Source organism: Rhinolophus ferrumequinum, chromosome 17, assembly GCF_004115265.2.
Source record: "Rhinolophus ferrumequinum isolate MPI-CBG mRhiFer1 chromosome 17, mRhiFer1_v1.p, whole genome shotgun sequence".
Classification (NCBI taxonomy): domain Eukaryota; kingdom Metazoa; phylum Chordata; class Mammalia; order Chiroptera; family Rhinolophidae; genus Rhinolophus; species Rhinolophus ferrumequinum.
Window position 1 is genome coordinate 11,365,656 of NC_046300.1, and position 121,534 is coordinate 11,487,189.

The window sequence follows — 121,534 nt, forward strand, 5'->3', positions numbered from 1 at the left end:
CCCCAGGGTTTTAACATTATGGGGGAGTGACATTCTGAGTTCTAGTGTTCACAAAGTGACACTCTAAGAGCTTAATATTCCAGGCCTTAGCTGTCTATATTCATTGGTCTTGGTCTATACGAGGCTTGGTCTGAGCCTGACTGGTCTTGGGGCCCCTGCACCCTGTCTACCATCTAAGGGGTCAGGGTAGAGGCCCAGGACAGCCAGTCTCGATGCCCACACTCTTCTGGACTCTTGACCACCCCGATCGCCCTTCACACACAAACATCAGCCTCAGCCATCAAGATGAACTTGTTCCCAAAGTGCAGCTGTGGGTTAAATTTAGCCCCCGGACACTGGTGTGAACTATTATGGGGCATTCTCCCATCATTCCTCTGAGTCACTTGTTTATAACCTCAGGCTCGGGGGGTGAGGGGATTGGAGAGGCAACTTCAGGCTGGGCCAGAACTGAGTCACCTCCCCTTTTGTGATCTCGGCGATGTCACTGCCTGTCCCTCCTGAGCCATGAAGATATTTGACCATCACTTGCTCACCCCACCAGCAGGTCCCAGCGGCCACAGCACGTGGGAATATTCTGGAGGTGGTCCTGTCGGTCTTTTGTAAAGGATGAGGGCAAGTGGTGGGTTTCCAACCCAGCCCTGGACTGCAGGGCACTTCCAACAGGTAACGGTCAGCGAGGAGACCAGGCCCTGAGAGGCTCAGCAACTTGGCCCAGCCACACAGCTGGCAAGTGACCGAGCCAGGATTCAGAGCCGATCTGCCCACCTCCAAAGACTGGGAATCCCTTCTTACCTTGCTGTTGCCACAGATTAACCAAAAAAAATGTCCATTAAACGTAGTCTCATTTTCCGAAGACCAGGACAGAAAGTATTGAAGGAACAATTCACTTATATTTGTCAAGTGACTCCATGCTGTATTTTTAGATTATGATGAATCCCATAGTGCTCACTGCCTATCAGGCATTCCACTAGAATATTTATACGTGACTCATTCATTCATCGAGATTCTACTGTGCACTGTTGTAAATGCTGAGGATTCAGCAGAGAACATATCAGCCAAGAATTCCTGTCTTAATGGAGCTTACATTCAGCCGGGGGTCAGGAAAGACAGCAACCAATAAATAGCTATACGGCATGTCAGATGATGATAAGGGCTATCGTGACAAATAGCAGGAAAGAGGGTATGGGGAGTGGCAGGGGGAGGTGGTACAAATTTTAAATGGAGCAGTCAGGATACACTCACTGAAAGAACTATGTTTGAGCAGGTTCAAGCCATGGGAGAGGAGGATTTCAGGCTTTTGCAACTTGAGCAAACTCCCTGAGGCAGGAGATCACCGACCGTGTTCCAAGAACAGCACGGAGGCCAGTGGGGCCGCAGCCATGAAAGAGGAGGTGAGTAGTCGGAGATGAAGGCAGAGAGGTAAGGGGGGGGGGGAACCATGCAGGACCATGTTCAAAGCGTACATTGTTTTTTTCCCTCAGTGAAATGGGGAGCCACTGTTTATTTTTCAATTATAATTATAAAAAATGCAAACATATACAAAAGTAGGGAGAATAGTATACTGACATCCCACGTACCCATCACCTCACTTCAACAACTATCAAGTCACAGCCAGGACTGTGTCATCTCTGCCACAGCCCCTCTGTTAATCACCCAGGGAGATGCCCAAGGTATGGAGGTGAGTATAGAAGAGAGTGGGCGAAAGCATGACTCCACCACTTTTCGTTGAATCAAAGGAAAATGTCATCTCACTTCATCCCTTTACTTTTTATTCATTTAATCTTCACACTAAAATTATGAGGTCGGGGTAATTTTCCCCATTTTACAAAAACTGAAATGTAGGTGGCCAGCACCTCAGTCTCACGTTGTTTTTTTAAACAACTTTGTTGAGGCATAAGTGACATCCAATAAACGGCACATATGTAAAGTGTACAATTTGATAACTTTCGTCATTTGTATATACACCTGTGAAACCATCACCACAGTCAAGACAGAGGACACAACACAAGTCTCCTCTTCCCCTTTTATAATCCCTCCCTCATCCCCAACCTAGACAATCACTCATCTTTCTGTCACTATAATTCATTTGCATTTTCTAAAGTTTTATGTAAATGGAATCATATAGGATATTCTCATTCTCTCTCTCTCTCTCTCTCTCTCTCTCTCTCTGACTTCTTTCACTCAGATAATTATTTTGAGCTTTAACCAGGTTGTCTATTCATGTTCTGCCTTCTTTAGGAATCTTAGCACATCACAAAGGTTATTTAAGAGAAATGCCAAGTGAAAATTTTCAGAAAAGTTGTGCTCATTTTGCTAAGGTCAGAGAACCCCTTGCGAATGTGCCAAGAAACCTAACAAAGTCTGCAACCCTGCTTGTGTAAGCAGGCCCCTCCCAGATGTAGGTTCTGGGCTGTGATTTGGCTGTTGAGGGTTTGCTTGAGTAGCCACCCTCCATGTCCATATGTGGCAGACATTGTCACACTGGGTGGTCTCCCGTCTCCTAAATAGTCTTCCTGTGTTTGGGACAGGTCCCACATCTGTAGTCCTTCCCTAAGATAGAAACCAGAACTTGCTTTCCCAACTTCCCTGGCATCTGACAACCCAAGAGGGGAAAAAAAAAAGATATCAATACCAAAGGGACCTCAAAGAAACAACCCAGCCACATCACTGTGCAGTGAAACCCTCCATGTAACACATCCCTTCACACGTGCTGAGTTTCCAACAGGCTTTTTGGTGCTCCACTTTTAAACATGACTGAAAGACAACTTCTGGCCTAGACAACATGGGACTCATTTCTCCCCGTTCCTCCCTATTAAGTAAAACTATACCTCATGGAAATAAACAAGAGGCTATCAAAAGATAACTCTGAAAGGTAGGAAAAGAATGACAAATTGGTGGGAGACCCTAAGAATGAAGGAACAACTCCGCATGGGGATGTCTGACACCCTCACACCCGACAGAAGATGATCCAGGCCTGGAATTTCCTGACCTCAACTTAGCAACAGAATATAGCTCAGGTAGGCTCCCCCATCTGGGAGGCTGAACAGTCGTGCCTCCAACACCATCAGGCACATACAGCCTCACCAACAAGGTGGGTTCCTCAGGACAGGCCAGAGGAAGCACTCTCCTTCCACATCTGGCCTGAGACTCACCTGCCCTGCAAGAGACACTGGGCACCTGGCCTAGGGCAACCCCTTCTGTTCGCTCAGGAAGCAGAAGCAGGAACAAGTGAGAAATTAAATTGTCATTGGAACCTCTGCCCACGAAAGTAGACCTGGACCTGTGTGCTAAAACAAAACAGGACAACTGCTTGTTACAGAAAAAGAACCAACTAGAACACAGAGTCTTCTAACAGAATAGCCAAAATGTCCAAGATACAATAATAAAAAAAAATCACCTGTCATAATAATAACCAGAAAAATCACAACTTGAATGTGGAAAGAATCAACTGATGGCAGCACGGACACAAATCAGACATTGGGATGACCTGACAAGGGTTTTACAGCAACTATCATACAAATGCTTCCACAACAAATTACAAAGTCTCCTGAAATGAATTTAAAAAGTGGAACATTGCAGCAAAGAAGCAGAAGTTATACAGAAGAACCAAGTGGAAATCATAGAACTGAAAAATAGAATAACAGAAACAAAAAGTTGCTGGATGGCCTCAGCAGGAGAGAGGAGATGACAGAAGATAAAATCAGTGCACTTGAGGACAGATTAATAGAATATGCCCAATCTGAAGAACAGAGAGAGTGAAAAAAGAAAAGAAAAAAAAAAAGAATGGCATCTCAGATCCATGAGATAAGAACAAAAAAATCCAACATTTGTATCAATATAGTCCTAGAAGGAGAACAGAGAGTTGTTGAAAACTTCCAAAATTGGGTGAAAGACACAAGTTCAAAGAGCTGAGCAAACTCCAAACAGGATAAACCCAAAGAAATCCATGCCAAGACACATCATAACTAAACTTCAGAAAACTAAAGACAAAGAAAAATATCTTGAAAGCAGCCAGAGAGAAATAACACATTACCTATAGGGAAACAGCAATTCAAATTATGGTGGATTTCTCATCAGAAACCATGGAGGCCAAAAGGATGTGGCACATTTTTCAGCAGCTGAAAACTGAACATGGTAAACCTTATATCTGATGAAACTATCTTTTAGGAATGGCGAGGAAATCATCCCAGAGAATCAATCAATCAAATAAATAAAACCCAACCCTCCAGGAACTAATAAATGAATTCAGCAAGGTCAGAGATATAAGGAAAATACAGGTGATGAAAATGTTTGCAACTAGATAGAGGTGATGGTTATACAATATTGTGAATGCACTAAAGGGCATTAAAGTTTATTTTGATGTCATTAACATCCACTTTAACACGGTTAATGTGATGTAGTGTGGATTTCACCTCAATAGAAAATTGGAAAAAAAATAAGTGGGCGACTAGAGCAACTTCAGGACCACCAGGGGCTCCTGTCCTTCAAGACTGCAGATAAGGAGCACCTGCCAGGTGAGTTCCTGTGATCTTCCTGGGTGCTGGTTGAGGGTAGGGGAACATCTAAGGGGAGCAGGAAGTCATCAGCACCACCTCGGCCCTTCCGCCAGTGGCTGAATAGCGATGGGAACACCTGCCTGTCTTCTCCCTTGCTGGGTGAGATATACGCATACATTCTCACTAGTTTTGTTTCTCCCTCCCCTTCCCCTTCTGTTTTGGAAAGGGTCTGGTTGGTGATGGTTACATGTACAGTACAGTCTGTATATGTCAGAATACAAAAAGGGATGATAGCTGACCTGGAAGAGAGTATCACTGCAGATCCTGGATTGGGAGCTGTCTTCAGTCTGTGATGAGAAACAATACTGTTCCCTTTGGGAAGTGGGCAAACACATTTTTATCTGTTATGAGGCAGGTTGTCAAGAGGATTTTGTTGTTCTTGTTGTATGGAAGAGGGTGCATGTCGCTATTGGGCAGGGAAGGGCTAGACTGGCGTGTGTATTGGTTAACACTTTGCAGCCACCCAGCACATTTGGATAGCCTTTTTCTGATTGAGAATCCCACCTGCCCAAAGTAGACAATATAACTCACTTTCCCAGCTTCCTTTGCACCTAAGGTATAAATATGTGACCTGGATCTAGACACACCCATGCAAGACTGATTCAGAGGAGAGAAAGCAAGAAAGCAGGTGCCATGCAGACTCCAGCATTTTGTGAGGGGGGCAGAGAGAGTGATTAGCTTTTATGGGGGGGTGGGCGGAGAGACAGGCCTCAGTATGATTAGTTCCCAGCTGGGGTGGTAGTCACACCTCCCCTGGGGCAAGTCTCGCAGGGTAGTTTGGGTTTATTCCCTGAGTCATTCCAGAGACTGAGTCTCTGCTTCTCCAGGAGATTTAATTAACACCTTTTCATTAAATTGTTTTCTGCTTAAATTAGCGAGAGGGGGCTCTGCTGTTTGCATCCAATAGCCATGGTTCAGCATTCATGGCCATGCTCTCCTGAACACCGCCGTGTGCCCAGCTCTGCTGGTGCAGGGGACACGGAGGAGTTGAACGTGGGGAAGTGGCTTTGTTCAGTGGCTTTGGAATCAGACAGACCTGAATTTGAATCCTGCCTCCAACACTCTCTGGCTATGTACAAAGTACATTACCTCTCTGAACTGCCATCTCCTTAGGCCCTCAGCCCCTCAGAAGGTTGTCGAGTGAGGAGTGACTGTCAAGCATTGCCAGCCCGAGAGCTGTGGTAAGAATCTTTGTCGATATAGAGATGCCAGAAGATCAAAGCAGCCTGGACTTCTGAACTACCACATGCGGCATGGCTGCCCTGGGGCTTCACTCAGAGCCACTAAGGTTTGGAGGTGGTCTGTTACTGCAGCAGAACACATCTTATCCTGACTTATTCACCAGTCATGGCTCTAGAAAGCCACATAATCAGGGGGCAGTTCCAAGGGCACTGCTAAGCCAAGGGTGCATCACTTCCTCATCTCACTGACCCCTACTGTGTGTTAGAAGGAAGGGAAGTCCAGCTTTCTCCAGCTGGCCAGCCGTGCTCCAGGTTGTGAGGTGTTAGTGAGCGGTTTGATCCCAAAAAGCAAAACTGGGGAGAGTGAGTGCTCCAGAGATGCCAACCATGGTGCCCGCCATCCATGGCCCACAGCCACCCAGAGGCCTCTGCCTCCTAGCCTACCGTGGCACATGCTCAAGACTCTCTGGAAGGTGAACTTGGAAACACAGGTGACCCCTGAATAACGCAGGTTGAACTGCACAGGTCCACTTATAAGCAGATTTTTTTCAGTAAATACATATAGTACTATAAATGTGTTTTCTTTATAATTTTCTTAATATTTTCCCTTTTGTAGCTCATTTTATTGTAAGAACACTGTATATAATGCATATAAAAATATGTTAATTGACTACATTGGCAGTAAGAGCTTCCTGTCAACAGAAGGCTATTGGAAGTTAAGTTTGGGGGGATTTTCAACTGCATGGGGTTCAGCATCCCTAACCCCCACGTTGCTCAAGGGTCAACGATACCTTGAGAATGAGGGAGGTCGGGTGAACGACAAGGATGTGTAGAGAGGTGTCACGCAAGCACATGGGTAGCAGGAGGGAAGAGAGCAGAAACAGAGAAGCAGAATCCCCACAAGGAGGGAGCAGGCAGGCCCTGGGTCTGTCAGCCAGCCTTTTTCTTAGGGTGACCTGAGTGAGCCCCCGTTCCTTTCAGTCAAGGAAGTGGGCGGTGTGGGAAGGCAGTATCCACATCCTGGGAAACTGCTCTTCCTCTCTGGCTGGTTAATAAAGCCACCACCAGCCTCCTGGCCCCCTCCCCTCAGCAAGCCCCTCCCCCTATATCCAGAACTAAGTGCCACAAACACAGGGACCTCATTAACCATGTATCCCCCAGGCCTAGAGTTCCACTTGGCACAGAGCCAGTGCTCCACATGTTACCTGTGAGAGCTACCTGCATCTTCCTCAGAGGCCACTACCTGTCTTCCATCTGAGCTTTTGTCCTCCCAGGCCCCAGGTCAGCATCTCTGACATCTGGCCCTTTACTTTCCCTGCCTGCCAAGGGGTGAGTCCATACTGCATCGCAGCACCCCAGTGCTGAGCATATGCATGGGGGAGGCTCCTGTGGCAATACACCTGGTGCTCACAGAAAACCATACCTGCAAGGGACCTGGCCACCTGTGACGCTGCCTTTGCGGGTTCAGCCTCAGTCACCCCAGGACCTCTCCTCTTGAAAGCCCCGCTGCACTCCACCCAGGACCCAGCACCAGTTTGAGGGTGTATCTGTTCTTGCCTTGACTCATGACCCTGGGTGTTCCCCGAAGCCCGGCCCATCCTTAAGAGAGGGAGGTGGGGTCCACAGATGCCCCAGGACACACTGTCCACGTGATCCGTGGCCAAGCTGTCAGGTTCCTTCCTCTGGTCCAAGTCTTACCAGCCACTAGTCAGGGCAGGCAACATGGAAAGAAGAGGCTGGGCCAAGGAACAGTTGTACTGACTTTATTCCCCTCACTCTTCTCACTCACCCGCCTGCTGTCCCCCACACTCTGCAGCTGTGGGGTGGGCACATAGGACCAGACATCAGGGGTCCACAGGCCTGGGCACAGCCACTCTGCCATCACTGTGAGGGGCACTGTGGCAGCACACTCCAGCGTCGGAGGCTCAGGCTCACCCCAGCCTGGGCTCCCAAAGCTGTGGTCATGCCTCATCTCTCTGGCCACTTATCCCCAGCTGGTCCAAGACCAGGGAGCCCAAGGAGAGCTGGCTCAGGTTCCGGACCTGAGGTCTGGCCAAATGGGTGAAGTCCAGCGAGACAGACGGACCCCCCTGTAGCCGAACTCCGGCAGGAGGGGACGATCCTAAGCCCCCTACCCACCAGGACCGCCAGCCCTGGGAAGTGGGTGTGACGCCCCAGTCCCCTCACTCCAATATCCAGGTGCTTGTTAATTTGTTTTTAAAATAAAAAGGAAATGGAAAAGCTGGTAAAACAAGAACCCCATCTATACTGGCACTGCTGAGGTTCCATTATTGCTTCAGACCCTCGTGGTCTGGCTGGAAAGGAGCTCCCACCCACAGTGGCCCAAGGGGAAGAGAGCACTTAGCACCAGGGACACGGGGCTCCTGTCCCCACTGGGATGGGGTCTCCCAGGAAAGGGCTTGGCTGTGGCCACCTAAAGCTACCAGACCATTTTGACCAGCGCCCAGCCTACTGTCAGGACCCTTCTCCTGCCGTCAGAGGAGAAGTGTAAAAGAACAGGAAACCCAGGTCCTGGGACAGGGTTTTACCACCAGCTCCCTCACACTCCTCTCCAGCCGCTGCTTGTCGAAGTCTGGCCTGACAGACCAGAGGCCCAGCCTGGCCTGGGCTCCCAGGCTTACTAAGGCTGCAGTGGGGCTAGCAGGTGACAAGGCTACCAGCCCCTATGGGAGACCCTGGTATCAATAACGGGGTTGGGGAACCCATGGGGGTCCCGACCCACAGACCATTGGGGGAGATCAACTTTTTTGGGGGAAATGTGAGCCAGCTGTGAAGAGCTGCCAGGCACTGGGACCAGAGGTTAGAAATAGCAAGGGGAGGGGGGACCCTGAGGACATCATGGAAGCCCAGAAATAAGGGGTACAGGAAAGGGAGCTATAGTAAAGCAGGGGCCTGGGAGGACCAGCCTTAGGATGGGGAGCCACAGAGCTGGGAGCCAGACAGGAAGCCTTCCTCTCTCCGGGAGGGGCCCACCTTCTCTGCCCAGAGAACAGCAAGGGCACCTGAGGCTGCGTCTGTAGGCGCTGGCTCGTGCTGCTCCTGCTGCAGCCCCCACTCAGCTGGGCCGGGGAACTGCCCCCTCTGCCCCGAGAGTGACCAGGCTGTGTGGCTTGGATTATAGACCCTCAAATCACTCGGGCTCCTTGGGCCTGCCCACATCTGTACAGAATAAAGTGCTTCGTTTATTGATGATTAAAATGTGCCCAGTCCCCTGCCCCAGTGCCATGGGCCTACAAGGAGGTCAGAGGAAGGAGTTCTGACCCCCTCAGCCCTTGGGCTGATGGGGCCCAGTCCCCTCATTGGCCCCCTTGGACTCAGGCCTCGACCCACTCCAGCCATGCTGGGAAGGTGATGGTGTGGGGGTGGTCGCAGGGGTTTAAGGTGCAACGAGTATAACAAACAAAATTGTATAAACACAACAGGAAAGAGCTTAACTAGGAAACATGTAGCTTATGGAACCTTCCTCCCCTTTTTAAAGGTAGGAATCAAGATGTTAAATGACAACAGAAAAGGGTGTCCTATTAGTGCTGTGCTGGCCTCATGGGGGCAAGCATTGGGCACAGGCTGGGGCTCCCCCAGGATCCCGCCCTGGCGCCCAGGGCCTGAACATGCAGGCTTCTCTCACTGACAATGCTACGGGTACCCCACTGCCAGTGCAGAGGCCCAGGAGAGAAGGATGCTGGACACCAGCCAGGGGCAGGCTGTGGCGGGGCCTAGGGAGAGGATGAAGCCTGGCACTGCCTTCAGGGAGCAGACAGACAGACATACATATCTCCTCTAGCGTGGGAGAGGCGGCCAGGGCAGCTGGTGAGGGGCAGCCCTGCCCCCTGCCCCCCTGATAGCACCTTGAAACCTTAAAACATTGGCCCAAGCCTCCTCCTTCGGGCCCTGCTCCTGGGGTCCACCCACTTACAAGGGCCCCTGGGAGCTGGTGGTGCGGGAGCCCTTGTCTGCCCACCCAAGGCCTGCCCACAGCACTGAGGCCCAGGGAGCTCAGTGTAGCCTGGGGCAGGTTGGGAATCCCTGTGAATGCTGGCAGGGCTATCGGTAGGGAAGGCAAATGCCTGGGGTCCAGCCCCTGCCTGCCCCACTCCACATGGTGCAGAACTGGGTCTGCAGCCCTCACACCTTGCCTCTCCCCATCCAACACGCTCATGGGCATCTGGTCTCAAGCCCCTGCCTCAGTGTCCACAGCCCTCAGGCTGCGTCCACAACTCCTCCAAAGGGGGCTAGCATCTCAACTTCTCCCCAAACCCTGCAGGATGAGGGGGCAAGTTAGGGAGCCCAGGAAAGGTGGGGATGAGCCGCTGAGGTTGACACAGGCTGGGCCTGGACAACCCCTCTGGCTCAAGCCTCAGCAGAGTGACCAGTCACACCTGCTATGCAGGCTCCTCTTCCACTGTACTTGCTGCCTCCAGCATCCCCCTCACCTGGAGAGGGGTACTGCAAATAGTTTCCTCTCTTTTCTTTTTCCTTCACTTCCAAAAAAAAAAAAAAAAAAAGTAAAGGCTTCAAGGAGTCATTGAAAGGGGGGCACTTGGGAGTGAGGTGTCCTCCACCAGCTCCGGGGACCTGCCAGCCCGCATCCCCATCAGGGGCAGGGGTCTGAAGCAGAGCGTGTCCAGCGGCCTCTGGATGTGGGGGCGGCGATGCCAGGCCAGCGGGGTCGCCCCCGGACTCCAGGTCCTGCGTGTGCACTTGGGGGTCAGTTGTTGGCGGTCATCCTCCCGCCGCTGTTGGCAGTGGTAGGGAAGAGCGGGGGCGGGGGCGGCAGGTGGGGCGGGGGCGGCATGGTCTGGGGCAGCCCTGGGAGCAGTGGCAGTGCGGGAGCCTGAGGCTGGGCAGGGGGCAGGCCTGGGGCAGAGGGGGCGCCGTCGCCAGCCAGAGGGTGGCTGACTCGGAAGCATTTCTCCTTGTGGGCCTTGAGCATGTTGGAGAAGCGGAAGCGCTGGCCGCAGACGTCGCAAGGGTAAGGCTTCTCGCCGGTGTGCGTGCGCCGGTGCCGCTTCATGTTGGGCCGGCTGGTGAAGCTCTTCCCGCAGATCTCACAGATGTACGGCTTCTCCCCTGGGGGTTGGCGGTGGGCAGCAGTGTCACTGGGGTACTGCCACACCCCCGCCCAGGGCCAGCCTCCCTGCGCCCACGGACCCAGTGGGGCTCAGCCCCGGCATTCTCCGGGCCTCCTCACCCTGGGCCACTTTGGGACCCTGGGAGGCAGGGAGGATGATGGCCCGGGGCCTCAGAGAAGGGGTGCAGCCATCCCAGGCATCCTGAGCAGGGCTGAGGGGTCCCGGACCTGGCGTGGAGCTCCTCCCCGGGGCAGCTGTACCTGTGTGGGTCTTCATGTGCTCATCGAAGTACTGCTTCATATTGAAGTCCTTGCCACACCACTGGCACATGAACTGCTTATGGCCAATGTGGATGCTCATGTGTGACCGCAGCTGGTACTTGTACTGGAAGCGCTCATTGCAGTTCTGGGGTGTGGCGGGGGAGGGAGGGAGGAAGCAGCCTTCAGGGAAGGAAGAGCTTACCCATGACTGACTGCAGGGGCCTCCTGGGGTGGGGCAGAGGTGAGGAGCCACGGGCATGCAGGGCCCAGGCAGGAATGGGGTCCAGGAAGTGGGGAGGGGTGACGGGGTGGGGGAAGGCTTCAGGCTTCAAGCCAAGGCCCTCCCCATCCTTCTCTACAGGAGGCCCCCTTATCTCCACCTGCAGCTCCATCTCTCATCTCTGCCTGAGACGCTCCTCTCTCCACCTCTCCAGAAAGCCTGCACCATGGTTCCAGCCCAGGCAGCCTTCCCACCCTGAATGTGTGTGGACTGGGTGAGGGGTGGGGTGGCAGAGTAGGGTGGTGGGGGACAGGCCGGTGGGCAAGCAGGTGAGGATAGAGCGGGAGGCAAGGGCCACAGATATCAGAGGTTGGGCCCCTCCCCGAGCCCTGTATTCCAATGGTTTGTAAGCAGCTGCTGCCCCTGATCCTGCCCCATCCTGGGTGGCCCCTGGGGCAGGGGGACATGGGAACTCACCTCACATCGGAAGGGCTTCTCCCCGGAGTGCTGCAGCGAGTGCACCTTGAGAGACATGCTGCGTTTGAAGGACTTCCCACAGGTCTCGCAGGTGAAGGGCATGTCCTTGGTGTGGGCTATGAGGTGGGCACCATGGCTGTCACAGCTCTGGGGGACCCCACCTGCCCTGGGGCCTGCCTCACAGCCTCTGTCCCAGGACTTGGGGCTGCCACCCAGGCAGACCCCCTTCCCTGTGGGCTAGATAGGTTTCTGTCTGCTCTGAAGTCTGGTCAGGCAAGTGTGGAGGCCCTTCTTTAGCCTCTGGCCAAGGGAAACAGCCAAGGCCACCTCACCCCCAAAGCTTTGGGGAAAAATGGAAGTATCCCAATGGGATCGGCATCAGCGCAAATCCTGGCCCAGCTTCCGGCTCCCTGCACAGCCTCTGTGGGCGTCAGCATCCTCTTCTATAAAAGGAGGCTAGGAGTAGTACTGCACCCCAGTAGTACTGCACCCCAGTAGTACTGCTGGGGCTCTATAGGGGATGACACTGTAGCAGTTAGCTACAGCCCCCGCAGAACCCACTGACAGGTGAGGTGGAAGACCTGGGAAGAAGCAATTGGAGACAGGGAGGGCCCCACAGAGCTCAGGGCTGGGGAACCTGAGCCCAGAAGGCCCACCAATCCTGGGTTACCCAGTATCTCCTCTCCCAGTCAGTTCCTGCTGGAGGCCCCCAGCACTGTCTGCTGGAGAAAGGGGTTAAAGGCCCACCTTAGCCACCTGTCCCTTGAGCCCCAGTCCCTGAGCAGGCAAGGAAGGGAGGGCTGCAGAGGTATCAAACTCGCAGCCAGGCCCACCGAGAGGGGAGAGACAGCCATGCCCAAGGCAGAGGTGTAGCTGAACACACTCTGATGGGACCACTTTACTGTGTTGAGGTGTGACCCTGGGAGGGAGGAGTTGTATTCAGAGAAGCCTGAAGCCCTGTGAGGACCCGATGGTCAAAGAATCAGAGGCACAGCTGACCTCAAACTGAGACACAACCTGTGCCAGCTGGATTCTAGCTCCTGACATCTTGTCCAGGAGCCCTTGTGTCGTGTGCAACCTGCCCAACTGAATACGGCAGCCCTGGCCCCAGCGCCTGTCCAAGCCAAACCTGCCACTGCAACCAGCTTCCCCAGGCCTCCCCACTGCGAGGGTCCTTCTCACGCCTTCACGTTGCCCTTAGATGTGAGGCCCAGCTCTGTCCTCAGGCTCCATCCCTCACTGGCCTACACTTACCAACCATGTGCTTGCGCACATGAGCCATGGTGTAGAACTTCTTCTCGCAGATCTCACACGAGAACTTCTTCTCTGCATAGCCATGCACAATCTTGTTATGCTCGTGGAGGGACCAGAGCTTCTTAAAAGCTTTGCCGCATGTCACACACTGTGGGGTGAGAGGACTTTAGGCTCTGGGTACTGAGTCAGGACTATGTGACAAAGGACAAGTCACTTCCCCTCTCTGGGCCTCAGTTTCCTCACCTGAATTATGCTGGGGAGAGAGCCCTTGGTGACCAAGGACCAGCCAGATCTGATGTTCTGGGAGTTGGGGATGGTACCTCCCCTAACACTTATTCACCCACTGCCCAGGGCTATAGCCTGGGCCCTCCTTCATCCTTGAACTTAACTAGGGCCAGGGGTCACCTCTTCCAGGAAGCCCCTCCTCTGTACTGATTTGAACGACGTATCTGCCTATAGAGGGGAGACTCTTAACTGGCTGAAGGGCCACAGTGCACAGTGGGCGTGAATAAGCCCTTCTCAGGTAACAGGTCAGGACAGAGCTGGAGCATTATCTCTGCTGCCTCCCCCTGCTGGGTCTCATGCCCTGACACCATGGATATCCCCAAAGAGATAGGTCCCAAAGGGCTGGCTGGGGGAGGCGGCAGTCAGGAGGTACCAGGTCCCATTAGGTACTGCAGGGTGGTGAGAGCCCTGGGGCCACACTCCCCTCCTCCTTTTCCTCTGGCCCTTGTCCTGCCCATCCCTGCAGGACACCCTCAGAGGCCTGGAGGCAAGGCCAGGGCTCAGGCAGAAACTGGGTCAGGTTGCTCAGGTCAGAAGGGACACAAGTGTCTTCCCCTTCAGGAGGGAGGCTCAGGTGTGTGGCAGGTGGAGAGTCAAAGGGCAGCCCAGCAGGCAGGCAAGTGGGCACAAGTACACAAGGGTGGAGCAGACCAGGTAACCAACCCCCAGGTAACACTTTCCCCATAGGGCACTGCAATTAGCAATTAGCTCAGACAATTAGCGTCCGCCTACTGCTGCCCCCATCCCTGCCAGACCGTTAAAACCAGCCTGGCTGGCCGTGTGCTGCCCATACCCTGAGAGGCCGTGCTGGCACAGAATCAAGCTGGCCCAAGGCCTGGCAGCCAGCCCAGCTTCCCCGCTTGGCCCCAGCAGCCCCTGCTCTTCCCAAATTCCTCATCCAGCCCCTCTACCCCAAACTCAGGCCAGCTGGCATCTCCAAAAAGCTGAATGCAAGGGCTTCTTCCTGCCCAGCTGCCCCTTGCTCCACTCAGTCTTTGTGGCAAGCGGAAAATGGCGCCCCCCTCTGGGCGAACCCCTCCTCCCTTCATCTGTGCTTCTGTGCCCTGCATCATCTGTGAAGCCATACATGGGGGCCCTGCTGGCCTTCCCACAGCCCTAAGGATGGGTCAGCTAAAACACTGACCCATCTCTCCTCAGAGCCGGTTGTCCCCACTCTCATGCACTCCTGTGCTCAGTCCACTCTCTCGTCTCTTCCTTCCTTCCAGGTCTTACTCCCTTGGCTCACTGGCCAAGGCTACGGTTTGTCCTGATCTTATCTGCACATCTATCCACGTGTCAAAGGCCAGTGCTACCTGCCTCCTCCACGAAGTTCTCCTTGCCGTGCTCACCAACCTGCGCCCTACCTCATTGGCTCACCCTGGGCCTGGGCTGGTCCTACTGTTCAGGGGGCTAAGTCTGGTCTTCCCAGACGGTCTGGACAACGCAGGCAGCAGGACGCTGGGTGCCCAGGGCCCACTTCTGGCCTGTCCCAGCCTGTGCGGCTGTGTGGCCTCGGCTGGTCTTCCGCCTTGTCCCGCCCGCCCACGTCATGAAGCCACGTGAGGCCCACCTGGATGTTGCGCTCACAGTCTGTCTGCCGGTGCAACAGCAGCTCACTCTCCAGCAGGAAGCGCTTGCCACACTGGTCGCAGATCTGCATGCGGCTGTGGGTCACATTCATGTGTTTCTCCAGGTACCAGCGGTTGTTGAAAACACGCGGGCACTTCTGGCACGGGTGGTGCTGCTTCTCCTCCAGCTTCACCTTGGCCCCCAACCCGTCAGTGGCCTGTGGCCCTCGAGCTGGTGCCGATGCCGGGGCCACTCCTGGGGGCGGCTTTGCCCGCTTCCCACCACGCTGCCCGGCCTCCTCAGGCTCAGGGGGGGCCCGGCGCCGGGACCGCGTGGCCATGCGGCTGTGGGGAGGGGGGTCTGCCCGGCTGCCCTGCCGCCCCGCCGGGCCCTGCCGCCCCACCACCTCCCCTTCACCCTCCTCCTCTTCCTCCTCCTCCTCCTCTTCCTCCTCGGAGCTCTCCTGCTCCTGCTCGCTGTGTCCTTCCTCCTCCTCCTCTTCCTCCTCCTCCTCCTGCTCGCTGTGCCCTTCCTCCTCCTCGTCCTCTTCCTCTGCCTGACTGCCGCCCTCCTCCTCCTCCTCCTCCTCCTCCCCCCCACTGCCCCCACCCTCCTCCTCTTCTTCGTCCTCCTCCTCCTCCTCGTCCTCCGTGTGCCTTTGTAGCCCGTCCTCCCGGCCCAGCACCATGGTGGCCGGGCCTGTGGCCGCGCCCGGCTTCCCCTCGGGCCCCGTGGACACGTGCAGCGTCTGGTTGTTGAGGTTCACCTCCACGATGATCTGGGACTGCTCCCGGCGGCTGTAGGTGCCAGAACCCCCAAGCTCTTCCTCCAGCTCCTCCCCACCCTCCAGCTTGCACAGGCCGGCCGGGGGCCCGCCCGCCTCCTCTACACCACCCTCCTTCTCCTCCTTGAAGAAGGGCTGAGCTGGCCCAAGGGCAGCAGGCACTGTACCACCTGCAGTCCCTGCCCCGTCCTCCACGCGCACGGAGTAGGGGTCAGGGCCCTCGCGGGCGTAGATCTTGGGCAGGCCCGGGGCGTCGGCCTCCTGCTTGATGTCGCAGTAGTACGGTGGTGCGGCCGGTGGTGTGCAGCTGGCAGCCGGCTGGGCCAGGGCCACAGCGCCGCCGGTGGGGCCCGAGGGGCCAAGGGAGCGGGCGTCCAGCAGCTCCTGGCAGGACGCGGCGATGTCAGCCATCTGTAGCAGCAGGGCAGCACTGAGCACCTCGTGGACGTTGGCCGCGTTCACCAGCAGCTTGGACGTGTAGATGAAGTTAAGGATCTGCTGCAGGCCGCCGGGCGCCAGCGCCTCCAGGGACAGCTCCACGCGCTGCAGCTGCTTGTTCTGGGTGAAGAGCGAGTGGAAGAACTGGCTGTAGGCGGCCAGCACGCCCTTGTGAGCTGGGAAGACGCTGCGCTGGGGCACCAGCACCAGGTCCACGTCGCAGAGGTCAGGCTGGAAGAGGCGCTGCTCGTTCAGACGGCCCATCAAGCAGGCGAAGTGCAGCGCCACGTCCTCCACCAGCGAGAACTCGGCCGCCGGTGAGTCGGTGGTCTTTTCAACCAGCAACTGCGGAGCACAGGACACAGGTCAGGTGAAGGCCAGCGTGGTCCCAGCAGCACCCACATCCTGGAGGCAGTCTACCCATCACTCTCGGTTCCACGTCACAGAAAAGGAGCCGAAGCTCAAGCAAAGACGAGGAGGAACTGGGATTCAAGCCCAAGTCAGCTTGCCACTCAGAATTCAGACTCTGATCATGACCTCCTGAGGCCAAAGATCAGTTAAACTTTCTGGGCCTCCAGCTCTTCCGCTGTGAAACAGGAAGTTATTTGGGGAACGAAAAGGGAAGCGAGGAAAAGTGAGTAAGATGACCAACTGTCTAGGTGTGCTAGGGACCTAGGGGTTTCCTGGGATGCAGAACTTTCAGCGCTAAAACTAGAGCCACCGAGGGCAAACCGTGTCTAGGTGGTCACCCCAGCAGGGACACAGCCATTCCTTCAGTATTTCCCACAGATTCTCTCCCCACACTCACTCACACAAATAAAACCAAGCCTGCCTAACCCCAGAAACTTCACACACAGAAGTCAGGCTCACTCACGGCCCAGCCTCTGGCTACTGCAGCCCTGGGGGCAGCACTTGAGGGAAGCCCTCACCTCACCAGCAGTGGACCTTAAGGCCTGTGCCTGAGGGCAGCAGAGGTAGAAACTTCTGTGAAGAAGTCCAGGGCCTGGGACTTCTCCCCACCTGGTCCTGCCGCCTGCTAGAGGAAGCTGGTGAGATCCAGCTAGCCCCTTATTACTCAGCTAGAGCTTGGACCAGGCCACTGCACATGGCCTCAAGACTGGCCACCAGCAACTTCCTCTCACACAGCGGTTCTGTGGGGGGTGGGGGAGAGTGGGAGGACACAGGAGGCCCCCAAGACCCTTTTCCCTCTAAGCCCCCAGACCCCAGGTCAAGTATGGTCCAGGCCCTGGGGCTCTGAGATGGCTGCATCTTGGAGGCCACACCATCTGGGGACTCTGCAGCCTGAGGAAGGCCCTTGAAGTCTGATGGGTCAGATTATCAGGCCCTTAGGCCACATCCAGCACCTTACAGTGCCTACAGTAGGGACCAGCTTAGTTTTTCCTGGCTCCAGCATAGCGGTCTCCCCAAAAGGTGGGCAGCACAGGCAGACAGGATGCCCAGTCCCTTGTATGGGTTCAGCGCACAGCAGATGCTCAATACCTGCTGACTACCTGCCTGACTGGACCAACCCCACAGGTTCCAGGTTCTGGGCCTCCTCAGACCGGGTCCAGCTGAGTCAGAGCAGCCTACATTTGAAGACCGTGCCCCACTGCCACAAAGCCATCAGCTCCCCTGTCCCCAAGCAACTCCCTGGAGGCCCTGGGATGAAACCCCGGTCCTGTCTATCCACAGCCCACCCCGGTACTCCCCATGCCAGTCCTTCCACTGGTGGGGCAGCAGTGGGTGTGTGGGGGGAGGTGTCTATTCTCAACTTCTCAAGTTACCTGAATTAGAATCTGCCCTGGGCCTCAAGGAGCCACCAGGGACAACCTGCCCTGGGCCCCACCCTCCACACCTAGCAGCCCAGGGCAGCACCCACTGGAATCTCTCAGATTCCAGTCTAGCCAGGCTCTTGGCCATGGACACCATCCTCCTAGAGTTCTCCCACCACAACTCCTATCCCCTGACCCCTCCACCAGCCAAAAAACCACCATCTCCTGTCTCAGGGCTGCTGGCCTGTCAAGGCCTAGCCAATCTAACCAGGATATGGTGCCAAGCCCCTCCCGCCTCCCTCCCCTGACTCAGTCTGATTTGTCTTCTGGGACCAGCCCCTATTGCATAGATGGGGAAACTGAGGCTCAGAATGGGAGGGTCCCATAGTGAGCAGTAGTAATAGGGCCCTGGCCTCCCAGCCCTGCTAAGGCCACCCTTCTCTGCTGGGCTGGACATGTAGATAGATTTCTTGGCCTGTCATGACTTATAAAGAGGCATCTGGGGAACCCTCCCGCCCCCTGGGGACAAACTGCTTCCTCAGACTCTCTCCCCCAACCATCTCCCAAGAGCTGCTGCCACCTGCAGGTCAGTGAGGGGTCAAGATGCAACTTGGATAGTAACCGGGCTCCTTAGGGCCTCCAGGGGCCAACTAGTGGCAGAGGAAGTGGCTTGCATAAGGACTTGTCAAAGCCAGGCCTGTTGAGGGGCGCCCACCGCAGGCCACGGTCCACCCTGCTCCCCTTCCCAGAATACCCTCCAGTGCCTGCCTGTCATGGGGAAAGGGAAGCACCCAACCTTCCCATGGGCAGGCCCAGTCCCAGAGCCCAGACAAGGCCTGGCCAGGGCCTTCTGCTTCAGCAGGGGAGGAGGGGGTTAGCCTGGGGGTGAGTGCTGCCCCAAAGACTCCATTCACTAGGCAGTACCCCCAGCTAAGCCAGCACCATCCGTGGCTCTTGAGGGGCTGAGAACCTCACGACCTAGCACGGTGACTGGACTTCTTTGAGAAGGCACACAGATGCTGCCTGAGTCCATAACTGGCAGCCCGTCAGCAGGGCACAGCTGCCCCCTAGCCTGGCACCTTCCATGCAGGGCCCGCCAGCTGTGCCCGCTTCCCCAGCCAGATGTGCCAGTTCCCTGAAGCTGCAGATGCCCCTCCCCACCTGTCTGTGCCAGCTGCAACCACATACCCTACCCCCAAGTCCAGGCCAGGCCATTCTGGATAAGATGCAAGACCAGGGGAGTGGTCAGGCACTCCTGTTGCCAGGGGGTTTCATGCCCTCAAACCCTCCCTCCAAGCCAGGCTGGGGGGAGGTCAGGTGCCAGGGACACCTGCCCAGGCAGCTCACCTGAGTCAGAGCTTCCACACCATGGCCACCAAGCCACTGGCTCCGTACCCTGCCTCAGGGCCTCTCTGGAAGTCCCAGAACCAAACCTGGGCATCCATCTGCACCCTCCACCTCCACACCAATACTTCCATCTCCAGGCAGCAGTGGGTGGGCCCAGTCTGAGCAAGGGGCACAGGCTCATGACTTGCAGGCTCCTTGTTTTGGGGAGAGGGTGTCTATGCCAGCCTTCTGTGTGCTGATGTCCCCCTCGTTCCCCGGGAAACAGGACCAGAGAGGGCGGGGGACCGGCCCAAGGTCACACAGGAGTTTGGACCCGAGCTGCGGGCGTCCCCCCACACACCCTGCTTGGCCCAGGCGCCCCCGCATCCCCAGGCAGGGCGGCTCCAGCGCCCACGTGGCCCAAGGCCCGGGCGGGAATCCGACCTCCCCTCTCCCCCCCATCACCCAGTCCGAGGGCGGCGCCGTCAGGACTCAGGGAAGCGCCCCCCTCCACCAGTGCCCAGCAAGACCTCAGCCTCTCGCGCTCAGGCACCCACCCCAGGAATTTAACCCCCTACCCGCCGAAGGCCGCGCCAGAGATCCGCATTCCAGGCCTGCGGGGACCCGGAGAAGGAGGTCGGGAAGACGCGGCGAGGGGCAAGATCCCTCCAGCCCCTCCACCCCGAACCAGCGAGCGGTGCGCTCGGAAGGGCAGAGCGGGCAGGTGGGCGGATAAGCGGGGGGACAGGCAGGGCCTTGCGTACCATGGTGCCGTGGCGCTGGGGGCTCACAGGGCCCCGCGGGATCGCGCTGCCCCCGGCGGCCGGGCCGGGGCCGCTCCATGAAGCGCCGCGCTGGGGGCCGCCCCCGCGCAGGGCCCAGCGACCATGGCCCCCGGGGGCGCGGCCGGGCGGGCGGAGGCGCTGGGCCGCGGCGAGTCCAGCCGCTGAGCAGCTGCGGCCCCAGAGCCTCGGGCGCGACGGGCGGGGGGCGCGGGGCGCCGATTGGAGCCCGCGCGTCAGCTGGGGCCGCCGTCTGGACGCTTAAAGGGCCAGGCCGCCCAACGTGCCGGCGGGGGGCGCGGACACGTGTGGTGTGCGCCGTCCGGGAGCCGCCCGCTCTGCCTCCGGCCGCCGGGGCCAGGCCCCGCTGCTCCCATCCAAGCGGATGGACCCCGGCCTCACGCTGCTGCACCGAGCCCCCCGTCTGCCGCCGGGAAGTTCGTCCCAGGGTCTAACCTCGGTGCCCTCCAGCTGCGCGACAGAGGCGGGGTCGGAATAGGAGGCGGCCCTGAGATCGAGAAGCTGGGTGCATTCGCGCTCCAACCAGCTTCAGAAAAGGCTTCCACCTGCTCCCCTGAGTGACCCCACATTGAGGAACCGAACGGCACCCTAGCCGCACTCACCACCCCCACCCTCTGGCTTGGGCTGCTCTGACCTGAGGGTGAGTGTTGGATCTCCAACTAGCCGGGCCCCTCAGCCCTACCCCAGGGCAGCCCAGGGCTCATTTTGCTCTGTGCTTTCAGGACTTGGTTCTGGTAGACCCATACCCACCTGGTGGCTTCTCTGGCTGCACAGGTCCACCCAGGACAGAAGGTACAAGTACCCAGACCACAGCAGCAGTGATCACATCCTTTAAGGTGACTGGTCCAGGCCCAGAGGCAAGATGAGGAATGGGGGCCAGAGGCCCAGGCCCCACTGTGCCCCAGCCGTGTGACCTGCTCAGTAGCCTCCCCACTCAGTCTCTGCTGGGAAGATGCAGCCAGGCCTGCGGAATGCTGCTCTGGCATGGACACCAGTGGGGGCAGGGGGCTGGCTGTGCTGGCAGGAGGCTACAAAGGAACACTGCCAGGCTAAGCAGGCAGCAGAGTGGGGGCCCACTGTGTGCTGGGCCTGGCAGGACCCGGGTGGTGGATGGACCACCTCTGTGGAGAGGGGGCCTCTGTGGGTCTCTCATATGGTCACGTCATCATTCACCCCTCCCCCACCCCACCCCAAACTGACCGCTGCCCCATATTGGGTCACTCTCCCATTGCCCTCGTCCTAGCAGTACCACAGAGTACCCCTCATCCCTCCCCACACACGTATTCGTTCACGCTTACACACCAGCCATGCCTAGCGGTAGCAGTATCCCCTGGGTATGCCACCTTACTCGTGAGTGGGCAGGAACTCTGGGGCCTGTTCAGAGTGACTTGGTCTGAGTGCCAGGGAGAGAATGGAGCAGAGGCCAAGATCCCAGGCAGGTACCATCCTATAGTGTGAAGGTCTGACCTGTAAGATTGCAAGGGCGTCCCCTGAGGCCAGGATGGGGAGGCCCTCATGCCAAGGCCATCCTAAGCCAGGGGGAAAACACCTCAGGGGCAAAGACGGGGGTGACTAAAGAGTACTAGAGGAAGCGGGGGAACGCACACAGCCAGATGGAGGGTGACGAGAGACCCTGGTGGAAAAAGATGGGAAGGGAGAAAGGGGCACAGAGGGGCAAGCCCCCAGAAATCCTGCACTTCTGTGGCCATGGTGGGTTTGTGGACAGCTGGCTCGGCTCCCGGAAGTCTCAGGCTGAGGCCAGGCCGGTGTGGCCTACTTGCCACACTCGCCAATCACTTCAAGACTGCCTTCTGTATCTTCCTCCCAACCCACTTCCTCATCTGACTCAGTGGATCCCTGCACCAGCCTGGGAGGTGGCCAGGGAGGGATTGTGTACCCTTTGGTTGGATAAGGTCTCGAGCAGGACAAATCACACATCCAGGCACCAGCATCAGGAGCCAGAGAAAGGGGAGGCTGGGAGCGAGTGGCCTCCCCCACAGGCTGGGAGGAGCCTGGCAGAGAGGACTGCAGGGACACTTCTGGGCCCACTTCCCAGCCAAGGCTTGGTGGGGGGCTGTGGCCCGCGTGACTAAGGTAGGGCTGTTGGCCCCTTTGGGACTGGCCTTGACTGCAGCAATCAAGCCAAAGGAGGTGCTGAAGGTTTGGTGAGAAGGGGGGATAAGGGGGTTAGTCTCCATGAAGAGCCCAGCTGTTCCCCTCTTACATATCTGGCCTAGAGCCCATCTGCTGGGGGAGCCCCAGGCAGAGCCTGAGCTCTGTGAGGCTGTTGGCACTTGGGTCCCACTAGAGCTGGCAGGAAGGGGCTGTTTGAAGAGCTCAGTCTGGTGGGCTCAAATGGGGCTGCTCAGAGCTGAAGCCCATCAGCTAGGGCAGAAGGGCACTCTAGGCAGAGAGAATAGCATGTGCCAGGGCCAGGAGGTGGGAGGCAGTTTAACATCTGTAGGGAACTAGAGGCATTTGACATAGTGGAGTCCAGATTCTTGGGTGGAAGTGCCCGGCCAGATGGAGATTGGTAGAAGTGCTCTCTCTGGGCATGGGCGAGAGCCATGCCATGGGACTTTCACCTCAAGCTTGATCAAGGCAGGCTTCTGGGGGTGGGGGGAGAGGGGAGGGTGGAACTGGGTTACTGGAGAGGGGGAATCCTAGACCAGAATGGCATGTCCCAGTGGGGAGCCAGGAGTTTGTGGAGCCGAGCTGCAGAGCTTGAAGATCCTTCAGACACTAGGGGCTGAGTGCTGGAAAGTCAGCAGCCACGCGCCTGCCTCTAGAGGCCAGCTCACAGGTTTTCTCACAACTTCCCTAAGCATCTAGCCCCAAGTTTCTCTCTCATGTCAGGGAAGAGGAACAGATCCAAACAAGCAGTCCGCAGGCTTGGGTGGGGAACCCAGACTCGTCCCTACTGAACCTGGAAAGACCAGCCCAGGCCCGGGGTGAGGGGGTGGGGGGCAGTGCAGGGCTCAGCCTCTGCGGGGCATGGAGCTATGCAGATGCTGTAGCTGAGATGGAGGAAGGAGGGAGACCGCAGGGGCCAGTGCCAGAAAATAGGAGGTGACAACACAGCATGGGGTCGCTGGGGTGGCAGGGAAATTCACACCCCCCACTAGGTGCTGACCCAGGGCCCTGCAGCATAGATCTCTGGGTGTGGGGTTAGGTGGGCGGGGGGTGGGGGGGGGCTGTTGCTTCTGTTCTCCCTCCACTGAGCTCAGCAATAATAGGCTACAGCTGCTGAGGGGCGGGGGCCTAATTCAAACCAGCAGGTTGCCTGGTTCCCTCCCGAAGCCCAAACGTCATGGCCTTGGCATTCGAGGCCTCCCTGTCCAGGATCCTCTCCCACCCTGTTGGTTCAAGGGACCCCAGGCCTCTCATTTGTGATTGAGCCCAGCCCTCCACGTGAAACCCCTGGGGGGGCAGTGGCCCTTAACTACTTTGATATGTGCTTGGTTCGAAGCATTTACTCCTCACCAGTTCTTGGAGGGAGGAGGCCTCAGTATCCCAGTTCTTCGGATGAAGAGAATTACAAAGGCCAAATTTATCCAGAGCTACCCAACTTTCGGAAGTGGCAGAGCAGAACTTGAACCCAGGCATTCTGGCTCTGGCCCCAAACCCTTAAGGACACAGAATAGTTGCTCATAGAGGTCCTTTATTTCTTCAAAATAAAATCAATTTAGGCCAGAGGCATGAAGGCCAGTGAGATCCTTTCTTTCTTCGGGAATCTGGCATGGTGGTACATGTCAGTGGCAGGAGGGCCCGGGTGACCAGCCGCCTATCTCCTGTGGGCCGCCTGGGAGGCTGCCTCATCCCTGGGCTGAGAAGGGATGAGCACCCCTGGTTCTCATGTCCGGTTGCACCAGTTGTATGCACCCTCTTTCAGGGCTTCTGAACTGAGATGACCAGTCCCAGGACCGTTAGCCTCGGATTACAGATGAGCAGTCAGAGGCCCAAGGTCAGGCGTCCAGATGCAGAATGCGAGTGTCTGTCCTAAGGCCTCAGGTCACTCCTTTTTTACCCCGAGGTCCTCAGGACTCTAGGCTGGTAGGAGACACAACCCTCCCCAGGCTAGCCTGGGTCCTGCCAGCAGTGCAACTAGGCTCAGTCTGTGGAGCTGGAGCTTGATGGGCTACACATTCTGAGTGGTGGGTCTGAGGTCTGCAAGAGGCAGAGCCCTACCCAAGGCTTTCTGATTTGCAGGGAGAGGCAGGGGCAGGGGCGCACTGCCTCTTTCTACTGAAACCTTTAAAGAACCGACGGGTAAAGCCACCTGCCCCTTCATGAACACCTCTCTTGGCCTCGCCCTCAGCAGGCACTGACTGCAGCTGCTCAGTCCCTGTCCTTCAGAGCACCCGGCTCCTCTCCTGACACCTCTGCAGTCTTGAGCCTGCCACCTTTAAGCACCAAAGTTCTCCCTGCCGAGCGCGTCCTGCGGCACTGCCCGGCCCCTTCCATCACAAGTTCCTCGTGGGACTTCAGGCTCTCCCCTCACTATGGGTAACAGCAGGGTTATGTCCTCTTCTAAAAACCTGCCCCTTGAGCCCAGGCCGTTCCAGCGTGAGGCCTGGCGTCCAGGTCTTTCACTTGTCACTCAGACTAACGTGCAGGGCTTCTCACTACACCTAGTGGAGTCTCCTGTCCCTGCCGGTGATGTCCGGCCAGTGTTCCCAATCGCTTGAGGGGGGCATCTCCCTGGAATTCTTACCTCCTAATCAATGCCCAGCTAATTCAGAACAAGTCAAGACTGTAGGAAAGCCCTTGACACGAGTCCCCCCAGTACCGCCCAGGTGACAAAGCTTCTCTGTCAGAGGGGAATAAAGACCCTGGAGCTCATGAAAATACAAGACCCAGAAGAAAGTTCACTTAGGGATTTCCCCACAGCAAACAGACCAGAGTTTTCCTTCACTTTTAAAGCAACGCATTGATTGGACTACTTCTAGGAACTGCCTGACTGGGGGGGTCTACTGATTACTAAATTTTGAAAACTGAATCTCTGCAAGCCTTACTGTGGGAGGTTATGTTGTATTCACTGAGCAAATACAAATTCCTTTGAGTTCTAAGGAGAAAAAAGTTAATTGTATTTGCCTGGCAAATTCTCCTAAGGATGCTAAAAATATCACCATGACTGTTGCCTTCAGGAGTGAGTGCCATGTGCCTGCCCGGTGAGCCACTGTTAGGAGGGACGGGACGTGTGGAGGCTGTCGGTGGGTTAGCAGGTAAATGTGCTGTCCCCTCCGCAGCAACTCATGGACAGACTGGGACCCAGTCCTTCCTCAGCCAAGACGTCAGTATGCAGGTCACAGCCGATGACCACGGCCAAGGGCTGGAGGAGGGCTGGAGTAGGCGGGGGCCACGCACCATCAGTGCTTCTGTGGGTAGGGGACCACCTCTGCCTAAAGTTCTCTCGAGCGCCACCTCGGGCCCACCACTAATGCTCAGCGAGGAGGTGAAAATGAGCCCCAGGGAGATGAAGTCTCTTCACTGGCTGGGTCAGCAGAGACTCAGTTTCCTCTTCCAATTCAGAAAGACTGCTTGAAGTCTGGATGAATAAAGAAAGCTGAAATATACACAGACTCTGGCTTAGACTAAGTATATATTTTAATTTCTACAAGGTCCCCTGTTCAAGTTTTAGGGGAATTCAAATGAAGTGTATACAAATTAGACGATTGCCGATATGTACAAAAGTATTTTCTAGTTTTTAATCAACACCAGCTATGTCATGTTTCATTTGCAGTAAACAGGACGTTACAAAACCAGTCCAATAATGCATTTTCTATTAAGAAGCACAATACACAACATAATTCAATTTTATTAAAAAATAACTTAAAATACAGAACAATCCCCTTAGGAAGAAAAGCTATCTCTGTAGTTCATTCAGTAAACACACTAGTTGAACGCTGCAGCCCAAGGCTGTTCTTTTCCAATGGGAAAACAAACCAGGCTTCCAGGGCCCACCTTTTCAGGATAAAATTCCACCCACTGGGGCAGTGGGCAGTTCTGGCCAGTGGTAGGCAGAATTCTAAAATGCCCCGACCCGGGAACCTGGGCATATGGTATCCCTCCTGTGATGATGTTATGTTCTATTGCACAGCTGACCTGAAAACAGGGAAACTATCTCAGTGGCCTTGATTTAATCACATGAGCCTTAAAACAGAGGAGGCAGAGAGATCTGAAGCATGAGGAGAAGGACTCACGGGTCAGGGCTGGTTTGAAGACGGAGGGGAGCACAAAGAAGGGATTCGAGCAGCCTAAGGAGCTGAGAGTAAGGCCCCGGGTAGGAACGGAATACTGCCAACCACCTGAAAGAACTTGGAAGCAGGCTCTTCCCCAGAGCCTCCATAAAGGAATGCTGCCCTGCTGACGGGGATTTCAGCCTTCTAAGACCCTGAGCAGAGAATCCAGCCATACCGCGCAGGGTTCACAAGCTACAGAACCGTGAGCTAAGAAATGGGTGTTGTTTTAAGCTGCTAGGTTTGGGGTAATTATTTACAAAGCAATAGAAAACTAACACACTGCCCAAGGGTAACTTTTCTTAACCTAATTAGATTTGGCAGTTTTTGTTTGGGTTCTGAATGCAGTTTTTTTCCACTGAGTATTATTAAAGCAATATTCTCCACTGCAGGCAACTTTTGAAAACCCTTCATATGAATCACACATTGTTTTGTATTCACTAGCGAGTACGTTTGTTTGACTTAGGCCCTGTTTTTAATGTACTCTCGTCTATCAACTTGGCAAACAACTGACCACTTAACCCTGTTTATGAACCTTTTATGGGTAATGGTTTGAATATATCCAAGGTCATCCCTCCATCCATCAAGGGTTGTCAGATCCCTCCAAGAGGGCTCTTTCCCACTTTCCAAGTACACCAGGCAAGGCCTGGGCTAGGTTGGCACAGAGTTCTACATCAACATCCAATATGAATTTCTTCTGCATAACTGGATTAAACTGGCACTAAGGTGATTAAGTACACTTGGGGAAAAAGCTCCAACTAGATTAAAAAAAAAAAATCACACCAGTTCTTTACAGGTCAAATCATTTTTGGGGGAACCACCCAAAACTGAAAATGCGTAATGTATGCAGTACCATACACTTTTCTTTCCATCTGCTGTCCTGGGTTTACTCCTGTCAAGGCTTCACTGAGTCACTGTTTGGTCACAGCGGAAACAGAAAAAACATGCCGGTGCTCAGAACTGCTCAACTACTGTTGTGGTCTGTCTTTTACTTGAAAGACTTAAAAGCCCGGCAAAGTGTCCAGGATGGTGGCAGTTAGATTTTGGTGTTATTTTTGAAGTCTATCCTTCAACCCACTCTTCCAGAGGCACACATGTCAGTTATGTGCAGCCACACAACTCCCTGTGCCAATCCTGCCCGGTCCAGGAGACCCCCAGCCCACACCTGTGGCTTGAGAAAAAAAATCTCCAAATATTCAAAGTGAATACAGCTCTCTCTCGTGACATTGTAACAATACAGAAGAACAATGCTTAAAGAGGCACCGGCAGGTACCAAGCACCAAAGCATGAACTGGAATAGAATTGTTTGTTATAGTAAACGTTAGGGCCTTAGAGACAGTGCAGGTATTTGTAGTTAAGGCTGATTTATTCTTCTTAACCTCACCTGCCAGCCTGAAGTAATACAGACAGTGGGCTGTACGACGACCACTTTCCTGATCCTCTGAGACAACAAAGAAGTAAAGAATGAATTAAGAACCCCCCTCAAAGCCACTACCTTATACTCCTGGCTACCATCAGTATCAATTCTGGGTGGTGTGTTTTTAAGAGCACATATGTATAAGACTTTGTAATTGGTATATAAATATTTGGTCACCTTTAACAGTTCTCCCTCACAGACCTATGCTTGGCAGCATATATGCTAAAACCTGAAAAATGGGGGAAAAGAACCTGTGTTCAAAAGAATACACGAGATGGAGAGGGATAGTCTACCTATAATGATACTGCAAATTATATTAAAATATCATGGTTTCTTGTTCTAAGAAAATGAAATTCACTTCCATAGTTGTAAAATGTGGCATAAAAATATTTTTAGGAGACATATCTGTATTTTAAATCCTGCGCACGTGTAAATAAACAAGTAACAATTAAGAAGTGCCGGTTTTTGACATTCATCTCTAATATTGAAAGAGAACAGACGGCCATTAAGTTTCTTAAACTTTTAAGTTACCAGATATTTACAAATATGATATAATTCATATCAAAAAAGGGGGACATTTTCAACTGTATCTGCTGCTTTCACTGGGACTCCGGTGATGAGAGTAACTTCGGTCACTTTCACTGTCAGAGCCGTAGGACCTACAACTCCTGCCAACAAAACAAAACACACACACACACATTTTAGCTGTCAACCCTCTGAATCCCTCTGGTAGCTTCTTTTTTGGTCTGAATGGTTTCAAAGCAATACTGATGTGGCACCGCACAGCAGGTGGACCAATGATGGGGTACTGACGATGGCAGCTGTGTGGACTTTTCAGAGTGGTTTTAAATGACAGTAATATCAAGGTTGAGACAAAAATGCAGAAACACATCTTGGGAAATTACTTGAAATGCTCTCAAGCAAATGAGCAGAATAATTTTCTCTGTCACCCACAATGAACATTAATATTTAATTAGACTGGGGAAGTAAGGGGAAAAGGTACATGAAGAGAGTTTCATTAGAGATGTGGAAGTCAACACTGCAGCCCAGCGAGGGGTGGGGGTGGGGCGGGGCATGGACAGGACCGCTACTGGGATGGTGAGTCAGGAGGACATCGTTATGGTCACCATGCAGTTACCCTGAGAAATGCTCACTGATAGCCAGTCACTTGGCTTAGCCAGTCACTTGGCTAGATACTAGGAACACACACACGCGGACCTAGTTCCTGGGGCTCAAGGATAGTACAGAATAGTGGGCAAGAGTAATAAGGCACACTGAGGTGGGTTGGGGTGGGGATGGCACATCTCAGGGTTGGCAGTCAGAGAGGGCTTCCCAGAGGCAGTGTTTAGTGGGTGGCAGTGAGGACCTGCAGGGTTACGTGGGAACTGGCCATTTCAAGAGGCAGGAGCGGAGACGGCGATGTGGGTATCCCCAGGCAAAAGCAAAGGTTCTAGCACATTAAAGAAGGGAGGACGGAAGAGTCCAAGCTGGAGCTGGTAGGTAGAGGAGGCTCCTGTGCAATGCTAAGGAGTCTGCACCTGCCCGCGGGCAGGGAGGAGCCTGGAAGAGTTTCAAACAACGGAGTGTCCAGATCACACTGATATTCTACAAGGATCACCGGCTGTAGCAGCAGTGGGTGGGGGAAGAAGGGTAAGACCGGAAGCTACCAGGAAGGGACTTTACAAAGTCACCATAAAAACTTTTGCAGTACTAGCCAAAATATGTTGCATAAAACATATTACAAATATATATAATACATAAAAACACATTTTTTTTACTAAATAATTGACCAGATATAAACCTCAATCCTGTGGAAGCAAATGATTATGACATTTTATTATTTAAAAAATTGACAAATTGGCACTGCTACTTCTAGCAAGAAGCCCTATTTAAAGAAGTGGGCCATGGTTTGGGTGGCCTTCTCTCTTTACTCCTTCCAAGAGAAATGTTTGTCTAAGCATATGTGAATATTTAAAAATCCATTTTAGATTCAAACACTAACAATAACCAAGGAACATGACCCGGCAACTCTTAGTAGCTGCCTGTGGGTTGCTGAGATTCAAGAAGAGAAAGCGGTATTCTGTCCTGAGAAGATTATGCTTTCTCCTCCCCCACAAAGAAGTCTGTCACCTCACACACCAGGTGCCCACAGGAGGGTGCAGCGCTCTAAGGGACAGAGACCCACCTGGACCGCCTCGTGTAACTTCTGCCTCGGTGGTAACTGTCACTCCTCTGGCTTCGACTCCGACTCCTACTCCTGCTGTAGTAGCTATCGTAAGTGTAGGATCTGCTTTAACAGCAAAAACAAACACTAAATTGACCACTCATACATTCCTGTTTGTTTTTAGGTGCTTAAGTGTTCTCCTAGAACACAGGCACTATAGGACGTGTGGCAGTGTGAGGACACATTTGCATAACACCTACCGGAAACGGTTAAGAGTTGCCCCAAGCGAGACTTACTGTATTAAACCGAAAAATGTCAATTTCTTTTCAACATTGAAAAATATCACAAAATCAACACTCAGGTACTTTTGATTGAATCTGGCGGATATTAGGCAATTATATTCAATAGATACCTGCCACTACAATTTGACATCAATTGCCACTTCTGACACTAGAGTACAATGGGCCAACAGAAAAAAACTGTCAAAAAGACCTAATTTAGAAAGGGTGTGATTTCATGAGACAAATACATGTGTTTCAGATTCTCAATAAAATACAACACTTTTTAAAGGGAATTTAGGGTTTTATGAAACCAGGCCTTTCAGGGCGGCCCCCGCAGGTGCTGCCCACCTCCTGGCCATACCTGGACCGGCTGTGGGGATCGTACGAGCTGCTCCTGGATCTGCTCCTGCTGGACGTCCTAGTATTAATCACATGAGTAACCGTCATCTTGTGAGTCAGGACGGGCTACCTCAAAAATCTACACATTTATTTGCCCACCAAGGAGAAGACACAATGAAATCCAGCAGCTGTATGGATTTTATTGTTATATCAAACGTATATTGGATTTCTTTTAAAAAGCATGTTGGAGTTCAGAAGAAAGGTTACATTTTATGCTTTCTTCTATGAAGTGCGCCTAAAGAAAGTCACTGTGCAGGACTCTGTCTGGGTAGGGAGAAGGGAAGGTCTGCCCAGGTGGGACGCAGGACGCATGTATGTAAAATGAATCTGTAGCAGTGGAAAACACCTGAGAGGCAGAGGGTTTGGAGAAACTGGGAGAACCAGAAAGCAGGGTCATGGCCCGCCCACTTCTTCCTTCGGGCCCCTTTTAACACCCTCCCATCCCAATTTCTAACCCAAGTCAAGGGGTGACTGCAAATGTGAACTAAGGTTCAGGAAGCCGTGCTGGGGTGGGAGGAGGTGGAGGCGGTGGTCAGGGCCACTTAAATGTTTCTACTGTTTCTTTCCTCACTCGGGGAGACCGCAGCCTGAGGATAGCCGCGGGTAAGAATCTGACAGCTCTTTGAAAGAGCTAGATGAAATAGGACGCCTGACTGGTACTTATCCACGACAGGCTTCTTCTCAAGAGCTCCCCACTCTGCCTGTGCAGGCCTTGGAAAGGAGACAGGAGAGCGCCCCCATGGCAGGGGGACCCCCAGGCTCACCTGTGACTTTTGTAACTGCGGTAGGAACTGCTCCGGCTTCTCGTGCGGCCTCTGCTGTACCATCCTCTGCTCCGACTTCTAGAGTAGCTTCTCGATCTACAAGTAAGAGTGGGAAACTATAATTAACTCACCATGCTGTTAAAATTAATTACTTGTAGGGCAGGAAGGGGAAAACACAGTAAGAGGAAAGGTCTCTCATGAACTCCTCACAGTGGGTATGACAGTGACAGCTAATGAGTGCTTAGATCGAACAGAAGGAAATAAAGACAAGCCAGAAAAGGTATGTTTACAGGAGCCCTATGTTTAATATCAGAAGAGGAAATAATCCCATCTCCATTAACGGCAGAATGGGATAAAATCATTAACGCACAGAAATATACTGAAACGCTCTAAAATAGGAAAGGGAATGAACGACAGCTACTTGGAGCGACAGAGGTATCTCTAGATATAATGCTGAGTGAAAAGGCAAATGTAGAAGCTATACATAGAAAAGGATTTCATTTGAAAACATGCAAAAGCAACACTGTATGAGGACAGAAACATTTGTAGTAAAACTAAAAAGGAAAACTACAAAATTATGACAAAAGTTTAGAATGATGTTTAGGAGAGAAGAGTGAAAGTGGGGAGGGCTGTATCAGGTATGTTGAAGCTCTATTTTTTAAAGCTAAGTGACATTTTAATTTTTTTATGTCTTAATCATTTATTTTATTTTAGTATCTATTTAACATTTAACAAAATAAAAAACTTCAGTAATGCAATTCTGCCCCTATGCATCATTCACTTGGCTTCCCTGCCCTTCTCCCCCTACTTTGTATCTGTCATTCAGGAACACGACAGTAACCCTATGTGTAGTGAGTATTTTCACAGGATTTATTAGTTTTGAACACATTATGTTCTAATAAGATTCTAGTCATTTACTCAGCAAACAATTATAAAGCAGACCCTGTGAGGTGACTGAAAGATGAGCAGGCAAATCTCTGGATTAGCAGACATCTGGTCCTACCAAAAACATCCACGGAGACATTTAGTCTAGGCCAAAAGGTCCTTGAAATTTGATCCTATCAAAAACACCCAAAAGCATATTGGGCCCACGCCAAATTGTCCTTGATATTTGGTCCTGTCAAAACCATCCACACTTAGAAAACATGTCTGGGTGAGATCAATCATAATATTTATTTATACTTTTGGTTACATAGGTTAAAAAATTCTATCATGTTTCATTGGTCAATAATTGTGGTGTGGTTGTACTGCCAATAATAACCCCTCTCGCCTCAGTCGCCTAGCACGTGGGGTTAGGCAGATGGGCGGCGTGGGCCACATGTTTCAGCGCACGTGTTGGACAGGACGAAGAGGTTCTGCAGGACAGTCCCCGACTTCAACAAGTCCACAGCCTAGCAGGGGAGTCAGGCCCAGGGAGGTAACCAAACAGGGAAGCAGAGGTTAGCTACCTCAGTCTACTACCCTGAGCTGCACAGCTTAGAGCAAATTCCTTTAGCCTTTCTATGCCTCCCTGTCTTCAATTATAAAACGAAACACCACCCACCCCACAAGGCAGTGGTAGGAAGGTACGAAATGAGAGTGGCCAGCATCACAAACAGCTCAGCGCTGTTAAATGCTGAGTGGCCAGGAGGCTGAAGAAACTCACCAGGTAACTGCACTTAGGACTATGAACCTAGAGAGAAACGGCCAGGACCCACCAGCTCTCTGGGCTGGGCCTGCTGGGAGTCCGGGCAGGAGGAAGCAGGGGAGTCCACAACACAAGCATGGGATGGTCTGAGAGGGAAAAGAGTTGGCAGAGGGCTTCCAGAAGGTAAGGACTGAAGACGTGCCCTGCACTGGTCATGTGGAGGTGTCTGAAACCTCAGTCAGTCTAGTGAGACAGGGGAGGGAAGGCACAGAAGACAGACTGCAAGCAGTGGAGGGGTAAACGGGAGACAGTTATTACAGGGGAAAAGTGCTGGCTCCTATCTTTAACAGAAATCTGGGAAGGGCAGAAAAAGGCTGACAAATAACTAGAAAGGAAAAAAAACGGTCAAACACTATTATTGTATTTGAAGTTCAAGTGATAAAAACCAAGCACAATAAGAGAGATGAGGATTAAGAGACAGTGAGGTAAGAACAAAAAACATTTACAACAAAAAAATACAAGGTACTTATTAACTTCCTATCACCATCACCAACTTTGTTCAGTTTTAAAAAAATTTCATCCCATCGATGCTGATGACAAAAGTCAGATGCAACTTAAAGCAAAAAAATAAAGATGGTCATTTTTTTACCATCCCCCCACCTCTCTCAGATAAAGGTCAACTAGATGCCTGTCTTCAGCAGGAAACTCTGCCTCTCTGGCCCTCACCTCCCACTGGTGTGAAATGGAGCGTCACATTAACCGTCTCCAAATCCCTCACGTCTGTAAAATCAGGATTCCCTCCTGACAGGCCAGCGTGCAGCCTCACACCTTTTAAGATGGAGAATTTGCCACCTATCACGGCAACTCATTTATTTCTCCTGCTACACAGCTTTAACTGACAGCGCCAGTGTTTTACACTGAGCCCAGTTTCTTCCCTGAAATCTACTCCCTGTGTCCTCAATCTGCTCTCTGAGTCACACAGCACAAGACTTCTCCTTATTCCTGTCCAGATATTTGGAAATAGTAATCCTGTCCTCAATTCTGATGTTCTTCCAAGCGAAACAATACCAGACTCTCTTTGGGAGAAAGAAAGAGAATATTGCTCACCGATAAGACGACGTGGAACTTCGCGACGGACTCCTTGAGTGACTGTAGGAGACAGACCTCGTTCTGTGTCTTGATTTGGTTTCAGATTTACTTCGCGATCTGCTGGGACTCCTGGACTGGCTATCACCATCCCGGCTCGGTGTCTGCTCATCACTTGAACTCTCCTGATTTCTTGGCCTTCGGTTTAAGCGTGCTGTCTTTCTTACCTCATCAAAAAGAGACCCCGGCCGGACTTTATTTTTGCTTTTAATTTCTATTCTCAAGCCTTGTGGTTTGGGTTCAGGCACAGCAGTCAATGCCTTAACTTCCACGGCACTGGATGTGGTGGCAGCCGGTGCTGCCAGGTTCCCCACGCCTTGCAGGGGCTTCCATTTATTATCCAGGAGGCTGAGCTGACTCTGTCCAGCCACCTCCCTCCTCACAGCGCTTTCTGCAGCACTGGCCGAGCTGGCTGAGCTGCTGTCCGGTTTCCCCACCTCATCCACCACTGGGCTTTCAGACATGCTGCTTTCCTGTTTTACCTCTGCCTCAGCATGCTCCGTCTGCATTTCCTGCTTCACAACAATGCCTATATCCGGGGTGTCAAGCCTTGAATTTCCTAGAGGGGATGCCCCCTCCACCTTTGCTGGGGAAGTCCTATCAGGAGTGCAAATCTCCATGTTGTCATCTGCTTGAAACACGTCCTCCACTCTGCTTGGGACGCTTTCTTCAATATGCTGAACGTTTGGGGGAGAACTAGCTACATTTTCCTCAGTCTTTAAAGCTGTGGGAGAAATGCTGAGTTTATTATCATCTTTAGCAGGCTGCTCAGTGTCTGATGAAATTACTGTATTCTGTTTACCTGAAAGGTTGCCTTCTTCACAGGGCTTCTCAGTTTCGGGGATATTTTCCTTTACGGTTTCACTGTTTTCAGAAACTTGTTTTTTGTCTTTTGATTCCTGAGTCACTTGCTTTTCATTAATCTCCTCCTCCTCTTCTTCACCAAATTCTAGGGGAGGCTGCCAGTGAAATGCTTGTTTTCGTTTTGGAGCCTTGTGTTTTTTGTCTTTTTTCCCTTTCAATTTCTCTTTCACTTTTTTGGTGTGTTCCCGTTTAAGATTTTCCTTTGACCCATGTTTGTGCTTCCGTGGCTTTCCTCTAGGGTTTTCTGAATTGCAATAGGACCCCTCAGAATCGGAGGTCGATGCGCGCTGTTTACTTGACCTCCGAGCACCACTACCATTAGGCTTTGTGGTGGGTTTGGCTTTGATGTGAATTTCCCCAAACTCTGATTCAGAGTCGGATGTGGCCTCACCTTCCTCCTTATCAGAAGACAGCCGGGATTTATTTTTACTGTTTTTAGTTACGTCTCGTTCAGAATTTGACTCAGAGTCCCATTTACTCCCAGCATAACTCTTCCTTTTGGGCTTACTGCCATTTCTCAAGTGATCAGAAAGGGTCTCTTTTAAAGTTCTTTTTTTTGAACGAGGGCATTCCCGTTCGGGCTTGGATTTCTCTTCATCTTGGTTTCTCTCTTGTTTATTATTCATTTCCACGTGGATTTGCTTCTCTTTCTCCTGGGCTGACTGTGTAACCTGAACACTTGACTGTTCACTGTCTGAAGAATAATCTAAAGATGACCTGCTTTCGCTATACTTTCTCTGACATGAAGACTTGTCTCTACCTTTGGCATATTTATTGCAAAGTGTCTTTTCAGAGCTGCTGCTGTGCCTTTTATTTGAAGTGTTATTTTTTTTCCCACTGGATCTACATTTTCTCTTGGCTCGTCTTCCATCATCACTGCTAACAGAAGAGTATGAAGACGACCTACTACGCTGTGAGCGATCACTGTATTTATTTCGTGAATGAGATCTAGATGAGGGAGACCTCGACCTTGAACGTGAACTAGCTAGACTTCGTGACCTTGTGTACGATCTGGAATAAGATCTACTCCTAGAAGATCTGCTCCTTGACCTTGGTGAAGTTTCTGAACTTCGATCACTGTATTTTGAATAAGCACTCCGATCACTTTCTGAATTTTTTTCTCTTTTATGATAGGATGATGAACTACCAGTCTCTTTAATATTTGCTAAACTATAAGTGCTTTGGATGGGCAGCAAATGGGTTGTTTTCGCTTTCATTTCCTGAATTCGCTCATAAGAGGGCTTCCAGGGCTTCTGTCCAGGCTTCCACCTTGAAGGAGGGGGGCTGTCGCTCAGTGGTATTACAGGAATATTTTCCGCCACCACTGGCTGCTGGACTACGACGTTTTCATTTTGTGGCACTGGTGCTCTTAAAGGTTCTGTTTTAGCTGGTTTACTTTCACTTAACTGGGAGGCTGTTCTTTTTGGTGATTTTGATGCGGTCCTTTGGTGACCTGACTTGGAACTAGATCTAGACTTGGATCTACTCTGAGAATGTGATGAGGATTTTGATGGAGTCCTTGATCTTGAGCTTCCTCTAGAATAAGACTGTGAGTGAGACTTTGATCTGTAGGAGTCCCTGCTGGAATGGGTTGAAGAGCTCTGGTCATCCTTATCGGATTTAGACCAGTCCCTCTTTGATGAGTGACGGGATGATAACGAGGAGGAATGAGATCTCCTTTCTCTATCACAAGAGGATTTGGTTCGTCGGGTAAAAGATTTTGAAGATTCTATATTAGATGGTACAATAACCCTTCTCTTCTTAGTCTGTTTGTGTCTTCTGCAATGTTTTTGCTTTTTGGCTTTCTTTTTATGCTTAACCTTTTTCTCTTTTCTGCGTTTTTTATGGTGACCATCAGAGTGTCTTGCTGTACTAAGGTCTGAGTAATATCCATTATAAGACCACGATCTGGATCTCTGGGACAAGCTTCTTTCATCCCATCGGCTTGAACAGGGGTCACTTAACCTATAGAAAAAGACATAACATGCATAATTTGCAAGTATATTTTCTACGATCTAAAATTAACACGTTTGTTGTCAATACAAATACATTGACCAAGCCTAGTTAACAAAGTACCGACTCCATCAACACTTTAAACATGTTAGAAACGATAAGTCAAAGAGTGACTGGCCTCGTCTTGATCTTACAATTTCACAGACACAGAGACAACCGCTAACAGATTCACTTACAAAAGTATTTTTTTCATAGCTAAGCAAAGACTTTAAAATTTGACAGGAAAATGGTATTTAAAACCAATCCACTAATCGCAAGAGCACTGCTGACATACTGGGTTCCTGGCTGTGACTGGCCCATAACCCCGCCTCCAGGAACAACATCAGGCCAAGTTCCCAAACAATTTTTGATTCTCTGCAGATACAGCATAGCTGCCTGAACTAGAAAAAAAACAAATTTTGCTTAAGAAGCTAGCAAGAATATTATTTTATCTCAGCCTCATAAAGGTAATCGAGGCTTTCGCCTAAGGTTTAAACTACTAACTATGGAAACTGAGGAAAAAGTACATAAAAATAGATGCAGGCTTTACAATCTTAGTGGTAATGTCAGGGCGCAAAGTAGAGATTCTCAGCACCACTGTGTCTAAACCACTTCCACATAGCAGATACACACTTTTTCTTCCCTTTTCCAATTTCAAACATGATACAGGTCACCCACAGCGAAAGAGAATTTTACCATAAACAATTGTAGAGGGTCCATTGGTATATTATCACTAGCTATTCAAGGCCAGCCCCATGTCTAAAATAGATATGCCACTGTGGGGTGTCACTGAGGGTGAGAGATGGGTAAACTTCAGTAGAAGCAACAGTCACTGGAGTCAGAAGTTAACGCACACACTTGAGTACAGATTTTCTTAACTACCAATTCATTCATCAGTGACTAAGAGAGCTGGCTATGAAAGTACCTGCTCTGTCATTTTAAGTCCTGATGATTCCTACAATTGAACAAGGAGTCTTTAAGAGATTCAGTAGGTTTAGTCTTGTGAGAGAAAACAGAATTTTGATTTAAAAGCACCCCAAAGCCAATCAGCCCTCCTCGTTAACAGCACTATTTTTGCCAAGAGTTCCCAAATGTATTCTCTGGTCACAGTCTAATTTTAAATTGAAATCTTTAATGAAAAGTCCAGAAGTCTCTATCTCCTTAACACGTAAAATACAGCAGACACTGAATTGGGGGTATACTCAAAGCTCTTACTTATCTCCTTTACTCCATTTTTCTCCACTCGGTGGTCTGTACGTCCTTAATCTCTGCATTTCCTCTTTCCAGTGAGGAGGAGTTTCACTGCTATCGTCATCATCTGATTCCGAACAGGACCTTGATCTTGGAGGTGTGTGATAGCGCTTTAGAAACAAAGATAGGAATAACTATTTTTAAAATACCTCTCAATTAGTCTTCCCCAAGCTCAAATCCCATTCCAAGGTAATAATGACTGAAGAACCAAAAGGATCATACGAAATTATGTCAAACATAAGTATAATACTAAAACAAATGGGAAAGGCTGAGATTTACCTGTAAACACACATGAAAATTTCCTCTTCAAAGTCCTAATGGTTTACATTCATCAGCCTAGATTAGTCAACATACTAAGATTTCTCAATGTACTGACTGTTCCACATGTTCACTTCATAGGTGAACCCATTCAAACACAGTAGGAAACTTTGATCCAACAGCAGTACCTTCCCCCAGTTATGAAGAGCACAACTAGCTCCTTCAACAGATTTTGGATTACACCTAAAATTAAAGCTAGGATTTGGCCTATAGGTAAGAGCATTTTACTGCTGAGGTAAGTAATTTGAAAAAAGAAAAGTCTTAACAAACATACAATTGTGCCCCTTCCTTTAATCTTCCGTCCAGACTTTGATACAGATGGTTTTTGATCATTCACAACGGGTGTAACATCAGGAATCTTCCTGGAAAAGATTGAAAAGCAAATGTAGACAGTTTTCTCAATGTTTAAATGCAGAATTAGTGCTCCTATAATACAAAAACACTTCATTTAGATCCAAAACTTTGGTAGAATGAGGCATTCCACATAACTTAATTTTCTAAGCAAACCTTTAAATGCCAAAACTTAAAAAAAAAAAAAAAAGTAACACAATTGGGTAGAAATACACGATACTAGCATCTATCTTTTTTAAGCACAGTACTATTTTAAAACAAAATCCTTTTTTAGATGTCTTTTGTCAAACGGTGATGTTCTAAGGGAATCCTGAGTTATTCCTGACTCTGATGCTTAATTGTGCTTTTTTAGTAGTTTTTCATTTTACTTTCTAGTTTTTATAGCTCATTTGTCTCCACTTCTCTACTATAAACTGCCCCTCCTTTCAAAGCTCTGGCTCTGCTGCCTCATCTTATGTAAAGCAATTCTAGAAGGTGGTTTTTATGATGGTTACAGTTCTCCAGGCATGAGAAGTATTTTTCACACTTCAGTTTGTTTTGTATCTGTTATTACTAATACAATGGCTAGCTTTCATTGAGTACTTCCTATGTATCAGGCATTATTATGCTAATGAGCAGTTTAAAAATATTTTTTAAGGGTAAAATATATATAACATAAAATTGACCATTTTAAACATTTTTAAGTGTACAATTCAGTGGCATTAATCACATTCACAACGTTGTGCAACTGTCACTACTATCTTTCCAAAACTTTTTCTTCACCCCAAACCAAAACTCTACCCATTAAGCATTAACTCTCTCTCCACTACCCCGTTCCCTCAGCCTCTAGTGACCTATAATTTATGGCCACATAACGTTCCATTTTATGTATATACCACATTTGGTTTATCCATTTATCTACTGGTGGACACCTGGGTTGTTTCTACATTTTTCCTATAGTAAATAATGTTGCAATGAACATTGGCGTACAAATTTGTTTGAGTCTCTATTTTCAATTCTTTTGGATATACTCGTATACCTAGCAGTGAAATTGCTGGGTTACGTGGTAAATCTATGTTTAATTTTTTGAGGAAGCACTAAGCTGTTTCTTCACAGCAACTGTATCATTTTATACTCCTACCAGTGATGAATGAGGATTCCAAGTTTTTCATATCTTTGCAGACACTAGTTTTGTTTTTTTTGTTTTTTTAATTCTAGCCATTCTAGAATTAGAATTAGAATTAGAGTAGGTGAGATGTGGTTATCTCATTTTGGGTTTGATTTGTATTTCCCTAATGACTAATGACATTAGGCATCTTTCCACGTGCTCATTGGCCATTTGTGTATCTTTGAAGAAATGTCTATTCAAGTCCTTTGTCCATTCTTAAGTTGAGTTGTCTTGGTGTTGCTGCTCATGCTTTTGGTGTCAAATATAAGAATCCATTGCCAAATCCAAGGTCATGAAGATTTACCCCTACATTTTCCTCTAAGAGTTTTACGGGTTTAGCTCTTATATTTGGATTGTTGACCCACTTTGCGTTAATTTTTGTATATGATGTGAGGTAGGGATTCAACCTCATTCTTTTGCATTTGGAAATCCAGTTGTCCCAGTACCATTTATTAAAGAGGCTATTCTTTCTCCATTTAATGGGCGTGGCACCCTTGTCTAATATCAATTGGCCATAGATGTATGGCTTTATTTCCGGACTCTCAATTGTATTCCACTGGTCTCTATGTCTAGCCTTATACCAGTACTACATTATTTTGATGACTGTATGCTTTGTAGTAAGTTTTGAAAGCAGGAAGTATGAGTCCTCGAACTTTGTCCTTCTTTTTCAAGATTGTTTTGGCTATTCAGGGCCCTTGCAATTCATATGAATTGGGGTATTGACTATTCCAGTTCTACAAGAAGGTTGTTGGAATTTGATAGAAATTGCACTGAATTCATAGTTCACTTTCAGTAGTACTGATATCTTAACAATATGAAGCCTTCCAATCCATAAACACGAAATGTGTTTCCATTTATTTAGGGTCTTCTTTAATTTCTTTCAGCAATATTCTGTAGTTTTCATTGTACTAGTTTTTCTCCTCCTTGATTAAATTTACTACTAAGTATTTTATTCTTTTAGCTGTTATTTTAAATGGAAGTGCTTTCTTAATTTTCTTTTCAAATTGTTCATTGCTGGTTGTTAATAGCATTTTAAAGGCATTAGTTCATTTAATACTTGGAACAACACTACGGGGTAGGTACTATTCTCAAATCTCCATTTTGAAGAATTTTATTAAGAAGTTAAAAATCTTGTCCAAGGTCACAGAAAGAAATGAAACTTGACTCTTATAACCATTATATAGAGTTTTTGAAGGTTCCAGGAATATGGCTCCAGATAAACATAGCGTTGCCATATTTTTAAAAATCTTAACTGTGAAGTATATTAAGTTTTGTCAGTCATTTCCCATTCGTGACATCACTTGATTCTCAGAAGGAGCTAACTAGGGAGTCTTGGTAGGCACCTGTTAGCCCCATTTTCCTCATTTAGGAAAAAAGCACTGAACGCCAAATGACTTATGAACAAGTATTCAGCAAGAATTAATGTTCACCTGGGAACATTTCAGATACTGATCCAACACTGACACCTTCGTCCCTCCTCTCCACAACTTTCTGATTTGAATTGCTGTATGGCCCAGAAATTGGTATTTTTAAAAGCTTGCTAAAAGTACAGCTGCGGCTGAGAACAAATGAACTCAAGCAAGTGCGGAACCCAGCTTCTGCTAAGCAAATTACATGTGATAATGAGCTTAACTGCCAGTAAATCAGTAAGGTAGCAACCTCACTGGCTGGCAGTCCATTTCTTATCCTTGCATATGTTGAGTTCTTGAAGCACACTGAGTTTCAGCTGCCAAACAACTCATCAAAATCTCAAAGATCCTAATAAAATACATCAACCTGTTATCTTTGTATAACACAACTATCAGTCAATTACGATTTACAACAATTCTGCACAAAATACTTTCCAGAGATGTTATGTGACCAAAGATTGACGACTAAATAAATTTATCAGCAGTATTCAACCCCAAAAGCAAGAGAGTGGTTACAAACTACTTTAACAATACCAGATAACAGAGGTTGGCAAACTTTGTAAAGAGTCCATGCCTAGTTTAGAACTTGTAAGCCAAGAAGATAATTAAGGCTATTATGTAAGTACTTAAATAACAAGAAAGAAAATAAATTTTCACAAATATTTTATTAATGAAATTCAAAATATATTATCTGAGTATCATTTTTTGTAATACAGATGTAATAATGAGAGGAGTGAAATTCTTTTTTGAGGGGATAACGTTTCACTTAATTATTAGGGTTCATAATTAGTGTTCCTGATGAAAACAGACGATGTTAATGCTGTTCACTGGTAATGCTGATCTGTAACGAGATGTTACGTATATTTCATCTTTGAAAAGATCTGCGCGTATGTGGGTTATCTGTGCAGCCCTGAAATACTGCAGACTTGTAACTGCATCACTGTGACGTGTAGTGCCCCGAGCAGCAGCGTACCGCAAAGAGAGCACCACATACAAACTCAAATACAACTACTTGTTCACAAGAAAACTGTGACCACGTGGATGTGGCTGTGTTCCAGTAAAACTTTACTTATAAACTCCGAAATTTGAATTTCACATAATTTGTACGCATCACAAAACATTATTCTTCTTTTGATTTTTTTCCACAAACATTTAAAAGCATAAAAACCATTTTCAGCTCATGGCCTATACCCCCCAAAAAACCCCAAAAACCAAAAAACAAACAGGCAGGAGGCCAAATTTGGTTCATAGACCACAGTTTGCTGACCCCTGCCCGACGACACTGAAACTGACCTTTCAAGTTTCCTACCTTCTGAAAGCCAAATAAATTTTTTTTTTTATTAATTTATTTTTAATGAAAGCCAAATAAATTTGATCAATGAACCTGATGTGTTGTATTTTAAGAAGGGTCCCACTAAAATTGATTCACAAGCCAGAATTTTTAAAAATGAAAATATCAGACCATGTTAATCTATTAATTCAAAGACACATCTCATTTTGTAATAGCTTTTTAAAATGAGACAATACCAGGTTTTAAAAATATTTAATGAATCACACGACAGAGACCTGATTGCCAACAGGGACATTTGCTTCACTTCTCAGCTTTTAACGTAACTCTTCACAGGAAACTTATCAATTACACCAGCAATATTATTATATTTCAGTTCACCGTACACACATTTCTTTGAATAATTCTAAACTTGAGTCTAATCTACAAACTACATCAAATACTATTTTTGAGAACAAATCAAAAGCTACACATTAGGTTTTCCAATGTAGAGAAGTAATCACTGAGGAAGTTAATAACATTAACATATCTACGAGTATGATACTGAATTATATCGCCAACTGCCACGCAATTGATTTGGCACTATTCAAATTGGAACACACGTTTTATCACTCGATTGGATCCAAAGAGTTCAAATGACCCTGTTCTGACAACCAAAATCTCACTTCTAATGAAAAGCCAAGGAAATAAGACTAATAATGAAATCTTTCCAAACCTCCAATCAGAACTTGTCCCCTGACCAACTTGCCCAGCCCCGCTCTCCTACTAGTAGAACGTGAATTCTGTAAGGTGGGGTGCCATGTCATTCATTTATCTGGTGTCTTCCACAGTATCTTTTAAGTACTTTAACGATGAGTCATGCTCAATAAATGTGGAACTGCAATGAGTTTATGGAACCATCAATCAAAAATGAAAACATAACAGGTTAACCATCCTACTTACGGTTCAGGTTCCACCGTGACAAGAGGCATATCTCTTCTCAGTAAAAATCGGTTCTCAGGCACTGGAGGGATTTCTTCTGGGCGGACCACAGGCTTTTCCCTTTTAGCATTTGAATCGACTGACCTTTTTTCACTGGTATCACTCCTCTCAGAGTGACTTAGAGAGAACAAACCAAGTCACCAATTAAGATGTGTAATGTTTATTACTTATTTCATAGTAATAAGAGCACATAAAATTAGATAGCAAACTGCAAAACTACTGATACCTTACAAGGCTCACTCAAGAGGTTTATACAATTTTCTCAAAGAGAACATATAAAACGTCAACAAGCCAAATGAAAACCCACAGTACTAAAATTCTGAAATGAAAATTGTCAAATGAATCCTAACTTTTCTCTTTTAAGAGTTTCAGGGATTATTTTCACTTGCAAACACATAAATCTTTGCTATAAAATGTGTGTGCTACCCCTAGATTTGCCAGATTTAAACTTAAAGTAAAAAAACGCTATCCTTTTTCCATAATAGGTGGTAAAGCTAAGTTTACAGAATTACACACACTTTCCCATTCCAGGGAGTTTGTTTTTTTAGGTGAGAGTACTCTAGGATTTCACACTTACCCTTTGGGGCTTGCTGTATGTTTATTTCTTGGCTCTTCTGAACTGCTTGCTTCCTTTCGTCTCTTTTTAGAATGTTTAACTTTTGGCCTCCTCTTGTGTTTCCTTCTTCTGCTTCTCTCATGTTCAATTTCACTTTCTGAAGATGATTCTGAAGAGGAAGAGGAATTGGAAGAGGAATCCGAGTCTTCCGAATGAGTTGGTTTCTTCCTTTTTTTCTCAAAAACTTTGAAGACATATGAACAAAAATATTAGTACTGCATTTCAGTACCTATCTTTTAGAGTAAAAAATGTGATTACCAAGTATTGTAAAACATGCTTTACGTACAGCAAACTGAAAACAAAACATAAACTTTTCTCAAGTTGATAATACAATTTACTGGTGAGATTGTAAGGTAACAAAGCCCTTGCCTTCACCAAGCTATATTCTAGAGGGGTCAGATAAGAAAATAAGTACCTGCATAATATAACAAACGATAAGTACTAAAAAGAGAAGAAGAAAAAGGGCAGTGTAAGGGAACAGGGAGAGTCAAAGGTAATTTAAGATAACATTTAAGCAGAGACCTGAAGGGAGTGAAGGAGGGGGTCAGGCAGGTATCTGAATGAAGAGGGTTCCGGACAGAAGGAAGAGCCAGCACGAAGTCCCTGAGTGCTTGCATGTCTGAGTAAAGGTCAGCATGGCTAGAAGATAACGAATGAGGGGGAAGAAGTCAGGAACAGCAGAGCCAGGCAGCCTCACAGACCACTGTGAAGACTTCAGCTTTGGCTGATTGAGAGGGGAGCCCTACAAGATCACGCTGGTTGCCGTTAAGGCAGACTGCAGAGGGCCATTTAAACAAGTCAGGAGAGGCTACTGCTGCTGAGAGAAGATTACAGAGTTCCCATAATTAGTGTTCCTGATGAAAACAGACGATGTTAATGCTGTTCACTGGTAATGCTGATCTGTAACGAGATGTTACGTATATTTCATCTTTGAAAAGATCTGCATGTGATAGAAGCAAAGTGAACAGTCAGGAGGCTACTGCAAGGAGGCTAAGCCCCGTAAGAGATACTGGTGGTCTGGACCAGGTTGGTGGCAGGAGAAGTAAAAAGAAGAGAGAGGTAAGATTTGATGAAATTTGCTGATGAATTGGATACAGGGTATGACATAGAGGCTTCAGGGCTATTGCTATACCACTCGTATGAGTTTTTCCACCACTAAAATCCAGGAAGTACCTTAAGTTACAGTCTTCACCATGCGTTACCTGTATCCTCGCTCCCTTTACACCAAAAAAACCTCTTACCATCTTTTGTTGACTTTGCGGCAAGCACTCCACAGTCAATGACTCGCACATCTGCATAGGGTCTGCTTGCAGCGTCAGTTTTCAGATTTTCAATCTGTTCGATTACTTCAAACCCGGAAATAACTAGTCCAAAGACAACATGCACCCTGTCACAACACAAATTCAAGAGAGAATTGGTTCACTGAAAATTAAGCCATGAGCAGTCATCAAGACAATTGTTATAAATGACATGTCCACAGACCTAAAAATAAAAGCAGTGTTTGATGCATGAAGCAACTAGAAAGGAATTCGAACTTGAAATAAAAACAAAAACAAACCAATTATTCAAACTGGGTCTTAGTTTTCTGCCTTTTAAACAACAGTTCTAACTATTTTATGGTAGAGTCCTGTAATAGTCAGATTGCACTTGATACTCAGAAACCATCCTTACAGGGTCACTCAAGACTACATGGCTGAGAAGCCCGTCCACGGGCCCGGTAAAGACCCCTTCAGTGACATGAGAGCCATGGGTCTCAAGGCTACTGTATCGTGTGATCCTTAAGGAAGAGTTTGGCTATGAGAGACTGGCCCGGAGATCAAGAGTGCCCCCTTGAGGGTTCACCCATGGTCCAATCTGTCGTGGACTGGCCACCCAAACACCTCCCCAAGGTAGGAACATAACTCTTACCCATCCAGGTGCGGAGCAGGTTTTGTGGTACTGTGTGATAATCATCAACATGAAGAAGACAGCCAAAACCAGGTGTTCAGGTGAACAGAGTGGGTTTAAAGCACAGCATGTGAAGAACAAAAAGGTAAAGATAAAAAGACAGAGGAAAAAGTTAAACATGATACACATCTCAACTTAAAAAACCTTAAAAACAGCAATACTATCCATTTTACTGATTAAAAACCCTCAAGATTATAATGAATTACAAAATCGTATCTATTTCTCCAATATGAAGACTATATGTATACATATGAACTAGGCTTGAAATATCGACATTAAAATTCAAGTTACTCTCAAATCCAAAACTACCACCAAAAACTCAAAATTTATCAAGATAACTAAAACAGAATAAAAAGTATCTATAATTTGCCCTACGGAAAGACAAGTTAAATAGATGAGTGCTTCTATTTGTCTACGTGCTGTCGAAGCAAGCATGAGTTCTTTTATTACTCCTCACACTGAGTCAGTCTGCATCCTTTGGGCAGGCAGATGAGAGGTAAGACCTCAGGAATCCTGTTTCCAGAACTTCCTGGCCCTCTTCCTTCACCTAAGGTAAAGCTCTGCCACTCACAGCAACTCTGAAAATGCAATAGGGAGCCAACCCTGCAATCTGCCAACACTTCTGACAGCAAAGTAAATAATGGTGGATAACACTATAGACATTTCAAGTTTCCACGGCCCAGAGAACACCCAAACAGCTTCTTTCACAGTCACAAACTGGCAGACAGTCACTCTTGGGAAGCCTATGGGGTACATTTGGTTAAGATATTTTGAACCCAAGCTGGTTTTCCCATAGCATTTTCCCAAATCTTCACACTTGTGAATTGCAGTGGAAAAAAAAGCAAAAGCAGATATAACTAGATTCAGAAGTATACACCACAAACATCTTAGTTTTTAAGAATGCGAAATAGATTTGAGAGAAAGGTCACTGGATATCAGGCCATGTTAAAGCAGTTAATTGTATTAGAAGCTCCCATATCAATTTTTATATTCATTTTTAAGGCAATTCTAATACACGTAAGTAAACAAAATACAATTTAACCTTCATAATGCTAAAAATCATTATTCTACAAAGAAGTGTTACACTTATACTTACATTAAGAAAATTCAATTTTGTAAGATCCACCACATAATTAATTTTTAAAAATTAAAATGTCAACTTAAGAAGTTCCAGAATATTAAAGAGAATCTTGAGTTTTAAAACCACTAGTCTCAAATATTCCTTAGAAGACTGAGAAGTGGTAATTCAAGCCAATGTAATAGTAAAAATGAATAAGAACAGACAGTAAAAAGAAAGAAGAAAAAAGAAAATCTAGCAAACTGGTGAGACACTAATGCTTAAATTATTCAACTAGTATCCAGAAACTACCTTGGACAATAACTTTAGCATAGAAATGTGCTTCCCACAATAAAACTTTACCAAAGCACACTAAAGATGGAAAGAAATCAGTCCATACGCTAGACAGTGATTCCACTGTATGAAAGATGTAAAGAGAGAAAAAATTTAAAGGTAAAAATGTTCCACAATGTAAGGGATCAATCTTAAATATGTAGCAGTGAAAACAATGGATAGTTTATTGATTAAATGTATTCATCTTCCTTCCTTGATCCTTTCACAACTCTCAGTCTTCTGGTATTAGGGGAAAGCCTACAGATTTTTCTAACACATTCAGAGCCCAATTCAAATTGCCACCTTGGCTAACAGGAGTGCTGTGAAAACCATCTTGTGGCAAACGTTGGAGCAAATGGTAAGATTAAAACATTCTAGCTAATTGCAGTGATGTAGCAACACAATACTTGAGACTCAACTGGAGGGCAGAACAGCTACCTCTATGACAGATTCCTGTTTTGTTTTTAATTCAAATGAAAACTGAAGACAAATGAACTTGGTCCTTTATTGAGACAGTGAAGAAAACAACTGAAGACAACAACAATTCTTTCAAGGACAAATCTCAGCTGGCCCACGGTGCCTAAACTGGTGTAAATAATTAGTCCAGTATTCATATCTGCAATTCAGAATGCAAAAATACAAATATATACCTTAACTGGGTTAGACAATATATTAAGAATACTGAAAGGATCTTAACCAAAAAAAGCCCTCTGGGGTTCTCAGGATTTCTACGTTCCAGGGGTAGAAATTGCATGGTAAAGCCAGCTTACTGGCACTGGGCTGACATGAGACATGGACAAACAGAGGATGTTGCCAAATGGGGTTACAAAAAGGCAGGGGGACATTCAGTTCTACAAAAATTGACAGAGAACTCATCCCAACAACTCTTAACTACATTGATCTTTTAAAACTATACAGTTGTCAAGACCCCTGCAGTGGTGACATATGCTCAGTAAATTAAGACCTTAAGAAGGCCACAGACTATAATGAGTATGTTCATGCTGACGAAAACACACCTAAAGGAGAAACAACCACACAGAACATTTCAAATTATAAAAGCTTTCAATATTTTCACATTTTCACATTTTCTCCTGTCACTTACACACTGATTTTCCAGGTTCTCCCAACCCTTGGGTTTATTTTAAACATATATGTGCAAGGGTTCATTTAAACCTTGTAAATCCCAGAAATTGAAAAGTGTCACTGTTACTCGGTACGTTTTTACACCATTATCAAAGAAGCTTTGGCCTTATACAGAAATTAATAGTTCTGTATTGAAATGAGATCTAAAACCTTTACATACAATACAATACTCCCACCCTGAAGATGTGTGGAAACTTGGTAGAAATAAGCCACTGAAATTAAAACATACCAGGATTAACCATGAACAATAAAACACACTTGTTTTACATACATGTATTGCTGCCATTCAGATCAAGCAGAGTTTTTTTTTTTTCTTAAAATTGTTCAATGCACATAACAATAGGATTAAAGAGATAAAGGCAAAGAAAGAAAAAGAGAGAGCCTTAGAGTAATGAGACATTACCTTTGGAGCGCACGGTGTAACACTCTTTCTGTAAATTTTACACAAAAATGGCAAGAAATAAATTGTAATACACTTTTAAGACAAGACTGAATCTATGTTTTAATATCAATATAACTTTGAAATTAAATATTTTCAAGTTTTATGCAAAGCAAGAAAGCTTTTCAAAATGGAGGGCTCTAAATTTTCTTTCACATAAGTATGTATGTAGAGATGAATTATGCTTAAGAAAAGCGTTGTGGTTGAAGCTGGAATCTGCACAGATCCTTAACACTGTAATACCAGAGTGTGAATAACAGCTATTAACAAAACAGTACATTTCACTTCACAAATCCTAGAAACGAGCTAAGTCAACTAACATCTTTCTCAAAAAGAAAATAATGTATCCTGAGTACACATATGAACATAAAACCTAAATGCCCACGAGCAGTTAACACCAGTGGAAAGCAAAGATTTCAATGGAAAGAACTGAGTTAAGAGAATTCAAAACAAACAAAATTTCAGGGAACTTTTTAATTAATTCGCTGCAAATAATTAAAGAATCTTTCATGCTTCTATATTCATTGGAAACCTTTCTTCAGTCACACATCATAACAGACCACCATCAGAAGGTAATGAGCAAAGGCTGGACAATAGTTACTGTTCAATGCCCTTGTATATACACTTTGAAGTTGTTAATCACTGAAAATAATAATAATAAAATAATAAAGCAGCGTAACTAGAATTTTAATGACCTTCTCAAAACAGAAAAAAGGAAGAGAGATGAAGGCATAAGATATGATGTCAATCTTGGCCACAGTACTTCCTTTTCCTGTCTATTTTCCGATTTTCCCCATTATGTAATTTTTTTCAAAGAATATACACTGTCTGACCAATTTTAACTCAATTATACTTTAAACAAATCTATTACTACTCAGACCAAAAACCTTATTATATACAGTGGACAAATTATTTATAGGGGTTTTGGACATATTAAAATATTGAAATACTTAAAAACAAGCTTTAATTTCTTATAGATGCATTGATACTGAATTACTGTCAAAAAAGAACATAATGTTTCAAATTTTCAATGAATGTAAAAAAACAGTGACTGGCTGTAAAGTAGTATGGGAGAAGGAAACAAAGATAACCTATTTCTGTCTAACATAGCCTTCAACATGCAATTTTTTTCCTACCATGCCTGAAACTATCACACCACCATGGAAGAGGCACCAAACTGTACAGAGAGACAAAGCTTCTGTAAGAACAAAAGAAACCAACCAAGCCATGTTACAGTGCTCTACGTATGTGTTCCACGTCACCAATAGAAGAGCTTTCAAAACTTCAGGGCTAATGCTAACATAATACACACTAGTACAAGTCACATAAATACTCAGTAATATTAAGACTGAATGTTACGGATGACACTTGATATTCAGACAACTTGGTTTATGGCTAAGTTTCATGAACATCTTTGTTCATGGAAAATCTTGAAATTAACATATGAAGGTATTACCCAAAAAAATGGAAGGAGAAAGCTAGAACTTCTTGGGTTATTAACACTTACTAGTATCTTTCTCACACTAATTCATGAGTATGTGCAGGGAAAAGGCATTTCTACCCCAAACTACTTTTGCTACCCAACATGTCGACAGCTTTATAAACCCCTTCAAACCAAACCACCCACTACTCTGAAATGATCAGTGTTTCTCTCCCATTCAGGTAAGTAGCCTCTTGCAAAGTCTGATTCTTAAACGACAGAACACATTCTTTTGTTTTCCTCCCATATTCCTATTTATGACTTAGAATATAACAAACACTTTTTGTTTAAAGTCAAGTTTGACTTTCCTGTGTTATCTTGTTTTCTTATCTTTTTATAATTATCACGACCACTGACAGTGGCCAATCACAGAGCCAGCTCTCCAGAGCTTGGGAGGTCTTTCTACTTATTCCATGGCTGTGATACAAGGGCTGCACAGACTAAGGGAAACTGCCACACACTGTGTTCTCACAGCAGCGGATGAACAGACTGCTGCTCCTGTCCTGATTTAGGCAAGATGAGCCCAAAGCGTCTTTGCAGCACCTTTCAAACTGATGAAAATCAGGCAATTACAACTATTTCCTTTAGGCAAGACAATGTTTCCATACAAACCAGTCCACATGTTCAGAAACTTAGGATCAACCTACAAAACTGTCTTATTTTTGTGTCTACATTTTCACAACAAAATATGTACCTTATCTTAGAAACTGGGGTGGATACTTTATAAGTAGAAAAGGAAACACAAAACTAACCCAAGGTACATAGTAAACAAAACTAGAACCAATGCTTCCTGATGTCTAGGTTAGTGCTTTAAACCAGGAGAATAATTAATATAAAACTATAAACCACCTACCTAATCTTTTTCATAACTACTTTATGCAATATCTTCTTTATTTTTTTGATGTATACAAAGACAATGGAAATCAGGGCCAGAATTACTAGACTGCTATTACTAACAGCCAAAGGAAAAGAAAAATGTTTTCCTGTGTTGTCATCTTATTTCCCAGTAATGCTTGATGCTTCTAACACCTAACTAAAATAAAATCAGAGCAGAGTGGTCAATAGATGACGTAGCTTATAGTATGCATCATTCTCTTTCGATCAATTTCTTCTAGATTATGAATAAAATGTCTATAACCTATACTTGATACGTTTTTTCCTTTTTATTTAGCACGATATATAGAATGAAAAGGGTTGACTAGATGATCTCAATCCCTTCCACTCTTATGACTTTTTAATTCTAAAGCTTTTATTGTGGTTTCTTTCTAGTCTTTGGCTTAAACCATGAATAACAAAAAGAACAAAATGACTAAATACCGACTTAACTTGGTTACTATCTTGGTCTCAGGCCTTTGAATTCCTTCAAAAAAACCTTCATCTGAGCCATTATTTCCTCCGTGATTCATGGGGATAGCGCTATATATCACTTCTCTCATGTTTCTTGAGCGGTACTATTCCAAAAAGAATCAGTTTTCTTCTATTTAGCCCCCCCCAAACAAAATCATATATAACTAACACAGTAGTACATATAAGCAGTTCTTGCAAAAATTTCAAATAGCTTCATAGAAGAAAACCTGATTTTCATCATATACGCAAAATTATGTATAATAAAAATGATGTATGCATAGGAAGGGAGGCTCTAAATGTGTCAGTCATGAAGACAATAGTTATTGCACAAAGCACAAGAATCCTTGAGGAACGTTTTGAAAATACCCACACTAACAGCACCAAATTTACTCCTTAGGAATTGCAAAGTAACAGATTTAGAACATAAACTACAAATACAATTTGCAAGGATATATTAAAAGTCCTCATTAAGCCTGTAAAACAGGAACCATAAAGGCAGCTCTCGACATTTTACTATCCACTCTTATACTATCCTTTCTTTTCCAGATTGCAGAACTGCTGCTCACTGAGGTGCCACAGGGTTGTGGGAAGACGTTACAAGGCAGGGGAGCCACCAGATAGCTCTGCGACCACCAACCCTCGAAACTTCAACTTCTAGATCTATCACCTGCGATCACATACACAACTTGAAGACAGTACATTATACTTTTTTACTACTTACGACTCCAAAAGGATTTGGACTTGTAAGACATGGATTTTCAAAGATTTTTCTATTATGGGAAAAACCACCTCCATTTTACCTATCCTTTCTATAAAAGCAAGGAAATGTTTTGTTTAAAAATGTGAACGTTTGATTTTTACACTGCAACCCACGGGGAACTGGAACTTTGAGTGAGTATTGAAAAAGCACAGTCATAAAACCTTCTCAAAAAAAAAAAAAAAGAGATAAGGATTTCCTTGGTGCAAAAACACTCTGTTACTTCCAAAATTACTTTTAACTGGAAACTCATTTCCAGAAGTAAATTTCAAACTAAAAGTAGAAGATTTTCTTTCAATCACAGGTTCACAGCGATACTAATGCCATCTATAGTTAATTATGAAAAAACAAGATTTAAAATTTTAATCTTAATTTACTGATGTTAAAATTCTGATTTGGCATTCCTTATCAAAAATAGCAGTCTGCTGTAAAATTAAGCAACGGCCTTAATTTTGTTTTAATAGTAAACATTCTTAAGAAAGACTTAAGCAAGTACTAAGTGAGAGACAGAAACAAGACACTAAGTTTTCTGAAGGGGGAATCTCATATACCGTATTTTAATTAATGTATGTAGGTGCACCAGTTTTAACTCTAACATTTTACAAACAAGCTAATCGGTAAGCAACAAAAAGAAGCAGCTGCTGCTACCTGATAAATCAAATTTTACATGTACTAGTATAAAACAAGGAAATCTAAAAGAAACTTTAGAGCCCTCAGATGGTAGCTTCTTGACCAATGAATCATTAGTTTATCATGTTCAGTTCAGATAAGCTTAAAAATGGAAACGGGAAAACTCAAACAAAGAGTAAACAGCTTCTATATTTAATTACCACATAAGAAGCTTTTCAAAATATTCCCCACTACTTTTTTTGGCCCTGAAGAAGGTTAAGAACAGAAAATACTTTATAAAGAAGTATAGTCACTAATACTTTCTGGGATCAAAACAAGATATAGGAATAACTGTTTAAGGTCTTCCTTTTTTTCCTGTATAACTTCAAGCATTATCATCTTCTACCAGCTTTCCATTTTTAGGACATTCTTTGGAGCAGAATGCCCCTTATCTGAACTTTATCAGATCATGTTGGACATCTATTTTTCAGACAAATTTAAAATGTGAGATTTATTGTATATGAACTCCTTTAAAGACAGGGAAGCGCCATTCATACTCATCCATTCAGAAAGATGACCAAAAAAAAATTTTTTTTTCTGATAAACCATAAATAAAATACTTCTCCAATATACATGGCACAACTGTAGAGATTTACTTCCAATCTAAAGCCTTAAACTTCATGCTAGACAATTATCTTTCATATTTTATATCATGGGATTATAATATAGGTTTTAGAGTAGCTGTAGACAAGAATATAATAAAAAGTATGCCAAAGGTGTTTCAGATGAGAAATAAGTAAAGTTTTGGTTGTGCATGCACATATATATAAAGGCATTTATTTTTTAAAAAGCAAATTTAGCATTCTTAAGTTTCCTGAGTGATAATCTCATAAATTTTGATGGAAATGACAGCGATATTGGGTTAATTCAATTATGCACAGAGAGATATCTCATATGGTTTGAGGTTTTTACTGGCTCGACAGCAAATCACATATTTCTATATAGTATCAGGAAATAATGGTCTCTCTTTCAAATTGGCTCAAGAGCAACAGTAAGAAAAAGCAACCATACAATGGTTTATTCAAACCAACTGCTTTCCATGCCAAAGGTACAGCTAGTCCCAGTGTAGGTACAACTTTTAAATGTTCGTCAATAGGTTATGTTCCAATCCAGCTTTGGTAAACTGAGCCCCCAAATTGGTTAAAAATCAAAGCCAATTCCTTTTGTTAAGATGACAACATATTTTAAAAATAACGTACATCTTCAAGTTACGTCTTTTAAGTACCATTCTTCAAATCCAGGATATATGCTAAACACTGAGGTGGTTGCTAGAGCTTATCAGTTACTGTAACATTAGAAATTAAAAGTACAACCCCAGTTGACAGAATTCTAGCAGTAAACTTGGTCTAACTACACCATCTTCCTCATGAACAGCGCTTCTCTGTTTAAGAAAAGCTCATCTCTGAATTATGCCTACTCACATGAAAAACTGGGAACCATTGGTATGTTTCCCTCGATTTGCCATTGACAAAAGGAACGCTCTGTCATGTTTGAGAATAAAGTTTTCATCTGTTTGAAGAAAACACAAATTCGTCAGTCTCCAACTATAAGTCACTTTTAAGGTGTAACGATCACAGAAATAAATAGAAAGCATAGGATGAAATTCCTCTTCTGGTCAGTACAGAAACTTGACTGAGTATTTAGAAAAAACATTTTAACTAACCAAATAACAAAAGAATAAAAAGACCAAAACAATACTACTTAAAGCCTTGGGGAAAAGAACATATATTTAATACTTTATACAAACAGCCTTAGAACAGTCACTTTTAGTAGTAACATACTTTAGCTAAATAATATTTAAACTATAACTTTCAGGGAAAACTAGTCAGGAAATTTTAGAAAAATCTTTAGTAAAGCTCATTTCCTCCAAATTTCCAATTATCCTGCCTAATGTACTACACATGGGAGAAACTTAATAATCCTCTTATGTGCTTAATTTCTATATGGCAAATTTACTCAGCTGAACTGGAGCTAGACTATGAGAGCAAAAAACCAAAAAATTACATAAATTAAGTTGTAGGGACATGCCTAAATTAAGTATATGGATTCCTTCTAATCAATAGGATCACAATATTACCTAAGAAAGAACAACTTAAAAGGCAAAATACAATTTTAAGATACACAAGTATCTGCCGAAGGGAACCACCACAGTACAGTGGCCTACCAGCATTAGTTCCAAAGCTACACGTTAATAGAAGCAGCTAAAGAGCTGTTTCTTACTAGTTCAAAGGAAAAACTCTGTCATAAAAATCACTTAGAGGTTATTTTAATTCCAGCAAAAATATCTTGAGAATTTAAATCTCCTTTTAACATTCATACAAACAAATCTTTCTTTAGAACAAACAGAAACATAGAAAACTGTAAAAAATGATTACCTTGGGAACAGGCTTCTGAAAAAGAGTAGTAATCCATTTTTCCCCAAAAGAAATATAAAAGACTATTATAACACTGCAGCTATCATGGCATTAAAACCTAGTAATGTTGGATCCCATTATAAATCTCTGCAACTGACTTTTCTAAGGCTTTTTGGGGCAAGTGCAATAGTTAGATTTATGCAAATGCTACTACTGTAGGAATAATAAACAATCATATAGTTCTAGTATACAAAAGAAAACATACAAACCTTGGAGAGAGGAAGAAATACCAACTTTTATTCAAAGAAATTGCTTGGTTTAGGGAAATAAAAACAAAACACAACCAGATTCTTTTCCCTGATGTGGAACTAATAACCCACCAGGAAAAGAAAAAAGATACAGATGCATGTATGAAACAGTATACAAAATTTTCCAAGTCTTCAAGCAATATTGAAATCCAGCCACAACCTGACCCAGACTGTCCATAAATTTATTAGGAAGGGTGCAAGGGAACAGAATTGGAGTTTGTGTTACTGAGCTTCGTTCTCTTACCTTTTCATTTTGCAAAAGACCACATTCTCTATAAACAAAAGAATATGTTGACAGTTTTAGGCAGGAAGATAGGAGTTTTCATGTATATAGTTGCCTAACCTCCATGCTGAAAGTCATGTTTAACCATAACGTTAGCCTTAATTAATCTTGTCAATTAAAAGTATTATATTACAGTATAATTTATCCCCAAGTTCATGCAAATAAAGTATTTTCATGCAGCATTAGTTTCATGCAAAAAGTGAACTATAAGTAAACCTCTTCTCATTAAAAGTACATGATCAAACTTGCTTTAAACATCAGAACTGAAACACGAAACCATAAAATATTAAGGCTTACCTTTAAAATATCCACCATATATTGATTCTCCACCTTTTCCATTACCTGCAAATAATGAGCTACATTAAACTACAATGAAAATTTAAAAATATACTAACACATATAAATTATTTATGGTTTCAATTTGCTGAAGGAGGTAACACTTTGTAATTGTTGCAGATAAATCAAAATTCTAACAATCCTCAATTAACCTCATCTTTAAAATATAAGTGCAACCCTATTACAATAAATACTACTAAAATAATTATCTCCACACCCATGTTTTTCAAACAGTAAATCACTCCAATAAAATTCTAGAAGAATAAAACCAATCAAACAGTATTTTGGCATTGTCATAAGGTAATTCACCAAGTAATTATAATATTATCAAAATTGCATAAAAACAAAATAAAAATGTCTTAGTATTTTGTTTTCATACATTCTAGGTCTACAACATTCATTCATCCAACAAATATTCACTGACCACCTAATATTTGCATCATACTGCAAGTGATACAATATTTACAATTAACATTAGAAACTGGTAGATGGAGTTATTAGGAGCATAACTTTTAGCTTTACCTTCACTGAAGTCCCCACCCTGAATCATAAAGTTTTTAACCACACGATGGAATGTAGAACCTTTATAACATAACTTCTTCCCAGTTGTTTTCCCAAGGCCTTTCTCCCCTGGAAAAAAAAAAAGAAGTTTAGCTACAAAACATCCTTCCATGGAAAGTATCATCCAATTAATCCTTTGTCAAATCCCTCCTGTGTGTTGGGCACTGTCAGAGATACAAGTATAGTGTGACAATACACACACACACACACACACACACACACACACTCTTCAAAATAATAATACAAAGCAGCATATAAATGTTAAATTGTGTGGTACAGACTACATGCTACAGGAGAAAAGATTAGAAATGGTTATCACTCCAATAAAAGAATGTAATCAGGGAGTTGGTGCAAAGATTGTTATGCATGTGTGTATCCAAGTATGGGTTTTAAAATTTAATTTACTATTTCTATTTTGAAAGTAACATTATAGATGATTTTTCCTCCCAATTTTTCTATTTTTTAAAAACATAAATCCAATTATATATAACAAAGAATAACTTTATTATGTTTTGCCTATCTTCTAATCCTAAATTTCTTGTGAAATCTGGAGAGCTAAATGTGTTCAAAGTACTGAAATTTGTAAAATTCTACCAAAAGTTTTAAAAATGTATACAGAAGATTTCATTACCTACAGTAGTACTTTATTTTTCATTTTTGAGACCATTTCTTTCTTCTCTCTTTCCTTTAAGAATTGCTTTCCTGATTTTATATCGATAAAAATATTTTTTATTTGCTAAACTCATTTCACAGTCCACTAGTTTTTAGGAAAATATCTACCCTGTTAAGCAAGGTAAAACTGTAAGCCATGACTTATCGCTAGAAATAATTTAATAATTCATTTACCTGAGCATAGGCAAAGGAAGTTTTTGCATGTTTTTGGACATATGTCTGAGAAGAGCTGAAACATAATGCGACCAACTGAAACAAAACACATGAGGGAAAAAGGTAAGCAAGTTGATTAAATATACCACATTTTATATGAGAGATGAAATTAATAGAATTTACAAACTGGAAAATCTATTTTTGTAATTCATTTAAAGTTTTTAAGAGATTGAACAGGAAAGTATATAACTCGGTAATATGAACTAACAAGAACTCCACTGTAGTACATTTGTTAGGCTTAGAATTCACATGCAACCAAAGTGGTTTCAGCTCTAAAAGTGCAGGATTTTAAGTATCTTTTAAAGGGGCTTATATTATTAGGCCTCTTTTAGAACAGTCCCCTACCTGACTAGCAATATTCTTTAAAAATTCTCTTGATAACCGTTGTCCAATCTATGCTTGGACCTGTCTAGTAACGAGAGCACATCGTAAGAGTCATTCTGGCCAGTACTATTAGAAGGAAGTTCTTCTGTCCTCTATATTCAGCTTTCTACCTTTACGTGAGAACTGTTTAGAGACAATTTCCGGAAATGCCACTCACAACTATTCTATTTCCTGAGAGAGCAGAAAAGGGACTAGGTTATGGTTCCTTAAAAACAAAAACACCCTTACAATAAACAGGAAATGAGAAGAAGCAAGTCTGTAAATTCCGTTGAACTATACCATACACTAAGAAGTCCTCCACCACCTTTTTGGTCTCAGGACTCCTTTAAACTCTTAAAAATTACTACACTTTTAAAATGTGGGTTATATTTATTGCTATATATCATGTTATAAATTAAAACCCAGACATTTTTAAAACAAAAGAACACACAAACACATGTTCCATTAGCCGTCCGAGTGGTGACATCATTACATATTTTCTTCTGAGCGGACAAATTCTGCTGATGCCTCTTTGGAAACCAATGCTGCTTCTGAATGAATGATAAGATCTCAGGAATATTGGTTACTCAACACTTCTTATACTTTAGTGGGATTTAATAATCTTTTAGAATCAGTCATTACTGTCTGATTTTTATATATACTAATATTTCTTCCAAGAATTGCTGCTATGCTAATAAATACACTGCTCTACAAGGGTAAGACTAAAATGTGAAGCTGGCTAGCATAAGCATTCGCTTGGTGTTTTTAAGGTAAAAAATACATGGCTAAGGACAAAAACAACACAGGGCAGGAATGGCTTCTGACCTTAATCCCAACATACCAACATTCAGATCCTTAAAATAACTAAGACGAGGAACAATACTGAGATTAATCAGGTAATATCACACATTTAAACGTTGGTTACAGTCAGGAAAAGCCAAGACACGCCAATGTCATGTTGTAATCTTGATTTGGCCAGTAGGTGGCAGGAAGAAAATCAGCAAGTACCCAGAATCTGGATAAAATCAATCACCTTTCAATAATATTACTGTTCCCTGTGTTGGAATTGCAGGTGCAATGGTGAGAAAGGAGACATATATTGTGGACATAAAAGATACATCCACAGTTTTAAAAATGAGCACTGGCTGGAAAAAATATTGTAGGAGACAATACACTATAGAAAGCAAAGAATATCACATACACAATTACAAGTAATGGATAGGATAAGAACAAAGAACAAAGGTAGGAACAGACGTACTGGGGAGGCAGAGAGCAAAATCTAAGAGGAAATTAAGGGATTGAGCATTTCAACAAAATCAGGCCATTTACTCAAACATTTACTAATAGCCTCCCCACGAATCAGGTTGCCCAACAATATGTAAGGCACAGTGCCCTTTTGGGGAGCTACCTTAGCTGGGAATGACAGATACAAACTGCTACACAATGCCAAGGGCTATCAGTGGTATGAAGTGCACTTATGTCCAACCTGGGCCTGACTGATGTGTGTGAGGGCAGGAGAATAGGAACCAAGTCTGTTTGACTCACCACTCTTCCCCCACTGATTTGTACAGTGTCTGGTACAGAATAAGTGCTCAATAAATATTTGAATACTAATAATTAAAAACACTTGAAACAAAATTATTCAAAGACAGAGATTAACAAAACATGAATGAGTACCTAAATATACAGATCAAAGGTATTTATATTACCAGCAAAAATTATTACAAATGGAAAACATCAGGACATATTACAGCTTAATAAAATCTATTTATTTTCAAAGATATAAAGGAAAAGAATCTTTCTAGCATCCAGGCAATAGAATTACGTCATCCACAAAGAAAAAGAAATCACAGTATAAATAAAAAAACAAAAAGGGGTACAGTTTGTAAGAGAAGGGACATTTTCTCATATTTCATAGGAGGAGGAGTCAACAGATAGACTAATACTTAAATGTAATCATCTGTAGAACTAAAAATATATTAAATGTCTTTCAAGTGACTGTGGTGGAGCAACCCACGTAAAAAGGTACAAAACAAAGGAAGTGGTAAGAAAATATAAATAAGATAGAAGACCAAAACAGCTCTATAATTATTGAGGCACACAAAACCTTTACATAACGTGTCGGTCAACATCCAGCTAAAGGTATCCTGCAGATAGTACAAGTTAAAAATTCAAAAGAGTATTTATTGGCTCATGTAGTTTGTTGACAGGGATATTGGTGCAGATTCCAAGAACTGTTAAGAACCAGGATGTTGGGGAATGATGTCAGATCTCAGAGCTGCCAGGTCTCACAAGACAAAGTGTTGAATGCCATCACTTCTTTGTCCCAATTGATACATACAGTCCTGAATATTTTCATTAATGAATCAGACCAAAGATAAATCACTCACTCAACTCAGGAAGATAAAAATAAAAAACCTAAGAAAAATATAAAGGTTTTAATAAAAGTAAAAGCAAAAATTAATGAATTAAAAAAGCAGAAAAATATTAGACTTGATAAGTAAATCCCAAAGCTGACTCTTTTAAGGGGAAAATAAAATAAAAGAGGAATACCAAAATTTAGAAAAAAGAATTATAAGAAAGTATGGATTACAACTCCATGCTGATACAGACTGAAAAACAGATCCAAGAAAGAAACTAAAGTGCTGTTAAGTAACTATCCAAAAGAGTGCTGTTAAATAATTCTTCAGATATGGGTAAATTACTTCTAATCTTCAAGTAACATTGAAGTGTAATGTCATCTCAGCAGCTTCAGAGCACAGCAAAAGATGAAAAGCTTAACAAGTTTTATGAAGCAAATTAAATTGAAGGCCTGAGAAAAGTGATATAAAACAAATTTTAAAAACCCCATATATCAATCTCATTTTTAAAAGGACACTATTAAATATTAGAAGTCTGTTAATATAATTTATTGAAACGAAGGAAAAACTCTATAAACATCCTGTGATGGAAACCAAAATGAGCACTTGATGAAATTCCACATTTGTGCATTAACATAAACACATTCTCACACACCCTTCAAATCAACAGCCAGCATTATGTTTATAGTGGAATACTAGTATAGCATTAATCCCATGAAAAAGAACTAGTCAAAAGTGCTTGTTAGCATTACTATTGTTTAATGTTGTTCTAGAAATTCTAGCCAATGCAGTAGACAAGAGAATATGAGAGGTATGTACATCAATTAAAAAAAAAACACAATCTGTCAATTTTTAAAGACATAACTGTACACCTAGAAAACCTATAAAACAACCAACTGAAATATTAACTGAAACATTAAAATTGTTGGTATTTATCGTATGATCAAGAACTGTAGAAAAATAATAAAACTCATATTCTCAACAGCAACAAAAAAACATTCTAGCTACTTAGCCAAAAGAGTGTGGGGTCCAAAAAAAAACAAAACTACAAAACTCTGAGAGGCCTAAAGACAATGGGAACAAAAGGAGAGCCATACCTTGTTCTTAGACAGGAAGATTCAACATTGCAAATGTGTCCAATTTTCCCTAAAGTAACCTGTATTTATTGCAAGCCCCAAAGTACTAACGAGATTTCTAGAGGAACTTGACAAAATGAATCTGAAAGTCATCAGAATGAAGATGCAATCCACCCCCTACCCTGCAAACTCTATTTTGAAATTTTTTAATCTATAAAGATGTTTTGCCATATTAACTTCATCGTTCCCTCTCTACACAGGCAATTTTTTTCTGGAACAAACTGGAAGTTAAAGACATTGCGATGTGCAATTATTTCAGACTCCTAAACAAGGATATGTGCCTACTTAACCCCTGTCACTGTCACCCCCAAGAAACGTAATGATGATCAACAATATAGTCTAATATCAGGTTGGTGCAAAAGTAATTGCGGTTTAAAAGGTTAAAAACAATTGCAAAAACCACAATTACTTTTGCACCAACCTAATACTTAGTCCATATTCAAATTGACCCGACTGCCTCCACAATGCCTACGAATCTAACCAAGGATATGTATTAATTTGTTTGTCATGCCTTGGTGTCTTTTAATAGAAAACAGTCCCTATCTCTCTCCCTTTTTTTCACATCCTATCAGGACGCATACGTCAGCTTGACCCATTATTAGTGATGCTCAAGAACAGTATTAGCCAGATCTCTGTTGTAAAGGAGCTTTCCTCATTTTTAAATTAATAACCTGTGGGATGATCCTTTGAAACTATGTGCATATCATGTTCTATAATAACCTTTTACCCAAAGGTTTGGCCATCGATGATCCTTTCCTGATCCAATTATTATACTGAGAGTTGCAAAATGATTCTTCTAATTCCATCATCTCTTCTGTATTGATCCAACTTGAATTTTTCTGTTAAGAGCTCCACCCACCCACCTCAGGTTAAGAGTGACGGAGTAACAAGGCAAAGATGGTCAGCCCTCATCTGCTGCCTCTCAGGAGGCTGAGAGAGAAAAGTAAAACTTGAGTTTTAGTTCAGTCACTGTTAGTCTTTAGATCTGCAAACAATACTACATTTATTCTAACTAATATACTTTCATTCGATATAGAGCCACTAAAAGTGATTATATAAAGCTTAATTTATTGAAATGTTAAAACGTCCAGAATATGCTAATAGAAAAAGACAAGTCACAATACAGCATGCAGCATGGTACTATTTTTTAAAAATGTCTATGTACATAGAATTCAGATTAGATATTCAGAAAAGGCTAGTTATGAATATCTCTGCATGGCAGGACTTCAAGGCAGGTTGACTTTTTAAAAAACATGATTGGAATTTTTATAATGATCATGTACTATTTTTACTAACAGAAAAAAACAATGAAGCCCTTTTCAGCTTAAAACGAGCCAAACAGATGCACCAAAGGTCAAGTCACACACTTTAGAATTTGGAAATTAACTTTACTGATTATGATATTCCTTTCTTTGCCTAATGTGTCATTCATCCACAGTAGCAGTCTCCACCCTAAATCTTACCTATTTAAAAAAATCATCTTTAAATGGATGGTTTGGAATTCAGAAAGCGTTTTCCAACAAAAACAATGTTATAAATGGTGACTAACTTCTGAGGACAGCCTACCTGATCCATAATACCAAGCTAATTAAGCAAATGACTAACAGTATTAGCTTAAATTCTAGGAAGAAGTAAAGTGGGAGAAGTTTTTCATCCCCTCCAGTACACAGTGGAAGATACATTGAGGAAATAAGGTTTTGGTTTTTATTGCCATGTCTATCCTTTGTCCTATCTTAGGTGCTCCTCTCTCCAGCCAACAAGCATCCTATTGCTGCCCTACTCAGCACTCCCCTCAAAACCTGGCCTTCTCTTCAAGGAGCTCCACAATACTAAACCCTAGGTTTTGCACACAGCCATGGTATCATGGATAAGAGAGAAACCCTAGACTAGAGCTCTGCCTTTGACAATTACTAGCTATGTGACCTTGGATCAGTCAATTACCTGCTCTGAGAATCTCTTCTGTTAAATGGCTTTAAATCTTACATCACAATGTGTGGATTAAGGTACCTTGCAAACATATGGTATATTATCAGAGCCACAAGCGTGGTTTCAAACACACTCAGCTATTAATGTAACTGACAAAGGCTACCATGTGGAAATGAGTAGGGCCAGAACCAGAGCCCAGTCTTCTGCGTCCTCATCCAGTGTTCTTTTCCAATATACTCGGCTCCCTTCCCAGGTTCTAACATTACCGACTTTCCCTGGTCCCAAACACAACTCCCAGAGTGGCTCTCTCATCAAGCCTTGCTGCAAGAGTTCAGGTCATGTATGAAAACGAACCTTCCCAAAGGTGACAGCATTCTTAAAAATAGGAAGACTTATTTACCCAAATTTATCTCATTTATTTCAGTGCAACAGAACTGCAGATTAGTATAGATAACAGTCAAGTGGAAACTTCCAGGCTCTCTGGGAAAGATGATTATTTGGGGGCAGAAGCTAGCTACCCTAGAGTTATTTCTGCTTTCCACAGTCTCCTTCTTCTACTCCTGGAATCAGATTTTCTTTTTTTTTTTTTTTTTGGAATCAGATTTTTTGAAAAGCACCAAGTTTTTCAGGTGGTGACTCTAGGTGTGCAAGATAAGGGAGGCAGACAGAGCAGAGGTCGCAGTTGACACTATGTATGGTCTGTCTGTTCAGACAATTTCCAAATTCCTTGTATTATTGCAGTTCAGTGGTGAAAACGTCAGAGTCTTTGCATTAAACACTTACTTATGAGGGTCCCTGCCTCTAGCTTAATTTAGGAACATAACTCTTCCCTTTCTTCCTCCGTACTGGGTACCCAGTCTGAGTAGAGGGAATTTACCCTTTATAGCCCCCCTGCTCGCATGTTGCCTAATTAAGAATCAGGCATCAGTGGCCTGTGGAAGTGGAAGGGTTGGAAACAGGAATTCAGGATTTCAGTCTATGACAATCTACTTAAGACACAGCCTCTTGGAACACAGTGAGACTAAAATCAGGCACTATCTGTAGCAAGTCTTACACAGCACAGGCATTCACAGCTTGGGGTTTTGAATGCAATTTTTGAGATAATCTTGAAATCACTGCTCAGTGTTAGATAACTTTGTCAGTCACCCAAGTCTTGCCCTTTCTAGCTCGAGTTTTTTTCTGCTTACCTAAAGAAATCTTTTTAGTTCCCACCTGCTTTTAATCCGAGTAAGATAAGTACTTGCTAAATGCCTGACCATCTGTGTAAGAGCTATGTTCTACCAAGAATTCAGGCTGAACTATATACACTTTGGAAAACTTTGACTCTCCAGTGCCAGATATGAAGTAAGTGATGTGCAAAGCAGAACTGAAGGAAATCATAGTAGGCAGCTTGTTTGTACCACCGTCCGGATTCCCTTTGCAACACCACTGACAGGTGAATACCACAAAGGTAAAAATAATAATAATAGTAACAGAAAAGCACAGGGACTCAAAAGGGGTAGGAGGAGGGAATTAGACAAGCAGCAGCCATCTTATGTTAAAGGTAGAAAAGGAGAAAAATCTTTGTATATTTCACTTGGAGTTTTGAAGGAAAGGAAAGGAAGTGCTAAGAAGTGAACTTCCTCCTCATAAAGTCCTCGTAAAAATCCATGTGAGTTTGCCTTCAAGACCATCCAATCAGGCCTGATATTATTGGGATTCTCCAGGCCCAATTTTAAAAAAATAAAGAGACAAAGTGTGTGTGGGGGGGAGGGGCCGGGAGCGAGGGGGGACACTTTTGCTTACATAAACCTGAAACAAGCCTTTTTCCTAAAATGTGAACAAAAAAGTTTAATGTCTGCATACCGTGTTTCCTCAAAAATAAGACCTAGCCGGACCATCAGCTCTAATGGGTCTTTTGGAGCAAAAATTAATATAAAACCTGGTCTTATACTGTTATGTTAGATAAGACCCGGTCTTATTTTACTATTAATATAAGACAAGGTGTTGTATCAATTTTGTTGCAAAAGACCCATTAGAGCTGACTGTCTATGGGGTAATATCAAAAGTATTTTCGGGAAAACATGGCACTACTTTAATATGAAAGCCCCTTACTTGACTCAGCACTAGGGCTCATGCTCACGCAACAATTAAAGCAACTTTAAAAACAAATGTGGCAGATACTGTGCTAGGTTTTTTACAAATAGTCTGCTCCGCAGTAACAGGATAGAATTTAAAGAAACACTGCATTTCAAAATCACATACAAAAACAACTGTTTCCATGGGAAAATGGGAGTTGGGGGACAAGGGAATTTCAGGTTGCAGTAAAACTGCTTTTTTCTTTAGGAGTATCAATAATAAAGGCACGTTTTAGCTATAAGGGGATGTTATAAAACCTACACATCACCAAGGAAATTCTACAATTGATGACACCTCACTATGGCCTCCTTTCTCAGCACTGTCATTGGCATAGTCCTTGTGTGGTCTTTCAAATTACTGTTAGGACAGACAAGAGTAAGTCAGAATAGGAGTGCCGCTCAGCCGGTCCTCCCCTCCCATACCACTAGTTCCCCAACTTGTTATCTGATTGTGTTATAACACAAACGGTAATTAAAACTGTGCTCCTTAATCAATCCATCCCATTAGAATAAATTCGTATTACAAAAACACAATCTGTAAGACAGGTGGTTGTACTAGTTAATTACTCTTCCCAACAACCTTATTATGTAAGCACTATTACACTGGAATCCTATTTATGAGTATATAAGAGTGTAGACCACTGCATCTATTACTCTATTCATGCATAACTTTATGACCTAGTGCGAGCCTGCGATGGGAGATGCATTTCTCCTGCCCCTCAGTACAAATTAGATCCCTCGTCCTTTCTCAAAGTATGAGCTACCTTGAGTGCGAGTCTAAAGTTTAAAGGGTAATTGTGAATACTAGCAAACTTTGCCATACTGCACATTTACAAAGCGGTCAAGTGTCCTGCTCAAAGTCACAAGTAGTACTCAAACTTTTGTCTGCCTCTTTAGTTAAAATTTCTTGGTATCACTTCCAAATACTTTACAGCGCTTATTAAGGATACATTTTCAAGTCAGTTTCCTGGAGCCATGTGAATCTTAAGCAGTGAAGTAAAAATACCCATTTCACCTGTATCCCCATTTCTATCTATTTTGATAAATTGCCAGGGTTTTATGATATTGCTCTGAGGACCACATAAAGAAAAATTCCAAAGTCAAAGATTCCTTTAAAGAAACACTCTGGTTGTCACTTTTGAAAACCAACTTCAAGCCTCCAATTAAAAAAATGAGTAATGTTCTCAAACTTTTTTGTCTCAAAACGAGTAAATACTCCTATTTCATGAGGGAAAAGACAATCAAAGACAGCAACTCCATGATGATACAGATGTTGGAATTATTATAGACTTTAAAGCAGCGATTATAACCATACTTTATAAGTAAGGACAAACACTCAAAATGAATGAAAAAATAGAAAGCTTTAAGCAAAATCAAAAGGAAACTCTAAAATGGAAAAATAATCAAAATTAAAAATTCACTGGGTGAAGTCAGAAGCAGAATGGAGATGAGAGAGGAAAAAGTCAGTGAACTTGAAGATACATTAATAGAAATTACCTAATCTGAAAAAAAAGATGAACAGAACCTAAGAGATCCGTGGGGTAATATCAAAAGATCTGGTATTTGTGTCGTCTAAGTCCCAGAGAGGAAAATGAGTATTGAAAACAGATTTGAAGAAATATAGCTAAAAACTTCCTAAATGTGGCAAAAGACAGATTGGAGATCAGCAAACCCCAAAGAGAATAAATAAAAAGAAACTGACACCCAGACACAGCAAAATCAAACTGCTGAAAACTAAGGACAAAGCAAAGATCTTGAAAACAGCCAGACAAGAACATATTACATACGGGGTAACAACAGCTTGAATGACTATGGATTTCTTATCAGAAACCATATAGACCAAAAAGCAATTGAACATTTTTCAAATGTTAAAAGAAAGTAAGTGCCAACCTAGAATTCTACATCTAGTAAAAATATCTTTCAAGAATAACAGTACAGAGGTTTTTTTTTTTCTTTTAAACTTATCTGCCATGAATTCATAGGGAACGGGTTCCAGCAGCTCAGGCTCCTTTCCATTGGTTCTCACAAAATGTGCTTCTCTGGGTGGAGCAGCCTGGTGCTTCAGTTGAACCCAGGTACATTTCTCTTTGGCTTCCTTCTTTTTCTGATTATTTTCTTTCACATGTTTCAGGAAGCTATCTTGGCTCTTAAGCGTGCTCACTACGTTCAATCCATAAATTCTCTTGGCAAGTATTTGCCTTTAACTTGTTTACAACCATGCCAACCACATTCTGGGTAACACTGTAGACCCTTCCAGTTTTGCCGTGGTAACATTTGTGGAGCATTCCTTTTTAAACAGTGCCCATTCTCTCGATGTTTACAATATCACCTTTCCTGTGGATTCACATGTACTTGGCCAAAGGAAAAACTCCATGTTTTCTAAAAGGCCTAGAGAGCATATAGCAGGTGCATCTCCCCGTTCTCTTTGCATAGGATATTTTGGCAAATTACTGGAAGATGGCAGTTCCCACCAAAAGGAACTATTTGTTTTTCCTTTTACGCCCTTTAAAGTATGTGTGACATTTGAAAGCAAAAGTTTTCAGTGTAGATGTAATACATATAACAAAGACAACAAGATGAGAGAAGTAAAGGAATGTTATATGGTGGGATGCTTTCAACATTTCATTTGAAGTGATAAAATATTAACTCTAAGTTCTCTGTGAAAAGTCGAGAATATATATTGTAATCTCTAGACTAACTACCAAAAAAACTATAGAGAAAACATCAAAAATTCAATATAAAAATTAAAAGTACTGAAAGATGTTCAAATAATCCAAAAGGCAAGAAAAGAGACTAGAATAAAAGCAGAGGAAGCAAAAACAAGCATTACATAGACAAATCCAAATGTAACAATTACATTAAATGTAACTAGTCTAAATATACCAATTAAAAGACAGATTGAGAGGATGCATAAAAGACAAGATCCATCTATTTGCTATCTACAAGAAAGCCACTTTAAATATGATATAAGTAGGTTGAAAGTAAAAAGACAGGAAACAATATACTATATAAACACTAATAAAAAGAAAGCTGGAGTAGCTGCATTCATATCAAAGTAGACTTAAGAGCAAGGAAAATTACCAGGAATAAAAATGGTCATTACATAATGATAAAAGGGTCAACTCACTAAGATATAACAATCCTAAATGTGTATGCATCCACCTAACAAAAGAGCCTTCAAGTAAATGGAACAGACTAATGGAACTGAAAGGAGAAATAAACAAATCCACAATTATAGTTGGAGACTTCAATACTCCTCTTGGTAATTAGTAGAACAAACAGAAAAATCTGCCAGGAGGATGTAGAATTTAACAACACTATTATCCAACTGGATCTGACTGACATGTATAGAACACTCTACACAAAAACAGCAGAATATGCATTCTTTTCAAGTGCACGTGAAAAATTCACCAAAAAAGAACACAGCAAACCTTAATATAAAGCAACTGAGATCATACAAATTATGTTCTCTGACCATAATGGAATTAAACTAAAAATCATTAACAGAAAGACAACTGCAAAATGTCCAAGTACTTGGAAATTAAAACACTTCTAAATCATTCATGAGTCAAAGACTAAGTCTCAAGGGAAATTAGAAAATATTTTGAACTGAAAGAAAATGAGCAATACATCAAAATTCATGGGGTGCCCAAAACATGTAGGGTCCTTTGTATAAAGGGAAATTTACAGCATTAAGTGTTTATTAGACAAGAAAGGTCTCAAGTCAACAATGCAAGTTTCCACTTTAAGAAACTAGAAAAAGAGCCAAATAAAGACAAAGCAAGCATCAGGAAGGAAATAAAGATAAGGGCAGAAATCAAGGAAATTGAAAACAGAAAACAATAAGGAAGAAAATGAAATCTTGTTCCCCTTCAGGGAAAACCTTGTTCCCTGAAACGATAATTAAGAAACTTTTAGCCAAACTGACCAAAGAAAAAAGACAAAGGGCACAAATTATTACTATTAGGAATGAAGGAGGAGACATCACTACAGATCCCCCAGTTATTAAATTAAGGGATTATGTCAACTCTATGCACATAAAATTGACAACCTAAAAAAAAAGGACCAATTTCTTAAAAGCCACGAACTACAAAAACTCACCAAAGGAGAAATAACGTGAATAGTTCTTTATTTAAAAAATGAAAATCTAGTTTCCGAAAAAAATTTCTAAGGAACAATCCTGGAATTATTTCAAATAGGAATCATCTTCTTGGACTCATAGAGAAAAACTCATACATCATTTAAAAACTTTTCTTCTTTTAACATACACTTGCATTCATTTGTTCTTTACAATTCAAAAGTCTAGTTAACGTGATTGCTATAAAATATACACACTTCCATTGGTAGTAATAGAAAAGCATAATGTGCTGTATTCAACTGAATTTTTATCAATACTTCTTGATCTCATTAATGTGGACAGTGTGGCTACTCTTAAAAGATCTTTGCTTATCAAAGTAAATCAAACATATTACTTTGTATTTCCATCAAGTGAATTATTAACTATATAAGAAATCAGAAGTATTACTTGAATAAGTACTCAAAAGACAAACGTACAAATGGTTAAATGCTACAAAGCAGGATTCTCAAACAACTGAACTGATCCTTTAAAATTGTGCGAAAATCAAGTATCTACTACTTAGATAATATACTGAAAAGTGCTAAGAAGTATTACATGAGATTGAACCATATGAAATTATCTATTACCAACTGATTCAACCTAGAACAATGTAACCATTCCCTATCTTATATCTGAACTTTTCTCAAGAGTTCTAGTCACTTCTACCAGGATTGTATTATAGTGAATTACCTTGGATGTTGGGGACTGAAGTTCATTCAACATTTACCAAACATATTGTGAGATTTTTCACAAGAACGGTTATTTGCAAATCTAGGATAGGAACATGTACTAGGAAAGGAGTACTTTACATGGCTACAGAACCTTTGTTTTACTTCTACTTCTCTGGAGTCTGCTTTTAATTCTTAAAAAAAGAGAAAAAAACAGCCCTGTTACCTGAAGCATGGATTCACTATAAAGGATTAAGGTCCATCAAGGCTGAAAATATAAGAGAGAATGCAACAAAGTTTTCTAAGATCACATCGTTCCTTTACTCAAATCTCTTCAATAACTTCTTATCTCATTGAGTCCAAGTCCTTACTATGGCCTATAGCCATCTTCTGCTTCTCCCCTCCTCTGTTCCAGCCACCCTAAGCTTTCTGAGGTTCTTTAAACATGTACTCCCTCCTCAGGACCTTTGGACTAACTGTTCCGTCTACCAGGAATGCTCTTCTCAAAGATACCCACATGGCTCACCTCCCTGCCTCCTTCAGAGGTCCATTTAAATGTCATCTCCTCAAAAAGGCCTTTTCTGACCAACCTATTAAAATAGTACCCCAACTACAGGCTACTTTTTCCCCTTGACTTATTGTCTGTATTTCCCCCAATAGAATATAAACTACAAGGAAGACAGGCCTTTGTTTTACTCATTGCTGTATCCCCACAGTCTAGAACTGGAGGCACTCAATAAGAATCTGCTGAACAAGAACATGCACAAAGATTGTATATATGCCTCTAACTAAAAGTTCTGTTATAGACACTAAAAAAAACCCTAAGAAAACAGTTTGGAACCCTGCACACTGACTCAGAATGAAACAACTACCCTTTGGAGGAAAATATTTTATTTTCAACAAAATATGCAGAGAGAACATTAATGCTGAGTGCATACATACTCCAAGTCTCTTGGTACAGAGTGCTTTGGTTTATCACACAAGACTTTTGCTAGGTCATTTTCCCAAGAACCAAGAAATTCTGGCTAACAGATAGGTAAAGAATAAATAGAGGCGGATTTCACCCATTAATGATATTCAAGGATTAGGAAATAAAGAACACACGAGTCCAAACCTCACAGTACATAGCCAAGATAACTGAAATCAGAATTGGGAGTGTTTGACCTCTGCAGACACTGAGAGAAAAAGTCCTAAAAGGATCGCACCCCTTTTCTGGGTGTCAGTCTAGGAATGCAAGGGGGCATGAAGTTCGGGAGGGCGAGGCCCGGGCTCCGAGTAGGGTGGGAGTGGTGTGCCTGAGCCACCCTCTTCTCTCTCGGTAGATTTTTTAACTCTGGAGAAAAGGGAGTGTTGCCTGCGCCTACCCGCTCCCCAAAAGCCCCGGGGGAGAGTTGCTGAGAGTAAGCCCCGCCCCTTCCCCGAGGCCAGTCTGGGCCCCAGCAGGGCTCCCCAGTCTCCGGCTCACCCGGCTCCCGGTTGATCTCGATGTCGAAGTGGCACTGCGGCCGGTCCTGCGCCCCCATCGCTACCGAAGCGGCGGCGAGAGCTGGGAGAGAGGGGGAGGAAGGTGGTCAGGTCGGGAGCCGGGGCGGGGGCTGGGGCGGAGCCCAAACCGCGGGCGCCTCGCGCCGGCCTGTCGCGACAGCGCGGAAGGGTGAGACGGGGTCCCCTCCCGCCCCCGATCTCCCGGCTCCCATGTGGCATGCACACGCATGCGGGCGAGCTCTTCACCTGGCGGGCCTCCAGCCTGAACAGCTCCCCGTGCGCAGCGGAGAAACCGCGGCCACTGCTGCCGAAGCCCAATGCTGCTAACGGACCACCACCCCCTTCCCTGGGCCCGGCCTCCCAGTGCCACGTAAACCTCGCGAGAGTCGGACAAATACCGCGAGAGCACAGTCTCGAAGTGGGTGGTTAACCGAAAGGAAGCGCACGTAGGCGTTGTTTGGGAGCTCTTGTGAAACCCCCAGCCGGGTGCTCCTATACCTGAGCGTATCCTTTTTTGCCCCGCCCTTTCCCTCTTTACCATTGGAGTCAGTCGCCCAATCTGAGAGCCCTGGAAGCGCCTGCGCTCTCTACTTTCTCTCGTCCTCCAAGGTCCGTGAGCTTCAGCTCGTCTCCCGATATCGCGAGACTTTGCTGTTGACACCTGAGAGTCAGCTGTGTGAATGAAGTCATTGAGGTTTAGTAAACCGACAGAACTTTGGCTGGTTTTCTTTTTCGCAAGAGGTAGTTATGACGCTATGCTACTATTAGACCGTTCGTCTCATTTCAAAGACCTTTTAGGCTGAGGTGTGCATTCGTTCCTGCTTTGGCGCCCGCGTCATTGGGATAGTTGTTCATGGCAATTCTTCATCTTTTATGAGTCAGTTCAAGTCCGTTGCTTAATCGTTCTTCATTTAATTGACTGCGAGAGTTCTGGATACAAATGTTTGTTACGTAGATGATATATGTAATTTCTGAGTCCAAATCTTTGGTAATAGATTGCGAATATTTTCTCTCAGTCTGGGTCTTGTCTTTTGTCTTGATAGTGGCTCTGCAAAGCAGTTTTTAATCAGAAGGCATTTTATTTATGTTCTTTGATTTCTCTGGAGTTCAGTTTCTTCATCTGTAAAATAAGCAGGACGAAATACCTTCTAAATAAGTTCCCTCTTTGATCAAAATTCTTTTATGCTCTCCTGTGAATTGAAATTGTATTTCAGATGATGCGATTTGGTCTGTGGTTAAGGAGAAGAAACTGCTAGGACAAGGCAGGCCTAGCAGCGTCCACCAAAAGGGCTGATACCTCCTCTTCATCCTCAAGAGTGGTAGAAAATTGGTATGCAAGGAGTTTCCAAACCCAGGCTTAATTTGGCTGTGATTACCAGGACGGAGAACCCCTGGTAGGAATTTTCAGGTAATGATTCTGGGTATTTAGCCTTTTGGAGTGGGATCACACCAGCAATTGGAACTTTAATGGCTAGGACGCTGTCAAAACTAATCAGGAGTGCAAGTGGGGAAACAGATGAAATAGATAATTTTCTAGAAAATAGAAATTACCATATTTGACTCAAAAGAAATAGAAGGCCTGAATAAATCAGTAAACATCGAAGAAATTGAATTAGTAATCCTACGTCTCCCTCCAAACAACTGAAAAACATTCTGACATAGCCAAATGGGAAATTTTATTATGGTCTAGATTTTAGATAAAAGCAAGGAAATATATTTAATTTTGTTAGATGTATTAATGAAATTTTGGTTATGTAAGAAAATGTCCTTGTTTTTTTTAGAGATGCATACTGAAATATATAGGGATGAAAGCACATGATGTCTGCGATTTGCTTTAAAATGCTTCATCAAAGAAAAAAGAAAATACATTTTTAAATGGATAACGACTGAAACAAATGTGGCAAAATCCTGATAATTGTTTCATCTAGGTGATAGGTGTATGGGGATTTTTGAGCTATGTTTTCTACTTTTACATATCTTTGAAATTATTCATAATAAAACCATTAAGAACAAAAATAGTCTTCCTTTCCAAAAGCACAAGGTCCAAATTGCTTCATAGGCAAATTTTACCAGACCCTCAAGGATCAATAATCCCTTTTTTATCAAAATATTTCAGAAAATAGTAAAGAAGAGAGAGCTACCTAACTTACCTTGTGATACCAACACCAGACAAAGACAGAGCAAGAAAGTTATAGACCAATCTCATTATAAACATGAATTTAAAAATCCAAATATTAGGAAATGCAATTTAACAGTATTTAAACCCCAAATTGTTCATGATCAAATTGGCTTTAACTCAGGAATGCAAAGATGGTTCAACATCAGAAAATCTATTCCTATAATTCACCATATTAACAGATTAAAGAAAGGACACAACTATCCTAGCGGTATATTGGTTATCAATTTATTGCCTCAGCTTGTTCAGTATATCCTGTGATACACAATTCAACCTCAAGCAGGGATCCCTGCTCTAACCTCCCCCCAAAGTAACTTTTACATTTTTATAACTTAAGGGAGAAAAGAGGTGAACAAAAGATGAGAAAAGGAATCCAATGAGAAGGTACATACACAATTCTACCTTATTTCCTTACAGCATTTTTTAAAGTAAAAGGATATTCTAGATCTTAAATGGGGAATTGTGCAGAAAAGAATGAACATAATAGGCCTGAGACTGCTATCTTTAGAAAGTCCTGCTTACAAGTTTGGCCTTTGGATGGAATTTGGGAACTTGAATGGTAGTTTCCTACACCTACAGAAAACTTTCATTATATGATAAGAATGCCTCACTATGTATAAACTATTTGAACAAACAATATGGTTTATGCTGAACACCAGTTTTCTTTTCGGGACTCTGGAATTTTGGTATGTGCTAGGCAGAGAATGCCTATGTGACCAGCCTCTAATAAAAATTTGGGGCACTAAGCCTGTATAATGAACTTCCCTAGTGGACATTTCTCACGTCACAATTCATCCCTGGAGGAATAAATTTGTCCTGTGTGACTCCACTGGGAAAAGGAAGTTTGAACCTGGTTTCCTCCGCTTCACCTCATTTGCCTTTTCCCTTTGCTGATTTTGCTTTGAATTCTTTTGCTACAATATATCATAGCTGTGAGTGTGACTATGTGCTGAGTCCTGTGAGTCCTCCTAGCCAATCATCAAACCTGGGGGTAATCTTGGGACCCACAAAGCAGAAACAGAAATACTACCAGAATTTGGTTAAAAAAAAATTGCAAATTTGAAAACCCATGTTTTGAAATCTTAGATTTATTTTTTGTGGGGGAAAAAGGGGGTAGATGATTTCACGGAGTACATAAAAATGTGTACTTTGATAAAATAGCATCCTCGTGATATTAGTCAAGATCCTGGGCTTTTTCCATGGGGGATGAGGGGGGCAAGGAACATGGCAATGGCAGCTTCGAGCACACAACTGTATAGCCTGGCAACCTGATGGGAAACCTTTTTACCTGCCAGCACCAGTGAGCAAAATCCTAGAGAGATTCTGATTGGCTTGATAAGGTTCATATGCCCATCTCTAGTTTAGTCTTGATGGCCTTGGCAATGGGCAGATACTATGATTGATCAGCTTACGATGGAGCCAGTCCAGGAGAAAGGAATGGGGTTGTGGCAATACAGAGACAGCCACTGGGGCAATGGCTGCAAACTGTCACCTTAATTGTGGGTACTACACCCATCTTTTTGCCTTTTAGGTTCAGTGGCTTCATTGTCTTTGTGGGGGGAGGGTGGGTTGGATCCCATCAAATTCATGTGAAAAACCCACTACAACAAACACTACTTGTCAGATAGGGTCCCTACTCATTTTATGTTGATCCTACTGATATCATTCTCTAAATTCTGCTTCGAGTCCTTGGCTCTGACACTTTTTCTAGACATTAGTTTTTGCAAGTAGATTGGTTTTTAGTAAAAAAAATTTGCATTTGCCCTGGTGCTGATAGAAGCTATACTTGCTGAGCAGCCCATCTGGGTCTACCTACCAAGAGTGAGGCATTAGACAACTGGTATCTTGGTTGTCTCCCTCAGAAATCAAAGACCCTGAGACTAGCTTTGGTGCAAGTTGCTTATTTGAGAAGTGATCCCAGGAAACTCCATTTGGCGGGGATGGGGAAGGTGGCCAATAAAGTGTGTGCTATTAAGCCAGCTACCACAGCAGGTGATTAGAGTTTGGCAAGCAGTACAAACATCTCAGAATTGTCCACATGGAGGGATGAGGGAGCTGGGATATTAATACTCTATCTCCCGAGAGTCATTAGTTGAGAGCTGCTCCCCGGGTGGTTAATAATAATCCCAAGGTGGTTCTGGCCTGCTCTGCCTGGGGAAAGCAAGACTTCGTTTTAGGAAAAAGTCCTCAGGAACAGAGATATGTATGTGGACCGCTGGGAGTCAGATGGACACAAAGGAATCAAGTTCAGTGAAGTTGAAGTTCAAGGAATGAGAGTGGGATGCTAATAGCTTCTGCTTCAACGGGTAAGTTTTTGTTCGCAGACAAAAGAGTGCTTAGGGATTCAACAACATAGACTTTTTCTATGATATATAAGATGGATTTGATAATTTCCTCATTGGAATTCCTGCAGCCTCAACATCTAAACAATTTCTTAGCCACTTCAGGACTGCCCTCAGCTTTCTACTGTCTACTCCTGACACATGGCGCCCACTTGGCCACAAAGGCTGATTGTTAGTGTAGGGAGACCTAATGCCCCTGCAGGGAACCCTCAACTGGTGTCTCTCAGTGGACATTTCTGGGACATGCTGCATGCTTCGCAGAGGTCACTGCAGAATTGAGCCCCTACTGCCTATAGCAGGTGACCTCAGTAATACCCCCTTCGTGGCTTTTCGTTGTTCTCTGTCTCATTCTCCTCACTGCCTGCCTTGTGCTTCCTAAGACCATCTATCAATTACACAACCTGCACCCAAGGCCTTGTCTCAGGCTCTGCTTCAGGGGAAGTCTAAATTGAAACATCAGCTGGTGCTCCCATTCCAGCCAGAACCAGGTCCTATGAATACAAGTCAGGCTGCCTAGTAAAGAGGGGCAGCTGCCATCTCATTCCAGCTGCCGGCTGCTATGTGGATCTACAAGACCAGCATTGCTAGAAATCCAAGCTTTAATGGGGAATCCTCCTATCTTCAAATGTTAGCAACTAATTCAAAACTGAAAACATTGTGCAGTGCCCACCGTATCAGGCCCTTGAGCAGCCCCGCTTGGTAGAGTATGGGCACCAACCCCATGACCAGTGGGGGAAGGGGACCACTAATGGGCTAGAACCCTAAAGATGGCAGAATGGGTGGGGTAGCAAAGAGCAGTCACCCTCCCAGACCTGAGAAGGCCTAGAAAGGGCCAGAACCCTCAGATAACACATCGGAGCTAACACACATTCTGTGTTTACCATGTGCCCAGCTCTCAACTGCATCCTCTCAATCTCGAAACCTCAGCAGGAAGGTGCTACTTTCATCACCCCCATTTTAGAGGTGAGGAAACAGCTTTCAGAGGTTAAGTGATAGATCTGGGATTCAAAATTAGCTCTCTTCACCATTTACACATTACAGCCCCTCTGGATTGCAACCCTCGAGTCCAACAAAAGGAGCCAGGAACCTGATAGTCTAAGTTTGGGTTCAGAACAAAGCCTGCCTTGCTCGCTTCAGCAGCACATGTATACTAGAACAAAGCCAATAGAGGCAGAAGGAAGGATAAAATAGAAGTGTTTTAAGCAGTCCCTAATAAAATAATAGATCAAAGATGGATAGATCATAATTTAAGTGAAAGGCTATTGGGAACTTGATAATAAATCAGGTCACTTTCTGTTGTGATGCAAAAGCATGTACTTGTCCCCTCCTATGATGTATTCTTGCCAAAAATATTAGAACCTGAGTCTGAAGGAGCCTCTAGATATACCAGTTTATAGGAAAAGTGGGCGAGTATTTAATGACACAACAGGGATATAACTAGGCAAATCCAGAATGTGAGAAGTTTTAGGGTAGATGGCATTTTTCAAGAAATGGCAAAGAAAAAAAGAAGTGTTAAGTATTTTTAAAGAGACGTAAGGGACATCAACAAAGTGCCGTGTGTGAATCTGGTTTGAATCCTGATTCAGACAAAAGGACATTTTGTGGTAATAGAAGAAAATTGAAACTCAGTGGAGTTCAGGACACGCTACTCCAAAATATGGCATCTTGGGATATTGAATATTTTAAGCTGAAGGAATCTGAGAAATGGCCTATGATGGAAGGACTCCCTGACCTCCCCTGAAGCAGGTCATGAGACCCTCATACGTGAGGTGCCCTCCCTATACCCAGAAGAAAAGCATCCTTATCTCTGAAGACTGAGGGACATGCAGAATTTGAATGAACAGGCCTTGCTAAGTTTCCCCCAGCTCACTACACTTAGCTCATACCCTTTTGTCCTATCGCATTTTCCCAAGACTTCCATTCTTCATCAAACCTAATATAAAAATGCTCACATTCAACTGCTTCTTTGGTTCTTCATTTCCTTATGAAGTCTCACATGTCACGTAAAACTTAAATTTATATGCCTTTCTTTTGTTAATCTGTCTTTTGCTATAGAGCCCCGGCCAGAACTTTAAAAGGAGGGAAGGAAAAAGATATTTTTCCTCCTGTATATCATCTATTATTAGATATTAGTTAATAATTATGAATTACTATTAATTTTGTTAGCAATGATAATAGTGTTGTTACATGTATTTTTAAGTCCTTACAGTTTTTCTGAAAAACCAAAGGAGACACTTATTACATGAAAATTTCTATATCTCAATATTCGTGTTTTGTGGAAAGGCAAGCTTTACTTCAAAGCAATCTGAAAAGAGCAGTCAGGGGGTCCCCAACTATAAACTGGTAGAAGGGAGAACACAGTTACATGTCTGTCTGGCAGGGACTCAGTAGGGAGTCACACCAATTCCTGCTGATCACCAAACACTTGCTCAATTTCCTTATTCAGGTTGAAACTATAAAGGTAGACTTGAAGATACCAGTGATATGTCTTTGTTATCCAAACACATCTATTTCAGGAAAAAGGACAACTGGAGGCAACTTACTTGAGGGAATCTGCTTAATTATTAAAATAAATATTTACATTGAAATACAGTTTAACTTAGTAACTTTCCTCACATTTTCACACGTTTACAAGAGCGACAGAGGTCTCATTCATGTTTTAAGCAGTTGAGTTGGTAAAGATCCTGTCTTCATTTCACAGGAAATGAATTACATTCAATTACTCCTCACAGCCACCAACTGGAAGATCATTCCATTACTTTTGAAGGACTGGTTGGGTTGGCATCAGCAATGGTAGCCAAATAAATAAGATTTCTGTGTAACACATGTTGGTACCTATGGGTGAAAAACAGGCAAAAATTAGAGGCTTGTTTTTACTGAACAGGAACAAAAAACTGGAAATTTACCTAGGAATGGTTCATCCATTAATTGGATGATTCAGTGTTATCAACCTTCTATTATTTTTTTAATACTGTACCAATAAAAATACCAGGTTTAACGTGCACAAAGACAAGAAAATCAATGATGCCACATACTGAATTTATATTGCACTGTCCTTTGAACACCCAGCAGGAAGAAACTGCAGATACCGTGCAGTGCAATCAATCTTCTTGTTTAACACATTCAAGAAAAATATATCCAGAATCGTACCTGTTTTTCACTTATCACTTCCAGAGCTGGACCTCTCTAGGCCAAGCCATTATCACTTCTTGCTTAGACTATGGTATTGGACCAGTCTCCTAACTGGACTCCCTGCTCTACCTTTGTATTCCTACTCTATTCTCCATACAGCCAGAGTGATCGCCATACAATTTAAGATCATGTCTTATCTCTTTTTAAATCCTTCTAAAGGCTCCCATCTCATTCTGAATAAAGCTGAACCCTTCTCGTGGCCTACAAAGCTCTGTATGATATATGACTAGGACCTCTAGTTACCTCTCTGATCTCATCTCCTACCATTTTCCCTTTGTTCACTGAGTTCTGGCCACAGTGGTCTCCTTGCTGCCACTTGAAAATACCCAGTACTCTCCAGCCTGGGGGTTTTTCCACCTGATGCTCTCTCTGCCTAACATGTCTCCATAGCTAGCTCCCTTACCTCAGGGTATCTACTCAAACGTCACATCAGAGATACCATGTATAAAACAATACCCTTTTCTACACTTACCTGGCTTTATTCTTACTCAAAGAGCCTATTAGCACGTGCCTAATTATATGATTTCCTCCCCTTAGATTCTAGAGTCTAGAATGTAAGCTCCGTGACAGCGCAGCTAGTTATCTGTTTTGGTACTGATTCCCCAGTAGCTTAAACAGTGCTTGGTACTTAGTTGTACTTATAAAATATCTGTTGAACCAACTTAAAGAAGGGATGAGATATTTCCATGATCAATGTGAGCTTTCTATAGTAGGTATTTTCAATCACGGGGTAGAGCTCCCTACCCAGGAAGACAAATCAGACTAGGGGGCAGGAAGAATGGCCTGTGCAATTTGAAAAAGTCCACCAGAAGATTTTGATAACTTTCTTACCCACAGGTTGAGAATCACTGCACCAAGTGGAATGTTTTGCAACTATTTTCCATGTGGAAAAATGAGAAAGTGTTTACTGTAAACTGTAAGAAAGCAAATTACCAAATGCCAAAGTCAAATGTAAAGACTTACCCAAAGATGGATATCTCTACCATTCCACTCAGCTGTTTAGTGAGGGACTATGGGTGGTTTTTTACAGAGTGGGAAAAGCATGGCTTTCTTAAACATGTCTTCAGTAACAATGAAATAATATTTTTCTGTAATAAATGGGGCGTAACTCCTGAACAACATTTAGAAAAGAGATTATTTTCTCTCATTTTGGTATATGGCTAGAGAGCACATTAAATTACTGTGCAGGATTTACCTTGGCTTAACTTGGAAATCTTTTATTGGTCTTTGTATGTGTTACAAAGTTAGAAATGGGAAGGAACTTAGCAAAGGGTGTGACCCCCTCACTGAACAGAAAAAGGATGAGCCGGGACTCCATGATGAGAAAGCCAGCTCCTAAGACTAGTTTTCTGAGTGCTTCCACCCCCATCTATGTTGTCATGAGCTGACATGGCTTCACTTGAAGGAGGCTTTGCAATGAGCGATTTTCAAGTTTTGAAGAGGGTGCTACGTCTAACTCCAGGCTTCACAATGTACTGTCCCTATGGTCACCGGCAGGTAAATAACCTCTCTGACCTTCATCTGCGTTCAATCTCCCAAGACTCCTACTTCAGAACAGGTGCTGTATCACCACACTGGCTTTCCCCCACCCCCAACTCAGAAGTCAGGGGAGGCAGTTGGGGACTTACTGGACGCACTCATTCGCCCGGCCTTTGTTCTGATACTCCACGATACAGCGGATCAGCTGGTCATTCTCCTCCAGGAGCTGAAAGATCAGAGAAAGGGTCAGTGCAGCGCGACATCAAGGCGTTAACTAACCTGCCCAAGGTCTCACAGCCCAGTGCCAGGTTGTCCTGCCCCGGCGCCTTTGCTGAATTTGTTCCCATCTCACTTGTACCCCTAAAAGTCAATACCCAAGGCACACAAGTCTCTGATGGGATGCCGCTCCCTCCAGGAAGCTTGCCGCAACCGGCAGCCCTTCCGGTTCTCGGCTAAGAAACCCGTTCTCTCCTAGCGCTCACCTGCTGGATCGTCTCCTGATTGACTTGCGCTTTGCCTCTCAGCCAGTCTGGTACGAATGCCACCGACATTCCGGGAAGCCAGGTTGGAAACCAGTCTGAGACCCGGGCGCACCTAGACCAGGGCCAACCACAGCAGTTCCATGTGACCTCCGACCGCAGCAGGACAGGCGCAAAGTCGTTTGTGATTGGGCGCGCAAGAGTGACGCTCAGCGTCCCTCTCGGGCCCCGCCTCTGGGGCTTAGGAGATGTTTGCTGATCCTTTGCGTTTGCGCAGTCTGGAAAGCTACTCTGGGGGCGGGCCCCGGCATCCGCTCCTAGCCTTTTAGGCACTGGTTGCAGTCTATCAGCAGGAGCATCGTGCCGGGCTCACACGAGAATCGTGGCTGGACCTCAGATGTCCGGCTCCAAGTCCACTGCTTTAGACATCACTCTTGTGCCTCCAGGCTTGCTTCTGCAGCGTGAACCCTAGGCATTGCCTCCTGCCAAGCCAAACCCTGCAGGGCCAAGAAAAACACTGGTGTGAGCTTTACGTTTTGCTGAGGGAGAAACTCGCTTATATGCCTGTCTTTCCTTTGGGCAACAGTAATGCGTATTAGGTTTACAACCCTAGAAAGCACTAGTATTTTCTCCATTTTACAGATGAGAAAACAGACGTTAAGTTACTTACCCAAGGTCTCATAGCTACTAAGGGCAAAGTCAGTATCTGAATACAGGCAGTCTGGCTTTAGAATCCTCACTCTTAACCAGTATCCCATATTGTAGATGTGGTTTGCTGCAAGACACGGAGAAAGCTGGGCCTGCCCTCCTGGGCCACACAGTTACTGTGGCAACCACTAAAGCTCTGAAGTGGCTGTCTTCTCTTGTCCAGCCCATCCATGGTGGACATAGGAACAAGGTTGGTTTTCCCTGCAGCAAGGAGTGAGCAGCAGCCACATCATTTAGGAGGGAGCTCTTGGAAGGCTTTACTCCTCAAAAGGGGTCTAGGTGCAATTTTGCCTCCTACAGTTTCATTTCCCTAAGAGGTGGCCCAGATCCAGAAAAGGCTCATCTGCTTCTGCTGCGCTTTCCCTCCACAAGCCTTTTTTTATTCAACCCTGTGAGGCAGTTTTCATCCCATTTCACAGAGGGGTAAACTCAGTGAGAGCAGTGGGGCAACATGCCTGAGCTGGGCCAGGACTCAGGGCTTTCTGGTCCTCAAGCCTGTACTGTTATCCCCAAACCAGGCTCCCTGCTCAGGAAAAGTCCCCAGAGGTTCTGCAGAAAACAGAGTGGGTAGAGGAGGAGCCATCAGGGGCAGGGTGCAGGCTTTGATTAGTCCTACTCAGCCCCATTTCTGTTTAGACAAACGGGGAATGACAATACATGAGATGGTGTTAAGCTAAGACAGACACAGGAGACCAACCTGGTCCAGCATACAGAGAAAGCCCTCCAGGATAACAGATGTCTCAGTATGAAGAGGAAATGGAGAATACACAGGTGATAGGTGTCTAGAGTCTGGACTCTCTCCTAGGAGCCATGGATGGTTTCAGGTAGAGGCGTGAGAAGTTAGAGATACATTTTACAGTTTTCCTGGTGAAAGGTGAAAGGCAGGTAAGGCAGCCAGACGAGAAGCAAAAAGAACAGTGAGAAGGATGTTGCAGGTGTGCAAGCCAGAAATGATGGGAGCAATGAAAAAAGAAGTGTGTGCATTTGAAAGATATTAGGTGCAAATTTGACAGGACTTAGTGACTTAATGGAGGGGGGTGAAGAAGGAGGAATTAGGGAGGACTTCTGGGTTCTGGCTTGGGCAAGTGAGAGACTGGAGATGCCATTCATGGAGGTAGGGAAGAGTGGAGGAGAAGGTGTAGTGGAAGTGAGAGTGACAGATTCAGCTGTGGACATGTATGTATAGCTGCAGGTGATGTCCAATGGAGATGTTGAAGTCTGTGGCTGGCTATTCAGGTCTGGGAACTCAGGGCCAAGGACTAGGCTGGCAATATGAGGTTTGAGAAGTATCACTTGTTGGAACTGGCTGCGACCATGCAGTGGATGAGACTGCCCAGGGAGAGTGTCGTTATTTTTTTTTTTTTCATGGCAGAGGAAAAGAAGCTGCAAAGGAGAATGAAAGCTAGAAGGATACTAGAGATATAAGCGGAAACCCAGGAGAGTGTGAAATAGGACAGCAATGACAAATGCTGTTGAAAGGTCAAAGCAAGATAGAAACTAGGTCTTCATGAGGGAAATTTTGATAATATGGCGAGGCAGCAGTCAGAATTGCAGGGGACTGAGAAATTAAGGGAAAGGTGAAGCAATGGAGTCTTCATACACAGGCCACTTTCCCCAAAAAGTTTGGCTGTAAAAGGGAAAGGGAAAAGAAGATGGTAGTTGGAGGGACAGAAGTTGGTATCAGCCGAGGGGCATTTGCTACATTTACATTGTTGTGCAGCCATCGTCACCATCCTTTTGTAGAACTTTTTCGCCTTCCCCCGCTGAAATTCTGTGCTTATTAAATACTAATTCCATATCCCTCTCCATTTCTTTTCATCCCTCACAGGAGCCCTGCTGCCTTCCACACAGAATTCTTTGCCCTCTGTTGAAACACTCTTCTTCTCCCCTTTGCCCAGCTACTACTCAGCCAGTGTCATGTCCTCAGGGAAGCCTCCTTGGAGCCCAAAGCCCAGGCCAGAAGCTCCTGTAAATTATCTCAAAAACCTTGCGCCTCTCTGAAGGGCACATATCTCAGTTGGTGTTTAAGCGTGTGTTGTGTAAAGGTTTCATGGGTGCTCTCACTCTGCCCTCCTCTCTGTAACACAGTTTTTAGTGTCAGGAGTTTCTCGCTATGTCTCTACTGCCTGGCATAGTGCTTGGCACATAACAGGTGCTCAAAATTTGTTGAATGAATGAATGGACGGACACTGCTTCCGCATCTCCCTTGACCCGGCCATTCACCTGTGAGTGCCTCCGATCCCAGACCGGGGTGTGTCCTTAGACTTCGGCACCTCATCCAGCCTGGCAGGAGGCTGTGCTCTTTGGTTTGCCTATCTCGTGCCTCCCGCCTGGCCCCGCTGACAGGGGAATCCACGCCCTGGGCGTGTCGCTCCCTTACGCTGAAAACTCCTTGCCTCCACACGTCAGTCCAGTTCGCTACCCCAGCAGGAATCGAGCTGATACCGCGCATCCCCAGACGTGGGAATTACAGGCTTGGACCTCAAAGCCACGTGGGGGAGAGCCCTGAGATGGGAAGAAAGGTGGGAGTCGCGCGCCCCAGCCACGCCCCCGTCTGCATTTGGGTCTCTGCCCTTTAAGAACCACTTCATTCACGACTCCTCCGGGACGGACGGTGGAGGCGCGCCAGGATTGGTCAGTTTGGGTGAGGGTGTCGCTTAGCAGCAACGAATGGAGCGGGGGGGGGGGGGGTGTTGTGTGTTCAAAGCTCGCGCATGCGCACCGTCGCCTACCTGCGCCTGGGCCGCCAGTGACTTGGTCCGGGTCCGCCGGGTGGGCTAAGGTTGCAGAGGAGGCGGCGGGTGGCGCGGAGGGAGGCCGCTGACTCCCGGAGGCCGCCGTCCGGGCGAGGTGAGGGATGGCGGGCGGAGGCGGGCGTCGCGGCCCGTTAGCCGAGAGCAAGCGGGGTCGGGTGTGGCGCAGGGCGGGCCTGGAGCTGGAGGCGACCCCAGGGCCGCCCCTCCCTCAGGCCCAGCCTAGAACCACCGGGCTTCGTGGGGCTTCATCGTCCCCCTTTCTATCGTTGGCTGCTCTCCAGATTCTGGGACGACCCAAGGCGCGCGCCTGCAGGAACCCTTAGTTGACAGATGCGCGTAGAGCGCTGCTCCCAGGGGAGGAGGCGGGCTGTGCCTAAAAGCGAGCGAGCGATTATTTCCTTAGTTATTCACGGAGCTCACGTCAGAGTATTGTTTAATTTTAATAGCAAACTTCCCATAGCGTGCCGATATTATACTATTGGGCTTACCAGATATTGGATGCGCTGGACCACCTTTTCTGAACGTCAGGTGTAGAACGTGGTGTACATTTGTGTCCATTGTAGGCTTACATCTAGACCTCCAGAGCCAGAAGGATAAGCACTCCGAGAAAAATTAGGATTGTTGAAATCAAAGCCACAAAAGAATATTACCAGTGGTGAAAAGTAATTGGTGTAATTTGTCACGTGGTCAGAAAAAAAAATAAAGCGCAGACCTATGCATAGAATACATTGTCATTAAATTTGACAAGGAAAGGAATTAATCCTGTTAAAGGTAATTTTAGTGAAATGAAAATATAAATAATTGAAAGTGGTTTAATATTGTTAAACAGAATTAAATTGACCTAATAACGTTTGCTCTGGAAAATACGTTTTAAACAATACTGTTAGAGCTCTAAGTGTTTGTGTTTACAACACAGAGGACATTTTGGGGTCCCAAAGTTTTTATTCTCAGAAGGAGCCTCAAAGATCAACTGCATTCTAAAAAGTGACGGATGGTCAGAGAGAAAAACGGACTTATTCAAAGTAATACACTGAGTAAGGAGCAATTATAATAAGTGAAACCTTAGGCGTAGGCTCCTTCTATTAACAGGTCTCTGATTAGTTTTGAGTGTCAGTACTCTAGGAGAAGGAATTCTTTTAGAGAAATAGGGTAGCTGCAATCCCCAAGATTGGATTTAGAGAAGCAAGAGTGTAGTGGAAAGATCATAGGCTTTCAAATATTTCGAGTAATGAAGTTTGGGTTTTTATCCTGGCTCTACCATTTGAGCCTTGCAGCTACAATTTTCCCACCTGCCGACCTCATAGTTATGAGTGTTAAATAAATTATCAGTGTAAAAGTTCCTAGCACAGTACCTGACATAGAATCATAGCTGCTATCAATTTCAGTCCCCTGTCCTTAGCTCTTAACAAATGACAGTGTTCTACCCTCCTTCGCACCCCATCCCCAAGCAAGGAGGAACAAAGCCTACAGGATCTATAAATTAAGTGACCAGTTCTCAAGTCCTGTGACTGAAGGTGAATTCAGTAAGGGTGACATGACTCAATTTTGTCTTCTGTATTGTATATTTGAGGAGTGGGCAATATGTCTTATGGTGAAAACCTGTGTTTGAATATTCGTGTGCCAAATGAAACTTGTTTTGCTTGTTTAAATTACTATTTTGCAGGGCCTGGTCATTTAATTCTGTGTTTCTCCCCTTTTCTTTCTCTATTTTAGAAGGAGGAGGTGTTTGTGGTAGGGATTTGAAAGAGGTTAAGGGTAAAGGGCAAAGAAAAAAAACCAATGGGAGCAAGGGTAGCCTCCAGCTAGGCACAAAGCCCTTTGCTAATAGAATAGGGATAGTCGATGACCTGAGCAGTTTATAAATAGAGCTGAGAAGAGGATTTAGGAAATGGGGGAGGCAGATTAAAATATTTTTGTCCAACCTAGTAGTGCCTTGGGTGCTGTGTATTTGATTACTACTTCAGTTTCTACTTTTGAGAAATTCCATCTATGTAAACTTCTTTCTCTTTTTCTCTCCAAGGAGAGATTTATTGTGAAAAAATGTTTGACACATAGATCAGAATATGGCAAGATCTGCAAACCCACATTTTTCTTGTTTTAGTGAGCAAAAATGAGGCAGCCCTAGGTCATTCATTCATTTGCTTAGTTTTTATTGAGGGCTTTCTAGTATGTGGCAGGCATGGTGCCAGGTTACAAGGTCCACTCGTCTGTGGAAGGAACCGGTAAGACCTGGAAGTGCCTGTGTGAGCAATGCTGAGGTTGCTTTTGTCCTTGTGTCATTGATAATATTTTTTCTATAATTGTAGCATGATTTTCCAGATTTATTCCACAGCTTTCCTGTTTTATGACTTGCAAGCAGCTTTTATTTTAATGAATCCTGAGTATAGTACCTCCCAGTTTGGAAATGTCATGTAGTTATGGAGCTGCTCACTATAAAACATGCCCTTTAACCTTCACGCATAAATTATCAGAACTAGTTAGTTAGCAGAAAAGATTATTCTACTAGTAGAGATATTTACAAATGACATTTGAATTAAGAAGTATGAGCATAATTTAAGTAAGCTGTATAAAGACCTTAAGTGAATACTTTTTACTTTCACCTTTTATTTTAGAATAATTATAGTCACAGGAAGTTGCTAAGATAGTACAGAGAGGTCCCATATACCCATCACCTAGTTTCTCCCTTTGATTACATCTTATATAAGTATAATATAATATCAAATCCAGGAAATTAACACTGATATAAAGTGCATATAGTTCTGTCATTTTATCACATGTAGACTCCTGCAACCACCATCACAATCAAAATACAGAATTAATCATTCCATCACCACAATGATTTTCCTCTTGCTGTCTCTTTATAGTCATACCCATTTTCCTTCTCACCATCTCTAACCCTAATTAGTTCTCCATCTCTATAATTTTGTCACTTTTGGTAATGTTACATAAAAGGGTATAATGTATATATATATGTGTGTGTGTGTGTCTGTGTGCACGGGCGCGTATATATGTATGTATATAATTATATATATATAATTATATATATATATATATATATATATATATATATATATATATATATATATATGGCCTTCTGAGATTGGCTTTTTCACTCAACCCAATGCTCTTGAGATCCATGCAAGTTGTTCTGTGTTTCAATAAGTCATTCCTTTTTAGTGCTGAGTAGTATTACATGGTATGAATGTACTATGTTTTGTTTAACCATTCACTATTTGCGGGACATTTTGGTTGTTTCTGGTTTGGGGCTGTTACAAATAAAGCTGTTATGAACAATTGTACACAGGTTTTTGTGTGGACATAAATTTTCATTTCTCAGGGATAAATGCCCAGTAAGGTATGAGAGATCTAGATTCTGCATGCTTGCCAGCATTTGGTATTGTCACTTTTAAACACTTTAGCTGTTCTGACAGATAATGTAGTATTATCTCATTGTGATCTTAAGTTGCATTTCTCTTAATAGCTAGTGATGCTGAACATCTTTTCATGTGCTTCTTTGCTGTCTGTATATCCTTTTTGGTGAAATGTCTCTTCATGGACTTTGTGCATTTTCTAACTGGATTGGTTTTTTGTTTTGTTTTGTTTTTACTGTTGTGTTTTGAGAGTTCTTTATAAATTCTAGATTATTAGATATGTGGTACAAATATTTTCTCCAAGTCTTTAGCTTTTCATCGTCTTCATATGGGCTTTTGCAAAACAAAAATTTTAATTTTGATGAAATTCAATATACTGATTTTTCTTTTATAGATTGTGCTTTTGGACCTTATCTAAGAACTCTTACCCAGGTCCTGAAGATTTTCTCCTATGTTTTCTTCCACTTTTACAGTTTTACTTTTTACATTTAAATTTATGATACATTTTGAGTTAATTTTTATGTAAGATATGAGGTTAGGTCAAGATTCTCCCCCCCTCCCTTTTTTTTGGCCTGTAGATATCCATTGCTCCAGGACCATTTGTTGAAAAGACTATCCTTCCTCCAATGAATTGCTTTCACACCATTGTCAAAATCATTTGGCTGTACTTGTGTAGGTTTATTTCTGGGTTCTCTATTCTGTTCCACTGATGTATGTTTCTGTTCCTCTGCCAACACCACATATCTTGGTTACTGGAGCTGTATAATAAGTCTTGAAACAGGATGGCATGGTTCCTTCTACTTTGCTCTTTTCAAAATCGTTTTAGCTATTTTAGTTTCTTTGCCTTTCCATATAAATTTTAGAATAACTTTTTCTGTATGTACAAGCTATCGTGTTGATGTTTTTACAGGAATTGCATTAAACCCTTATATCAATTTGGGGGAGAATTGACATCTTTGCTATGTTGAGTCTTCCAATCCATGAACATGGTATAGCTCTTCATTTATTTAGCACTTCTTTGATTCTTTTCAGCAGTGTTTTGTAGTTTTCAGCGTTCAAGTCCTGTACATATTTTGTTAGATTTATATTTACATATTTCATTTAAAAAATTATAGCTTTATTGAGATCATTTTTTTGAAGAGATTGTAAATGGTATTTTATTTTTAATTTGGTTTATACGTGTTCATTGCTGGTATGTAAAATTGAGTTTTGTATGTTGGTCTTACATCTTGCCATCTTATTGAATTAGTTCTAGGAGGTTTTGTTAGTAGGCTCTTTGGGATTTTCTGTGTAGACAATTATGTCATCTGCAAATAGGAATAGTTTTGTTTCTTCCTTTACTCTCTATATATTTTTTTGCTTGTTTGTTTTTCGTTTTTGCTGTTTCTTGCCTTATTACACTGAATAGAACTTCTGGTACTATGTTTAATAGTATTGATGAGAGCAGACATCCTTGTTCTGATTTAGAGGGAAAGCTTTCACCATTAAGTATGATGTTAGCTGTGGGCTTTCTGTAGATCCTCTTTATCAAGTTGAGGAAGTTCCCCTCTATTCTTGTTTTGCTGAGAATTTTAGCATGAATGAGTGTGGAATTTTGTCAAAAACTCTTTTTTATGTTAATTGATATTATTGTGTGACTTTCTTTTTTAGCTTGTTTATATGATGGATTATATTGTTTGATTTTAGAAGATTAAGCCTGCCTTGTATCCTGGAGTAAATCCCACTTGGTTACGGTGTCTAATTCTTTTTATTATATTGCTGAATTCTAGTTGCTAATATTTTGTTAAAGATTTTTACATAAAAGTTCATGAGGAATACTGGTCTGTAGTTTTCTGTATTTCTGTTATTTCTGGTTTTGATATCAGGGTAATACTAGCTTTATAAAATGAATTTGGAATTGTTCCCTCCTCTTCTATTTTTTGGAAGAGATTGTGTAGAATTGATGTTAATTCTTTTTTAAGCATTTGGTAGAATTCTCCAGTGAAACCATCTGGGCCTGGAGAGTTCCTTTTCAAGGTTTTAAAATTACAAATGAAATTTTCTTAATAGGAAATTTAGTTATAGGATTGTTTAAATCACCTATTTTCTAATGGGTGAATTGTGGTAGTTTGTGCTTTTCAAGGAATCAAGCCATTTCATTTATGTTGTCAAATTTATATATGTAGAGTTGTTTGTAGTATTCCCTTATTATTCTTTTGATGTCTGTGATGTCTGTAGTGATATCCTGTTTGATGATTGATATTGGTAATTTGTTTCTTTTCTCGTTTTTTCTTTGTTAGTTTTGTTAGAGGTTTGTCAATTTTATTGATCTTTTCAAAGAACCAACATTTTGGTTCATTGATTTTCTTTGTTGCTTTTCTGTTTTCAGTTTCTTGATTTCTACTCTATTCTTTCTTCTTCCTGTCTGCTTTGTTTTGTTTTATTTCTTCTTTTTTTTTTCAGTTCCTTGACATGTGAGCATAAATTATTGTTTGAGATTTTCTCTCTTTTCTAATGTTAGCATTTAGTGTTATAAATTTCCCTCTCAGCACTATGTTAGCTGTGTAGCAAATTTTTATATGCTTTTATTTTCATTCATTTTAGTGTATTTTTTAGATTTCCCTTGAGACTTTGTGTTTGACCCAGGGATTATTTAAAAGTGTGTTGCTTAATTTTTTAAATGTTTGGACATTTTCTTTACCTTCTATTATTAATTTCTAGTTTGATTATATTGGTGTCATAGAACACACTGTATATGAATTTTTATACATTTATTAAGGTTTGTTTTATGGCCTAGGGTATGGTCTGTCTTGCTATATGTTCTGTGGATGCTTGAAAGGAATTCTGTTGTTGGACAGAGTATTCTATAAATGTTGATTACATATTGGGTTGATAGTATTTTTGAGATCTTCTGTATCTTTGCTGATTTTCTTTCTAGTTGTTCTATCAATTGTTGAGAAGTCATCTTCTGTAACTGGATTTTTCTATTTCTCCTTTCACTTCATTAGTTTTGCTTCACATATTTTGCATCTCTGTTGTTTGGTACATATACATTTAGCTTTATGTCTTCTAGATAGATTTATTCTTTTGTTATTATATAATATTCTTCTCATTCCATAGAAATTTTCTTTGCTCTGAAGGCTGCTTTATCTGATAGTAATATAACTCACTCCTTATTTTGATTAGTGTTTGCATGGTATATTTTTCCCATTTGTTTATTTTCTACCTACCTATGTTGTTATATTTGAAGTGAATTTCTTGTAGAAATTATATAATTGGGTCATGTCTTTTATCCACTCTTTTCATCTCTGTCTTTAACTGTATATTTAGGCCATTTGCATTTAATGTAATCATTTATATATTAGGGCTTAAGCTGGCTCTTTTATTTTTTGTTTTCTGTTTACTTTTTTTATTGTTTTCTTTTTCCTGCATTCCTATGAGTAATTCAAATATTTTTCAGAATTCCATTTTTATTTATGTATAGCATTTTTTAATGTATCTCTTTGTATAGCTTTTTCAGTGGTTGCTCTAGTATATAGATGTAGATGTATTATGTATGTGCCTCTGTGTGTGTGTGTGTGTGTGACTAACATAGTCTCCTGGTGTTAACATTTTACCATTTCAAGTGAGGCGTAGAAACTTAAACTCTCTTTACATCTTTGTGCTTTCCCTCACTTATAATTGTCTTAAATACTTCCTGTATGTCCGAGTATATGGAGAACAACATTAGACATGTTATAATTATTGCTTCAATCATCAAACGTAATTTAGAAAACTCACGAGAAGGATAGTAATCTATTGTATTTTTCTATGATTTTACTCTTTCTATTGTTTCTTCCTTCTTGATGTTCCTTGATGTTCCAAGATTCCTTTTTTTTTTTTAATCATTTTCTTTCTGTTTAGAGAACTTCCTTTAACCATTATCTTGGAGCAGGTGTGTTAGCAATAAATTCTTTTAGTGTTCCCTTATATGAGTATGTTTTAATTTTCTCTTCACTCTTGAAAGATATTTTGTTGAAAATACAGAATTCTGGCTTGGCATTTTTCTTTTAGCACTTGAAAAATGTACTTCCTTTTGGCTTCTGTGATTTCTGTGAGTTTGCTGTTAGTTGAATTGTTTCCCCCCTGCAATGGTAAGGTGTTGTTTCTTGCTTCTTTCAAGATTCTTACTGCCTTTAGTTTTCTTATGTTTGACTGTGTTTTGGCGTGGATTCCTTTGGATTTATCCTTTCTGGAACTTATTCTGCTTTTTGAATCTGTTGGCTTATGTCTTTTGCCAAGATTGGGAAGTTTTCAGACACTATTCCTTTGAACACTTTTGCAGTCCCACCACTCTCTTTCAAACTTTCCTCCAGCACCTAGACTGGAATATATGAGTCAAAAAGAAAATGGAATAAACTCACAGCTCTGTCACTCTTCAGGTCCCAAGGTCCCTTGCCAGTCTGCCTTCTTCTCTCCACCTCTCAGAATCTTATGTTTGTTTTATATATAAGGTCCGTGAGTTTTAATTGTATTTAGTGGGAGTAGAAAACAGTACTTGAACTCCACCTTTCCAGAAGCAGAAGTACCCCGTTCATTCTTTTTTGAGCAGTGGTCAGATCTCTTCTTCAAGTACAGACTGTCTCATAATAGCTCATAACCTGGATTCACAAACATCAAATGCCTACAGTGTGCAAAGCTCTTACCAGGCAGTGTGGAAAACACAAAGGTGAGCCGTGTGCCTCTCCCTATTTGTATTATTCCCCCCCTCCCCCGCCATCTTTGGGAATACAAAGTGCATTTTCACCGAGGAAAAGTGTTGATTCTGTTCTAGACTCACAGCAGCGTGTAAAATGCCTCCACCCCTCAGGCAGCTGCCTTCCTGTGCATGGACATCCTCACACATACACAAAAACTCAAGGATCAGTCGACATCATACTGTCACCTTCATATAAGCATCGTACGTGTTTTAAAATATTTAAAAATGGATGTGGGTTTCTCTAGTTTGCAGTACTAATAACTCGATAGACCTGAAATACAGTTTTTATTTATCTCGAATGCTGTTGTTGGAGGAGAAACAGGTTCACTCACCTAGAGCAGGGGTGTCCAAATTTTTTCAATGTTTTTCACCAAGGGCCACATGCGGTAAAATACACAAACAGCCGGGCCACTCACTCGAGGTGAAGTACGTATTGCCTCCCCTGGTTTATTTAAGTAAACTAAGTATATTTTTGGAATTTGCTGCGGGCCAATTAACAATGGATCGCGGGCCGCAGTTGGCCCGCGGGGGCCACAGTTTGGACACCACTGACCTAGAAGAAACAATGGATGAAGTAGAGCCTGGATGGGCCTTTTGGGTCCTCTAAAGAGTGGTAGAACTGGTTCTCATGATTATTATCTCTTGGAACAGTCACTGTTTTCCTTTTTATTGGTTTAACATGACACCTGGCACATAGTAGATGCTCCACGAAGACGGCACTAGAGAGGATGTTTTAGAGTTGGAATAAATGCATGCTGCTTTCCCGTAGAAGGACATACAATTCACTCCGCCTCCAAAAAAGTATCTCTTTTTGCCTTGGAAGTGTTTCTGTCCTGTCTGTGACTCTTGGTATTTCATTGACTTATTATCTTTTTTTTTTTGGTAGCAAATACTGTTCTTAGAAACCTCTTTATTATTAGAGTTCTTAAACACTTCTCTACCTGCCTAGCACAATGGCTATAGCTGATGTAACACTGTTCTCAAGGTAGCAAGCAAGTTGAAGTTCTTGTTTAGACCCTAAGCTCTGGTCTCAAGTGGACCTTGTAGTCTTCCCTTCTGTCTGTCAGGGCTTTGTGCCCTGTAACTCTTAAAAATTTTTTTTCTAAATTAAATACTTCAAACATTCATGAAAGTATCGAATATAATGTTATTAACCTCCATGTATCCCTCCCCCGATGTCCTTTGTGGTGCTAGAGGTCTCAGCATTGGCCAGGCAGCCCACAGGACCTTCTGGCAGTTGGCCTGGCTCTGCCAAGGGTGCTGGGAACAGCGGCATAGTTGTAGCTTTCCTGGGGCTTTCACACTTGAACTCTTCAATGGAAAGTTTGGGGGAAATGGGAGAAAAGGACTGTGTAGGGTCTGTTGGCTAATTCATTTGGACTAATTAATTTTGCTTTTTGCCTTTTCTGTGTTTTTTTTTTTACCACTGCAATTTCTCCATGTATAAAATGGGAATAATCATTCATTCATCCATTCGGGATACGGTCTTTATTCTTAGAAGGTACATTTAGGTAGTGGAAATAATACATCAGTAAAATAGAGAACAAAGATGTAGATTTTCTGGGAATTTAGAGGAGGGAGAAGTACTTCCAGCTGGGCGGGCCCAGGAAGGTCTTGTGGAAAGCGCGGATTGGAGACGGGCCTCGATGTGGATTTGGATATGGGGAGATCAGAAGAGTGGCAGATACAGGCGAAGAATGCACAGAGGCCCAGAGGGGATGAGAGTAGTGTGTATCCTGGGGCGTCCCCTTTCCTGCTGCACACAGGACCTGAGATGCCTAATAAGGTTATACCCCTAGAGGTTTCTGGAAGAAAAGTCCACAAGTGTACGCACCTATTAATGTCCTATCAAGCAGAAGAACTGATAAAAAGGATCTGAGAAACGGGAAGTGTGGGTGTAGGGTATGGCAAGACCCAATAAAGATAGAATGGCCACCTCACTCATCCCACGTTGCAGGCCGCTACGTGCAGATGTGCATGTCATGCTCTGTACACGCACTTGGGGGGTTAACAGAGGGGGGCTAAAACCCAGCTAGGCGCTGCCAGCAGAACGGGTCCAGGCAGTTTTTACCCCCAGGAGCACCTTGTTCTCATTTGCCAAAGGTACCATAAAGGCTCAGAATCTGTTTCCTTTTGTTTCTCAACGGTGCTCACATATCAAGGCCGAACATTTAGTGTCTTACTCTAATATAATTTGGTAAATGACTTCCTTTAGCCATCTGCAGGAGCTCAGTCAGCATTTTGAAGACTGGCTCTGAATCAAAAATTCAGGGGGGCATACTATATACTCTCTCAGTTCCATTTTTGCCTTCTGTTCTCCTTGCTACCTGCTTTAGGTTAGATACTTCGAATCCCTCCACTGCAGGACATGGCGGGTGAACTGCTCAGCCCTTACCTTCCTGAGTGACCTAAAATGCACAGGTCACTGGACCCATCCCTGCTGCTTCAGTGTGAGGCACTTCCTGTCCCTTTGGGGCTATCTTGCTACCTGTGTCCTGCTACCCAGTGTCCTTGCCATTGCTCCTGAGCCCTTCTGGTCCTGCTTCTTTGCTTCTCTATTCCTTTCTCCCTCATCCTGGTTGGTTTAATTTTGGAGAAGGAGAGATTCATTAGAGAGAAGGTAAAGGAAGATTGCAGGTAAAGAAGAGACAGGATAACGAAGGGAGGAACGTTGGGAGTGACATAGTCGTAGAGGGCAGGGAAATAATAAAAGCAACATTTGCAATTTAATGGAAGGGAGGATGAAACAACCCAGAGTGCACATTTCGCGGGCAGGGCATCTCTGGCACCATCATCTGGCCCTCAGTAACAAGGTGACCTTGCTTCCTTCAGGTGTCCTCATGACTTCTCTTGCGGACCATGTCCATGATCCTTTTTGCCTGTGTGGTAAGGGTGAGGGATGGACTGCCCCTCTCGGCCTCCACTGATTTTTACCACACCCAAGATTTTCTGGAATGCAGGAGACGACTCAAGACTTTAGCCTTGCGACTGGCCCAGTATCCAGGTCGCGGATTCGCACAAGGAGGTGTCTTCAATATACAGTAAGCAAGCCTGTTCACTTTTCCAGAACATCAGCAAGAGTAGGGTGATTTTTACCACATAGTAAGGTAACGTTATGCTGATCCCATTGTGTGTTAAAAGCAGATCGAACATCAGCCAGCGATCTGAGGTGACGTGTATTTACAGTAGAGTCAAGGGGGCCCCAAGCATCGCTGTTCGGGCTCTTGTATTTGTTAGTGGGGTGTCCGTGAGCACTGGGAGGCCGGGTTCAACCAGTTTTCATGCCTTTAGTTTGCTAGTTTTTTCTGCACTAGATGTGCGGGTGGGAAAAAGGTGAGGAGGGGAGAGATACCAAGTTTAAACGGTGTGGAAGGAAAAGGAAAGAGTGAGAAAGCCGAGAAAAATAAGAAAAAAGGCTTGTCTTACCGCTATTGCCTTCAGGTTTAGCTTTTTAAAATTTTTTCACTTTAAAAAATGTTTTTAATTAAAAATATTTTGTGATGTGACAGGAGCAGGGCAGTAAAAAATGAACACACGTAGGTCCCTCTTCTCAAGACATTTAAAGTCTAAGGAGGGAACAAGAGAAATATATAACTGTATATAATACCGCGGGGAAAATGCTCCCGTGAAAGTGGGAGTCAAGTGGTTACAATAATCACAGTAATAATAGCAACTATTATTGTTTTCTGTGTGCCAGGCACTATTCTGTGCTGTCTGAGGTGTCTGAGGTAGTCAGTAGTATTATATTTACAGTACAGAGGAGGAAACGGAGGGTAAATGACTTACCCAAGGTTGTAGTTCATCAGTGGGAGAGTCTGGATTTGAATGCAGGCAACCAGGCACCTTCACGGTTCATCATTTCTTATACTAGGGCTTAGAGCAAAAAGCCCTTCTATGGAGGGATCAGGTGCAACGCAGGTTTTGAAATACCAAAATGGCTTGCTGTAGATTTTACATCATTGTTTTCCAGTATTTAGGCTTTCACTTACCAAAATAGTAAATTTTTAGTTGACCTGATAAGGTGGGGTCTTTTTCGGGGAATTCAGTCTTAGAATCAGAAAAACGAAAGGAAAAGTCCAGGCCTGACTCTGGGCTCAGTGGTAGTGTTAGGCGAATAGCGACATGGCCTGAAGAGGGTGCCAGATGGCGGGCACATGCAGCTGTCACCCTGTGGTGTGGGCTGTGGGTGCTCAGGAGCAAAAACTGAGCTGTATCTATCTGCCCGTGTCCGCGACTTCTTTCTCTGGGTGCCTGAAACCACCTTCCTCCTTAGCTGTGATTAGCTAACATTCTATGGGAACTTTGCACTGGACCTCAAACAGAAGCCTTTTCTCTGTTAAGAAGAAAAGAAAGTCTATGACTTCGAATGAATTTCTGGGTACTTCAGTTTTTTGATAAGTGGAATTAAAATGTTCTACTCATTTGTATTTTGAATGAAATGTTCACCATTATTTTCACAGAGGAAACAGGCTTTTTCCCCCTTACAGGTGAACAGCACCATAGCTTACTTTATAGTTGAGAGTTCAATTATTTTCCTAGGGTTGCCATAACAAATTACCATAAACTGCCTTAAAACAACAGAAATGTATTCTGTCACAGTTCTGGAGGCCAGAAATCTGAGATGAGGGTGTCAACAGGGTCCTGCTCTCTGAGGCTCTGGAAGAATCTGTCCATGACTCTCTGCTGCCTCCTGGTGGTTTCCCATTGTCCTTATCATTCCACGTCTTATGGAAGCCTTGCTCCAGATTCCACCTCCTGGGTTACGTGGGCTTCTAATCCTTCTGTCTCTGTGACCAAATTTCACACCAGTCATTGGATGAAGGCCCACCTTAATCCATTATGACCTCATTTTATTTTAATTACATCCGCAAAGACTATTTCCAAATAATGTCATTCACTGGTACGGGGAGTTGGGACTTCAACATATCGTTTGGGGGGACGAAATTCAGCCCACACATAGGGGTCCTCTTTCACATAGAAACACCTCCATCCTAGAGAGACTTGGGCCCTTCTATAAAATTTCTTGTATAAGGAGGAGGTAATCCTTTTTTTTAACAACTGAAAATGTTTATATAGAGACTTCCAATTACAAAAAGATGGTAGATCAATATAATCAAAAACCCTCCTGGCAGAAACACCCAGAAATGTGGGTAGATATGTACAAAAAATTCCTTTACATGTGTAGCTGAGCTTGAAAGAAAGAAAGCTCAAGGTGCCAGAAATGAAGGAGAAATAGACTATTAAGGTGTGAGCGGACGCTAAGGCTCCTGGTAACCAATCATAGTAACCTCAGGGCTTGAGTTTCAGCACCCATGGAAGGAGAGGCCTTTGGCTGTTGTAGGGTGAGGTGTTGGAGGAAGACCCCTGCATAAAGGAAGAGTTCTTGTCAGGCTCCAACCCCAGCGGAATGATGGGTGAGAAAGAGTCTGCCCACTGATACAGGGGTAACGCATCTCTACTTGGTTTTGGATGGGAAGGAAAAGTCTCACCGAAGAAATTGAAACCCTGCTCCTCTGCCTTGTGTAGGATTGGAGTGTGAGGTTATACTTTATCCTCCCCACACTCCCAGAACGCCCAAGCCAAAGTTCAAGTTCAGTATTGGTCCTGGAGCAGCTGGCCAAGCCGAAGGCAGAACCCCGCCTCTCAGGCATCGAGGGCTTCTTACAGGAGGAACAGCTCGACAGCGATGCATGCTCAGCAGAAATGACACAACACGACAGGAGATATTCCACAATGAGTGGGAGTCAGGAAGCACCTCGGATAGGAGAATTAGAGTCCCTGGGACTTGAAATGATAGCGTGCCAGTCTGAAAAGGAGTAGAAAAGGAAGGAAAACCCTGCATTTATTTTATGAGATCAGAATAGCCTTAATGCAACAACTAGATGAAGACAGGAAAAATATAGGCTAGTCTTGCTTTGTATACACACAAAAGTGTGAAATAAAACGTTAGCAAACTAAATATAGCAGTTGTATGTGTATGAATATGTAGAAACTCACAACCACAAAAAGGTTTTACTTCAGGATGCCAGGATGATTTAACGTTAGAAAATCTACTGACGTAGATTAAAGAGGAAAACATGTTCCTCGAGATACAGAGTCGTCTGAGGCTGCTTCTCCCTAAGGGAACGTGATGCATACGCCTGAGTAAATATGAGTGATCGATCACACACCGTCACTGGCAAATGCCGCTTTACACATTAGAGGAGGTATGAGAAAGGCACAGTCCCAGGGAGGTCTCTCTGAAGAGACAATATATACGCAGCAAACAGCTCCAAGACTGTTCAAGGCCAAGCAGTTCCAGCGTTGAGTGAGGCAAGGTTGTGTGTGGATGGGAATCCATAGGTCTATTCCCTGGTAATGTAGCTGTCACCCTTTTGTTTCAGCTTTTCTTCTTCGGGGGATGTGGCCTGCATGGCTATCTGCTCCCGCCAGTATCCAGCAGCCATGGCCTTCTGCTTCCTGGAGACCCTGTGGTGGGAATTCACAACTTCCTACGACACCACCTGCATAGGCCTAGCCTCCAGGCCATACGCCTTTCTCGAGTTTGGTTTGTAACCCTCTTTGTATTTACGGTTCTCTCTTACGGCATTGCATGTGTAGAATTATAGTTTAGATTTGGCTTTGACCATCAGGGAAAATCATCGGAGGCGCAATACCATGTCACTGGAGAACAGCCTTGTATCATGAGATTTCACAGAGATGGAAGTGTCCTGGAAAGCGTCAAGGTTTAACACTCTGGCTTGTCACCTCTCCAGAGCCTGGGGACAGAGTGGAGCAATGGTGAAAACTGTATAGGTCACCTCTGGAGCAGGTATCAGCAAACTGTGGCCCACGGCCAGTACCTGTCTTTGTAAATAGAGGGGAGCACAGCCTTGTTCATTCTTCTGCGTGTTGCCTGTGGCTGCTTTTGCCCAGCAGAGTTAAGTAGTTGTGACAGAGACCATTTGGGGCCCAAAGCCTGAAACATTGACTGCCTGGCCCTTTAAGAAAATTTTGAAAGAAAGAGAAAAAAAATTGCCAACCCCTGCTCTAGAGGTGTACGCCTTAAAGGATGGTATGTGGACTTGTTCTTCCATCATGAGGTCAGTCCAGAAAGTGAGAATAAGTGTTTAGAAATTCTTACAGTCAGTTGGCATCCCTGCGGTATTTTTCGTATTGTATTTTATCAAAGTATTAGTCTGCAGGAGTTTAGAAATAAGAAGAAAGTGGCCCTTCCCTGAGAGGTCTGAGAAGCTCTGCTCTGGAAGAGAAAGGACACTGCTCTTCTAGTGCTGCCAGAGCGGCCTCGTAGAGAGAAGCTCGGGCTTTGGGACCCAGCACGGTCATTCGAGGGGAGACACTGTCTTTCTCAGGTGTGATCCAACTCATTTGGAGCTCTTGGGAGAATGGGAGTACAAGTGGACTTGGAGGACATTCTGTGGGCTCTTTGTAAACAACCGCTGTCCCTGTGATGCTTTTGAACCAGCTGCTGGCAGCATTTGGTACCAAGGGTCAGGTGCAGGGCCAGCTCCTGGAAGTGTTCCCTGCTGCCTATGCTTTCTGGCAACTATTGCCATAGCCCTCCCAGTCCCTCGTGTGGTCTACTGGCCAGCTCCTCAGGGAGTATGGGGCCAGCACCCACTTTTGGTGTCACCTGAAGGTGTTGGGCAACTCCCTGGTACGCAGGTCCCAGCCTGGTAGATCTGTGACATACACCAAGAGTTCTGCCTTGGACGCTCCCTGTGGGGCCCCAGTCAAACTGCGGCTCTCAGCCCCACTTCCTCCTGTGAAGGGCGTGCAGGCCCCAGACAGGCCCCAGCTGCAGCATCCCGTGGCTGTCATTGGATGTGTAACTGGTGGACCTGTGTTCTCTCCTCACCAGTCACATGCCTGCCTTCTAAAGCGGTGCGCTTGACCTTACAGGAGACCCTCCCCCAGCAGCCTGTTTCCTCTTTATTGATTAAGAGTAGAATGTGAGTAAAAGTACACTGATACTAGAATTATATGATTTTTGCTTTGCCCACGTGTGTGAAACTTCACGTCAAATACTTATTAAACCTTGGCAATGGATTAATACTAACATACATAAAAGAATTAAAACCAGCACCTTTCAAGTATATAATCCTAGTTTGCACAACATACTCCCGTTCATTTGTGATTTTTTTTCCTCATCTGCCTTTTCTTGAAATAAACAGGTCAAGAATAACTGTCCCCATTTTTTAGGCATAGAAGTATTCTGTGAGTTGCCCGGGATTATACCACCACAAGTGGCTGAGCTAAGAATCAAGCCCTTATCCCCTAACTCCCTCATCACTGAGGTTCTGGAAGGTGTTATCTCCTTCTCTGTGGACAGACTATCATATTTTAATTATTCTGCTTTGGAGAGATTGATGAGGATAGTAATGACGTGTAATCATTTGACCTTTATGCACAGCTTGACACTCCCGAGAATCTGGCTGACATTAGCTTGCTTAGAAATAGAAACTTCATTTTGTACATATTGTCTTACAACATCCATTGTGAAGAAAATGCTCAACTTGGATTGCTCTCTTTTTGCAGATAGCATCATTCAGAAAGTGAAGTGGCATTTTAACTACGTAACTTCCACTCAGGTGGAGAGCAGCTTAGAAAAAATTCAGGAGGAGCTCGAGTTCCAGCCTCCCACGGTCCTCACTCTGGAGGACACAGATGTGGCAAACGGGGTGATGAACGGTCACACACAGATGCCCCTGGAGCCTGGTGAGTAGCCTGCTGTTCTCTGATGTTGAAGATGAGGGGATATTGTATGTTGCAAAGGGACATGGATTTCTTTTACTAGGAAGGTGGTTGTTTTTTGGGGGGGTGTGTATAAAATATGTGGGGAAAATATGGACTGGTCATGTTTCCAGGTGGCTGTTATAGAAAACTTGACCATTATGATACTGAGTTGACCTGAGGGAAGGTGACTCTTATGACAGAATTCAGGAGAAGAGTGACCTCACAGGTTGTTTTCTTAACCAGGACGAAGTCTACAGGTTTAAGTGTTGTACAGGAGGTTCATTCTCTGGCTGTATGTCACTTATACAGATCTGTACATTATCTATATCTATCTATCTATCAATCACTTATCTATCATTTATCTATTATTTATCTGTCAATCATTTATCTATCATTTATCTATCTATCATTTATCTATCATTTAGTCTGTCTATCTATCATCATCTATCTTTTTTCCTTTGACAATGAAGGCTTATCTTATCGCATTACTTAGTGAAACTTTGTGAATCTCCATTGAGAGACCCCTGCCCTCCTTGATGGAGGGGGGAGGGCTGTGGGATGTGTGGGCAGGGACCAGAGCCAGGGCTGCCAGTGCACCCTCTGTCAGGTTCTCTGTGACACCTGGGGACATCCCTCTATCCCTATGGATTTCCAAATCCTTATCTGAAGAATGAGGTGTTAACGAATTTGATCACAGTGCCCTCGCATTCTGTGACTTAATCTGGCCTTAGTCACTCCATGCCTAGCATATAACAAAGCATGATTTTTTTGGCATTCCTTGTTTACTATTATGCACAATTAAACCAATTTTTAATTAAAATGGAGATTTACATTGTAAGAATTTTGTAATGGTGTAGAGATGAATTCTGCTCTGAAAGATAGACCCGTCTGTACTGTAACAATCTAATTATTTTAACTATTTTATACTAAACTCAATGCTTGCATTTTAAAAGTGCTGTTTTAAAAATGTACATGTTTTTGGCTTATCTTTGTGTTTTGAGTTAATCTGTTTCAACCAATAAATTCCTGGACTGGCTTTTATGCCAATCAGTAAGTTGCTGTAATTTGTCAGGAATGAACTTGACTTTTGTGGAAGGAAGACTCGGTAGGTGAACCCCAAGCGTCTCCTTTTCCATATCTGAAGATGGGGTAACTTTGTAATATATGTTTTGTTTTTTAACCACTTAGACAAGAGGAGCAAATCCAGAAAGTGTCAACTTGCCTATCTTTCTAGGACATTTTACTGTGGTTTGACCCACGCTATTGTCCTGAGGCTAGAATCTTTCAGGTAGCACGTTCTGTTTTAACAGGAACTTTGAATGCTCCATGGAAACTAACACTAACAGTAGGCGTCTGTCTGGTTGCAGCTGGATGTGTGTGTTTGTGTGTAATGTAAGGACAAGAAAGGATGACTTAAAAAGAGCATAGCAAGAAAATGGGTGAGATACCATTTAATTGTGTGAACCAGAATGAATTATCTTTAATTATTATCTTTAAATAGAGAAGGATCATTTGTTCCGATTAGAGTTCCAGAAATAGCTTGTAGCTTAAATAATCAATGTTTCCCTCCTTGTCCCGATCATTTTAGAATTTTAAAAATTACATTTGCTGTGAATTGCTCTAGGAGCACCCATGACACTGCATATTGTCCTTGTTGGAAAAAGAGTGGAGCATTTTACAAGCTCAGGGTTGAAGTAATTGACAGCTAATTTACAAATGTAGCCATAAATTGCTTTAAATCGGGATTTCTCAACCCTATTGACATTTTGTACTGGATAATTCTTCATTGTGGAGGCTGCCCTGTGCACTGTAGGATGTTTGGAAGCATTCATGGCCGCTACCCAATAGATGCCAGTAGCATCCTGGCCCTAGTTGTGACAAACCGAAGTGTCTCCAGACGTTGCCACATGTCCATTGAGGGGCCATATTGCCTCTGGCTGACAATCACTGCTTAAGTGGAAAGGAAATTGAACATTTGAAAAACCTGTGTTTGCTGAGAAGAGGGCGGCTTTCTGGAAGGAACTCACCTCAAATCCCCAGATCCATTCTTTCCTTCATGTCTTGCCTTTTCACTCTCTAACTACAGCTGCTTTTTAAATCAATATGTTTGTGTCTTTAGCATAACCTATCATTAGTGGAGGTCTAGTTAATGTCTTTGTTTATTTTTCTTTCATATAGACATTACTTTCACTGGATACTTACTATTTTTTTTATTGTGAAGCTCCCAATTTCCGAATGGAACCAGTGACAGCCCTGGGTGTCCTGTCCCTTATTCTCAATATCATGTGTGCTGCTCTGAATCTCATTCGTGGAATCCACCTCGCAGAACATTCTTTACAGGTAACCTCTTCTTTACAGTTTAGATCGAAGGACACATAGTGGAAGCAACTGCTGGGGACACATTTTATTCTGACGTTATTATGCGCGAAGGTCTTCAAATCCAAAGAAAATGTGTAGTTCTCACTTTATTCTTCGTAGTCAGTTGAACAAATAGGAAACTTTCTCTTTCGTATCTATTTTCCTAAGAAGCCAAAGGGGTCCGCCGGGATATTGGTGAGAAATGGACAATTGCTACATGGACATCTGGCTCCCCCGAGGCCCGGCGGCCCCCAGGAGTCACTGCAGGGGCTGGGCTATTCACCCAGGGCAAAGCTGGATTGTAGGCTCTCAGGTTCAGGCTTTTGTTTCCCTGGGAAAAGTTGCCTCATAGTCTGATTTGTATCATGCAGATAGATTCCACCTTCCCTGAGTCTTTGTCAAAAACTGTATCACTAGGAAGTTGATTTTCCAGCCTACTCCTCTCAAAGCATCTTTCTATTTCAATGCTTTTTAAATATTGTTGTTGTTTTTTTAATTTTGAAGTATTTCAATCACTTTAAAAAAATACAGAACCATCAGGAGCATAAACAGATAGATACTACTTTTAAAAACAGCCGTAATGCTCACGCCCAGGTATGTGGTGACTGATCTGCAGCGTGCCTGGACCTGAATCTCAGGCAACTAGCGTAGGTGGACCTGTTGGAGGAGTGCAGCAGTGGCTGGGGCTACAAGACAGCGACTGCCCGTTACCACATCCCGTCTTTGGCCAGTGTGTGGTGTGGCTCCTACTCATGTTGTTTACGATTACTCATAACCCGGTACTTACCAAGTGTCTGTACACACACAGGTGCCTGGCCAATAAGACCTTAAGACATAGTCCCTCCTTGGGGGCACAAGGCAGAGTGTGGTGGCATCACTAAGGAGGTGACAGTACCTGGGGTGGGAGGAATTGGGGAAAGCTTAGTATTGACCAATGTGTAGGATTTCGAGAGGTAGCCGGGTTGTGAGGGCATTCCAGTTTGAGGGCTCAGCACAGATGCGTGGGGACAGGAGGGTGCCTGGTGGATCTGGGCATTGAAAGTAATTTCATGTCAACCCCTGTTCTGTTATATAAACAGCAACTTGTGTCTCACCCCGCTGGGGAAGTTGTACTGTCCACCATACCAGACTAAATGAAGCGTAAAGTGCCTCAAATGAGGCATGTCATAGTGTTTCATCTAAATATTCTCTTTCTTCTGTTCCTCATATCATTTTAGGTTGCCCATGAGGAAATTGGAAATATTCTGGCTTTTCTTATTCCTTTTGTAGCCTGCATTTTCCAGGTAGGTGAAAACATTGACATTTTGGTGAGTGGATGAAACCTGTGGCCTTTTTTTGTTCTTTGGTTAGAACCAGCAACAAGTTTCTAGATCCTGGTTTTGTGCCACCAAAGGCCTTGATTCAGATCGTGGACAGTGCCAAGACCTTAGTGGAAGGACCCTAGGCCTGTCCTGCCCATTTCTGGGACTCAGAAAGGGAAAGCCACCAGCCCTAGGCTGTAGTGCCTGTGACAGTGGCAGAGCAGAACAGGAATTGGAACTTGACTCCCCAGAAGGGAAGGGGGGTTTGCAGTGGGGATTGGGTTGGACCTGACTCGCGTGAGGCAGGGTCTTGCCTCCTGCTTAGCATTGGTACAATCCAAGTACAGGAAAGTTCTTCTGCCGAAGTCACATCTGTGTACATGTGGTTTTTAAACACAGGATTAGGTCAAGAATTGTTTTTAGTAGTAATACCATCTGACTCTGGTAATGAAATGAAACAAAAATTATAACAGTAGCTAGAGGGCTTTGATTATTATTTAGTTATTGTAAAACAAGCTGCAGACATAAGGGGTAGAGTAAAAAGGAGCTTTTGAATCCTCTATAGGCAGAGTTAACTCCAGCCAAAGCCTGACTGATTCTCTTTCCTTGCCCTCCACATGGGCTAGGATGTTAGTACTTTCTCTGCATGTGTAATTAATTCTTAATTAAAATTTCTGTTCTCAAAGCACATTCTCTCCCTTCCACATACATTTTAGAATGGTCTGTTTTTAAGAATTACATGATTGCGCAAAAAGAAATTTTCAACCCAAGATTGAAGAAAATGTGCTCATTTTTTAGGAACAAATCTCCCGAAACCTTGGGTGTTGCCAGTGGAAGTTTCCTAGAGCAACATTTCAGGGCTGCAGGGGATCTCCCAGTTCCACCTGCATTCCCTCAAGTGCTTTCTTACTGGGATAGCTCTTTTGATGGGGAACTCTCTCCCCAGCACTGTGGCTGAGCCTTTGTTGGATTACTCTGTGTTTCGAGAATGTGCTTTTTGATTTTTTAAACATTGAATCAAAAAGGTGTTTCTACCTTTTGCAGAACAAGAGTGGCCTCTTTTCTGTGTGAGAGCCTCGCACAAAATATCAGTGACTCTCCCCGCTGTGAGACCTTTCCCTGTCTCTGTCTCTGAGATGCTTTTGAAGACACGAGAAGGGAGGTGTCTAAGGAACAATGGTCCCCTATGCCGTTGTAACTCTGAAAAACTAAAATAGTAAAAGCACAGCTTCTCTCACTGGCTTTCTCACCTGTCATGACCCCCTGAAGGAAGACTTCATTTGGAGGCCAGTCAGTCTTGTTAGGGTGTCCCGGCCTGGCTTTCTGCCCCTTACCTGCATCTCTTCTTTCTCTGCAACCCGCAACCTGGGCATTTCTGTCTGTATTTCCTAAACTTCTTTCAAAAGTGCCATGTTCTCATTTCTCCCATGACATCTATTCACTCTTCTTCTCTCTCCCAAATCTCCACTTTCATCCAGTGACTAACAGCAACTTAACCAGCGAGTCCAAGCGGCATTGAATTCCGTGTGATCAGCTGATGTGCATGGAATGACGCTGTGCACGGCAGGTGTGAGAAGTGAATCTTGCATCTGCCCTGGCTGCCATTGGCTACCTCTGATGGGACTTCCCCTTCTGGTGTCATTTCAGTGTTACCTGTACCTGTTCTACAGTCCAGCCAGGACGACAAAGGTGGTGCTGATGCTTCTCTTCATTTGCCTGGGCAACATGTACCTGCATGGGCTGAGGAACCTCTGGCAGATCCTTTTCCACGTAGGCGTGGCTTTTCTGTCTTCACATCAGATACTGACGCGGCAGCTTCAGGAGAAGCAGTCTGACTGTGGAGTGTGAGGGTGACTTTGTGCAAGGAATGGATCCTTGGATCTTCTTGTGAGGTCATCTGTGTTTCCCTTTTGGCTTCTCGACTTCACCTCAGGTTTCCATGCTTGAAGTTCATTTCGACCAAACCGGACTGAAAGCGAGACTTAGGGACTTTGAACAGGTGCAGATGAGGGTATAAGGTCACTTGATTCCTTGGCCCTGTTTTGTGCTGAGCGTTACCGCAGGATCTCCAGTTTGGCACGTTTACTTAGGATGGCAGACAATGGGGGCTCATTCAGAAAGGCATTATTGGCAGATCAGAATTATTTTGGTCTTTTAAATTAAATGATGCAATAAACCACTAGATTCAATAATACTAGTTTTAGTAATTGGCAGTTGTCTGGAACCACTTTGAAATCCATATCAGCTTTTCAGTAGAAATGTGACTTGGTTTGTTTTTTTAGAGGGTCAGTACAGGGTGAATTGAAAACTTCAAAATATGGTTCATAAATATAAGCCAGATAAATTTTGTTTACATTTTTTGATAACTTAGGCTCAATATGATACCTTTAGAATATTTAAATATATTTTGGATATGGATTGAACTTATCTTCATTTAGGGTAAGGACAGACTTAAAGCTGAGAAAATGGCTAAGAAAGCTGAATTTATTTAATTTATATGTAAGCTTTTGCGGTAGTGGGACTCTATGGGTACAGAAATGTTTTGTACTTATTTGCAGGGTATATCTGAATATTTTAAAAATTGAGTGACCAATTCTATTGGATCATAAAGTTATAAGCATGAGCAGAAATGAGAATTTCAGGATTCCTTGCATTGGGCCACAGACTGGAGTAGTTGAGTCACACGGACTCACACAGTGGCACTTTACAGACGCAGGAGGGAGAGGCTGCTGTCATTGTGGCAGCCGAGTGCCTGTCATTTTAATGAGGGTGAATACGTGACTCTGTGTGCCTGTTGCCAGAAGACCTCCCGAATTAATCATTCCTCTACACCTTTCCCAATTTTAATTATATCAAGGGCCTCAGTTTTTATGAACAAGAGTTAAGTAGGTGTTAACTTTTTTAAAGCTTTATAAACATATAATTAACCCTGTGCCCTGAAAAGTTACTTTTCTTTTTCTCATTGTCAAAATATTGATCAATCATAGTTCCCAAAATGTGGACGTGAATCAGATCCCTTAGGTCTCTGGAAATTGCAGCCTAGGTTGTCCGGTACCATTCAGGAGGTCATTTTGAGGAGCTTACCCTTGGATTGTTCTGGAATCTGAATAGCTAGAAGTTTTAGAAGTCTGGAATCTGAATACCTCAGTCACAACTGCATGGAATACTTGGGGTTGAATTACATAGTCTTGAAAAATGAACAAGTCCTGGTTTGATAGTTTGTAAAAGTTGAAAACCATTGATTTCAAGAGTTTTTGAGCATATGAGGGAAGCAAGAAGATTGTTTCGGGGAATTCAGTTGTACTTGGTTATTACTGGTGGTGTATTTGTTACTGGGCTGTCCTGGTATCACTTTAAGGAAAACAAGTTGATGTGACTGGGAACCGTTGGGTAAATGTTGCCACAGTGATTTTATTTTCTTATAATAGACTTTTCTATTTTTAATCAAGTAGAATATCTGAATATGAAAGTTCTGTTGGCAACATCCTCAGAATCCTGAGGAACCCTTCAGAATCGTCTCTCTATTGACTTTGCATCTGCGTAGTTTTCTGTATACGCGACAGGTGAATGTTCAGGCTTTCCGGGAGGTAATTTTGAAGAGATGGTAAAATAGAACGAGAAGCCAAAGGGAGAGACAAGTCCTTTTATGGTAGAAGCACAAAAAAGCTTTAAAAGTTGGTAAGAACAGCTTACAAATGAATTGTTTCACCAAGAGCCCATGTGCTATTGGTGGTGTCCTGTAGCTATGTACCCCAGGTGCTCTAGAGGTCTGAGCTTGTGACCCACATTCAGCAAGAAGTAAAGAACAATCCTTGAAGAGGACCCCATCCTGGGGAATGCTTTCTGCGCTAGCGGAGATGTTATCCACACTTGGTCGAATGTGGTCTCAGTCGCTTACCATCTACTTGGGGTTTGGGATTTACTTTTGTAAACAAAAGGGGAAAGGTGCACTGGACAAGCATAACAACATAACGGCCACATAAACAGTGTTTAACTGAAATCCAGCTGAAAGAGGCCTCCGCTCACTGAAGGAAGAAACTAACGATACGAATAAGAAAGGAGTTCTGGAGATTTCTTCTGAGGAGAATCCCAGGCTCAGGGTTGACTTGGTCCAGGCCTGGAGGTTTGTGGCCCCCTGCTGTCACTCTCAGTGCCAGTAGGCTGGCTCCACATCACAGTAGTCACCCCTCCCCACCACGGACTCATTGCTGATCTAGCACCTTTGTTTTCCCAGTGCTTAAATGCTTCCTGCCAACCCACCTCACAGGGCTAGACCTGGGAATAGATAAAATCATGCTGAAAACAAAACCTTAAAAGTGCCTTCTGGTACCAGCTGCTGCGAGAGCTGGAGCATTGGAGCGTGTCAGGGCCCATCTCGTGTACCAGTGCTCTTGAGCGGGGTTCCCTTCCCCCGAGGAAGCTATGAAGGAAACACGCAGACTCGGGTTTCCTAGTCTCCAGGCCAGCCGTACGTGACAAGGACCTTTCTGGGGTTCTTTGAACCGGGGGGGGGGGGGGGTCAGCCAGAGCATATTTAGTGTGGTGTCCCTCTCAGTACTAGAAGCCCACTGCCTGCAGCAGGAGGGATGTGACCGTCGTCTCCGGCTTTGCTTCCCAGGCTTGCACCCTGTTACCTGTGAACTCTGTTTTCAGGCCTTGGGTCAGGCATTATGGGGTGGGAAATGGGGTGGAAAAAGCAGTGTCACCAGGAGTGCTGAAATAAAAACATGAAGTGGACGTTTCTATCAACGTCACCATGAGCTCCCTGTTCTTTTCCTAGATGTCCCCGTTCTCCAGGTCTCCCCTGCCTCTTTTCACCTCTGCCCCCCACACTTCAGCCCTGGGGACAGAGGCTGGCACTGCAATGTCTGGGGGGATGGGAAAGCCACCTTTTTTTGTGTTGATAGTGTGGGTAGGAGCTTCGGAGAGGGAGCAGGTTGCACTGAGACCCAGCCCTCTCCCCCTGTGCCAGGAGCTTCAGCACACACCTGGCAGGCAGGTCCGGGGGAAAGTAGCACTTTGGTGGTCAGCATGGCTCAGCGTCAAAGACAACAGCCATCAGGGTGGGCTGTTTGGGGCACCTGAATCGGTGGGGAGCAGAGCTGGGGGCTCCCTGTCTGCTGGAAGACAGCAGCTCCTCCTGGCATGGGGACTGCCATTTATTGTTCCTTGAAGGAGTCAGCTGCTCATGTAACATGCGGGACAGCTGGCCCCCAGAGACCCTGCTGCTTGCACAGTGCCGCGCAGGTGAGGGCCGACAAGGACGGGAGTGTCTACGGCGACCAGGCGGTGCCCCCGCTCTGACATTACCCACCTTCCGATTGTTCCCACACAGAGTCCTGCCCAGGTAGAGGGACACCTGTGCATGGGGAGTGTTCATATGATGGAAGAGAGAGCAGATGTGTGCTTGAGAGAGAAGGCGAGGGATGGGGCCAGCGCACTGCTCAGCTGGCCGGGAGGCCTGGCTCGGCTCTTACACTTGGCCCCGCACCCCTGGCTTTGCACCACCGTGGGCAAGTCACTGCCCGCTGGCCCCAGTGTCCTCAGCTGGGAAATGGTGACAACATCAGCCCGCTCCCTGGCCTGCTGGCATGAGGACAGAAGCCTGGTGGGGGCACATACTGGGTGAATGTGTTGTTCAGGTGCCGGGGGGGGGGGAAGCTGTGAGCGGGCCCGCAATGTGAGGTTATGTGTGCGTCACGCTCGCTGCACCTCCGGCCGCGTCTTCTGGCCATTACAAGAAAGGGCATCTTATGCTACTGCAGTGTAAACGGCCTGATCCTTTCACTCCAGAAAGGTAGCGGCCTCTCTGCCTCCTGCCTCCGGGCACCGAGCCCTCGGGACCATCGGAGTTCAGTCCTCACGGACCCAGGAGGCCAGTTGTACTGGTTGTTAGAGGCTTGTCCTACAGAGCCAGGGACCAAACCTCAAGGTCTGTCTCCAACCCGAGCTCTGCTTCTCCCTTCTTGGAGCAGTGACGTCAAACTCTGTTGTTGGGGAAATGTCACTGGCAGGGAACCTGTGGAAAATGGCTTGTTAGTAGAATCTGGGAATGGCCGGATATGGAAACATCTGGCTGTGTGTACTGATGGCAGAGCTGTTCCCCTCAAGCGCCTTTTATTTAAGGTAAAATTATCAAATCCATTCTGTTCCTCTAATCTGTGCTTGGTACATATGACCTTCTTTTAACCCTTACATGTATACGATTCGGGGGTTGCTCCAGAAGCAGTAGTTAACGAGTTATTCGTATGACTCCTAGGATTCTGTTTTGTTTAATGGTCTTTCCTCCTAAGAGGACCAGATTGGGGCTGAGTTAGCCAGGGCAAAACCATTTATTTCACATATTCATTTTGAATGCTCGCTGTCGGTGTTATACAAGCTTCTTACTGTTTTTATGTATTAACAAAGATCTATTTTGAGTAAATGATAGGTACGTTTTAACAAACGTCCACACAGTGGTAAAGCCTAAACTTGTCTTGATGTTTGTGAGGAGTGTTGCCTAGCCATTTATATACTGTGTATATGTAAATTAAATGGGGTGGCTTCAGAAGTGGGAGGAGAATAAATCTAAGGTGCTTATTAACTTGTGTGTTTTTAATTGTGTGACAAATTCTGAGTTAGGGGTCCGTCTTTCGGGCTCTGGCATAATGGAGGGCGGTGTGTTGTGAGAAGTGAAATTCAGGTCCTCTCGTCCAATGAGATCCAGACAGGTGCAAGTCTCAAATGGTCTTCAGCACTAATCCCCAGACTCTGGAATGCAATCCCGGGTCCAGGAAGGACCTTGGGAAAACCAGAATCACAGTCTCAGGGCTGCCGAGCGAGCTGGGAGGCCTGCCTTCCATGCAGGTTTTGTTCTTACTGGCTGTGTGCCCCTGGGCAAGGCACTTGCCTTGGTCTGGGCTCCAGGCCCCTGTCTGTCCTCCGGGTGATGAAGTTACCTCCCAGGACCAGCCCCATCACGAGATGGCCACCAGGAGGCGCAGCTGCCAGCCACTGTCATCGGGACGGGGCCCTTTTGCAGAGGTCATTCCTGTAGCAGCTGATAAAATTCCCAGAAAGGAAACAAATGCACTAATCTCTCCGGATCATGCTCTAAACACACTGGGGAATGCACGTGCCAAGCTTCTCTTCACCATCTGCCCTGCATGAAATCTTTTGCAGGAGGGGAAAGATTTGCAAAATAAACATCTGAGTTACTGAGTTCTGGGATTTGGGAGTTGGCAGAGCCTTTAGGTACCATCTGGTTCAGCCCCCTTGTTGCTCAGGTTGGGGAAGCTGAGGCCTGCTCTAGGGAGCTGGTGACAGTACAGCCCAGAGCTCCTCCGTCTGGGCTGGGAACAAGGTGCTGTCCATCACTTGGCAGTACCCACAAATCATAAAAGGGGATCTTGGCCTATGAAGAGTGCCTTTTCTGTGCTGGGAGGGCTGGATATCTATTAGTTCAGGTTGATGAATTGCCTTCCTTTTTCCTGGGCTCTAACCCCTGATGGGACCAGGTACCAAGCATCCTGGGCAGTGCCAGTAGGAGAGAGGCTCAGAGAGCAAGGCGCCCCACCTGAGTGCACCTGGCGGGGGCGCTGCCTGGCTCTGCTATGTCCGCTCTGAGATGCCACTGGGTCCGATGTGCAAGGCAAAACCTATAGTTCCTTGAAGAACATGAAGGAGACTGTCTTTGTGATCTGGGATGGAAAAGGGCTTCTTAAGCAAAAAAATGTCACCAGGCCCAACCCTGAAGGGACAGTGATTGATGACTTTGATTACATACAAATAAGGATTTCATGGGCTAAGTTAAATAATAGAAGATAATTTCAATGACTTAAACCAACAAGGGGTGAACATATAAGCAATTCCTGTATATCAGCAAGAAAGACAGCAATCTCAGGAGAAAACGAGCAGACAGGTAGCAGAAGAGAAAACCCCAGAACCTAATACACGTACGAAGATATTTAAAATCATTAGAAGTAGAAAGACATAACAACAGTAAGACAGCACCTCACATCTATCAGCCTGACAAACTTAGAAAGCTGGATGGCACCAAGTGTTGGAGGGAGTATGTAGGTAAAGGACTCGTGCACAACCAATCTGAAGAGCAGAGCCACTGTATGGGCAGAGCTGTGCCCCCCGTTCATATGTAAAACCCCAGTACCTCAAAATGGGACTGTATTTGGAGATAGGGTCTTTCAAGGGGTAACTAGGGTCAAATGAGGTCATATGGCTGGGCCCAAATCCATTATGACTTGTGTCTTTATGAGAAGAGATTAGGACACAGGAGACTCTTGGGAAGCCTGGGGAGAAGGTGGCCGTCTGCACGCCCCAAAAGAGAGGCCTCGGAAAAACCCCGCTTTGCCGACCCCTTGATCTCCGACCTCCAGCCTCCAGAACGGTGAGAAAATAAATTTCTGTTCATTAATCCACCCAGTCTGTGGTACTCTCTTATGACAGCCCTAGCCAACTGACACAGCTACCTACCCAGATTGTGTGCACGCACCTCATCATGTGGAAACTTCACTCCCGGTTTTCTGTCCCTGGGAAATTCTTACACAGATCCTTAAGGGGACATGTAAGAAAATAAATGTTTACTGAAGCAGCATGCGTGCTGGCAGAAAGCAATCTGTGTGTCCATCATGGGCGCACAAAGTGTGCAGGCTCCACGGGCGCCACACAGCAGGCAGAAGTTCCAGGTTTACATTACCATGGCCGCGTGGGTGGCTCTTCAGAACATAGAACCGAGGGAAAAATAACATTCATATGATTAAAAATATATGCACACAAAATGCTAACATTTTAAAAGATATTTAAAACGATCCATTTGAATGGTTGCCTACAAGGGGCCAGCAGCATGGGAGTTAGTTAGCTCTAGAGATAATGAGGAATTAAAAAAGGGTCAGCCGTGGGGTCTGAGAGCCCTGGGAGAATCGGGGGGCCTGCACGGCCCCTGGAGGTCTTGCCCAGCCCTCACTGGACTTGATGAAGCCGAGAAGGCCTGCCTTTGGGGCTCTAAGCCCCACACGCTGCCAGCGTGAGCCTCCAGGGCTTCTCCAGTAGGCGAACGGGGTGGGAACTGAAGGAAGGGCCAAGGGCTACAAAGGTCAGGGAGGGCTTCTGGAACCCGTGGGGCGGGGCAAGCAGACAAGGGGACTCCAGAGGGAAAAGCCAGCGGTGGGAGCTGGCTCTGGCCACCGGGGACTCTCTCCTTCCAAGATTCAGGCTGTCGGACCAGCGGTTTCCGGGCGGAAACTCCTTCCCCCGTGAGGCACTCAGCTGTCCTTGTCTCACAGGGACAAGGAACACAGCTGCGGGGGACAGAGATGCCCCCAATTCGAGGCCTCACTCTGCCCAAGAAATAGCTTGTTCTGGCCCCAGGGTGGGAGTGTGAGCCTGGGGAAGTGAAGCCGAAAGGGGGCTGGGGGTGGGAGGGGTGACGATAACTGGACAGCCGTTGCCCTGAGGGGTTGTTCCAGGCACATCTTCTGAGGCCCCAGGGATCAGAGCAGGGGCCAGGGGCAAGGAACACAGGCCCAACTTGCGGATGAACTTTCTTACAGAGCTGTCTACAGGGTGTGGGAGGGAGCTAGCACTATGCTCCGAAGTTATACAAGCAGAACAAAGATGTGTTGGATGGGACCTTGGAACATGCTGTCCCCATCTTGAAGACATTGTCTCCTCCTGGACGCTGGTGTGTGCGGGGACATTGGCCTATCTCCCCGAGTGCCTCCTGTCGTGTCCATCCTACGGGGCAGGCCAGACGCCAGTGACAGGAAACAGCCTGTGCCAGCTCCCATTTGAAGAGTAAATATTAGTCTTTTCAAGAGCTGCCTGTTCTCTGTCACTCGGCACCAGGACACTGAGCCGAGGGGTTGGGGGGGAACCTTTTGGTCCCCACACCCAGCTAGTCAGTGGGCGCGGGTCACTGCTGGAACAGAGGACCCAAGAAACAGGCTCACCATGTCCAGGCAGGCATCCCCTCCCTGAGCCCTGGAATCCCTCCCAGGGGAGACGCCGATGGCACGGGGGTCCCAAACCCCGTGTGTGGCTGTCCTCACGTGCTGTCAGGCTACTGCTGCAGAGGCAGGGGACTGCACGTTTCACCTGGCTCTCAAGGTCTCTGACATCCATGGTTTAAAATCCTCTGATTGTCGGGAAGGGGGAATGACCTGCTCCTGTCCCACTGTCACCCCTTAGGGGAGGCCTCCTTTGATCCCCCTTGGTCTACCTCCTCGTCCTGCTTGCTTGCTTCTATAATTTCTCCCGTCGATTATCTGGCTCCTGCACCACGAGGGCAGGGCCTCTGTCACTGCAGGGCGGGTCGCTGCTGTGTCCTCAGTGCTAGGTACTGTGCACACTAAGTGCTCAGTAACTTTTTGCTGAATGAATGTAATGGTGTTAATACTTTGTAAATACTAAGCCAGTATAATTCTTATCCCCTCGTCCCTGAAATTATGTTTCTCTGAAGCCACTCCACCATCATGACCCTGGGGAAAGGCGGGTGAATGCCATCTCAGGCAGAGGAAGGGAAGATAGAGGAGAAGAGAGGAAATCTCACCGTCAGCTGGTGAGTGGTGAGAAAAAGAAGGGGACGAATCTTTCAGACATGTGTCCTGGTCTCATTCTCTGGGATGAAATCTTGAGGGGAAGAAAATCAAAAGCTGAAAATAAGGGGAACATGTGTCCTGCTCTGCATGTGTGGAAGGCTGTCTCCCAGGCAGCCTGTGCCCCTTAGGTGGCCCTGCTGGATAAAAACGGTGACACTCCAGGATTGAAGGTCCAACCAAGCCTTCCTCAACTCCCAGAGGCCTGCAAGGGTTCTAGGAGTTCCTGTGTGTTCCACACGGCGTGAGGAGGGTGGTGGAGTTGGAACTGGTGGGCCTGTCACAGCGCTGCCATGGCCAGTTGGCCAGTGGTGAGGTGAGCCTATCAGAGAGGTCGTGTCAAGGGCAGCTCACAGCCAAGGCTGGATGGAGGCATGGTGAGACTGGAGGGGTCTGAGGGCCAGAGCGAGCCGAAGTGGGGCTGGGTCAGCTCTTCAGCCGCAGGGGCCCGCATGTGCCCAGGAAAACTCTGTCGCCACAGGCAGCATAAGGACCTATGTGTGAGGCTCCTTTTCTCTGTTACCAGGAAGCCACCTGTGTTGGACCCTCTGCCTTATATCCTATTGTCCTACCTTTGCCAGTTCCTACTGGAATGACTGGCAGACCCTCGCCTCAGCTATACCACACAGCTATCACTTAGTGCCTCCGAGTTCTCTGAAGCCATGGTGTGGGACAGCTGAAAGAACCAGCTTGTCACGCACGCCACGCCTGGAAGTATGCGGCGTTGGCACGGGCAGACCTTGAGCAACAGACGGTGGGAGCCGGTGGTTAACGCTGTCCTGTCCCCCGAGAGGATGATTCTGAGTGTTCTGCCCACTCCACAGAGGGTCCCAGAGGAAGTGAGTTCCCGTTGCCACAGCAGTGACCAACTCAATAACTCACCTTTATTTTGGCTTTCCCCACTTCCCTGTTTCATGCTTCTCCATTCCTATTTCCTGGTTGCAGGCCTTTGTCTCAGGTTCTGCTTTCTGGGGACTCAGGTTACCAGGCCACCTGAGCCTCCATGCTAGAAATTATCTGTGGTACTCGGCATCTCTCGCTGGCCCCTTCCACAGTCCCTTGTGTTGCAGGGGCTAAAGCCTCTCTTTCCCGGAAGCCCCTGCTGCTGGGGATCTGGGTACATCCTAGGCTCTGGCAGAGGGAAGCACTGCGGGAGAGAGTTGGAAGGCAGAAGGGAGGGGGGGGCCCTTCTTCCTGCAGAGCGGTGGCTGATGGGTGGGATCGGACAGACAGGAGTTCTGCAGCAGCAGGACACTGTGTTCCTTCCACTTTATTGTCACCAGCATAATAAATTTGCAACTAAGACGTGGGCAATAATATCCTGCAAGATGGCAGCTGGGGTGGTGTGACCATGAAGTGTAGAAGTATGTCCTAATTTCCATTCTTCCAGGTCTTTCTACATCTAATTTCCTACATTATGTGTACATTTCTTTCCGCACAAAATACTTCAACTGTTTTCTATTTCCTGCACTGAACTATGGCTTATTCTGCTTCCTCACCCTCTCAGGTGGAGGGAATCTGAAAGGCCAACCATTTACCCAAAAAGACATCAAAAAACAAAACAAAAATGGGAGTCAGACACTGTTGATTGCCTATTCAATAGCCACTCCCCTTTCATCCTTATCAGATCAACTTCCCTTCAGGAAGCCTGGTTTCTCTTGCAGCCAGGGCGTGGGGTATGTGACCTATTCCTGGCCAAAGAGCCTGAGGAGAACGTGCAGAAGGTGGGTTCTGGGATAGCTTATGTTCCCTGGTAAAAGGAGACACACAGGAAACATTCTCCGCCCTGACAGTGGATGGGGTGCTGTGAGAACGTGATGGGTGGGGCGTGAGGGGATAAGTATGTGGACAAAATTCAACAGACTGAGTATGGCAGAGGGGACATATAAAAAAATACCTGCGTCTATGATGACACTGCTGAGCTGCTGAATTAACCCTGGAGCTGCCCACTTCTAGTAGGTATCACCCTGACAGGACCCTTTTCTGAGCCACATAGAAGCCAGTTCAGCTCTTCAGAGTTCTTTCCATGTTGACACGCTGGGACTCAGAGATGCTGGGACTTCTGGGAGCTGGGCTGGGATGAGGGTGAGGCAAGTGAGGCACTCGCCTGGGGTGTAAAATTTAAGGAGGTGGCAAAACACTCAGTAATCAGGATAAATGATATTTTTTAAAAAATCAAAACTGATGCAAAAATACACAATTAACAAAATATCAAGATTTTTAAATAAAGAGAGTAAAGAATCAGTGTTGCCAACTAGGTCTGCTCTACTTGTGTTTCCACAAGGGGCACACCCAGTGACGCTCACCTATGCCATCCAGATAATGAGGCAGAGCTCTGGGATTTTGAGAACTGGGTTCAAGGCTGGGCTCTACCAACGACTTCCCTTCTTTGGACTTTGGTTCCCCCATCTGTCCTGCATAGGGGCTGGGGCATTGCCAGGATGGCCTTCTGACACGTCCTCCTCAGCCCCATGGCTTGCCGAGTTACTGTCCCCGTTCCTGGGAGGCTGTGTCTCCAGGGCCATTGACTCCTGGCTATTAATACCTCAGCCATCCCTGGCCTGATTAGGGTGCTTAATGACTGCCAGCTGTGGCTCCGGCCCCCTCCCCCGGGGGAGATAAGAACAGTTCCTGTTCCCACATGGGGGGAGGCAGGGTCATTGCTCTTTAAAAGAGGCACTGGGTGAGTGGTGGGAATGGGGGAGCTGACACGACACCCCATCCCCTCCCACCCTGGCCCAGCACACCAGATGGAGGGGCCTGGAGATACAGACTCCCTGTGTACCGCTCCCCGACAGGGGCTGCCCTGGTCTCCCCACCCTCAGGGCCTGGGCTTTAGGTTCTGATTCCAACGGCCTTGGGACTTTTCCACAGATGTCCTACAGACATCACATTCAGCATGTCCCCAACCAGGTCATCGTCTCCCCAATCCCCCGCCCCCCACCTGGATGATGGGCTGGCAGCTTTTCCCAGGCCTGCCTCTGAGGCCCTTCTCAGCAGCCAGAGTGGGGGGCTTGCCCCAAACCCACCCTCATTCCCTTGGCTTTATTTAAGAAAGACTACCCCGTTGCCACCTCAGCTAGGAAGCTGCTCCCTATTCATTCTGCTGGCAGACTGTCCACCCTCCTTGGGGAGACTGTACCCTGGAGTGGCAGGAATCGTCCACATGGTGGCTTCTGTCATCGACACAACAGTGGCCCTCTGTGCTAGGATGGTGGGGGTCTCCTTGCCCTGGTCTTCCCAGGAGGTGACTACTTGAGTTAATTGGCCTTTGCCCTCAGGGACTGAGGTCAGAGCTCGGTCAAGGGCCAGGGCCTGTAGCCAATCAGCCCAGCTCTACCTGGGGCCACAGCTGGGTCTCCTCCTCCTTCTGAAATGGAGCTGAGGAGAGGGGACTGCCCTCTGTGTCACCAGGCCTCCTGAGGTGGGGATGGGGACCTGCAAACCAGGTGTTTCAGGCCCAAAGGCTAACCTTGGTGAAGTCCTTGCGGGACCCACCAGGTGGCGATAGAGATGAGCTGATCTGGTCTCACAGTGCCCTGCAAGGCAGGAGGGAGGGACCCCCTGGAGCTAGAGGGATGAGGGGGTGCAGGAAAAATTCATTTTGTGGTCTCCCCCACTCCACCGTTACTTTGTTGGAAGCCTGGGATGTCTGCCTATGGCCTCTGCCATCCTGAGACAGTGTTTCAGCTTCTCTATTCCTGAATACCCACCACTGGGCTTCTCACCTCCTGCCACCTCTCAGGGCAGGGTCCCACCTGTGTCCTCCCTTTTGTTTCCCCTGTCTCGGGTCTGTGTTTCATTCACTTTCCACCCTCCTGGCTGCTGCTCTCCCCAGGGCTCTGCCCTTACCCTGAAACAATGACTCACCAATGGTGGGATTTCAGGCCCTGTGGGATGCACTGGCTCCAGCTTAGTCTGGGGGCCCCTCCTGGTCTCTGCACCCTATAGGCAGCCTGTGGGATTCCTGATCTGGAGGGTGGGCTGCTGCCCTTTCCTCTGCAAACACTTTGCTTCTAGGATGTGTTGGCTCCTCCCATTGTTTTCCCTCCTCTTCCTCCAGCCTGAGCTCACCCCTCAGTTCTCTGACCTTGGTCTCCGCACAGGCCCCCTCCTCTGTGTATCCCTTGGCCCCAGACTGCTTGGAGCACCCCCTTTAGCTGCTCTCTTCCCCCTGAGCCCAGAGGACAGTGCAAGTGGCAGAGAGCTCTCTCTGGTCAGCCACCCACGCCTTAGCCAGGAGTTAAGCTAAACCGTTCAACACCCTCCCCTATGGTGCAAGTGGAGAAACTGAGGCCCAGAGAGGGGCAGGGACCTTTCTCTGAGGAAGTCTGAAGTGGAATTAGGACTAAAAGACGCGGGCTAGGTCTTCCCGATTTTACCGAGAAGTGTGGGGGTGGACAGGTCTCTGGAGCCAGTGCAGCGGGATACGGGAGTAGGGAGAGGGAGTTAAGAAACCAAAATGAGTGACATGCTCCAGCTGAGTGAGAGGAGCCTGTCCCCCCTCTTTCATCCCCCATGCCTTGTAGTAGGGATGTGAGACTCTCAGGGAAGAATGGTGCTCCAAATGCCCAGTCCAGCTCCCCCCTACACGGCACTTCATTGGTGGTCACCCCTATTGGCCAAGGCAGGGTGCTGAGAATTCTTTATCCAGCAGGCCAGGGAGTACCTGATGTCAAAGCTAGGGGTACTACCTCCTCGTCTGTCCTACAACTGACCTTGCACAGGGCAGGCATGGAGCGTGAACCTAGATGGAGAGAGGTTGCCCCTCCTGGATATGCTGGACCACTGATCAAAGGATACTTGCTTGGGGCTGCCCCAGCTCTAGGTTCACAGTCACTCTTTCTACCTTTCTTTTTTTTTTTCTTTCCTTTTTTTTTAAAATAAATTTTATTGGGGAATATTGGGAAACAGTGTGTTTCCCCAGGGCCCATCAGCTCCAAGTTGTTGCCCTTCAATCTAGTTGTGGAGGGCACAGCTCAGCTCCAAG

The 121,534-nt window shown here is 44.6% G+C and overlaps 4 protein-coding genes and 1 non-coding gene across 14 annotated transcripts; 1 reads left to right on the top strand and 4 right to left on the bottom strand.

Annotated features, from left to right (window-relative positions):
• Positions 1-10,231: 10,231 nt before the first annotated feature.
• ZBTB47 (zinc finger and BTB domain containing 47) lies at positions 10,232-20,132 on the bottom strand. Its single transcript, XM_033132329.1, has 6 exons — positions 19,977-20,132; positions 14,894-16,459; positions 13,039-13,186; positions 11,785-11,900; positions 11,088-11,232; positions 10,232-10,825 (listed from the first exon to the last, which is right to left on the bottom strand). Exons 1-6 carry the CDS (start codon positions 19,977-19,979, stop codon positions 10,464-10,466), a joined length of 2,340 nt encoding a protein of 779 aa, XP_032988220.1. The 5' UTR covers positions 19,980-20,132; the 3' UTR covers positions 10,232-10,463.
• A 5,448-nt stretch (positions 20,133-25,580) lies between these two features.
• On the bottom strand, positions 25,581-72,995 carry NKTR (natural killer cell triggering receptor). 7 transcript variants are annotated; one of them, XM_033131818.1, is made up of 17 exons: positions 72,879-72,995; positions 72,321-72,401; positions 58,130-58,204; positions 57,245-57,352; positions 56,684-56,728; positions 54,863-54,950; positions 46,178-46,207; positions 45,511-45,656; positions 44,231-44,453; positions 43,615-43,770; positions 38,752-38,839; positions 38,124-38,269; positions 34,014-36,881; positions 31,280-31,375; positions 30,478-30,534; positions 29,857-29,961; positions 25,581-28,339 (listed from the first exon to the last, which is right to left on the bottom strand). In XM_033131818.1, exons 2-17 carry the CDS (start codon positions 72,376-72,378, stop codon positions 28,252-28,254), a joined length of 4,377 nt encoding a protein of 1,458 aa, XP_032987709.1. In that variant the 5' UTR covers positions 72,379-72,401; positions 72,879-72,995; the 3' UTR covers positions 25,581-28,251. The 7 variants fall into 7 exon arrangements, with proteins under 7 accessions (XP_032987709.1, XP_032987710.1, XP_032987711.1 ...); XM_033131819.1 differs by lacking the exon at positions 72,879-72,995 and adding an exon at positions 72,587-72,841; XM_033131820.1 differs by lacking the exon at positions 72,879-72,995 and adding an exon at positions 72,587-72,841 and having other exon boundaries at positions 25,582-28,339; positions 29,857-29,958.
• A 6,402-nt stretch (positions 72,996-79,397) lies between these two features.
• Positions 79,398-85,582, bottom strand: SS18L2 (SS18 like 2). The gene is made up of 4 exons (XM_033131833.1): positions 85,449-85,582; positions 82,012-82,505; positions 81,679-81,755; positions 79,398-79,693 (listed from the first exon to the last, which is right to left on the bottom strand). The coding sequence occupies exons 2-4, from the start codon at positions 82,078-82,080 to the stop codon at positions 79,606-79,608; spliced, it is 234 nt and encodes a 77-aa protein (XP_032987724.1). The 5' UTR covers positions 82,081-82,505; positions 85,449-85,582; the 3' UTR covers positions 79,398-79,605.
• On the bottom strand, positions 79,828-79,958 carry LOC117037362 (small nucleolar RNA SNORA8). Its single transcript, XR_004425509.1, has one exon. It is a non-coding gene; the product is annotated as a small nucleolar RNA SNORA8 (small nucleolar RNA).
• SEC22C (SEC22 homolog C, vesicle trafficking protein) lies at positions 85,102-112,526 on the top strand. 4 transcript variants are annotated; one of them, XM_033131831.1, is made up of 8 exons: positions 93,310-93,530; positions 93,636-93,761; positions 96,393-96,601; positions 99,944-100,107; positions 102,099-102,278; positions 104,518-104,636; positions 105,872-105,937; positions 107,603-112,526. In XM_033131831.1, the coding sequence occupies exons 3-8, from the start codon at positions 96,420-96,422 to the stop codon at positions 107,801-107,803; spliced, it is 912 nt and encodes a 303-aa protein (XP_032987722.1). In that variant the 5' UTR covers positions 93,310-93,530; positions 93,636-93,761; positions 96,393-96,419; the 3' UTR covers positions 107,804-112,526. The 4 variants fall into 4 exon arrangements, with proteins under 4 accessions (XP_032987723.1, XP_032987721.1, XP_032987720.1 ...); XM_033131832.1 differs by lacking the exons at positions 93,310-93,530; positions 93,636-93,761 and adding an exon at positions 85,102-85,238; XM_033131830.1 differs by lacking the exons at positions 93,310-93,530; positions 93,636-93,761 and adding an exon at positions 85,223-85,350.
• The last annotated feature ends 9,008 nt before the right edge of the window (positions 112,527-121,534 follow it).

Bases quoted from the DNA above. Each gene is read 5' to 3' on its own strand.
- ZBTB47 (XM_033132329.1), bottom strand. The intron at 13,187-14,893 runs GTGGGCCTCACG...CTCACCCCACAG, and splicing joins ACTGTGAGCGCAACATCCAG to TGTGTGACATGCGGCAAAGC. The intron at 11,233-11,784 runs GTGAGTTCCCAT...GCCACACCCCAG, and splicing joins AGAAGCCCTTCCGATGTGAG to AACTGCAATGAGCGCTTCCA.
- NKTR (XM_033131818.1), bottom strand. From the start codon at position 72,378: ATGGGGGCGCAGGACCGGCCGCAGTGCCACTTCGACATCGAGATCAAC. The intron at 58,205-72,320 runs GTGAGCCGGAGA...GTTTTGTTTCAG, and splicing joins CGAGATCAACCGGGAGCCGG to TTGGTCGCATTATGTTTCAG. The intron at 43,771-44,230 runs GTAAGTGTGAAA...GTTCTCTCTAAG, and splicing joins CATACAGCAAGCCCCAAAGG to TCACTCTGAGAGGAGTGATA.
- SS18L2 (XM_033131833.1), bottom strand. From the start codon at position 82,080: ATGTCGGTGGCATTCGTACCAGACTGGCTGAGAGGCAAAGCGCAAGTC. The intron at 81,756-82,011 runs GTGAGCGCTAGG...CTGATCTTTCAG, and splicing joins ATCAGGAGACGATCCAGCAG to CTCCTGGAGGAGAATGACCA. The intron at 79,694-81,678 runs GTAAGTCCCCAA...TTTCACCCATAG, and splicing joins CGGGCGAATGAGTGCGTCCA to GTACCAACATGTGTTACACA.
- SEC22C (XM_033131832.1), top strand. From the start codon at position 96,420: ATGTCCATGATCCTTTTTGCCTGTGTGGTAAGGGTGAGGGATGGACTG. The intron at 104,637-105,871 runs GTAACCTCTTCT...ATATCATTTTAG, and splicing joins TCGCAGAACATTCTTTACAG to GTTGCCCATGAGGAAATTGG. The intron at 105,938-107,602 runs GTAGGTGAAAAC...GTGTCATTTCAG, and splicing joins TTGTAGCCTGCATTTTCCAG to TGTTACCTGTACCTGTTCTA.